Raw genomic sequence first — 138762 nt, 5'->3', positions numbered from 1 at the left:
TTCTGTGACATGGACCCTTTGATGATACATGCACTGGAAATGAGGCAAATGAGGGAAGAAGGATTGGTACCAAAGAGAAACATTTAGAGAAATGAAATAAGTTAGACACTGTGATGTATACCCATAAAGTCACTCTGAGTGTGCCTGCCTACCCTGCCTCCCCTTCCCCCTCGTCCCCCTCTGCTCGCCCGAGACAGCAACAGCATCTCCTCTTCCTCCTCCTCAGACGACTCAGCATAAAGATGAAGACATTTATGATGATCCACTTCACTTCGTCAATAGTAAGTAATCATGCCACACAGTTAATAAGCTTATCTGTTGTGTCTGTGTCTGTATTCGAGAATATAATAACCTCATGGCAAGAATGGTATTAGGCGTTCTTGAGTCATCATCATCAAATACGCATTGCGTAGAACGTCACGTGTAAGACTTGTATGGAAGTGGACAGCCTCTCCTTACATAGGCATAAGGTGAGTAATATTTAATATGAAATTAATGTCTTAGTTTTTTTACTGTTCTATAACTGCTTTCAAAGACTTACATTACTGTATAGTATGCCTGTAATTTGAGAAACTGTGTATCAGCCCATCATCACAGGTAAATGGTTTTAATGTAACATTCCCAATACTATGAATATGACTATAATACTCTGTCATGAAAATTTTATAGTGATTCCTTCATTAGTGCGTAAGCTAGGGTATTGTGAAGCATTTGTATCAATTACACTAAGTGACCATAAAGCAATCATATTGCTGCTTCATTATCAATGCATGAATTGTTATACTTGTAAATATATATGAATTTTTCACAGCGTTTCATTTTTTATATCTAAAGTTAGTAATATGTATAACATTTACAGTGTTGTGTATCATATGAAAGAATATTGATGTAAGTTACTGACAAATGATCCCATCTTGTAAACAGATGACAAGTTTACAGTATCCATAAATACTGTATGGTACTGTAAGTGTATTTTCTCTTAATGATGTTCTTGACATTTTCTTTTCTCTTATTTTATTCTAAGAATGTAGTATAGAATACAAATAACATACAAATCTGTATTAATCAACTGTTTACATTATCATAAGGCTTCTAGTCAACAGTAAGCTATTAAGTTTTTGGAGAGTTGAAAGTTATATGCAGATTTTTGACTGCTTGGGAGGTCAGCACTCCTAACCTCTGTGTTATACAAGAGTCAACTGTACTAGTAATATTTCTTTCTTGAATATTTAGTAGAAGCATTTCATTAGTGAAAATATGGGGTAGGAAGACTTTTTAACTATGGATTCAATTTAACAGATCTAGGACTATTCAGGTTTCATATTTTATATTTTTAGTGTTTTATTTTAGCTACTGGCTTGTCATATATGGCTTTTATTGTGTTGAGGTATATTCTCCGTATACACACTTGGTTGAGAGTTTTTAATCATACATAGATGTTGAATTTTATCACATGCCTTTTCTGCATCTATTGACATAATCATCTGATTTTTAAGCTTCATTTTGTTAATGTGGTGTATCACGTCAATTTGCAGAGGTTAAATCACCCTTGTACCCTTAGGATAAATCCCATTTGATCATGGTGTATGATCCTTTTAATGTACTGTTGAATTCGGTTTGCTAATATTTTTAAGATTTTATTTGTTTATTTGAGAGAGCTCAGGCACAAGCAGAGGGAATGGCAGAGGGAGAGGGAGAAGCAGGCTCCCCACTGAGCAGGGAGCCTGACGCTGGGCTCAATCCCAGGACCCTGCGATCATGACCGTTTAACCAACTGAGCCACCCAGGTGCCCTGGTTTGCTAATATTTTATTGAGATTTTTGCATCTATGATCACCAGGAATATTGGCCTGTGATTTTCTGTGGTGTCTTGTCTGTTTTTGATATCAGTATAATGATGGCCTTGTAAAATAAGTTTGGAAGCCTTCCTCTTCTTTTTTTTGGAAGAGTTCGGAAAGGATAGTGTCTCCAAAGGATAATCCTTTGGAAAGGATTATTAATTCTTCTTTGAATATTTGGTAGAATTCACCAGGGAACCCATCTGGTCCTGGACTTGGTGGTGTTGGGTGGTTTTTGATTATTAATTCAATGTCCTTACTAGTATTCAGTCTGTGTTGATTTCGTGATGTCTATTTCTCCATGATTCAGTCTTGGTAGGTTGTATGTTTCTAGGAATTTATCCATTCTAGGTTGTAAAATTTGTTGGTGAATAGTTGTTCATGGTAGTCTCTTATGATCCTTTGCATTTCTGTGGTATCAGTTGTAACATTTTCTCTTTTATTTTGGATTTATATTTATTTGAGTCTTCTCTTTTTATTTGGTGAGTTTAGCTAAAGAAAGGTTTATCAATTTTGTTTGTCTTTTGAAAGAACCAGCTCTTAGTTTCATTGATTTTGCTCTATTGTCTTTTTAGTCTTTATTTCATTGATTTCCACTCATCTTTATTATTTCCTTCCTTCTACTAACTTTGGGCTTTATTTGTTGTTCTTTTTCTAGTTCCTTAAGGTATAAAGGTAATGTTAGGTTGTTTGAGATTTTTCTTGTTTCTTGATGTAGGCATTTATTGCCATGAAATTCCCTCTTAGTACTGCTTTTGCTGCATCCCATAAGTTCTGGTAGGATTTATTTCCATTTTCATTTGTCTCAGTTATTTTTTGATTTATCTTTTGATTTCTTCTTTGACACATTGTTCATAGCACGTTAATCTCCACATTTGTGAATTTTCTAGTTTTTTTCTTACAGTCGATTTCTAGTTTCATACCATTGTCACTGGAAAAGAAGCTTATGATTTCAATCATCTTAAATTTATTAAGCCTTGTGACCTGACATATCTATTCTGGACAAGTTCCATGTACACTGAGATGAATGTGTATTCTTTTGCTTTTGGGTGGAAAGTTTCTGGTATATATCTGTTAAGTCCATCTGGTCTAATGTGTTGTTGAACACTGATGTGTTCCTTACTGATTTTTTTGTCTGGATGATATATTTATTGGTGTAAGTTGGGTATTAAGGTCCCCTTCTACTATTGTATTGCTGCCTATTTCTCCCTTGAGATCTGTTAATATTTGCTTTATATATCTAGGTGCTCCTATGTTGAGTGCATAAATATTTACGAATGTATATCCTCTTGTTGGATTGACCCCTTTATCAATATGTAATGCCCTTTTTGTCTCTTATTACAGTATTTTTATTGTGTAATATATAATTATTAATATAATATATATTATATCTATGTGTGTATTACATATAGATATATTTAAAGGGTAATATGACCATGTGCAGTTTATCCCATGGGTGCAAGACTAGTTTAATGTTTGAAAATCAGTGCATTAGCAGAAGAAAGTGGAAAAACTATATTGTCAGTAGATCAGAAAAAGCTTTTGATAAAATTCAGCCTTTTTTGATAAAAATTCTCAGTAAACTAGATATGATAAAGGGCATTTATTAAAGACTACAGCTAAAATGATACATAATGATAAAATATTTTGCACTTTCTCCCAAGGGCAGGAATAAATCAGTTATATTCTCATTCTAACCATATACACTCAGTATTGTACTAGAGATCCTAATCAGTTCAATGAGGGAAGAAAAATATTTGAAAGTAAGAAGTAAAATTGTCTTTATTCACAGATGGCATGACTGTGTACACAAAAAATCCAAAAGAAACTATAAACTACAATAAATTAATTTAGAAAGTCATAACAATATATAAAAATCAGTTGTATTTCCAAATATTAACAATAAACAAGTTTAAGATGAATTTTTTTTTTAAAGATTTTATTTATTCATTTGAGACACAGAAAGAGAGAGAGCATGAGCAGTGGGAGAGGTAGAAGCAGGCTTCCCGCTGAGCCAGGAGCCCGATGTGGGGTCGATCCCAGGACCCCAGGATCATGACCTGAGCCAAAGGCAGACGCCCAACCATCTGAGCCACCCAGGCACCCCTAAGATGAAATTTTTAAATGACATTTACAATAGCAGCAAAAGAAAAGTAAAATTCCTCAGAAGAAATATAATGAAAGACATGCCAGATTTTTACATTGAAGACTATTAAGTATGACTAAAATTAGAGACTTACGTAGAAGGAAAAGTATACCATGCTCCTAGGTTAGAAGACTCAGTGTTGTTCAGATGTCAGTTTCTCCCAACATTGTTAGAAGACAACATTTTCTGGTTCTCTCATGTTTCTGCATACACTGTGAGTGAGGCACTGACTGCCTTTGGGACTATCTTCTCAAAGCTGTTTGACAGTAAACAGCCTTATGAGAGACTGCATCCCTCTGGAAGAAAACTGCCCATTATAAAAGATTTGGATACCCTAAGCTCAGTATCCCTCTCCTATTAAACAAAACAAAACAAAACAAAAACAAAAAAACCCCTCTGTATATGGAGGTATCATCTGGCCCTCTTGACATCACTGTAGGAATTGGGACTTGCACTGCTCCCCCCCCCCAAAAGTGAATATTGAGTCTCAAATCCTTTACTAGCATCCATGAAAATGTGACAGGCTTACTTGTTAGTGTGTATATAGGGTAAGATGCTTGTAGAATGCAGCTGAATAATTACACAGAAGGAAAATATGTCACTTTAAAACACTTACTAGAAAACAAAAAGGACAGTAAAAAAGAAGAGTTAAACATTTAACTCAATAAACTAGAAAAATAAGGTAATCTCACAGTACACAAAAGGAAGAGGTTAATACAAGCAGAAGTTAAGAAATAGAATGAACGACAAAATTGAAGCTGAATTTGAGAAAAATTAGTAAAATAGACAAACTTCTGGCAAGACTGATGAAAAAGTACAAATGAACAATATTAAGAATGAAAATGAAAATATAACTACAAATATGGAGATTTAAAAAATCTTAAGTGAATTATTGTTAATAATTTAAAACAAATGAAATAGTATTCTAAAAAAATTACCAAAATTGACTCTGAAAATCTGGATAAATAGTATTAAAATAACAGAATGGTTAATTAATAATTTTGCACCATCCATATGCCCAAAAGGCAGCAAGCACAGAGAGTTTTACAAGTGAGTTTGTACCAAGCTTAAAAAACAATCCTTATTTTATGTAAAATAGCCTAGAGGATAGAAAATGGAGAACACTACTTAGTGGATTTTATAAGGCTAGTATACCTGATACCAAAATCTGACAAGAGTGGTAAAAGAAAAGGAAATTAGAGGCCAATATTACTTATAAACATACTGGAAAAAATCCTAGATAAATTATTGGCAAGTTCAAATGTAGCATGTATAAAAAATGGTGTGTCATTACCAAAAAAAAAAAAAAAGATTAAGGAATAAAAGTCTAGTTTAACATCAGAATATTTAGATATTAATTTACCACATTTAACAGAAGGCAAAAATCCATGTGATCATCTCAAATACACAAAAAAAAATTTAGTAAAATTCAACATAGATTTATATTTAATTGTACAATTGAGTGGCATTCACAGATCTCTGTAACCAGCACCACTTTCTATTTCCAAAATATTTCATCACTCCAAATAGAAACTCTGTACCCATTAAGCAATAACCCTTTTCTCCCTTACCTCCAGCCCTTGGTAGCCTCTAATCAATTTCTTTCTTTTTTTTTTTTTTAAAGATTTTTATTTATCTGACAGAGAGAGACACAGCGAGAGAGGGAACACAAGCAGGGGGAGTTGGAGAGGGAGAAGCAGGCTTCCCACCGAGCAGGGAGGCTGATGCGGGCCTTGATCCCAGGACCCTGGGATCATGACCTCAGCCGAAGGCAGACGCTTAACGACTGAGCCACCCAGGCACACCAACCCTCTATAATCAATTCCTATCTATGAATTTGTAGGTTTTAGATATTTCTTATAAATGGAACCATATAATATCTATGCTTTTGTGTGTAGCTTATTTTACTTCAGCATAATGCTTTCAAGATGCATCCATATTGTAACATGTTTCCAAACTTCATACTTTTGTATAGCTGAATAATCCTTTGCGTAACAGTTTCCACCTTTTGGCTATTGTGAATAATGCTGCTGTGAACACTTATGTACAAGTATCTGAGTCTGTGTTCTCAATCCTTTGGAGACTATAACCTGTGAGTGGAATTTCTGAATCAAATGGTAATTATATATTCACCTTATTGAGATACCACCAAACTGTTTTCCACAGTGGCAGTACCATTTTACATTCCCACCAGCAGTACATGATGGTTCTTTTTTTTTTTTTTTAATCACCCACATGTGCTATTTTCCATTTTCTCAAAGTGTAGCCATCTTCATAGGTGTAAAATGTCCTCTCATTGTTCGATCTGCTCCTCCCTAATGATGTTGAGTATATTTTTGTGTGCATATTGGCCACTTGAATATCTTCTTTGGAGAAATGTCTACTTAGGTCTGTTGCCCATTTTTTAACTGGGTTGTCTTTTTGTGGTTATGAGTTCTTTATGTATTCTGGATATTAAACCATTAACAATTAAGACATGCCATTTGCATATATTTTCTCCCATTCTGTGGGTTGTCTTTTCATTGTCTTGCTAGTGTCCTTTGATGCAAACAGAAGAATAGGTCTGACTTACCTATTTCTTACTTTTTTGGCAGTGCTTTTGGTGTTATATTTAGGAAAACATTGCCAAATTCAGGGTCATAAGATTTGCTCTTACGTTTTCTTCTAGGAATTTTATAGTTTAACTCTTAATTTAGGTTTGATCTATTTTGAGTAAAGTAAGGTTCAAAGTTCATTCTTTTGAATATGGATATTTCAGTTTTCTAGCACCATTTGTTGAAGAGATTGTTTTTTCCCCATTGAATGGTCTTGACACCCCATTCAGAAAACAGTTGACCATAGATGTGAGGGTTTACTACTAAGCTTCCAGTATATTCTATTAGACTATATATCCTTATGCCAGTGGTGCACTGTTTTGATTCTTGTAGCTGTGTAGTAAGTATTAAAATCAAGAACCATAAATCCTCTCTGTTGTTCTTTAAGATTTTTTTTTTTTAATTCAGGGTCCCTTTAAATTCCACATGAATGTTGAGTTAGGTCTTTCCATCTCTAAAAAATAAAACCTGTCTTGAGTTTTGAAAGCGATTACACTGAACTGCATATATTGGTTTGAGTAGTATTATCTTAACAATGTTAAGCCTTGCAATCATCAACATGAGATGTCTTTCAATTTGTTGGTGTCTTCTTTTCCCTCCCAGCTTTTTTGAGACATAATTGATATATTGTGTAAGTTTAAGATGTGTGAGGTGTTGATCTGTTTACATATTCCTAAGTGATTACCTAGTGGTGTCTTTAACTTTTTTCAGCACTGTTTTCTAGTTTTCAGTGTACAAGTCTTATGCTTCCTTGGTTAATTTAATTCCTATGTATTTTATTCTATTTGATGTTATTAAAAGTGGAATTGTTTTAGTAATTTTCTTTTCGGATCACTCCTTGATAGTATATAGAAATGCAACTGATATTTCTTTCTACCAATTTTAGCATGATTTTGTATCCTGCAACTTTGCTGAATTCATCAGTTCTGACTGTGTGTGTGTGTAGAATAGTTTTCTACATATAAGATCATATGAGCAAAGATAATTTTACATCTTCCTTTTCAATCTTAGTACCTTTACTTTCTTTTTCTTACCTATTTGCTCTTGTTAGAACTTCCAGTTCTGAGTTGAATAAAAGTACTTCAAAGCAGGCATTCCTTGTCTTGGGATCCTTTTTTGCTTCCCTGCTCATGCTCTTATATTCAGATAAACCCAAACAGGTCTCCCCTTACTCTTTTCCCTGTATTTTTGTGGCACACTTTCTTACCTATTTCAGACAGTTAGGAAGGCTGTTTCCCTGGAGGATTAACTCTGGACTCCATTTTGCACTTAACTTTGTAATCCCATAGTTTTTTTTTTCCTCCCAGACTTCCAGTTTCCCTTTTTTTAAAAAATTTTTTAAATTTATTTTTTGACAGAGAGAGGGAACACAAGCAGGGGGAGTGGGAGAGGGAGAAGCAGACCTCCCACTGAGTGGGGAGCCCGACTGGGGCTCGATCCCAGTATCCTGGGATCATGACCTGAGCCGAAAGCAGACGCTTAATGACTGAGCCTCTCAGGTGCCCCTAGACTTGCAGTTTCCCATCTTATCATCTTCATTTTCAGTGTCTGGTTAAACAATTTTCTTTCTCTAGGACCTGAGGCTGGGAAATTATTTTACTTTTTTCTCTAAAGGGAAAACTAAGTTTGATCACTTAACAAGTGTGCTATGTGTGGAAGATGCAAGAGGAGTAACCTAGTTCAGATACTAAGATACTAGTTTATATACTAAGTGTGCTGAGTGAAATCAATAGCAAGGTTTTTTTAAAGTCCCTCATCACTTGTTTTATTAATTTTTGTTTTGTTCCTTTTACTTGTGATGTCAGATTCAAAAAAAAAAAAATCCTCGCCAAGACCTATGCCAAGTGGCTTACCACCTATGTTCTCTTCTAAACATTTTATGGCTTCTGGTCTTATGTTCTAATCTTTAATCCATTTTGAGTTAATTTTTGTGTATGGTGTAAGACAGTGGTCCAGTCTGATTCGTTTGCCTATGGCTGTCAAGTTTTCATGACACCATTTATTATATATTCATTTTTCATCCTTTTAATGACTTGGTTTTATTATTTTTTTTTCATATAAGCTCTATACCCAACATGGGGCTTGAACTCTCACAACCCCAAGATCAAGAGTCACATGCTCTACCAATTGAGCCAGCCAGGCACCCCAAATTAAAATTTCAGTCTGATAATAATATAGGTACCCCATAGTGTATCACATTTGAGTACTATTCATATGGATTATCTTTTTTCCATTTTTTGCCTTTTTTTAACATTTGTACTGTTCAACACAACACTGAGTTTTTTTCTTTTATTCCACTATAGTTAACATACAATGTTATATTCATTTCAGGTTTACAATATAGTGACCCAACAATTCCATCCATCACCCAGTGCTCATCGTAGGTGTACTTCTTAATTCCCATCACCTATTTTACCCATCCTGGTAACCATCAGTTCTCTATAGCTAAGAGTCTGTCTTGGTTTGTCTCTTTTTTTCCCTTTGTTCATTTTGTTTCATAAATTCCATATATGAATGAAATCATATGGTATTTGTCTTCTCTCATTGACTTATTTTGCTTAGCATTATACCCTCTAACTCCATCCATGTCATTGCAAATGGCAAGATTTTATTCTTTATTATGGCTGAGTAATATTCCATTGTGTTTGTGTATGTGTATGTATATATATGGCGTATCTTTATCCATTCATCTTATTGATGAACACTTGGACTGCTTCCGTTATTTGATATTGTAAATAACACTGCTATAATCACAGGGGTGCATGTATCTTTTTAAATTAGTGTTCTTGTATTTTTTGGATAAATACCCATTGGTGCAATTACTAGATCATAAGGTAGTCCTATTTTTAACTTTTTGAGGAACCTCCATTCTGTTTTACAGGGTGGCTGCACCAGTTTGCATTTCCAACAGTGCAAGACGGTTTCTTTTTCTCCACATCCTCACCAACACTTGTTTCTTGTGTTTTTGATTTTAAGCATTCTGACAGGTGTGAGTGATATCTCGTAGTTTTGATTTGCATTTCCCTGAATGATGAGCATCTTTTCATGTGTCTGTTGACCATCATCTGGATATCTTCTTTGGAGAAATGTCTGTTCATGTCATCCCATTTTTTAATTGGATTATTTGTTTTGTAGGTGTTGAGTTGTGTAAGCTCTTTAAAGACTTTGGATACTGGGGTGCCTGGATGGCTCAGTCGGTTCAGTGTCTGCCTTCAGCTCAGGTCGTGATCCCAGGGTCCTGGGATTGAGCCCCGCATCGGGCTCCCTGCTTGGCGGGGAGCATGCTTCTCCCTTTCCTTCTGCCTGCTGCTCCCCCTGCTTGTGCTAAGTGAATAAATAAAATCTTTAAAAATAAATACATAAATACATACATACATACATACATACATACATACTTTGGATGCTAATCCTTTATCTGATATGTCATTTGCAAATATCTTCTCCCATTCAGTAGGTTGCCTTTTAGTTTTGTTGATTGTTTCCTTCATAAAGCAGAAGCTTTATGTACAGAAGCTTTTTATTTTTATGTAATCCCAATAGTTTATTTTTTGCTTTTATTTCCCTTGCCTCAGGAGATATATCTAAAAAAATGTTGCTATGTCCAGTGTCAGAGAAATTACTGTCTGTACCCTCTTCTAGGATTTTCATGGTTTCACATTACTTCTTTAAACCCATTTTGAGTTTATTTTTGTGTGTGGTGAAAGAAAGTGGTCCAGTTTCATTGTTTTGCATGTAGCTGTCCAGTTTCCCCAACACCATTTGTTGGAGAGACTGTCTTTTTCCCGCTGGATATTCTTTCCTGCTTTGTCAAAGATTAATTGACCATATAATTGTGGGTTTATTTCTGGGTTTTCTATTCAGTTCCATTGATCTATGTGTGTGTTTTTGTGTCGGTACCATACTGTTTTGATTACTACAGCTTTGTAATATAACTTGAGGTCTGGAATTGGGATACCTCCAGTTTTGCTTTTCTTTTTCTTTTTTCTTTTTTAAAGATTTTAATTTATTTGACACAGAGAGAGAGATAGCGAGAGCAGGAAAACAAGCAGGGGGGAGTGGGAGAGGGAGAAGCAGGCTTCCCGCGGAGCAGGGAGCCCGATGTGGGGCTCGATCCCAGCACCCTGGGACCATGACCTGAGCCGAAGGCAGATGCTTAACAACTGAGCCACCCAGGCACCCCTGCTTTTCTTTTTCAAAATTGCTTTGGCTATTTGGGGTCTTTTGTTGTTCCATATAAATTTTAGGATTTTTTTCCTAGTTCTTCTAGATCTGTGAAAAATGCTGTTGGTATTTTGATAGGGATTGCATTAAATCTGTAGATTGCTTCTGGTAGTATAGATATTTTAACAATATTTGTTCTTCCAATCCATGAGCATGGAATGTCTTTCCATTTCTTTGTGTTATTTAGTTTCTTTCATCAATGTTTTATAGTTTTCAGAGTACAGGTCTTTTACTTCTTTGGTTAGGTTTACTCCTAGGTATCTTATTATTTTTGGTGCAGTTGTAAATGGGCTTGTTTTCTTAATTTCTCTTTTGGCTACTTCACTGTTAGTGTATAGAAATGCAACATATTTCTGTATGTTGATTGTATCCTGTGACCTTACTGAATTCATTTATCAGTTCTATTTTTTTGTGTGGAATTTTTAGGGTTTTCAATACATTGTATGTCATCTGCAAATAGTGAAAGTTTTGCTTCTTCCTTACCAACTTGGATGCCTTTTATTTCTTTTTGTTGTCTAATTGCTGTGGCTAGGACTGCTAGCACTATGTTGAGTAAAAGTGGTGAGAGTGGACATCCTTGTCTTGTTCCAGACTTTAGGGTGAAAGCTCTGTTTTCCCCCATTTGAGTATGATGTTTGATGGGGCTTTGCATATATGGCCTTTATTATGTTGAGGTATGTTCCCTCTAAACCTACTTTAGTTGAGGATTTTTATCATGAATGGATGTTGTACTTTGACAAATGCATTTTCCTGCATTTATTGAGACGTTCATATGGTTTTTTTATCCTCTTAATGCTGTGATGTATCACAATGATTTGCAAATATTGAACCACCTTTGCATCCTGGGAATAAATCCCACTTGATCGTGGTGAAATTTGTTTTAATGTATTGTTGTATTTGGTTTGCTCATATTGAGAATTTTTGCATCCATGTTCATCAGGGATATTGGCCTGTCGTTCTCCTTTTTTGTGGTGTCTTTATCTGTTTTTGGTATTGGGGTGATACTTGCCTGTGAATGAATTTGGAAGTTTTCCTTCTTCTATTTTCTGGAATAGTTTGAGTAGAATAGTTATTAATTCTTCTTTAAATGTTTGGTAGAATTCACCTGTGAAGCTGCTGGTCCTGGCCTTTTGTTTGTTGGGAGTTTTTTTGATTACTGATTCAATTTCATTGCTGGTAATCGGGTCTGTTTAAATTTTCTTTCTTCCTGTTTCAGTTTTGGGAAGTTACAGGTTTGTAGGAATTTGTCCATTTCTTCAAAGTTGTCTAATTTGTTGGCATATAGTTCTTCATATTGTTTGTATTTCTATAGTGGTGGTTATTTCTCCTCTTTCATTGGTGTTTTTGCTCATTTGAGTCCTCTCTTTTTCTCTCTCTCAATGAGTCTGGCTAGAGGTTTATCATTTTGTTGATTTTTTTCAAAGAACCAGCTCCTGGTTTTATTGATCTATTCTATTGTTTTTTTGTTTTGTCTTGTTTTTTGGTATTTTTGTTGTTGTTTGTTTTTGTATCATTTATGTCTGCTCTAATCTTTGTTATTCCCTTATTTCTCCTGGTTTTGGGTGGTGTTTGGTCTTTTTCTAGGTCCTTTAGGTGTCAGGTTAGGTTATTTGAGCTTTTTCCTGCTTCTTCAGGTAGGCCTATATTGCTATAAACTTCCCTCTTAGAACCGCTTTTGCTGTATCCCAAAGATTTTGGACCATTGTTTCTTCATTTTTGTTTCCATGTACTTTTTGATTTCTTCTTTGATTTCTTGATTGACCCATTCATTGTTTAGTAGCATGTTATTTAACCTTCATGTATTTGTGGTCTTTCCAGATTCTTTTTTGTGGTAGATTTCTAATTTCATAGCATTGTGATCAGAAAAGATGCATGGTATGACTTTGATCTTTTTCAATTTGTTGAGTCTTGTTTCGTAGCCTAATAGGTGATCTGTTCTGGAGAATGTTCTGTGTGCACTTGAAAAGAACGTGTGTGTATTCTGCTTTTTTAAGGGTGGAATGTTCAGAATATATGTGTTAGATCCATCTGGTCCATGTGTCATTCAAAGCCAGTTTCCTTTTTGTTTATGGATGATCTATCCATTGATGTAAGTGGGGTGTTTAAGTCCCCTACTATTATTGTATTACTATTGATTAGTTCCTTTGTTATTAACTGTTTTATGTATTTGGGTGCTCCCATGTTGGGTGCATATATTTATTTACAATTGTTACATCTTGATGGATTGTCCCCTTTATTATTATATAGTGTCCTTCTTTGTCTATTACAGGCTTTGTTCTGACATGTGTTTTGTCTGATAGAACACACTCTGAAATCAGTATAAAAGATCTCACTCCCGTTGTGCAAGCTATCACCTCTACATTGCCTCTTGTTGGGCTGTTGTCTCTTTCACTGGGCTGGGACCCCCAGCTGTCATTCACTCTCCCAGCTTGCCCAGGGCTGAGATGGCTGACTTTTAAAGTTCCAGGCTCCAAGTCACACTGGTTATACCAACTAATGGAATTCAGCCCCTCTGGTTTTCAAGGCCAGTCATTATGGGGATTCCTTTTCCCTGTGTGGGCTCCCTGGTGCTTTCTCCTGTGACTGCAGCTCTCTCCCTGCTGTGGGCAGCTCCCAACCACCATTTTCTGCCCTTCCTAACCTTTCTGATGGGGCTTCTTCTCTAGCTTTAGCTATGGAGTTTATTCTGCCAGTCTTCAAATCACACTCTGGTTTATTGACTTGGATGTGAGTGATAATATAGTTGTAATTGTGGGACAGTGTGGGCTTAGCGTCCTCCTACTCCAACATCTTCCCTGGTGGCACCCCCTCCATTTTTTTTTTTTTTAAAGATTTTATTTATTTATTTGACAGAGACAGAGATAGCGAGAGCAGGAACACAAGCAGGGGGAGTGGGAGAGAGAGAAACAGGCTTCCTGCTGGGCAGGGGGCCTGATGTGGGACTCGATCCCAGGACCCTGGGATCATGACCTGAGCTGAAGGCAGATGCTTAATGACTGGGCCACCCAGGCGCCCCAACCCCCTCCATTTTTTACTTTCAATCTTTTGTCTTTCTATCTAAAATGAGTCAGCATATAGATGTTTTTTATCTGTTCTCCCAAACTCTGCCTTTTAGTTGGAGAGTTTCATCCCTTTATATTTAATTACTCATAAAGGACTTACTTCTCCTGTTTAGCTGTTTTCTGTGTATGTAATTCAATTCCTTTTTTTCATACTTATCTGAAACGTTGTACTGTGCCATTTTTATTCCCTTGTTCTGTATTAGGTATAGTCTTAGTAGTTACTTTTGTGATTACAATTAACATCTTATAACAATCTAGTTTGAATAATGCCAGTTACATTTCAATAGTATCCAAAAACTCCACTTCTATATCTCTGTCCCTCTGTATTGTTATTGTCACAGCTTACATCTCTATCCATTGTGTGCTCATTAACATGGATTTATAATTATTTTATATGTATTTGCCTTTAACTCATACGAAAAAAGAAAAGTTATAAACCAAAAGTATAAAGCTGGCTTTTATTTTTCAATGAAGTTGCCTTTACTGGTGTTCTTTATTCATATGGCTTTAAGTTATTGTCTACTGTCTTTTCATTGCAGCCTGAAGGACTCCTGTTATCAGGGAATACCTTAATTTCTCCTTCATTCTGGAAGGATAATTTTGCTGGATATAGAATTCTTCATTTACACTTTTTTTTCTTTCAGAACCTTAAACAGGTCATCTCATTGCCTCTGACTTCCATGGTTTCTGATGAGAAATTAATCTGAGGCTCCCCTAGCACATGAGGAGTTGGTTCTCTTCTGCTGCTTTCATTATTCATTGTCTCTACTGTTAAACAACTTGACTATGTGTCTCAGTGTGGATCCCTTAATTTTATTGTTTGTAATTTGTTGAGATTCTTGGATGTGTAGATTGATATATTTCAGATATGGAAGGTTTTAACCATTCTTCCTTTAAATATTGTTTCTTTCTCTCTTCTCCTAGAACTCCCATAAAGTGTATGTTGGTGAGCTTGATGGTCTCACAGGTCCTTTAGGCTATTCGCTTTTCTTTCTCCTCCTCAAACTGGATTTCAACTGTTCTGTCTTCAAGTTCACCAGTTCTTTCTTCTGCCTACTCAAATCTGTTGAATCCCTCTAGTGTATTTTTGCACTTTAATTATTGTACTCTTCAGGTCCAGAATTTCTATGTGGTTTCCTTTTTATTTTTGAAGATTTTATTTATTTGACAGACACATCGAGAGAGGGAACACAAGCAGGGGGAGTGGGAGAGGGAGAAGCAGGCTTCCTGAGGAGCAGGGAGCCCGATGCGGGGCTAGGCAGACGCTTAACGACTAAGCCACCCAGGTGCCCCTGTGGTTTCCTTTTTAATAACTTCTAATTAATATTCTTTTGTTCATTGTCTTACTGGTTTTCTTTACCTCTGGAGTATTTTTAAGGCAGTTGGTTTAAAGTTTTTGTCTAGGAAGTGCCGTGTCTGGGCTTCCTTGAGGATGGTTTCTAATTAATTTTTTCTTTTGAAGGGGCCATACTTTCCAATTTCCTTGTATGCTTTGTGATTTTTGCTGAAAACTGGACGTCTGAATATTCTGGAATAATTCTGGAAATCAGACTCTCCCCCTTTCCCAGGGTTTGTACTTCTTAATTTAAGGCTTTGCTGTGTTCCGTCAGTATTTTGACAGAGATCTCTTTGAATGCCAGGACCTGAAAAACAAACCAACAAAGACACCTGTCCCAGTCTTCATGGACTGGCCCTGTGCTGGGACACACTTAACACTTAGCCAGACTATTGACAATTCTGTCTCAGCCTTCAGTTCCTGTTTGCACCAAGCCTGCAGATCAGCCAGTGGTGAAAGTTTGGGGTCTTCTCAGATCTTTTCTGATATTTCCTGTGCTGGACATGCATGTGGCTTTCTACATGCTTTTGAATGTCCTAATATCCCAAAGAAATCCTCTCTCTGGCTTTTCCTCCCAGGTTTTAAGCAAGCTATTGTATGTCTCAACTGTAATATGTTGCCCCAGGTGGTTTCACTTTTTAAAAATTGTTTCCTTAACATGTTTTCAAGCAATGCTTGCTGCTTTTCCACCTGAGTAAGTTACAAGATAGGCAAACCAGAGATGAGCACCTTGTGTTAGCCCTTCAGGATGGCCCATAGGTAAGGGAATTCAGATAATTTGTGACTAAGTCTACTCTGTTTCACTGGAACTAGGGACCAGAATCATACACTGAGAAAGTGAGCTCCTATCTATCTTATCTTCAAGACAGCTGCCAAGTTGGGAGAGGGATTTGGCAAGGGCAAGTAAAATGCCATAAGGCTTTCTTACTGTTTTTTTTTTTTTTTTAAGATTTTATTCATTCATTTGAGAAAGTCAGAGATAGTGACAGAGAGCATGAGTGGGGAGGAGAGGGAGAAGCAGGCTCCCCGCCAAGCAAGGAGCCCCATGCGGGGCTCGATCTCAGGACCCTGGGATCACGACCTGAGCCGAAGGCAGATGCTTAACCAACTGAGCCACCCAGGTGCCCCTTTCTTACTGTTTTTAAGTTTCTTTTTTCTAATACAGTGTTCACTTGGTTGAGGTAAACCCTTGCTTTCTAGTTCTGACAAAGTTGGTTGGTTCTGATAGTTTCTGGTACTTTTTTAAAATGTTTCTCTGGAGGTATGGGTGTACGGAGCTGTCTACTCCACCATTTTGCTGATGTCACTCTATATTTTTTAAAACTATAATTAATTACATGTAGAAGAGAAATTCATTAGCTTAAAAGTATTTCCGTACTGTGGTTTAGATTTGCATTTCTGAAAAGGTTTCAGTGGCTAAGGAAATGCTGTTTGGTATCTCAAAAGAAAACTGTTTTGGTCGAATAAATTTGGGAAAAGCATATGAAAGGCTCTGAAAAGTTGTAAAGAAACCTGCTTTATGTTTATTTGAACCCAAAATTTCCCATTTATTTCATTTAAGAGCCTTTCCTATTGACAATTAGCATCTGATAAATATCTGTGTCACTACAGTAGGACAAGAAAAGTGGTCCTAGTTCTTCAGCTGGGAGTTGGGTGGCAGGAAGAGGTCCAGAGGCAGGCATGGTTAGTACTATTTAGGAATAAATATAAGTCATAACCCCTTCTCTCCAGAAGTTCTGAGACAGACACGGAAATATATGAGGCCTAAGGTCATGTGAGCTGTACAAGTGGTAAGTGCTCAGGAAGGCATGACAGACAACATGGGGAGAGTGGGGAGGGATGGGGAAAGGGAGGTCACAACCTGTCCAGAGGGAAATGGTGAGTGATCATCACAAGCTGGATGGTTATTTTTAGAGTAAGCTATATTTCTGAACAAAAAAAAAAACATGGATTGGTGGTGTGGGATGTTATTTTAGGTACTCTTGACACTGATTATTTTTTTTAGGGCACCAAGTAGATTCAGTCTGCAGTTGGGGTGGAAAGAGTGGTAGCTGGTGCTGCTAGTTCTGGACCTAAGTTGAGAGGCTGAGGATAGAGGAGAACTTTTACTGCAGGTATTTACACCATTATTTCCCTTCCTAGATTGTGGACCTTCCAGGGCCAGGACAGTATCTAACTCTCCTTGTTTCCAATGATGCCCAAAAGAATACTGAGGGAAAATGGACTACAGGACATGATAATAAGCCAACAATGCTCTTTCCTTAATCTGAAAGCAGGAATGGAGAAAACAGGACCTCGTCAAACAATGAAAACAAACCAACCCTACATTTAGATCATTTTATTTGAATGGCTGGAAGAGTGGTTGTAAATATTCTGTCCATCCATCCACCTGAATAAATTTTGATTATCCACATTAGACAAAAATGCTCAGGGATTATGAGCATCCCTTAATTCCATTATCATTCTGTGAATAAACTAGCCAGATAAATGCAATCATGAAACTATATCCTGTCAATATGTCAGTTTGTCTCAAGTTGATTTATAGATTCAAAGCAATCCCAATCAAAATCACAGCAAGTTTGTGGATATTGACAGATGAATTTTAAAATTTATATGGATAGGCAAAAGACCCAAAATAGCCAACACAATACTGAAGAACAAAGTTGAAGGACTGATGCTCTCTGACTTCAAGACTTACTATAAAGGTACAGCAATTAAGACAGTGTGGTATTGGTGAAAAAAGAGGCAAACACATCAATGGAACAGAACTGACAGCTTGAAACAGGCTCACATAAATACAGTCAACTGATCTTTGAAAAAGGAGTAAGGACAATACAATGCAACAGTCTTTTCAGCAAATCGTGCTGGAACATGCAAAAAATAATAATCCAGACACAGACCTTAAGCACTTTACAAGAATTAAATCAAAATGGATCAAAACCTAAATGTAAAACACAAAATTCCTAGGAGATAACACAGGAGAAAATCTAGGTGACCATGGGTATGACCATGACTTAAGCTCTAACACCAAAGGCATGATCATGAAAGAAATCACTGGGAAGCTGGACTTCATTTAAATTGAAAACTGCTCTGTGAAAGATAATGTGAAGGAGAAGATAAGCCACAACTGGGAGAAAAATCTTCATGAAAGACACATCTGAGAAAGAACTATTACCAAAGTATGCAAAGAGCTCTTCAAACTCAACAATAAGAAAATGAACCATCCAATTAAAAATGGGCAAAAGACCTAAACAAACACCTCACCAAAACAGATATACAGATGACAAAAAAAGCACATGAAAAAACGTTCAGCATCATAAATCACTAGGGAATTGCAAATTAAAACAACGGTGAGATACTACTACATACCTGTTAGAATGGTCAAAATCCAAAACACTGATAACATCAACTACTCGCGAGGATGTGGAGGATTAGGAACTCTCAGTCATGGCTGGTGGGAAAGCAAAATGGCACAGCTACTTTGGAAGACAGTTTGGCAGTTTCTTACAAAAGCAGACATGGTCTTACCAGTGATCCAGCAACTGTGCTCCTTGGTATTTACCCAAATGAGTTGAACAACAGCAACAGCAGAGAAAAGCAATCCAAGGATGAGAGAATCCTAATCTCACAGCTGTCTGCTCTGGGTCCAACTTGCACTGGGAAGGAGGGCAAGGAAAACTACATACACACACCTGTTTTAGGACATAATACAGCCATCCAGACAACAGGACAACGAGTCCTAATTCTCGAGGATCCTTTTGCTTAAACAGATGACAGAAAGCAGAAGTGTGGCTCCCACACCACATCTGTGAGGCTGGGGAACAGCGTCCTCGGAGCAGAAGCCTCTTGTGCTGAGCTTCCACGTCCCGTACGACTGGCTGTAGCACCTCCTCTCCTTCCAAGGTCAACATATAACTTGAAACTGCAAAACACCTTGAAAATTCACTGCACATGACAAGCTACAATGAGACCAAGTGTTAAAGCAGAAATTTATTAAAATCCATTTTATATAATAGTGTTTTAGGGACAAAAAACGGTAGAGTCCTCAACATTCAGGCAGTCAACTCTATCCTCAGAAGTGCTTCGGGAGAAGACAGATTCCTTTGCCCTTTCCTCCAAAAGATACTTCTGTTTATATTCCTGAAAATGATGCATTGTGAGAAGACAGATTCCTTTGCCCTCCCCTCCAAAAGATACTTCTATTTATACCCCTGAAAATGATGCATTTATAACCCCACCTCTCAAGGACAATCCTGTTGAGATCCCAAAACCTCTGCAAAGAGTGAAAAGACAGGAGCAGAGAACCTTCTCAGAATGCAGTGCCTCATTTAGAGGTGTAGTGCAAGAGGTACAGAAAATGGTGCTGCTTCAGAGGGGTGTACCCGCTCCTGGCAGGTGGGCTGGGAAAGAGCCCGAGGGCCCAGCGGGGCGGACCCTAGCTGCGGAGTGTGGCCAGACGGGACTGCATGGCCTCCAGGGCCTCTTCCTCCTCCTCATCTTCTGATGCCGCCATCGCTCCTGGAGGTTCAGGCTCTGGAAGGGCGTCGGTCACTTTACTAGGTGCTTTGCCCAAGGCCCCTGAAAAGAAACAGCAAATAAATTAACCAAGTATCATTTTAAAGAAGTGGTCCCTCATCCTCTCTGCCTTTCGTGCCTGGAAGAGTCCAACAAGAAACAGAAAAGGGGCAATAAAACGAGCTGTTTGCATGAGCTATATGCAAACACCAGCTTGTGATGAGACCAAGGTTACAATAACTGAGGATTCTGGTTTTTAGAATTTTGGTTCTGACACTCTTAGTCTAAATTCCTAAACACTACTGAATACTTAATTTTCAAGATGTTAAGTGTTAAGATGAAGATGTTAAATGTCTCTCAGTAAAACGAAATTGTTTCTAAACCTTCACAAAATGTTTTCCTGAAGCAACTAGTCTTTCTCCCAATAGTTTTAAAACAAAGAAACAATTTTAAAACAAATAGATAAAAATTAAATGTCACCACTTTTTTTATTAAGCCTAAGACCCAATATCCAGAAGTAAAAATAAAGTTTAAAACCTCATTAACTTTCAGAGATAACTACTATTTTTTGTTATTCCCTTTCCAGACTTTTTCTATAGGCCTAGTTTTTACACAAGAGTATGGATTGCAGTAACAAGGCTTTTCCCACACATTATATTGTGGACATCTCTCCATGTCAACGAATGTACTTCCACATTACCACACCTATAAAGTATTCCATTAAAACAGATATAACACAATACAACCACTACTCTATTATTAGGCATTTAGCTTGTTTCAAACTTTTCAGTATGATAAATAATACTACAGACATCCTTGAATTAAATCTTTCATCACATCCTTAATTACAGAATAAACTCCTGGAAATCAATCTGTTAGGTCCAGGGCTTTTGACAGCTATCGCCAAACTGCTTTCAAGAAAGTCTATCCCAATGTTAAGCTCCCAACGGCAGTGTTGTGAGAGCAGTGCTTCTCCTTACCATTTTGAAAACTCTAGGAATTTTTAAAAAGATGTTATGGATATTGTGTTTATTTTTCAAGAACTAACTTTATAATCTAAAAAATGTGGAAGTAAGAGAGTCCAAAAGAAAAAGCTACTAGATAACTTAGTGACTGCAAGAAGAATGACCACAAAAGGAGGGGAGAAAGAGGAAGAATCTCAGGGCCATACCTGCTGTGATTTCAAACAGAATTTTGTCAATTTCCATTTCTGCTGCTTCTTCCATTTCTTCCTGATCATCCATGCTTTCAAAAGTGTCCTCTAACATTTCTTCTATGATGCCAGCCTAAAGGCAGAACAGATCACATCAAATCTGTTCCCCAGAGACTCCTCTGTGGGTCTAGTTCCACCCGAGCCCTAGTGTCTCCAAGTCCAGACCACCCTTCTGAGGGCTAATACCTAGACAGATGGCCACTAGAAACACTGATGCTGTCTCTCCTCTCTGAAGAAAGGCAAAGGCCACAGGGAAATTGTTCTCCATATTCAGTACCAGGGCTGGTGGGGGCCCTCTCTCAGCAGAGCCTCACATAGTAACCCAGACTGTAATGACAGCACTTGAGGAACAACCTACTGAAAATGAGTGTGCTCTGGGCTCTCTTAGGAAGCATGTACCCTGGGGCGCCTGGGTGGCTCAGTCAGATAGGCGTCTGCCTTCGGCTCAGGTCATGATCCAGGGTCCTGAGACTGAGCCCCCGTCGGGCTCTCTGCTTAGCAGGGAGCCTGCTCCTCCCTCTCCCGCTGCCCCTTCTGCTTGTGCTCTCTCTCTCTCTGACAAATAAATAAATTAAATCTTAAAAAAAAAAAAATGGAGTGGAGTCTTCATGGACACTATGATTAACAAGTACTAAGAGCAGTTGGGGTTCTATGGACCCCTGAAAAGGCCTGAAGAGTACTTAGCGTGTCCAGGTTACACCTGCCGGTACAGGGCCAGTCCAAGGGGTTCTGGGAAGGATCAAACAATTCACCAAAGACTGATCCTCCATTCCTGAGAGAACTGATAAGGTTTCTGGACCCAACAAGGTAACGCCCAGACTTTACTGGAAGCCCCGTGCCTGGCAGCCTGAAGCTAGCCACTCAGCCTCCTGTGTCCTCAGTGTGGGGCACAAGAAAACCATTCTCGAACACTGCCCAACACAAGCCGGACCCACAGTCTTCCCAAGTAAAACCCTACTGACTGTTTTTTGTTTGGTTTTGAAGCAAAAGGTCCTAACAGCACCCTCCAGTGACAGAAAGAGGCCCCTGGTATCCCTGGGTAGAAGAGATGGGAAGGGACTGAGAGGCAGAAGGAAAGTATGGGTTCAGGCTTCTGAGAAGCTGCCAGAAGAGAAAAATCCTAATTGCTTTGCCATTTGCAAGAACTGAGCCCCTTGACCCAGGGGTTCAAGGAGCAGAGGGGCACTTGTGGCAGCTCTGGCCCTGGCTTCCCCGCACTTAGCAGGGCACTTAGCAGGGCATGGCGCTCAATGACCATGCTGATGGCATCAGATGTAAAGCAAGCCCTCTCTCCTGCCTGCCTTTCCTGTCCAAATGACATGAATCAGACTAATAACCATATTCTACCCACTCTCAGATCCTTTCCTCCCAACCTAAATTTACAAATAAATTCAATTCACACAGGTGGAGACTTCTGACCTGAACGAATGGATGTCATCTTACTGTTGGAGGCTACCGTAGAGGAGGTTCAGGACATGCTCTGTAACTGGCTAAAAGAGCCTACTGGAATCCTGACTGTAACAGTCTTCCACATCCTGGAGGTAGAAGTCATTCACTCATTTATTCACTTATTCAGTCAGCAACCATTCATCAAATGCCTGCTCTGTGCCACACACAGGCCAGGGTCTGGGAACAAATGGAATGACTAACATCATGTCCCTGCCCTCAAGGAGCTGGGCCCCTACCAGAGGCTTCAGTTTGTACTTGGCGATGTATCCTGGAATGAGTTCAGTAAATATTTATTATGTATTACATGCAAGCCTTCCTCCCAATCTATAGTACTCTCAGCATTCAGAAACCATTGTGGAAAAGACCCCAGATTCTAAAAGGGTCTTCCCCTCAGATTCTGGTGGCTACATAAGTTAGAATGAGCAGGCCTAAAGTCATTCTAAGAATTACCTTTTTATCCAGTTCTACATGGACAGTCATCACAACTTGGGAAAAAAGATCCACACACCACTTTTAAAGGACACACGCTCCTGACCCCATTTCCTCCCTACTACTGCCCAAGCACTTCTCGTTCCAAAGACCTGGGTTCTGGGCATTATGTTGTCGTTCCATCAACTTTCTCCCGTTCCTCTCTCCCACACCCGAGAGCCCTGCGCAGAATTCAAGTTCACAAATGCAATTCCCCAGGAGGAAGAAAGGCAATTTCTATACGTAAGCTAATATAGAGGAATCTGAGGTGTACAAAGTTGGCTCTCAGGTCACAAGTCCAAAGTGAGAAACACAGCTGTCTGAGGAACTCACTGTCGCCACCTCTAACACAGCTCAGGCAATAAGGTCAGACGTGTGTGCTGCAACCCCAGGTCTGTCACTTACTGCCAAGGTCACTTAGGTAGATTACCTGGCAACTTGAAGACTCGATTTCCTCCCGTGTAAAATGGGGTAAAACCCAGCTCCCCCACAGGGTCACCGGGAGGACTCTCTAGGACAGCACGGGCTGCAGGGGCTCAGTAACAGTGTCCTCCTGAGCCTTATCCCTGCCTGAAGGCCACCAGCAGAAGATCTTTCTAGGCCCTGATCCTGGGACACTGGCGATCTGACCCAGCCTCCGCTCTCGTCAGCTCAGACGGTCTCAACCAGTGTTAAGAGCTGCTCCTCTGTCTTCAAAATCATTCTGTCTGGCAACAGTGGTCCGTTCATTCCTGCCCACCCCTGGCCCTAGCCGCCTACCATCTGCTGGGAGTGACCTCCAGGAATGGGATGCAGGGGTGGCCCCAGGTCACCTTCATCATTTCTTTGGATAGTTCCCTCATGGTGGCCTGGATTTCTGGGATCTTCACAAGACTCTGCATGGCCTTCATCACTTCCGTGCTCTTCTGCAGGGAACCAGCCACTCGCAAAACCGCTGAGAGGGAAAAGTAACAGGACTCTTTAACAGAATGTGACGCAGAATTGGTATAAAGAGTAACAGTCATAAGGTATTCTTATAAAAGAGATCAGTAATAGGTGGACTCCCAAAGCTATTTATGAACTGGCAGACTACATTACTGTGCTAGTTGACCAAGAGACTGACTTTTCCAAATTGTATGTGACTTTGGCTACAATAGGTACACATTCTCTGAGCATGCACACAAACCGGCTGATCTAGAAAGCTGCCTGAAGGCATGCATCTGATCTTGAAGGAAGAAGTCAGCTAGGAATGACTGTGACACCCAAGACAAGTCACACATGGGAGGAACAGCTCTAGACCTTGCCAGGCCACAGTGGAAAATTCAATACCTTAGGATACCCAACATGGTGCTCCCCATAGACCAGCTTATGGATGGCGACTGCTCTGTGAGAGACCTGTCACTGGTCCTCAGGAAAATGAGAGAAATCAGGATAAGATACACAGTGAGTCTATGTGTTGCAGTATGGTGGTTACTGTTCCTTGTTAAGGAAACATTTTTGGTAGTCTGATCATATCCATACTACATATTCTATCTAAGAAATCACGATAATAGCAACTGATCATCCCTCTGCCCTGCCCCCCGGCCACACACACATCTTTAACATGTCAAAACAAAGATTTAGCACCCCTCCAAATCTGTTCTGGAATTTCATGAGACTTAAAGTTCTGAGCTGTTCAACAACAGCTTTCACATCTAAAGGAAGATGAGAGGCAAGGAAACAAGAGTGACCAGGAAATGACTGTCTAACATACACACAATTTTATGATTTTTCCAAAGGAGTCAGGAAGTTTGCTAGTTGCAGAGAATACTTCATTTCCCTTAACATTAGAATGGAAAACTAAAATATTGATCTATTTATTAAGATTACTGGGGCGCCTGGGTGGCTCAGTCGTTGAGCGTCTGCCTTCGGCTCAGGTCATGATCCCGGGGTCCTGGGATCGAGCCCCGCATCGGGCTCCCTGCTCTGTGGGAAACCTGCTTCTCCCTCTCCCACTCCCCCTGCTTGTGTTCCCTCTCTCACTGTCTCTCTATCAAAAAATAAAATCTTTAAAAAAAAAAAAGATTGGGCACCTGGTGGCTCAGTTGTTTAAGCAACTGCCTTCGGCTCAGGTCATGATCCTGGAGTCCCGGGATCGAGTCCGCATCGGGCTCCCTGCTCAGCAGGGAGTCTGCTTCTCCCTCTGACCCTCCCCCCTCTCATGTGCGCTCTCTCTCTCATTCTCTCTCTCAAATAAATAAATAAAATCTTTAAAAAAAAAAAGATTAAGATTATTATAATTATAGCAGAAATACCAAGAATCTGTATGGTTGAAATAATTATATATGCCATTATAATGGTACAAAAAAGTTCTAAAATATTAAAGTTACTATTGATTATTGTAAAAAAGTAAGTGATGGGAAGAAGGGCAAAAGTAAAGCTAATTCCATACAGTTCTTTTTGAACTATAATGTTTGATGTCTACACAGGCCCATGTTTTATCCTAATTTGGATCCTGCGTCTATACCAGAGTGTGTGCCTGAATGTGACATGTGTTCAATAAACTTTTTTGAGCTGAGTTAGTAAAAACAAAAAGATGGGAGACAGAAAAAAATGGTGTGACAGGTGTTAAAATACTAAAACATTTGTACTTTGAAAGAGGTATAAATTTCTAATTGTTGAACAAGAAAGGGAAGAGTCAATATAGTGGGGAAAAGAAGAAGCAAAAATAAACTTAGAAATAAAACTAATTCCAAAAAATTTAATTTATAACCAATCAAGATTGGGGTAAGTGGATTTTTAAAAGACCAAAAATATATGTATGTGCTACAATGGAAACTCAAAGAAGATACGTATACAGAGAAAAATAAAAGACTAGACTAAGATGTACTTTCTATGTTCCACAAGGAAAGAAGCAGGTGAGGCAGATAAAAATTATTTTATAATAAAAATAGTCACCCCTACAAGAGAATGAGAAGACAAGCCATAAGCTGGAAGAAAATATTTGCAAAAGACATATCTGAGAAAGGACTGTTATCCAAAGTATGCAAAGAACTCTTAAAACTCAACAATAAGAAAATGAACAACCCAATTAAAAATGGGCAAAAGACCTAAACAGATACCTCACCAAAAAGATATACAGATGGCAAAAAACAAAAACAAAAAAAGAGCAAACCAAAACACAACCACCAACCCACATGAAAAGATAATCAACATGTCATCAGGGAACTGCAAATTAAAGAAATACCACTACACATGTATTAAAATTGTCAATATCCAAAAACACTGACAACACTCAATGCTGGCGAGGATGTGGAACTATAAAGGAGCTCTACTTCTTTGCTGGTGGGAATGCAAAATGGTAGTACAGCCACTCTGGAAGACAATTTGGCAATTTCTTACAAAACTAGACATATTCTTACTATATGATCCAACAATTGTACTCCTTGGTATTTACCCAAATGAGCTAAAACACATATCTACACAAAAACCTGCAGATTAGAAGCTTTCTTTGTAACTGCCAAAACTTAGAAGCAACCAAGATGTTGCTTGAAAGTGAACAATAATGGATAAAGTGTGGTACATACAGACAATGGAATATTCAGCACTAAAAAGAAATGAACTCGCAAGCCATTAAAAAATGAAGGAAACTTACATGCATATTACTAAATGAAAGAAGCCAATCTGAAAAGCTTACACACGGGGCGCCTGGGTGGCTCAGTTGTTAAGCGTCTGCCTTTGGCTCAGGTCATGATCCCAGGGTCCTGGGATCGAGCCCCGCATCGGGCTCCCTGCTCGGCGGGAAGCCTGCTTCTCCCTCTCCCACTCCCCCTGCTTGTGTTCCCTCTCTCGCTGTGTCTCTCTCTGTCAAATAAATAAAATCAATCTTAAAAAATAAATAAAAGGCTTACACACTGTATGATTCCAACCATATGACATTCTGGAAAAGGCAAAACTAGGGAGACAGTAAAAAGATCAGTGGTTGCCAGGGGTTGGAGGAGGAAGGGGTGAAGAGGCAGAACACAGAGGATTTTTAGCTATGTATATTTCACAATAACAAAAGAATCTCTGGGGCACCTGGGTGGCTCAGTTAAGCAGGGGAGCATGAAGCCTGCTTAAGATTCTCTCTCTCCCCCTCTCCCCGCTGCCCCCCACCCCACTCACATGCATGCTTACGCGCGCATGCTCTCTAAAGAAGAAAAACAACAAAAGGTTAAAACAATACAGAAAACATTAATAAGCTAGCATTATAAAAACTAGCTGACATCTAAAATTAGAAAGATCAAAGTCACACAGAAGGGATCATGAAGTAAGCAGCATTTCCTGGTTGTAGCTCTTTCTGCTAGCCTCTCCCCAACCCACTGCGAGGCCTTCCACTGCTCTTCCAGTGTTCCAGGCTCCTCCCACTGTGGGGTCTCTGCACATGCTCCTCCCTCAATGTGCAGTGCAGGCCCCCGCTAATAGCTCTCTGGAGTGGGGACTTGATGGATAGATTTCTTTCTTTCTTTTTTAATGGTATGCTACATGAATTTGTATGTCATCCTTATGCAAGGATCATCGAATCTTCTTCTCATTAAGGTTATCATTCTGGTAATATGTGCTTGCCCAAGAGAGGACAAGATTTCTTTTTTTATTTTAAATGGACTCATAATTTTACTCCCGGTGCCTAGCATTGTGCCTGACACAGCTGACACTCAAATATTTGTTGAAGAAAGCAATAAATGAACTCAGAAGACACAAGGAAAACTATAATATTCAAATATGACTTTTAAAAAATGTTAAACATATTCATGTCTTAATAGCAAACAACACTGAGGTGGTTAAAAAAAGACTCAAGTGCTTCTTTTATATATATATATATTTTTTTTTCTTTTTAAGATTTTATTTATTTGACAGAGAGAGACACAGCGAGAGAAGGAACACAAGCAGAGCGAGTGGGAGAGGGAGAAGCAGGCTTCCCGCAGAGTGGGGACCCCGATGTGGGGCTCGATCCCAGGACCTTGGGATCATGACCTGAGCCAAAGGCAGACGCTTAACAAATGAGCCACCCAGGCACCCCAAAAGACTAAAGTGTTTCTACATACAATGACATAGTTAAGTCAGAAATGTGTTTCCTTTTTTGTACTGACCATAAAAATTCCAGAACTTTTTTTATAGAAATAAAATCAATTTCATATAGCAAAGGAAGAGGAGGGACTTCAACAAAGTAGTTCTCCCCAAGTTTTCAATTACAGACATAGAATGGCTACATATTAGTGACAATAACAGACCAAATGATCTCAGAAAAGAAACTAAAACCCAGAAATAAACACAAAAACGAAAAAAAGCATTTAAAACCCAGAAATAAACATAAAAAACACTGAAGTATTTAAAGGATTAATCTTTTAGCATTTCACTGTGGAAATTTCTAACATACACAAAAGTGGAGAAGTGTCATTTCACCAAAGAGGAGATATGGCTGGCAAGTAAGCACATGAAAAAAATATTCCTACTCATCTACCACTAGGGAAATGCAAATTAAAACCACGATCAGCTCCACACACCCATCAGAACTGCCAAAATAAAAAATAGTGACCAAATGTTGTGGAGGATGCAGAAAAACTGGATCACTCATACACTGGCATGTGGGAATTTAAAATGTACCACCACTCTGGACAACAGTTCCTTATATACAAACATAAAACCCAGTAATTGTTCTATTGGGCTTCTAGCTCGGAGGAAAGATTTATGTTCTTGCAAAAACCTGTATACTTTTAGAGCAGCTTTACTCAAAATATCTGATAACTGGAAACAACCCAGAAGTCCTTCAACAGGTGAATGGTTAAACTGTGGTACAGCCATACCACGGAATACTACTCAGCAATAAAAAAGGAATGAACTACTGATACAGGCAAACCCTGAGTTAATTTCCAGAGAATTACACTAAGTGGAAAAAAAAAATCAATCCCAAGAGGTTACATACTGTCTGATTCCATTTATATAACATTCCTGAAATGATAAAATTATGAAATGGAGAACAGATTAGTGGTTGCCAGAGATGGGCTGGGAGGGAGATGCCAGAGATTAGGTGGGTAGGTGTGGTTATAAAAGGACAACATGAGGGATCCTATCCTTGTAGAAATGGAAACTGAAAACATTCTGCAGCTTGACTATATCAATGCCAATATCCTGGTTGGGATATTGTACTATAATTGGGGAAAATTGGCAAAGGGTACACAGATCTCTGTATATTACTTCTCATAACTGCGTGTGTGTGAATCTACAATTATCTCAAAATAAAAACCTTAATTAAAAACTCTCATGGGGCACCTGGGTGGCTCAGTCATTAAGCGTCTACCTTCGGCTCAGGTCATGATCCCAGGGTCCTGGGATTGAGCCCTGCATTGGGCTCCCTGCTCAGTGGGGAGCCTGCTTCTCCCTCTCCCTCTGCCATTCCCCCTGCTTGTGCTCTCTGGCTCTCTCTCTGTCCAATAAATAAAATCTTAAAAAAAAAACAAAAAACCCTTGGAAAACAATATAGGTAGGGGGCGCCCGGGTGGCTCAGTCGGTTAAGCATCTGCCTTCAGCTCAGGTCATGATTCCAAGGTCCTGGGATCAAGCCCCTCGTTGGGCTCCCTGCTCAGTGGGGAGTCTACTTCTCCCTCTCCCTCTGCCCCTGTTCATGTTCTCTCCCTCTCTCACACGCTCTCTCTCTCAAATAAATAAAACATTAAAGAATATATAAAAATAAAGCAATAATATATTCCCATGCCTGCCTACTAAAAAAGATATACACAAAAAATACAAGTTCTGCTATGAATACTACTATAATAACCAAAGATGGAAACAAAAGTAGCTAAATACAGGCTTCACTTCATAATCAGCAATGCAAAAACTAATGTAGATATTCTGAAAAGAATTTGACACCAATAATAAAAGCAACAAAAGCACAAAACTCTACGTATCATAGGTTCTTGTGGAAATTACAGTTAAATTTAAAAAACAGAAAAGGAAATTAAAATAAATATAAAAAAATGGCATCAACACCAAAATTCTGCAGCTCCTTGATATCGAGGGCCCAGGGAAGCAAGACACTCACAAACTGGACTGACTGTGATTATTAAAAGCCAATTCAAACATGGCAATCACAAACAGAACGAATACAATTTGGAGAAAATATGGAATCTTACAATATTTCACAATAACGACAAGTGAAAGCTCAGAGAAGTGACAAAAACATTCAAGCCTCAAAAATAAAAGTATCTTTGAAGAGAGTAAGATACTTCTTCCTTATAATAGGGTTCAGAAAAAGAGTTAAAAGATAAATGATTTATAAGAAACATCCGATACATAATAAGAAATAAAGAACAGAAAGATAAAAATTAAAAGGAAAAGGAGATAGTACACATTCTATAACATGGGAAACTCAACCAAAGGCCATGAAAGAGAATTACAGTCATTAAAAATGATTGGCACCATGCACCTTTGGGAAACTTTTAAAATTTAAAATCAAGTTTATTTATAATTTATATGCTACCACTTGAAAAAATAATTTGAAACGGTTTATTACAAAGACATTGCATTAGCAGGTATGATAAAATAAATAGAGAAGCAGGACTCCTGGGTGGCTCAGTCGGTTAAGCGTCTGCCTTCGGCTCAGGTCATGGTCCCAGGGTCCTGGGGTGGAGCCCCGCATCCATCGGGCTCCCTGCTCAGCGGGAAGCTGCTTCTCCCTCTCCTCCCTGCTTGTGCTCTCTCTCACTATCCCTGTTGCTATCTCTGTCTCTCTCTCTCAAATAAATAAATCTTAAAAAAAAATAAGTAAATAGAAAAGCTAAAAAGGGTGAGTTGACTCCACAAATGTAGGCCTTAAGTTTCTCAACAGTGGCACTGCTGAATGGTTTGGGCTGGACAATTCTGCTGTAGGTGGCTGTTTGATGCATTCTAAGTGTTTAGCAGCATCCCTGGCTTCCACCCACCACATGCCAGTAGCATTTCCCCCATCCTCCAGTTGTGACAACCAAAAATGTCTCCAAACACTGCCAAATGTCCCCTGAAGGGCAAAACTGCCCTCTGTTGGGGATCAGTAACCTAGGCTGGCAGAGCTACTACAACTGAGAATAAATTTAGCTTTAGCATCTCAACAGCTGGGGCACAAAGGCTAACCGTGTTCTGAGCCTTGGTAAGGAGGCTGGTAGAAGCATACTGTCTCGCTGGGAAAGATCATTTTTTTCCAGCACTGGGTTCTAACAGAAATTTCATACCCCAAGCTTTACTGACTATACCAGTAATTGTATAGAAGTTATAGAAATAGTCTTCATATAGCTGTCTCTTTTCCATCAAAAAAACAAGCAAAGGAACACTGCAAATATAGCTCAGGAAAGGCATTTCTGTGGGAAGCAAAGCTAAGAGGGATGAAAATGTGGCTTTCTGATGATCCAGCCTGCTACAGACAGGACCTTGAAAATTCTAGAACTACTATGTCATGTCATTCACTTAATGTCAATTATATATTCTTGTACACTCACAGCTCCGTAAAAGAAGTATTCATATCAACAATAACTAAAATTAAAAAGGAAACAAACAGAAGCAATCAATTTGTTAGGGAGGTATGCTTTTACCCTTTTAAAAATTTCTATTACTGTATTTTGTTTGTGCAAAGGAAAAATATTTCATCTGAAAAAGACAATTTGCTCTACAGATTTTGAATTTGTGCAAGTTTTGAAGGAAAACATTTAAAACCACTGAATAAACACATGGACAATACATGACACAGATACATATTTTAGAAGATTATTATTGTTCAGCAAATCTTACAGAAATTGAATTTTTATCTTGTATATGCTAGATCACATTTTAAACGCCAAATAAAGGGAAAAATCTGTTCCTATGTGTTTATTTATGGGCTTGGACTTGGAGACCTGGGTAAGAAATATGTATGTATGCATATCTATTACTGTATTGCCCATTGTATGTAATACGTGTAATTATATGTTTATGTAAGAACAGTATGTCATTATATATACATGTCATTTATATATAAAATGACACACTATTAGAGTAAACAAAGCAAACTGCCCGCCACTCCAGATGGCGCTGTAACAGTAGTTATTGGTGGAGAGGGCTGAGGCCAAAACAAGGGAATTGGTGAACACTTACTTTTTATTTTATATATTTGTGCAGTATTTTTTTTTTACAGTAAGCCTGCGTAACTTTTAAAAATTTTTGATTCAACATCAGTTTAAATTTCACAAACGTTATGTTTCACTTCAAAGATCTATACTTTGCAAACTCACTTTCAAGTGCTCCTATCAAAGCAAGGAAAACAAACAAAGAGGCCACAGAAGGAGATCGGAACAGGTCCCTAAGTAGAGAGGCTGCCCTAGCCTGACCCTCTCTTTTCATTGCCTTTCTTGCTCCTCTGGCCACTCTGCCTCAACTACCCATGGGCTCAGAGCTCCCTTTCAGTCCCTGCCTCCAGGACTCCACGATGGTTCAGCATCCAGGCCTGGCCCACCTTTATTTTTACTGTGACAAAATATGCATAACATAAAATTTACTGTTTTAACCATTTTTAAGTATCATATTCACACTGTTGTGCAGTTGTCACCACCGTCTCTAGAACTTTTTTCATCTTCCCAAACTGAAATTCTATCTCCATTAAACGCTCAATGTCCCATCTCCCCTCCTTCCAACCCCGGGCAACCACCACTGTACTGTCTCTACGCATCTGACTGTTCTAGGTACCCCACCCAAGTGACATCATATAGTTGTTACCTGTCCTTTTGTGACAGGCCTATTACACTTAGCATAACGCCTTCAGGGTTCATCCACATTGTAACAACGTGTCAGCATTTCCTTCCTTTTTAAGTTAAGGCTGAATAATATTCCATTGCGTGTACACACATTTTGTTTATCCATTCATCCTTCAATGGACACTGGGGTTAACCTTTACCTTTTGCCTACTGTCAGTAATGTGACAATGAACGTGGATGTACAAATATCTGTCTGAGTCCCTGCTTTCGATTCTTTTAGGCATACACCCAGAGACGGAATTTCTGGATCGCACGGCAATTCTATTTCCTGCCCCACCTTTGAACCTCTCTCTTGATTTACTCCAATTAAAGCATACTCATCATCTGTCTTACTCTGCAAGAAGCTGCTGTCAGAAAGCGATCACTTGGAAAGCATCTAACCATGACAATGTATTAATAGCTGGCAAGGTTTAACATATTACCCTTCCCAAGGACATCTGCATTTTAACTGAAGAAACATCTTAAGGAAAATGACTTCATCAAATGGTGGCTTTTCCAAGCAGCAGCAGGCTGGGGGCGGAAGGGGGGGCGGACATCGAGGGCAAGACCCTAATCTCTCAGGAACTCTCAGTACAGTATTCCTAATTTCCTCTTTTCTATTCCAAAATGTAGACTTCTCCCTCCTGCCCTGTCCTTGATGCCACCTTCAGTTACCTTCGCCGCTGTATTTATTAATTTGCCAACAGGAACATCCTACTATAGACCCTCTCAACAACCCTCCCTGGGGGTTCCTCCTACCAGGCATTGTGCTTAGGTGCTAGGGAAGCAGGGCGATCCTGCTGGAGTCAATCTGGTCAGCCCCAAACAGAATCTCCGTTCTCTCTTCAAAGCCGCCTCCTTCGCCTGGGTTTCCAGTGTCTTTTAATGGCCCTGCATTCTTCAGGCTCAAGGGCTTAGAGCATTTCCAGCTTATTTATACCTTCACTACGTCCATTTAGTCTGCATCCAGACTGGGTCTTCCTAGCGTCCTCTCCTCCACTGCATCCCGTCGGACTGAGCTACTCAGGCCCTGCCTGCCGTGGGGGCTCAGGTCCCCCTGCCCACCATCCCGCTGTGCCAGGCCCTCGCGCACTGCAGTCTGGGCTCGCAGGCAGCCGCGGTGCTCCACTGCCTACAAGATGAATGACAGCTCCTCAGTTTAACTTACCAAACTGACTCCAAATTACCCTTGGAGCTTTACCTCCCACTGCCCCCCTTAATGTGCTCTTGTCAAACGGAATCAAGTGCTGTCTGCTGAACACAGCCTGAAAGATTTCACCTGTGCCTTTGTACATCCTAACCAATCAACTGAGAGGACTCCGATTCTCCCCAAAATACTTTTCCTCTGAACTCCCCTTGCATATTATCTCGCCATCACTACCGCCTGTCTCAACCGGAACTTGTCTCTGAAAACCCTTGCTCTCCTAACAGCTGTAAAAACCGTCTTCTTCACCTTCCTGCTCAGCCTCTCTGGCCATCCCTCCCCCTTGCTCTCAGGCACCCCAACCGCCCAGAACTTCCTTCAGTGCTTTAAGTGCACAGTTCTTTTTGGCCCCAGGGCTTTCCGGCAGTCTGGCTGGCCCCGCCCCCATCCGCCACCACCCACGTCCTCCAGCAGGTACCATCAGTCCCTGAAAGGAGCCATCGCTGACTGCAGTTCCCTTGATCACATGAACAGTCCCCTGGTGCTTACTGCAAATTTGCAGGACATCCACTCTTAAATTAAATTCATTATTTATTAGGTATTTTTATTTTTATTAAATTTATCTGATTATTTGCTTTCCACCCCATACTCTAGAGGGCAATGACTGTGCCTGTAATGTTGATTATTTCATCCCCTGTGCCCAGCAATATATCCGGCACATAACAGGGGCTAAAAAAAAATGCATTTATTAAATGCATTATCATTTCGCTCTTTGTAGCTTCTATCTGCCTGAGAAGACTGGGGAAGGTCCTGACGCAGCCTACACTTAATCCAGCCTCCCCACCCTCTTCTCCCTCTCCCTTTCTTCCTTAAAAAAAGAGGAGACAGAGGGAAGAAAGGGGTGGAGAGAAGGAGCTCTGAGAAACAGTTCAAGGAACACTAGAACATTTCAGAAAGAAGACTGTCGATAGGAGGAAAAAACTGTGTTCACGAAATAAGAACAGGATGATTTAAAAAAAAAAAAAAAGATCAGAGAGGGGCGCCTGGGTGGCTCAGTGGTTAAGAGTCTGCCTTCGGCTCAGGTCATGATCCCAGGGTCCTGGGATTGAGCCCCGCATGGGGCTCCCTACTCTGCGGGAAGCCTGCTTCTCCCTCTTCTCCCACTCCCCCTGCTTGTGTTCCCTCTCTCACTGTGTCTCTGTCAAATAAATAAATAAAATCTTAAAAAAAAAAAAAAAAGATCAGAGAACCCTTTTCTGTAAATAAAATTAAGACAGCCAAAATAAAGCATTCAAGAAAAGAAACAGAAAATAAAGTAGAGGAAATTTCTCAGAAAGGAAAACGCAGTGACAAAATCAATGACAGTGATATTCTGAACCCACATATAAAGCACTCACCACGTGCCAGGCGGTGAACAAGCCTCACACCTCCCCTATGAGGAAGGTGCTATTATGATTTTCAAAATGGAAAACAAGAAAGGTAAGAAAATTCAAGGATCAGTCTGGGAAATCTGACAACTAAAATCTTTTGCTTCCAGAAAGAAACAGAAAACAAAATGACAAAGAAGTGATCACATGAACACATCCAAGAACTAAGAGAGCAGGGAATAGAAGGGACAGAACCCCTGTCTTTTAGGAATCCATGTGGAATTATTCACAGATGAAAGCGTGTGAGGTCTTGGGCTCCCAGGGGAAGATGCAGGCAGGAAGTGCGCGTACAGCTGAGGTCCGACCCGCCAAGATTTCGGTGCAGGTGCGGCAACTGTGCCATGCCCACTAAGAAGGGGAGATGCCACCCATACACGAGGTGACAGAAGTTGGGCTTGCACATGAAAATGTGGAAAGCAACATTTGGAGGAACAAGGTGAGGTGAGGTCACCTGGGGGACAGAGAACATGGAAAACAGCAGGGGATCTAGAACAGAGCTTCGGAGCACTTTGACATTTAAAGACCGAACAGCAGGTATTTTACTTTTCCGTTGTGATAAAACCACAAACAATATATATTTGAAACCAATGATAAGGTATATTATTATGGGTGGATAAAGGATAACAAGCTTCTGACTTCTCTACAGTACATACGAGAGCTTTTGTTACCTTTACTACTGAAAGAACATGCTACAGAAGAAGAGATTTTTCAGGCATATTGCTTGTGAGCTGTAACTGAAAAGGTTTTTAGGAATCAGTATACAGAAAGAAAAGGTGAACAGAAGACCCTGATCAAGTACACTAGTTCCCTGAGAAATGTTATCTGCTATTAACAAGGTAACATTTCTCAAAAATTACAAAGTCTGACAAAGATTGGTGAAGAGGTATGGAAAAAAGAACTCTCATCTGCTGCTGGTGGGAATGTAAATTAGTAAAGCCTCTTTGGATAGCAATTTTGCAATTCTACCAAAATTTAAACACAGTTATTTTTAACCCAACAATTCCACTTCTGAGTATATAACTGTCCTAAAGAAACCTTAATGCACAGGCGAAAGTGAAAAGACGTTCACAGCTGCACTGTAATAGCAAAAAATCAAAAACAGCCTAAATGTGCATTAATGGGAGAAGGAAAAAAATGTGACACATCAGTCGGATGGAACACCATAAAGTAGTTTAAAAATATATCATTATCGGTATACTTCAAAAACACAATGATAAATGGAAAAAAACAATGCAGAATTGTATATATAGTATAAAAACATTTCTACACATTTTAAGATTCATGACAGCGGTTACCCATGGGGAGGTTGAGAGAGAAGGGACTGGAACTGAGAAGGCATATTAAAGGAGCTTCAACTTTAGTAATACGGCTTCTTCTATAATATAAAACTGAAGCAAATATAATAAGATGTCAAATTTTATTGATTCTGGGTGACAGGTACCTAAGCATCTACTATATTATCCGGTGTACTTTTATCTTTGCAACTGGGGAAACGAAAGAGGCTGTGCATACAGTGCTTTATTCATGGGAGAAGTGGGGGAGCAGAGTAAGCTAGATGTTTTCTAATGTTGATTCAGTAAAGGAAATACTGAAAAATTTTAAAGTAAGTTCACCGTGGTCAACTGAACATGTATCTTACCCTTACAGCATGTTGCAGAAAGAATAAGAAGTAAATATAAAACCTTCCTTGCTGGCTATGAAAGGCAAGAGTATACTTAAGCTTTCAAACTGACAGGTTAAGATTAGATTATTTCTTCCCGGTACTCTATGGTACTCTGGCTTCTTCAAAGGCATGTATCTAGATTACATAGCCAGTATTTAAATTTAAAGAGTGTGTATGTGTGTGTGTGTGTGTGTAATTACTTAGAGCTTAAGTAACAGATTGTAAAAGTTAAGATGATGTGGTATGGTTGGGTTTTTTGGTTTTTTTTTTGGTCCTTCCCAATCCATTATTAGTGTCTTCAGTATCTGGAGAAAGAAACTGATGATATATTCATTACTAGGCATTTTTAACAACTACATCTAAATGTTAACATTGAACACAAAGGAATACCTTCAGAGCCAAACACAACCAAATAATGGATTAGGTACTCATTTGGCACCAGCCTCTAAACTGAAATAGTCAAGCCTCCTCGCTTTTGAGTGTGATATATCATCAGTGTCGTATCTGACAGAGAGCTGAAAACATTCCTTAGTGAAAAATTTCACTGTAATTCCTGAGTCAGTACTCAAGCCTAAATATCTGACAGTCACTTGCTGCCATTCTCAAGGAATGATACTTCTGAGTTAGGACTTCTTAATTTAAAACCAGAAACCAACTGGTTGTAAAATTTAACCTATGACTCAAGCTGCCACTGACCTGAAGACTGATTCATGTAAAAGATCACAGGAGTATTATACTGGACAATAAAAGAAAACTTAATTATGTTTATTTTAAATATTATAAAAATTTTTAGAAATTAAACTGATAATTCACATGTGTGCTGAATACCCATTACATAGTCTACAGATTCCTAAGATGTAAGGAAGCATTAGGTAGGCAGCCAGAGATAAGGCAGAAAAGGAGGTGGTGTGAAAGCCAAAGACAAACGTGGACTATTTTAAAATTCTGCCTAGGGTGGTCTGTACCCAGGTGGGGTGAACACTCTTCCTCCTCCTCTAACGCACTTCTTAACTCCCATGATTCAACGCTCAGGTCACTTTACAACGCTGTTCACACAAGGGAAAATATTCTAAGTAAAGGAGATTAATATGCATATTTTGCCATTATTATAACAACTCTGGCAAAAGAAAATGAATCCTAATATGATAGTGATAATTATATTTTGCATTTGTGTAACACCCCAACCAAGACAATATAAAGAACAAAAACCAGAGCTGAGACTGTTTCTCCTACTCGAGGAAACCAGCCAGTACTGATAACAAGAGCAAGAGCATCAGCATTAATGAGGAAGCTATAAGGTAACTGCTCTCTTACCTAGCTGGTTCTTCATCCCCATGAGCACAGAGTTCATGTGAGCTTTGGAAGCATAGAGCTTGCTCACAGCCTTCCTTGACCTGATCATCTCCTTGGCTAGAACCACACAGACGTCCTTCTGACCCTTCTTGGCAGCATCTTTCACTGACCGTTTCACTTTTTCTTCTTCTCTTTGGATATCTAAATTTAGATCATAACACAAAACACCAAAAATTAAAGGTAAACCAGGAAATGTATTGGCACTCAAATCTGTTCTTATGGTGACCTAACTGTGTCTATTAAAAGGAAAACAGGGGCAGCTGGCTGGCTCAGTCAGTGGAGCGTGCAACTTTGGATCTCAGGTTTGTGAGTTCGAGCCCCATGTTAGGTGTAGAGAGTTCTTAAAAATAAAATTTTTTAAAAAATTAAAAATACAAGGAAAACAGAGAGGAACATATAAACAAAATTAAAATAATTAATGTAATAGGTTTTCATTTTTTTCAGAAACAACATTAAAGTAACTTAAAAGTAAATCCTACTATAGCAAAATTTCAAAACTGCTTTGGTAAGGGCATCTGTTGGTACTGGTACTAAGGAACTTTAAAAATACTGTAAATGAATATATTCCAGAGCTTGCTCTAATAATCAACAGTGTTCCCACGATTATGGGAGTATAATCTCTACATTCGTTAATGATTTATAAAATCCTGCAACTTAAGGAAAACCCAAACATATTAAAAGTATCAAAACATCATCAACTAGAGGTAAGATAGGTCTATATTATGTGTTTGATGAACAGTAGAGAGATTTTTATTGTGGTAAACACACATAACATAAATTTTCCATCTTAACCATTTTTAAGTGCACAGCTCAGTGGTATTAAGTACATTCATATTATTGTGAACCATCACCACCATCGCTCTTCAGAACTCTTTATAACCTTCCAAACTGAAACTCAGGCAATGTGCCCAGGGTGGCGGGGATCTGTCTCTTGCTCCAACAGTGTGCGGACAGAATAGGCTCCAACCACCTTTCTAGTTGCAATCTTTGGAATCGTCTCTCAGCCATCCTCCACCTAGGGGACCAGCCAACATCATTATTTCGATCTTAGCTCTTTACTGCCATCAACCGTGAGTGCCTAGACTGGTCAGAATTATTCCACTGAGGGTCTGTGATTCATAAGAATTATTCCGCCGTCAACCTCCTGGTCAACATTCACCTGCAGGCCTCCCATACCTACCTCTCTCCTCAGCTTCTATTTCAACCACTATGATGTGGCTCAGCAGGGAGGGGGCCACTTCCTCCACAAGTGGGCACCAAGCATCTCTTGAAGATGCAGAACCAGTGCCCTCTTCAGGAGGTGCAGAAGCCACCCCAAGATGAGTGGGGCAAAGTCCTGGATACCACAGAAAACACCATGCCCCTGGAGAAAAACCCGAACCACGCCCTTTGGCATCTGCAAGCCCCAGCTTCTGCCCATGAAGACCTCCACTTCTGGGAGAACCACTTCCTAGATAAGGAGGTGACACTCGTCAAGAAGATGGCGACCACCTGACTCACCTCCGCAGGCTGGCCAGCCACCAGGCTGGGTGAGGATCTCTCATGTAAGACTAAGAGCCTGCAGAGCCTAGCAGCCTTTGAGGGGCCCTTCTTGCCCCCTCTGGTGTCTGGGGTTCTGCCTGAGCCTCTCCCTACAGGCACCTGGAGCCCTTGCCCAAGCCCTGGACCATCTGGAAACATTTTTCGTGGCAAAAACAAGACACCTGAAACTCACACCCATTAAACAATAACACGCCATTCCCTCCTCTCACCAGCCCCTGGTAACCATCATTCTATTTTCTGCCTTTATGAATGACTACTCTAGGTACCTTATATAAATAGAATCACAGACTATTTGTCTTTTTGTGACTAGCTTATTTCACTTAGCAGAACATCCTTAAGGTTCATCCATATTGTTGCATGTATCAGAATTTCTTTTCTTTCTAAAACTGAATAATACTCCATTGCGTGTATATACCAAATATCAAATTTTGTTTATCCATTCATCCATCAACAGACATTTGGGTTGCTTTGAACTCTCTGAGCTATTGTGAATAATGATGCTATGAACATAAGTGTACAAATATCTCTTGGAAGCCCTTTCAAATCTTTTGTGTACATACCTATATTACCATAGACTGGGTGCCTTAAACAACATAAATTTATTTCTGACTGTTCTAGAGGCTGGAAGGTCTAAGATCAAGGTGCCAACAACCAATCTGGTTCCTGCTGAGAGCCTGTTTCCTGGTATGCAGATGGATACCTTCTTGCTGTATCCTCACACGGCCAAGAGATACTAACATTCAGTACATAGCATTCTGCCTCCACCCAAATTTATGTCCTTCTAAATGCAAAATGTATTCATTCCATCCCAACCACCTCAAAAGTGTTAACTCGTTCCAGCATCAACTTGAACTTCTAAAGTCCGAAGTCTCATCTAAATATCATCTAAACCTTACACCTGAAACTAATGTAACATTGTGTCAACTATACTAGAAAAATAATCAATCAATAAACATCTAAATCAGGTATGGGCGAGACTCAAGGTATGATTGATCCTGAGGCAAAATTCCTCTCCAGCTATGAACACATGACTGGCGTAAGATAGACATTTTCATTCCAAAAGGGAGAAAAAGGAAAGAAGGAAGAGGTGACAGTCCCAAGCAATTCCAAAACCTAGCAAGGCAAACGCCACAAGATCTTAAGATTTAAGAATAATCCTCTTTGACTCAATGCTCTGACTTCCAGACCCACTGAGGTGGCAATATCACCCCCATGTTTTGGTGGGGCACCACCATGCTGTGGCTTTCTGTGGAGGCCCCACCCAACCTGAGGGTCTACCAGGCAGGGGGTCACACCCCCAGGGCCTGCCAGCAGTCCTTCTCTATGGCTTTGACTGGAGGCAGTCTGGATTACTAGAACCAAGACGGCAGCCCTGATGATCTCTGAATCAGCTTTTGGAACATTCTTTCCTTTCCTTGAAAATAGTGCAGGTTTAAAGGCTAATGGTTTGTTTATCGTCCTGTCCTGTAGAATCTAAGTCTGACAGCCTTCCTTCATTCCGACCTGTATCCATTTCCTTCAGTTCAAATTGGCAGTGATCTTGCTGGCGTCACTGAAGAAGTCCACGGTTAACACATGTTCTAATCTCCTTACCAAACAGTTGGTTATCCATACCCTTGTTGTCTTCTTCCAAACATGCTTTCTCATTTTCTGCAATATGTGCAGATTGAGGCTATGCCAAATCTTTAAGTTCTGGTTCCTTTTTGCTTAACAATTCCTTCTTTGAAATAATAAATGAATTCAGTAACATTGCAGGATATAGTACGCAGAAATTGGCTGCATTTCTATACATTAATAACAAAATAACAGAAAGAGAAAGTAAGAAAACAATTCCATTTACACTTGCACCAGAAAAAATAAATACCTAGGAATAAACTTAACCAAGGAGGTGAAAGACCTGTATTCTGAAAACTATAAAACACTGATGAAATCAATGAAGATGACACAAACAAATGAAAAGATATCCCATGCTCATGGATTGGAAGAATTAATATTGTTAAAATGTCTATACTACTCAAAGCAACCTACAGATTCATTGCAATCCTTATCAAAGTACCAAAAGCATTTTTCACAGAACTAGAACAAATAGTACTAAAACTTCTATGCAACCACAAAAGACCCTGAATAGCCAAAGCAACTTTGAGAAAGAACAAAGCTGGGAGTATTACAATCCCAGATTTCAAGATCTATTACAAAGCTATAGTAATCAAAAGACTATGGTACTGGCCACACACAAAAAAGACATACAGATCAACAGAACAGAATACAGAGCCCAGAAATAAACCCATACTTATATAGTCAATCTATGACAAAGGAGGCAAGAATATACAATGCAGAAAAGACAGGATTTTCAGTAAATGGTGCTGGAAAGTTGGACAGCTACTTGCAAAATATGAGACTACACCACTTATACCATACACAAAAATAAACTAAAAATGGATTAAAGACCTAAATGTTAAGACCTGAAACCATAAAACTCCTAGAAGAAAACACAGGCAGTAATGTCTTGGACATTGGCCTTAGCAAGATTTTTCTAGATAGGACTCCTCAGGCAAGGGAAACAAAAGCAAAAATAAATTAAGACTACACCAAAATGAAAGCTTCTGCAAAGTGAAGGAAACCATCAATAAAACAAAAAGGCAACCTACTGAATGGGAGAAGATATCTGCAAATAATATATCCAAATAGGGGTTAATATCCAAAATATATAAAGAACTTATATAACTCAATGCCAAAAAACTCCAAGCAAACACAAACAAAAAACCACCCCAAACAATGATTTAAAAATGGGCAAAGGATCTGAATAGATATTTCTCCAAATACATACAGATGGCCAACAGATCCATGAAAAGATGCTCAACATTACTAATCATCAGGGAAATGTAAATTAAAACCACAATGGGGTATCACCTTACACCTGTCAGAATGACTAGAATAAAAAAGACAAGAAATGACAATTGTTGGCAAAGATGTGGAGAAAAGGAAACTCTCATGTACTCTTGGTGGGAATGTAAATTGGTGAAAATGGAGAAAAATAGTATGGTCCCTCAAAAACTTAAAAATAGAAATACTATATGATTCAGTAATTCCACTACTATTTACCCAAAGAATACAGAAAGACTAATTCGAGGAGACATATGCACCCCTATGTTTATTGCAGCATTCTTTACCATAGCCAAGATTTGGAAGCAGCCCAAGTATCCATTGATACATGAATGGATAAAGATGGGGTATAGACACACAATGGAATATTACTCAGCCATAAAAAGGAATGAAATCTTGTCATTTGTGACAACGTGGATGAACCTAAAGGTTATTATGTTAAGTGAATTAAGTCAGAGAAAGACAAATACTGTATTATTTCACTTATATCTGGAATCTAAAAAGTAAAACAAATGAACAAACAAAAAGAAACAGACCCATAGAGAACAAACTTATGGTCTACGGCCATACCACCCTGAACGCGCCCGATCTCGTCTGATCTCGGAAGCTAAGCAGGGTTGGGCCTGGTTAGTACTTGGATGGGAGAACAAACTTATGGTTGTCAGAGGGGTGGGGGGAAGGTTGGAGGGTGGGCAAAAATGGGTGAAGGGGAGTGGTAGATACAGGCTTCCAGTTATGGAATGAATAAATCACTGGGATAAAAGGTACAGTGTAGGGTATTTTAATAGTGTTGTATGGTAACAGATGGTAGTTACACTCAAGGTGAGCATAGCATAATGCATAGAGAAGCTGAATCACTAAGTTGTAAACCTGAAACTAATGTAACATCATGTGTCAACTATACCTCAATAAAAGAAAGAAAAACAATACTTCAGTTCCTTTCTTTCTCCTTGCATTTTACTATAAACAGGAAGAACCAAGCCTCCCCTCCAATACTTTGCTTAGAAATCACTTGAGCTAAATATACAATTTCATTGCTTGCAAGTTCTAACTTCCACAAAACACTAGACCCCAAACACAGTTCAGCCAAATTCTTTGCCATTTTATAAACAAATGCCTTTTCTCCATTTCCAGTAACATATTCCCCATTTCCAGCTGAATGGCCTTTAACATCCGTATCTTTACCAATATTATGTACACAGTTATTTAAGTGTTCTCTAACAAGATGGAGGCTTTCTCTCCAGCTTTTTTTTTTTTCCTAAGCCCTCCCCGGAATTACCGTTGAAGTTCCATTCCTGGCAAAGTAGGCTTTTCTTAGCTTGCAACTCAACACTCTCCTAGCCTCTACCCGTTCTGGACCCAGTTCCAAAGCTGCTTCCACATTTTTACATGTTTGGTACAGCAGCACCCCACTTCGTGGTATGAATATCTTATTGGTCAGGCTGCTATAACAAATACCATAGATTTGGTAAATTAAACAACAGAACTCATTTCAAACCATTCTGGGGACTGGGAAGTCCGAGATGAATGTGCTGGCTAATTCAATTCCTGATGAGAGCCCTCTTTCTAGTTTGCAGATAGACACCTTCTTGCTGTATCCTCACATCATGGACAGAGATTATCTTTCTTGTGTCTCTTCTGAAAAGGGCACTAATCCCAACCATAAGGGCTCCACCTTCATGATCTAATTATTCCCAAACCCCCACCACCTCCATATTATCACACTGGGGATTAGGACTTCAACATATGAATTTTGGGAGCAAAACAAACATTCAGTCCATAGTAATACTCAAAAGTGTAATTGTGGAATCACATGGCAATTCTATTTTTAACTTTTTGAGGAACAGCCATACTGTTTTCCACAGCTGCTGTCCTCATTTTACATTCCCACCAACAGTGATCACTGGTTCCAGTTTCTCTATATCCTTGCCAACACTTATTTTGTTTTGTTTTGATTAATAGCAGCCATCCTAATGGGTGTGAGGTGTTCTCTCATTGTGGTTTTGATGTGCATTTCCCTAATGATTAGTAATTCTGAACATCTTTTCATGTGCTTACTGACCACTTATATATCTTCTTTGGAGAAATATTCTAAAAGGCTTGAAAGTCTATTTGAGCCCTTTGTCCATTTTTGAATAGGACGGTTTTTTCAGTTGAGTCCTAAGAATTTTATATATATATTCTGGATATTAATCCCTTATCAGATATATGATTTACAAATATTTTCTTCCATTTGGTGGGTTATCTTTTTATTCTATTTATTCTTTTTACTATGTTTTGCGATTCGTGAAGCTTTTTAATTTTCATGAAGTCCAATTTGTTCTATTTTTGTAACAACAAACAAAACCTGTGGCTTTGAGGTCATATCCAAGAAATCACTTCCAAATCCAATGTCATGATGCTTTTGCCCTATGTTTTCTTCTAGGAGTTTTACAGTTTTAGCTTTTACATTTAGGTCTTTGATCCGTTTTGACTTAATTTTTATATATAGTGTTAGGTAAGAGTCCAACCTCATTCTTTTGCTTGTGGATATCCAGTTCTCTCAGCACCATCTGTTGAAAAGACTCTTTTCCCCATCTTGGCACCCTTGTCAAAAATCATTTGGCCATATATGTAAGGGTTTATTTCTAGGCTCTCTACTCTATTTCATTGGTCTTTATGACTGTCTTCATGCAGGTAGTACACTGGTTTTATTTCTATAGCTTTATAGTAAGTTTTGAAATAAGAGAGTGTGAATCCTTTTTTTTTTTTTTTTCAAAACTGTTTTAGCTCTTCCTTGAGATTCTATACGAATTTTTAAATGGATTTTTCTATTTCTAAAAAAAAGTCATTGGGATTTTGATAGGGATTGCATTGAATATGCAGATCAGATTGGGTGCTATTGATATCTTAACAATATTAATTATTCCAATCCATAGACACAGAATGTATTTCCATTTATTTATACCTTTAATTTCTTTCAGTAATGTTTTTATAGTTTTCACTGTACAAGTCTTTCACCTCCTTGGCTAAGTAAATTCCTAAGGATTTCATTCTTTTTGTTGCTACTGTAAATAGGATTATCTTCATATTTCCTTTTCAGATTGTTCACTGTTAGTGTACAGAAATGCAACTGACTTTTGTGTGTTTTGTATCCTGCTAATTTGCTGAATTCATTTATTAGTTCTAACAGTTTTGTTAGAACTAATAGATTTGTTTGGAATCTTTAGGGTTTATACACATAAGATCATATTATCTACAAAGAGGTAATTTTACTTCTTCCTTTCCAATTTGGATGCCTTTTATTTTTTACTTAGTTGCTTTGGTTAGATCTTCCAGTACTCTGTTGGGGAGAAGTAGCCAAAGGCTACATTCCTGCATTGTTCCTGACCATAGAGAAAAACCTTTCTATCTTTCACCATTGAGTGTAATGTTTGCTGTGGATTTTTCACATACGGCTTTTATTACATTGAGGCAACTTCCTTCTATTCCTAGTTTGTTGAATGTTACCATAAAAGGGTGTCAAATTCTGTCTGCATCAATTGAGATGATCATGTTTCTTTTCCTTTATTTTGTTGATATACTATATTACATTGGTTGATTTACATATATTGAACTATCCTTGCATTCCAGGAATCCCACTTTGTCATGGAGTATAATCCTTTTGAATTGTCTGCATTTTTTTTAATTTATGCATCAGTATTCATAAGGGATATTGGTCTATGGTTCTCTATTCCATTTTTTTTTTTTTTAAGATTTTATTTATTTGACAGAGAGAGACACAGTGAGAGAGGGGACACAAGCAGGGGGAGTGGGAGAGGGAGAAGCAGGCTTCCCACAGAGCAGGGAGTCCGACGTGGGGCTTGATCCCAGGACTCTGGGATCATGACCTGAGCCAAAGGCAGACACTTAATGATTGAGCCACCCAGGCATCCTGGTTCTTTATTCCTGTAGTGTATCAAGGTAATGATGGCTTTATAAAACAACTAAGGAAGTGTTTTTTCCTCTATTTTTTGGAAAAGTTTGAGAAGAACTGGGGTTAGTTCTTTAAATATTTGGTAGAAATCACCAGTGAATACATAAGGTCAAGGACTTTTCTTTGTCAGGAAATATTCTATTACTGATCCAATCAAGTCTGTTCAGATTTGCTCTTTATTTCAGTCTTGGTAGGTTTTGTGATTCTAGGAATTTGCCCATTTCAAAATGTGTTATCCAATTCATTGGTACACAACTGTTCATAGTACCCTTATATATATTTTTTAATTTCGGTAGAATCATAGTAACGCTCCCACTTTCACTTCCGATTTTAGGGACTTGAGTCCTCTCTCTCTCTGTCCTCCCACTTTTAGTCAATCCAGCCAAAGACTGGTTAATTTTCAAAGAAAATTAATTTTCAAAGAACTCACTTTTGGTTTCTTGTTCTCTACTGTTTTTCTATTCTCTATTTTATTTACCTCTGCTCTAATCCTTATTATTTCATTCTGCTAGTTTAGGTAAGTTTCTTGTTCTTCTAAATCTGTGAGATATGAAGTTAGAGGTGGTTGATTTGAGATCTTTCTTCTTTTTTAATGTTAGCATTTTTATAGCTATAACTTCCCTCTGAGCACTGCTTTTGCTACATACCACAAGTTTTTGTTTTTGTTTTTTTAAGATTTTATTTATTTATTTGAGAGAGAGAGAATGAGAGAGAGGGCACATGAGAGGGGGGAGGGTCAGAGGGAGAAGCAGACTCCCTGCCAAGCAGGGAGCCCGATGCAGGACTTGATCCAGGGACTCCAGGATCATGACCTGAGCCGAAGGCAGTCACTTAACCAACTGAGCCACCCAGGCGCCCCATACCACAAGTTTTGATATATTGTGTTGTGGTTTTCACTCATCTCTAAATACTTTGTAGTTTCCCTTGTGAATTTTTTTGACAAATCTGTTGTTTTAAGAATGTGTTATTTTCCCAATATTTGTGAATTTTCCAGTGCTCCTTCTACTGATTTCTAGTCAACCCTTGTAGTCAGAGAAGATACTTTATATATTTTTTAAATTGATCGAGACTTGCTTTTTGAGTCAACATATGGTCCATTCTGAAGAATGTCCCATGATCACTTGAGAAAAATGTGTATTCTGTTGTTGGGTATTCTATAGTGGTCTATTAGATCTAGTTGATTTATTGTGTTGTTCAAGTACTCTTATTTCCTTATTTATCTTCTGCCTGGTTGTTATATTCACATTTTTAAAAAGACTTATTTATTTAGAGACTGTGCACATGAGCAGGGGGGAGGGGTAGAGGGAGAGGGAGAAAGAGAATCTCAAGCAGACTCCACACTGAGTGTGGAGACCCACTCGGGGCTTGATCTCACAACCCTGAATCATGACCTGAGCCAAAATCGAGGCTTAACCAACTGAGCCACTCAGGTGCCCCTGGCTTTATACTCACCTTTGAGAGTAGGTTATTAAAATCTCCAACTATGGGGCGCCTGGGTGGCTCAGATGGTTAAGCGTCTGCCTTCGGCTCAGGTCGTGATCTCAGGGTCCTGGGATCGAGTCCCGCATCGGGCTTCCTGCTCCTTGGGAGCCTGCTTCTCCCTCTGCCTCTCTCTCTCTGTCTCTCTGTCTCTCATGAATAAATAAATAAAATCTTAAAAAAAAAAAAATAAAAAATAAAAAAAAAATAAAATCTCCAACTATTATTGTAGAATTATTTCCCCCTTTAATTTTGTCAGTTTTTGCTTGACATATTTTGACAATCTTTTTAGGTGCATAGATGTGTATAATTAATTATTATATCCTCTTATTCTACTGAAACCATTAGTAATATAGCATGTCTTTTTGACTTGTAATCTTTTTGATTTAAAGTTTGTTTTATATTAGTATAGCAACTTCCACTCTCTTTTGGTTACCATTTCCACGGGACATCTTTTTCTGTCCTTTCACCCTCAACCAATTTCTACTTTTGGATCTAAAGTGAGTGACTTATAGATAGCATAGAGTAGGATCATTTTTAAAAATCAATTTTTCCAAGCTCTTTCAACTGAAGAGTTTAATCCATTTACATTTAATTACTGACAAAGAGGTGCCTACTTCTGCCATTTTGCCAATTTTTCTGTAAGCCTTACAGCTTTTTTGTCTTTTATTTCCTTCATTAATATCTTCTTTTCTGTTTACTTTTCTTCATAGTGAAACTTTTCAAATCCTATTTCATTGGCTTTTTTGTATAATCTATAGCTATTTTCTTTGTGGTTACCATAGGGATTACAGTTAATACACTAAAGTTATAACACTAATTTGAATTTATATGAGCTTAACTTGAATAGCATATAAAAACTTTATTTCTATATAGCTCTGTCCCTACCCCCATTCAGTTACTGATGTCACAAAAATACATCTTTCTGTAGTGTGAGTTCAAAAACATAGCCTAATGTATTTCTTCAAATGCCCAAGTCTCCTAAATCATGTAGAAAACAAAAAAAGGAGTTACAAACTGAAGTTACAAAAATACTAGCTTTTATAATTGCCCATGTATTTACCTTTAACAGAGATATTTATTTTTTCATATGGCTTCAAGTTACTATCATACTTTAATTTCAACCAGGACACCCTACAGGGGTGACACCCTGACTTCCTGCCAGGCTGGTCTAGTGGTAACAAACTCCCTCAGCTTTTGTTTATCTAGGAATGCCTTGATTTCTCCCTTGTTTTGCTGAATATAAGATTCTTGGTTGATAGTTCTTCTTTCAGCATTTGAATATATCAACCCACTGCCTTCTGGCCCTCAACACTTCTGGTGAGGAACCTGCTGAAAATCTTACTGAGGTTCCTTATATATGGTAAGTCCTTACTCACTGCTTTAAACATTATCTATCTAAAGTTTGACATTATAATGGGGCATTATAATGTGCATTGGCATGGGTCTCTTTAAGTGTACACTATTTGGAGTATGTGGAACTTCTTGGATGATTATATTCATGTCTTTCATAAAATTTGAGTTGTTTACAAAGTATCTGTTGAGTAAAATTGATCTCAAATGATCAAAATGATCTAAAAGTCACTAGTCTTTTAAATCATCTCCCTGCCCCTTTCTCTATTTTCCTTCTGGGACTCCCACAAAGTGTACGCTGGTCCACTTCACAATGTCCTACAGATCCATTAGGCTCAATTTACTTCAATTTTTTCCCCTTCTCTTCAGACTTGATAATTCCAACTATACTATTTTCAAGTTCACGGACTCTTCTGCCCGCTCAAATCTGCTTCCAAGTAACTCTAATGAATTTTTCGTCTCATTTATTGTACTCTTCAGCAGCAGAATTTCTTTTTGGTTTCTTTTCGTATTTTCTCTTTTTATTGATATTTCCACTTTATTCATGTTTAATTTTCTTGCCTTTGTCCACATTTTACTTTGGCTCTTTGTGCATCTTTAAAACAGTTGTTTACAAAGTATCTGTTGAGTAAAATAGTCATCTGGTCTTTCTCAGGGACATTTTCTGTTCATTTGTTTTCCTTTGGATGGGCCATATTTTCCTGTTTGTACATCTTGTGATTTTGTTGTTGTTGAAAATGAGACCTTTGAATCTTACAACTCTGAAGTCAGATTCTCCCACTTCACCAGGGTTTGCTATTTTTTTGTTTTTATTGCTGCAGGGTATCTCTGTGTTGAGGATCAATCTACATTGTAAACTTAAAGTCTTCTCAGGTCTTTGCAGAGCAGTAGCTTGCCCTGGGTGTGCACAGCGACCTTTTCTATTCCACCATATATGTGGTTGCTTTTGAATGTCTTTTGATATTAGGAATGTAAGATGGTACAGTGTGCTATGGAAAGCACTATGGTGTTTCCTCAAAAATTAAATATAGAATTACCATTTGACCCAGCAATTCCACTAGAGTATATGGTACAAAAAAAAAAAAAAAAAGATGACAGCAGGGATTCAAACAGATACTTGTACACTCATGTTAATAACAGAATTATTCACAATAACCCAAATGTAGAACAACCCAAATGTCCGTATAAAGATGAATAAACAATGAAGCATGCATACAATGAAGTACTGTTCAATCTTAAAAAGGAAGTTAACTCTGATTCATGCTATATAACATGGATGAATGTTGAAAACATTATGGTAAGTAAAATAAGCCAGGCACAACGGGACAAATATTCTTTTTTTTTTTTTTTTTTTTTTTTTTTTTTTTTGTGGACAAATATTCTTGATTCCACTTATATGAGGTACTCAGAATAGTGAAATTATACACAGAGACAGAAAATAGAATAGTGGTTACCAGGGGACTTGGGTGTTGGTTGCAGGGGTGGGGTGGTGGGGGCAGACAGAGAGTCATTATTTAATGGGTACAGAGTTTCAGTATGGGATGAAGGAAAAGTTTGGAGATGGACAGTGGTAATGGTTGCACAGCAATGTGAATGTACTTAATGTCACTGTATACTTAAAACTGGTTAGTTTTAGGTTATGTATACTTTACTATAATAAGAAATAAATCAATGTGGGGCACCTGGTTGGCTTAGTCAGTTAAGTGTCTGCCTTCAGCTCAGGTCATGATCCCAGGGTCCTGGGATCGAGCCCCACGTCGGGCTCCCTGCTTAGTGGTGAGCCTGCTTCTCCCTCTCCCCACTGCTTGTGCTCTCTCTCACTCACTCTCTTTCTCAAATAAATAATCAATCTTAAAAAAAAAAGAAGCAATCAATGAAACAGCAACTAGAGAAGTATGAGCCATTCATAAGTAAGTGTGTGTGTGTAAATAGAAGTACAGACAGACCTATCTGAAGGGATGATTACCAAAATATTTATGGTATTATCTTTGAGTGGTAGAATTTCAGGGTGATTTTAACTTTCTTATTTATACTTTCCTGCATCGATATGTATTTTATTACCTTTATACTCATGAGGGAGGGATGTAGAAATGAAGCTATTTTTATCTGAAGAGAGGGGCAATATAAATGATCAAAATTCATACTAATATTGCCCATCATGAGTGCTCTAAATGTGTTTCACATCTAACTGAAAGCTAAAAATGTGGAATATCTTGAGTCCTTCATGAGAAGATGAGAACTACCTGTAGTTATACTTTGGTTTATTGAAGTTACTATTTTCTCTTTAAACTTTTTATTTAAGTATAGCATACACACAGAAAAGTATACTGTAGAGCTAAATGAATTTTCACAAAGTAAACACACTCATGTAACCAGGAACCAGATCAAGAAACAAAGTATCACAAAGTATCTCTTTATGTCCACCTTAATTCACCATGCCCCAAAGGGTAACCAATATCCAGACTTAAAGATCATAGGTTAATTTTGCAGGTTCTAGTTTTTACACTGGTATTTCTTTAAAAAAATCTATTCACCTTGACTGCTAATATAAAACCAAATGAAAGACAATAAAAGTTTCTATGATAAATCTTCAAATGGAAGTAATATTTAAAGCAATCACATTACTGCAAAGTCAGACTTTGTCTAAAGCAACCCCCTCCCCCCCCTTTTTTTTTGGTATCACCATCAGTGTAGTAAATCCTACTTTATGCCAGGTACTGGCATAAACACTTTACATACATTTGCAAATTTAAATGTCATAACAATTCTATGAGATTCAAAGAATTTTAGTAGGGATGGATGGCTAATTGACAGCAAACACGGGGTTTAAATTTGGTAGTGTTGACTCCAAAACCCATGATCTTTTTCTGATACCATGTTAGAGTTAGTTAACTAATGAACTGCTACAAATGAAAAATAATAGGAAATATCATGAAAGAGATAGGGCTTAAAGATAATTTCATAAATAAGAATGTACAAAATGAGCAAATAATAAAGTAAAATAAAATCAGCAAAGCACAAAACAGGAATAAACAAGGCTTGTGAGACACTACCTGCATTTACAAGGTTTCTAAAGATGACACTGCAATTGTTTGTTCTACTATACATTTTATTTCTAACTGTTCCAAGCTTCACATTATTTTTACTTAAAACAGTAAATAATGTTTAAAGGAAACTTTAAAAAGAAAAAAAATAATATATTTACTTACATACCTAATATTTCCAGCATGCTTCATGCCTCTGGGTAGATCCCAGTTTGTATTGGTTATAATTTTCTTTCAGCTTACAACTTCCTTTACCATTTCTTGTACTGCAGATTTCCTGGCAGCAAATTCTCTTGGCTTTTGTTTAAAAATCTTTATTTCAGGGCGCCTGGGTGGCTCAGTCGTTAAGCATCTGCCTTCGGCTCAGGTCATGATCCCAGGGTCCTGGGATCGAGTCCCACATTGGGCTCCCTGCTCGGCAGGAAGCCTGCTTCTCCCTCTCCCACTCCCCCTGCTTGTGTTCCTGCTCTCGCTATCTCTCTGTCAAATAAATAAATAAAAATCTTAAAAAAAAAAAAAATCTTTATTTCACCTTCACCTTTGAATGCTATTTTCATTGGATATAGAATTCTAGGATAATGTTGAGTTCTTTTCTTTCATCATTTTAAAGATGTTTTGGTTTACACTGCTTCTGAAAGAAATTTTTCATCATCCTTACCGTTTTCTGTATTTAATGTGTCTTTTTTTCTCAGACTGTTTTCTCTCTTCTTAACTTTCAGTAATTTGAATATGATATGCCTTGGTATGCTTTTGTTTGTGTTATCCTCTTTGAAGCTCACTGAGTTCTTGGGTCCGTGGGTTTACAGTTTTCATCAGCTACTATTTCATGTGGTCTTTTCCAGACTCCTCTCCTTCCGAGAGACTCAAATGAATGAGATGACTTGATATTGTTCTGCAGGTCACTGATGCTGTATTCATATCCATTTTTTTCCCCTCTGTATTACAGTTTAGATAGTTTGTACTACTCAATTTCACTGACCTTATTTTTTATACTGTCTTATCTGCTTGTTAAACTCATTCAGTGAAGTGTTCATTTTATTTCATTTTATTTGGTTTATTTCATTTTATTTCTAAATTCTTTAAGTTTCATGTTATTCTTTTCTACATCTTCTATTTATCTCATTATGTTCACGTTTTCCTTTAACTTCTTCAACACATTGATAATAGCTGTTTAAATCCTGTCTGCTTATTCAATTATCTGTTTTTTTCTGGGTCTAATTTATATTGCCTAATTCTTCTCCTGATTTTGGGTCAGACTTTCTTGCTTCTTTCTAGTCACTTTTCACTGGATGTTGGACACTCTGAATGTTCCATTTTTGAGTGTCTGAATTTTTGGGTCTTCCTTTTTTTTTTTACTTGCAGTGTATTTTATTTTTTTATTAAGTTCAATTTAGCCAACATATAGTACATCATTTGTTTTTGATGTAGTGTTCAATGATTCATCAGTTGCATATAACACCCAGTGCTCATCAGATCACATGCCCTCCTTAATACCCATCACCCAGTTACCCCATCCCCCCACCACCCTCCCTTCTGCAACCCTCAGTTTGTTTCCCAGAGTCTCTCATGGTTTGTCTCCCTCCCTGATTTCTTCCCATTCAGGTTTCCCTCCTTTCCCTCCCTCCTATTGTTCTCTGCCCTATTCCTTATATTCCACATATTAGTGAAACCATATGATAACTGTCTTTCCATGCTTGACTTATTTCACTTAGCATAATAACCTCCAGCTCCATCCATGTCAATGCAAATGGTAGGTATCCATCCTTTCTGATGGCTGAGTAATATTCCATTGTATATATGAACCACATCTTCTTTATCCATTCATCTGTTGAAGAACATCTTGGCTCCTTCCACAGTTTGGTTATTGTGGACACTGCTGTTATGAACATTGGGACGCACATGCCCCTTCTTTTCACTATGTATCTTTGGGATAAATACCCAGTAGTGCAATTGCTGGGTCATAGGGTAGCTCTATTTTCAACTTTTTGAGGAACCTCCATACTGTTTTCCAGAGTGGCTGTACCAGCTTGCATTCCCAACAACAGTGTAAGAGGGCTCCCTTTTCTCCACATCCTTGCCAACATTTGTTGTTCCCTGTCTTATTAATTTTGGCCATTATAACTGGTTTAAGGTGGTATCTCATTGTGGTTTTGATTTGCACTTCCCTGATGGCAAGTGATGTGGAGCATTTTTTCATGTGTCTGTTAGCTATTTGTATATCTTCTTTGAAGAAGTGTCTGTTCATGTCTTCTCCCCATTTCTTGACTGGAGTATTTGTTTTTTGGGTGTTGAGTTTGAGAAGTTCTTTATAGATCTTAGATATTAGTCCTTTATCTGTTATGTCATTTGCAACTACCTTCTCCCATTCCGTAGACTGTCTTTTAGTTTTGTTGACTGTTTCCTTTGCTGTGCAGATTTTTACTTTGATGAAGTCCCAAGAGTTCATTTTTGGTTTCCCTTGCCTTTAGAGACATGTCTTGCAAGAAGTTCCTGTGGCCAAGGTCGAAGAGGTTACCGCCTGTGTTTTCCTCTAGGATTTTGATGGATTCCTATCTCACATTTAGGTCTTTATCCATTTTGAGTCTATCTTTGTGTATGGTGTAAGAGAATGGTCCAGTTTCATTCTTCTGCATGTGGCTGTCCAATTTTCCCAGCACCATTTATTGAAGAAACTGTCTTTTTTCCATTGGATATTCTTTCCTGCTTTGTCGAAGATTAGTTGACCATAGAGTTGAGGGTCCATTTCTGGGCTGCTCTGTTCCATTGATCTATGTGTCTGTTTTGTGCCAGTACCATGCTGTCTTGATGATCACAGCTTTGTAATATAGCTTGAAGTCAGGCATTGTGATGCCTCCAGCTTTGGTTTTCTTTTTCAACATTCCCCTGGTGATTCAGGGTCTTTTCTTGGGTCTTCCTTTTTTAAAGAGGGTCAGCTTTATTCTGACAGGCAGTTAAGCTGTGTGCAGATCAGTGTTCAAGAACTATTTTTAAGCTTTGTTGGTGAGGGTTTAGGCAGCCTAGGCCTACCTTAGCCTTAATAGTAAAGGCATGATCTTTCTGGGTTCTCTAATGTCCAAAATGTTCAACAATGTCTCTTTCCTGTGTCTGATCAGAACTCTACCATCTCTCAATTCTTTGTTAGCTCTAAGAATTGTTCAGTTTATAGTGTCCTGGTATTTGTTCTGTCCCCAGTAATCATTCTTTGCCTAACCTCTTGAAATCTCATTCTAAGTTTGCACAGCTTAGTATTCAGCTAAGAGTCAATGGTACACTACGTAGACATTTAGAGCTCTTTCTCTGGGTACTGCCCTTCTCTCTGTTGTTATGCCCCACAAATTCCAGTGACTATAGCCTTCCTGAACCCTGATCTCTGTCTCCTCAACACCATGCTCTGCTTGGAACCTCCTTCCATGTGCTATGATCCAGAAAGTTTCTCCAGGCTGAAAATCAGGACCATATTAAGACTCTGTTTCCCTCTTCCTGGTGATCAAAATCCTTCACTGTCAGTTGTCCAAGGTTTGAAAGCCAATGTTTCACAGATTTTGTCCAGTTTTTTATTTATGATGGGAGTGCAAGTACAAGTTCAAAAACATTATTCCATCATGGCTGGGAATAGAATTGCCCTCTCCAATTCCTTTCTTAAGGTAGTGATGCTGAAAAATCCTTATGGTATTAATTTTTCTCTAATCATTAAAGTGTTAAAAATCATAAAAGTTTTAAACATTACTATCTCTGTGCAAGTCATCTTAATTTTAAATTGTACTTCCTAATAATCAACTCTATTTAGAAATGTATTTTCTTCAATTTATAGCCATGCTAAGATAAACAGAGTCGTGAAAATGGAATTGCATTCCTTATGTACACTTAGTTTAATCTGAATTTCATAAAACATTTCTTCTAAGTAGGAAGAGGTTTCTTTAGTTCTTTTTTTTTACAATGGCTTACAACACAACTGATTCTTTTACAATTCTGATGGTCAGAAGTCTAAAATCAAGGTGTTGCAAGGGCTGTTTTTAGAGTCTTCAGGAAGGAATCAATTTGTTGCCTTCTCTAGCTTCTAGAGGACAACTGCATTCCTTGGCTCATGGCCTCTTCCTCCATCTTCAAAGGACATTTCCCTAACATCTGGTTCCATGGTCACATCTCCTTTTCTCTCACTTTTTCTCAACATATTATTTCCTTCTTGTAAAGACCCTTGTGATTACATTGGGCCCACCCAGACAACCTAGCATAGTCTCTCCACCTGAAGATCCCTAATTTAATCACATCTGCAAAGTCCCTTTTGCCACATAAGGTAACATATTCACAGATTCTTGAGATTAGAATGGGGACATCTTTGGAAGGCCACTATTCTGCCTATCACAGTATGTGAGCACCTGCTTTGTTTCCAACACTAACCTGATCTCTAGGAAACCAGAGATAAAAAAACATGGCCCCTCCCCCTTGCAGAGCTGAATTGCAAGCCAGAGGAAAGATTTAGTTCTTATAAAATGTAAAGGTTTTTCTTAAAATGATTAAAAAGCAAAATAATTAGGACAACTATAAATAATTAATGTAAGAACAAACTATGTCTTACAATGGGTAGATGCAGTTTATTTTTATGAACTAATATAAAATTATCAAGAGGGTAAGGAATAGGAGACATAAAATTATAATTTACCTCTTATTTGCCTGTCAACAACTCTCATTTCCTTTCTTATCTTCAATGACCATTCATTGACCTGGGAAAAATTTTAGAAAATAATTATAAGAAAAGCCAACACTCCTAATGCACCAAATGTTAAAGTATTTTGTATTAATTCTACATTTATTCCAGATAAAAAATAAATAAATCCATTTTCAAACAAAAGCTTTAAGGCCAAATTCTTTTTTTTTTTTTTCTTCATCTTTTTATTCACAGTACAGCAGTCCCAATCTATTTTAAGATTCTTATCTGAAGGCAGGCCGTAAGAAGTACTTTATACAAGACCTCAGAGAGAGTTCAGGACCCTGCAGGTACGTAAACATTTTTCCAGAGGTGCATGGGCATAGTAGAAAATTATGGTTAAAAGCCAAAAATCAGGGCGCTTGGGTGGCTCAGTCATTAAGCGTCTGCCTCCGGCTCAGGTCATGATCCCAGGGTCCTGAGATCGAGCCCTGCATCGGGCTCCCTGTTCTGTGGGAAGCCTGCTTCTCCCCCTCCCACTCCCTCTGCTTGTGTTCCCTCTCTCCCTGTGTCTCTGTCAAATAAACAAATAAAATCTTTAAAAAAGTAAATAAATAAAAGTTGAAAATCTTGGGGCGCCTGGGTGGCTCAGATGGTTAAGCGTCTGCCTTCGGCTTGGTCATGATCTCAGGGTTCTAGAATGAAGCCCTGCGTCAGGCTCCCTGCTCAGCGGAAAGCCTGCTTCTCCTTCTCCCTCTACTGCTCCCCCTGCTTGTACTCTCTCACTCTCTCTGTCGAATAAATAAAATCTTTAAAAAAAAAAAAAAAAAGTTGAAAATCTTTTGAAACCTATTTCAAAACCTATTCTGCCTGTGTCAAGAGTTCACCTTTTCCTTCCCCTTTTTACACAATAATGCTTTTTCATTTTACAAGGGACAGAAATTCTTCTGACCTATGTCTATTACCATGATATATTTCCCTCAGAGGCAAAAACCCCTAAAGCACTAAACATAGGGCCAAATGGAAATACCAGTGTAGGTGTTGAGAAAGCACTGAACTACTCTAATGACTATCAAATTCGTATGCAACTAAAGTGTTTTCTAATTCTTCAGTTTCAAAAGAAATTGAAGGAAAATCTGAGTTGTCAGCTGATAATCATTAAAACTAAATTTACATTAACTATATGCTCTTTGCCATATGACACAGAATTACAAAGAACTGAGTGACAATGACATAATAAAACTTCCATTACCTTCTATTTATTTATGTTAATGTTTCTCAGCACTGGAGTCTAATAAAACATAAAACAGGGCTTTCTTCCAGTTGTAGCACCTTGTGATGAGGATCTCTTGTGTGTGCCCATAGCCATGCAGTCCACAGACTCTGCAGTTGGTGCAGGTCTTTGGAGGCAGGAAGATGGTCACAGCTGTGGCACACTGCAAATGGGGCAACAGCCTCATGAGGTGAATGGGTGATCCCTGGAGATGATCCAACTATGCATGCTGCAATACAAGCTACTGAAACCTGTTCTGCTTCTGGGCAAGGAGTGATTAGCTGGCACGGAACCCTCAGTCTGTATGAAGGGTGGTGATCATAAGGCACAGATTCACACATTCAGTCTACCTCCAAGCCATGGTGGCCTGTTACCAGAAATAGGTGGTTAGGCTTCCAAGAAGATTAAAGACATCTTCATCTGGTATGACTAGACGATGCTGGTAGCTGACTCCCATCACTGCAAATCCCAAAAGTTTGCCTGTGATCACTACCAGAAATCCAACCAATAAGCCCATCCTGAGGATCAGGATTCACCTTTATAAGAAACAATGATGGCGGGATTTAAAATTAAAAATAATAAAACAGGAATAGAATTGATGCTGAACCTTGTAGAATTCATCCATGGGCACATGAACTAAATAGCATTAAAAAATCTATACAATTGGGACACCTGGGTAGCTCAGTAGGTTAAGCATCTGCCTTTGGCTCAGGTCACGATCCCAGGGTCCTAGGATCGAGTCCCACATCGGGCTCCATGCTCAGTGAGGAGTCTGCTTCTTCCTCTGCTTGACACTCACCCCACTTGTGCATGTGCACGCACTCTCTCTCTCTGACAGATAAATAAAATCTTAAAAAAAACCTATATAATTAAGAGAAAGTATACTTCCAATAAATTTCACTTCTTAATGATTTCATTAAAATCCTTATTTAACAAAACCTATAAAAAACTTATTTTGCAACAGCTGTAATAACTCCAACCAGAAGAAATATTAAGGTACTTAAAATCGTATGGATATATAATTTTAAAAATTTTAACATTAGATTTATATATTTTTAATGTAAAATTCACATAACATAAAAATAGCCATTTTGAAATATACAATTCAATGGCATTTAATGCCTTTACAATGCTGTGCAATCGTCAACTCTCTTTAGTCTCAAAATCTTACTAACATGTCAGAAGAACACACTATACTCTTTAAATAATCTCTCCTGATTTCCCCTCCCCATTCCTTGGCAACCACTAATTTATCTCTTTTGATCTGCTTATTTTTACTATTTCATATAAAAGGGATCATACAATATGTGGTCTTTTGTGTTTATTTAGTATAGTGTTTTGGGGGTTCATCCATGTTGTAGCATATATCAATATGTCAGTCCTTTTCGTGGCTGAATAATATTTGTTGTATGTATACAACACAACTTGTTCATTCATACATCCTTTGATGGACTTCTGGGTTGTTTCCATCTTTCAATTACTGTGAATAGTGCTGCTATAAACATTTGTATACAAGAATTTATTTGAATTCCTATTTTTAATTCTTTGGAATATGTATCTAGTGGGAGTAGAACTGCTGGGTCATATGACGATTCTGTTTATCTTTTCAAGGAACTCCAGAACTATTTTACAAAGAAGTCTCACCATTTTACATTCCCTCCAGGAATGTTCAAGGGTTCTTATTTCTCCACATCTTTGCCAATACTTGTTATCCTCCAATTTTTTAATAATTGTTAATCTGTTGGACCAACTGAAGCAGTATTTCATTAGGGTTTTGATTTGCATTTCCTTAAAGACCAATAAAGTTAAATATCTTTTCATGTGCTTTTTGGCCACTGGAAAATAATTTTTGGAGAAATGTCTATTCATGTCTATTTTTAATTGTCTTTTTGTTGCTGGCTGTATGAGTTCTTTATACATTCTGATAGCAGAACCTTATTAGATATATCATTTACAAATAAATCCTCTGATTCTATAAGTTATCTTTTCACTTTCTTGATCACGTTCTTGATGCACAAAAGCTTTAATTTTGATAATTTTCCATTTGCCTATTTTTTCTTTTGGTGCTTGTGCTTCTGGTGTCATAGTTAAGAATCCATTGCCAGATAGGAGGTCATGAAGATTTACCCCTATGTTTTTATCCGAGAGTTTTATGGTTTAATAAGAGTTTTAATTTCTATACATGGAATGATGTAGGGGTCCAGCTTCACTCCTCTACATGTGAATACCCAATTGTCCCAGCACTATTTGTTGAAAAGACTATCCTTCCACTATTAAATGATCTTAGCACCCTTGCAGAAAATCAACTGGCCATACATATATGGGTTTACTTCTGAACACAATTCTATTCCACTGGTCTATATATCCTTACGCCAATACCACACTGTTAACATTACCATAGCTTCACAGTAACTTTTGAAATCAGGAACTGTGAGTCCTCCAAATTTGTTTTTCTTTTTCAGGATTGTTTTGGCTATTCAGGGCCAGTTGTATTCCATATGAATTTGAAGGTCAACTACTTCTTTTGGAATTTTGATAGGCATTGTACCGAATCTGCAGACTGCTTTGGGTGGTACTGCCATCATTAACAGCATTAAGTTTCACAATCCACGAATTTGAAATTTCTTCCAGCAGTATTTTGTAATTTTCAGTGTACAAGTGATTTGCTTCCTTGGTTAAATTCTTTCCTCGTATTTTGTTCTTTTAGATACTTTTGTAAATGATTTTCTTAATTTCCCTTTTAGATTTTTCATTGCAGGTATAAAAAACACAACTAATTATTTTATGCTTGTCTTAAAACCTGTCAATTTGCTGAATTCACTTAGAAGTATTTTGTACATGAGGATTCTTTGTGGAGTTTTCTATATATGGAATCATGCCATCTGCAAAGAGATAGTTTTACTTTTTCCTTTTCAATGTGGGTATCTTTTATTTCTTTTTCTTGCCCAAGAGCTCTGGCTAGAACTTCTAGTACAATGTTGAATAGCAGTGGCAAAAGCAGGTATCTTTGTCTTGTTCCTGATCTTAGAAAAAAAGCCTTAGTCTTTCACAATTTATTATAAAACTAGCTGTAGTTTTTCATAAATGCCCTTTATCATGTTAAGAAAGTTCCCTTCTATCCCTAGTTTGCTGAGTGTTCTAATCACAAAAGGTATGTACATATTTTGTTCCAAGTATAATAGGATGATTATTAAATTATTTAAAGCATAAAAGTGCTACATTAGGAGAAAGCCATATGGTGAAAATAGAATGGAAGTAAATGGCATTTCTCCTTTCAAGAAGAAAGAGAATAATTAAAAATGTCGGACTATAAATAAGAATGTGTGCATGTATGTTTTAAATGAATACTGATGGGGATCAAATTGCTGTGATACTTTTAAAAGAGTGATGTAACCATTTTACAATATTTACATTATGTCAAAAATTACATCCTGTGCAACTGTACTTAAAATTATGATAAAAAATATTAAATGTTGATTTATAACTGTTCAAAAGGGTACACGAGTAGTCAAAATTATTTCAGGAGATATATGAAAAAATTTGAAGACACTGTTATAATCTAATCAGAACTTTCAGAACCAGCAGGAAAGGAAATTCAAGACTCATACAATTCAAATATTTACTGAGCATCTGCTCAATGTGCTAGTGATGCAGCAGGAAACAAAGACTCCACCTTATGAACTTACATTCTAATGAAACAAAGTAAGTAAATAAACAAGTTACTCTGTCACAAAATGAGTGCTAGGGAGAAAATGAAGCAAGGAAAATAGGATGAGGGCAGGTGGGGGGGGAGGTTTGCTATTTCATACAGGGTTGTGGAAGAAAGCTCAACTGCTAAGGTGACTTTTGAGCAGACTTCAAAAAGTCTGCAAGGTGGGGCACCTGGGTGGCTCAGTCGTTAAGCGTCTGCTTTCGGCTCAGGTCATGATCCCAGGGTCCTGGGATCAAGCCCCACATCGGGCTTCCTGCTTGGCAGGAAGCCTGCTTCTCCCTCTCCCACTCCTCCTGCTTGTGTTCCCTCTCTCATTGTGTCTCTGTCAAATAAATAAATAAAATCTTCAAAAAACAAAATAGACAAAAAGTCTGCAAGGGAACCATGTGACTATCCACTACGGTGGGTGGTGGCAGGGAAGAGGGGACTGTAACATTTTAATCAGAGTGAAAACAAACACCACTAAGGGACCTAAACAAAAGAGTGTCCTTCCCTATATACAGACCAAAGGGGTGCACAAATGGGGTACAAAAATGAATTTGGTTAAATAATTTCTGTTTGAACTAGCAACATTGATGGGTAAAGCTATTTGATTCAGGTTTACAGAAAAAATACTGGGACACCTGGGTGACTCAGTCAGTTAAGCATCTGACTCTTGATTTCAGCTCAGGTCATGATCTCAGGGTTGTAAGACTGAGCCCTGTGTCCAGCTCCACACTGAGCATGGAACCTGTTTAATATTCTCTCTCACCCTCTCCCGCTCCCCCTCCCCCAATGTGCACTCTCTCTAAAAGAAAGCAAAAAAAGAAAAAATATTTATCATCTTTTATATCATACCAGTGAGTCTTATAAGGCAACAAGTTACTCCTAATCCTGTTTATAATAAAGCTAAAAATAAATTTTAGATTTTTATTCTCATGAGTCAAAATACTGATTAGCTCCTATTATTTTTAATGCTTTCAACTGCTAATCCCTGAGGATAGCCAATCAGCTGGAAGCAATGCACCCATGAGGAGTACAAACCTGTAGCAGTCACTAGAATTCCAAGAACCACATGTAAGATAAGTTTCACAATTCAAATTCAAACCTTAAAGCGAGGCAGAATGAAACAGTGCAGTGATTTTTAAACTTGTTTTTAGTGACAGAATCTTTCAAATAAATCTAACATGGAACTCCACAAATACAAGGAGTATTATGCCAACACACACGTAGAATCAGATTGAAAATTTTTACTATTATAAAGTAAATAAATGATAATAGCTAATCTGTCTTGATGAAAGATAAAATTTTAAATGAGTTGTTACAGTGTTATACCCACCTTAGCATCCAATTTATTTCCATATTTTGTTTACATGTCCAGTATTGAGAAAATTGTAGTTCAAAAAGATAAGAAGCTATCTATTTATTATTACAGCTATTTAACAGTTTGTCTTTCAACTTAAGGTTATCCATTGCTTAAATAAATCCAGAAGCTCGAAATAAAAGTCATTAAAAACTGGTTGTTTCAGGGCGCCTACGTGGCATAGTTGGTTAAACATCTGACTCTTGGTTTCTGCTCAGGTCGTGATCTTAGGGTCGTGAGATCAAGCCCCACAATGGATTCTAAGCTCAGCGCAAAGTCCGCCTGCATTTCTCTCTCCTTTTCGCTCTGCCCTTCCCCCCAACATGTGTGCACACTCTTTCTCTCTAAAATAAATACATCTTTTTTTAAAAAACCTGGTTGTTTCAGAGCTTCTCATCACAGTGCTTAACTGCTCATATTCCCTTTTTTTTAAATTTTTAAAAGATTTTATTTATTTATTTGACACAGAGAGAGCACAGCAGGGGGAGCAGCAGGCAGAGGGAGAGGGAGAAGCAGGTGGCTCCCCACTGAGCAGAGAGTCCGACAACATGAGGCTCAATCCCAGGACCCTGGGATCATGACCCGAGCCAAAAGCAGACACTTAACCAACTGAGCCGCCCAGGCGCCCCAACTGCTCATATTTCTTAAGAGGTGAGTACGCAATCTAATACCTTAGATGGCAATGGTGAAATGATTTTTGTAAAAATGCATTGTTGCACTGTTCGTAGTAGCAAAAGACTACAAAATAACCTGACATATATCAATAGAACACTAAACAAATTAGAGAATTTCCATAAACTGACATTATACTCTAACTAAAAAGAAAAAAGCAATGCAATGAGGACTACCCATGGAATTAATTCCCAAAATATAAATGAAAATGGCAATGTAAAGGACATTTACAGTATGACATATATGTTAGAGAAAGAAGGATAGAGAGGAGAAAGAGAAGGAAGGAACAGAGAGGAAAGGAAAAGAAAGGTGGAAAAAGGGAAAGACAGAGATATTTATATGTTCATATGTTCTAGAATATCAATGGGAGAACCCATAAGAAATTAGGCTGCTTTCAAGGATGGAAATTGAATAATTCGTGAACAAGAATGAAAGATTTAGTTTTTAGTATACATAAAGATACACTTTGTTGCCTTTTGAATTTTATAATATATGAAAATATAATCTATTTCAAGAAATATTTTTTAAAAATAAGACATAAGATAAAAAAGAATAAGGAAAAATATCGGGTTCTGGATTGGAAGAATACTGTTAAAATGACCATACTACCCAAAGTAATCTACAAATTCAATGCAATCCCTATCAAAATACCAACATCCATTTTTCACAGAACAAGAACTAATACTAAAATTTGTATGCAACCACAAAAGACCCTGAATAGCCAAAGCAAACTCAAAAAAGAAGAAAGCTCAAGGTATCATAATCCCGTATTTAAAAATATACCACAGGGCGCCTGGGTGGCTCAGTTGGTTAAGCGACTGCCTTCGGCTCAGGTCATGATCCTGGAGTCCTGGGATCGAGTCCCATATCGGACTCCTTGCTTAGCAGGGGGTCTGCTTCTCCCTCTGATCCTCCCCCCTCTCATGTGCTCTCTCTCTCAAATAAATAAATAAAATCTTTAAAAAATAAAAAATAAAAAAATACCACAAAGCTATAGTAACAAAACAATATGGCACTGGTAGAAAAATAGACACATAGATCAGTGGAACAGAAGTGAGAGGTCAAAAATAAACCCAAGCATATATGGTCAGTTAATCTTGACAAAGGAGGTAAGAATATACAATGCAGAAAAGACAATCTCTTCAATAAATGTTGCTGGGAAAACTGGACAGCTACATGCCAAAGAATGAAACTGGACTACTTCTTTACACCATACACAAAAATAAACCCAAAATGGATTAAAGACCTAAATGTGAGACCTGAAACCATGGAACTCCTAAAAGAAAATTTTAGGCAGTAGTCTCTTGGACACCAACTACAGCGACATTTTTCTCAGGCAAGGGAAACGAAAGCAAAAATAAATAATTAGGATGATATTGAACTAGAAACCTTTTGCACAATGAAGAAAACCATCAGTAAGTTGGAAAGGCAACCAACTGAGTGGGAGAAAATATTTGCAAATGATATATCCAATAAGGGTTACTACTCAAAATATATAAGGAACTCCTATAACTCAACACCAGATACACAAATAATGTGATTAACAAATGGGCAGGAGACTTAAATAGAATTTTTCCAAAGAAGACATACAGATGGCCAAAAAACCCATGACAAGATGCTCAATATGACTAATCATTAGGGAAACGCAAATCGAAACCACGATGAGATATTATCTCACACTAGTCAGAATGGATTACATCAAAAAGACAAGAAACAAGTATTGGAGAGGATGTGGAGAAAAGGAAGTCCCAAGCATTCTGGTGGGAATGTAAACTGGTGCAACTGCTATGGAAAACAGTATGGAGGTTCCTCAAAAAATTAAAAATAGATCTACCATACAACCCAGTAATTCTACTTCGGGGTATTTACACAAAGGAAATGAAAACCCTAATTCAGAAAGATATATACACCCCATGTTTATTGCAGCATTCTTTACAATAGCGAAGATACAGAAGCAACCTAAGTGTCCATCTATAAATAAATGAATAAAGATTACACACACACACACACACACACAGAATATTGCTCAGCTGTAAAGAGGAATGAAATCTTGTCATTCGTGACAACATGGATAGACCTAGAGAGTATTCTGCTAAATGAAATAAGCTGAAGAAAAACAAGTATCACATGATTTCACTTATATATGGGATCAAAAAAACAGAATAACAAAAGAGAGAGAAACAGACTCATAAATATAGAGTACTGGTAGTTGCCAAAGGGAAGAAGAGTGGGTGGATGGGCAAAATGGGTGAAGGGGATTAAGAGGTACAAACTTCCAATTATAAAATAAATAAGTCATGGGAATGAAAAGTTCAACAGAGAATTCAGTCAATAATATTGTAAAACATTTATCATGGATATTCATAATGTTGTATATGATCACTGGATCTCTATGTTGTATACCTAAAACTAATTTAATATTGTATATCAACTATATTTCAATTAAAATTTTAAAATGTAAGACTTACGGATTTTTTTAAAAACCCAGTTTATAAATGCTTTAAATCATTTTTGTTTGGAAGAAATACTTTAAAATTCTCTCTCATAATATTAGGAAGACTCACTGAATCTCTTTTTTAAAAAATTGTTTTAGGGGCGTCTGGGTGGCTCAGCTGGTTAAGCGACTGCCTTCGGCTCAGGTCATGATCCTGGAGTCCCGGGATCGAGTCCCACATCAGGCTCCCTGCTCAGCAGGGAGTCTGCTTCTCCCTCTGACCCTCCTCCCTCTCATGTTCTCTCTATCTCATTCTCTCTCTCAAATAAATAAATAAAATCTTTAAAAAAAATTGTTTTAGATACCACACTCCCTTCTGTTTATACAATCACCCAAAACTTCAAAATAGTTAAACCCAAATTTTGTTTCAGTTTCATAACTGACATTTAATCAGCTTCTTCTAAAATAAAAAGTTGAAAAAAGTAAAATGCATGACAAATGATAACTGAAGATTAAAGTCAATCTGTCTTCATTACAGGGAAAAATAACAGTTGATGGATTACCTACACTTATTTCCAAACCAGAGCAAAATAAAGTCACAAGTTTTTTGACTTAGTGAAAAATAGATTTTCATCTCTAAAAAAGACCTCAGTGTTGGGGCACCTGGGTGTCTCAGTCGTTAAGCGTCTGCCTTCGGCTCAGGTCATGATCCCAGGGTGCTGGGATCGAGCCCCACATCAGGCTCCCTGCTCAGCTGGAAGCCTGCTTCTCTCCCTCTCCCTCTGCCTCTGCTTGTGTTCCCTCTCTCGCTGTCTCTCTCTGTGTCAAATAAATAAATAAAATATATATAAAAAAAAAAGACCTCAATGTCATAAGGACCAATATAGAGGGTAGCAATAGGAAAACAATACCAAGAAAGAAAATTGCGCAAATGACTGCAAAATGGAGAAAGATATAATATACACTTGTTGAAAAAATAAAAAACTTAAAGACACTTAAGAAACAGGTCTAGGGTGCTTTTGGGTGACTCAGTCAGTTAAGTGTCCAACTCTTGATTTTGGATAAGCTCATGATCTCAGGGTCATGAGATTGAGCCCCACATCAGGCTCTACACTGAGCATGGGTGCCTGGGTGGCTCAGTCGGTTAACTGTCTGCCTTCGACTCAGGTCATAATCTCAGGGTCCTGAGATTGAGCCCCATGTCAGGCTCCCTGCTCAGCGGGGAGTCTACTTCTCCCTCTCCCTCTGCCCCTCCCCCCTCATTCTGTCTCAAACAAATAAAATCTAAAAAAAAAAAAAAAAGCAAGCTGTACTCCTACCTCCAATATATAAAAATTAAGATGAGTCAAAGACCTAGCTATGGGAGCTAAATCTATAAAACTCTCAAAGTATCAAATTTAGCAATGGATAATTAGAAATGTCCCAAAAGCATGAACAAGAACAGAAAAAATACACAAACTGAACCTCATTAAAATGAAAAAACAACTGGGGCACCTGGGTGGCTCAGCTGGTTAAGCCTCCACTCTTGGTTTAGGCTCAGGTCATGATCTCAGGGTCCTGGAATCGAGCTGTGATAGGCTCTGCGCTCAGTGGGAAGTTTGCTTCTCTGCCTCTCTCTCTCCCTCTACCCCTCCCCATGCTCATGCTCTTTCTCTCAAATAAATAAATCTATTAAAAACAACTGTGTAAAGAATATTATCAAGAAAGTAAAAAGATAACCTATAAAATGGGAGAAAATATTTGCAAATCATGTATCTGATAAAAGCTTACTATAAGTATGTAATGAAGTCCGACAATTCAACAACAAAGTCAGCCCAATTAAAAATTGTACAAAGGACATAAATAGACATTTCTCCAAAAAAGATATACAAATGGCCAACAAGCACATGAAAAGATATTCTACTTCACTGGTCACTAAAAAAATGCAAATCAAAACCATGAGATACCGCTTCACCCCCAGCAGATGGCTATCAAAAAAAAACCAAAAACCAAAAAACCACCCAAAAACAAAAACAAAAAACATTGTTGGCAAGGATGTAGAGACAAACAGACACATAGATCAATGGAACAGAACAGAGGCCTAGAATTTGACCCACACAAATATACTCAACTATATACATGAAAGTAAATACTTTTTTAAAATTAACTGAAGCAAACTCATTTTTAAGCGGTCTAAATTCAAATCTTCCAGATAATGTTGATTAAGCTCAATTTTCATTTTATTAACATCTTAATATGATAAATTATACCTTCTATTTATACTTGAAGTATTTCGACGACTAGAAGCACTGAGGCATGAATTGGAGCAATTTAATAACTATGTTGAAGGTGGCAACTACGGACGCCTGGGTGGTGCAGTCAGTTAAGTGTATGCCTTCAGCTCAGGTCATGATCCCAGGGTCCTGGGATCCAGTCCCACACTGGGCTCCTTGCTCAGCGGGGAGCCTGCTTCTCCCTCTGCCTGCTGCTTCCCCTGCTTGTGCTCTCTGACAAAGAAGATCTTAAAAAAAAAAAAAAAAAGAAGGTGGCAACTAGCTGATAGAACAATTTCATATGACCAGCAGGAAATATTTCTTTCACCAAATGTCAGCAGTAGTCAGAAAAAATAGTTAAAGAACATGTTTTCTGAATGTGTTCTTCAAGTCTCAGCTTAAATGATACTTTGAGGAGGCCTTCCTTGACCTCTAGGATGGGTTAAACCCCTTGCAATATAATTACACACAATGCTCTACCTCCCCTCTTTTATAAACCATATTATACTTATAAGTTACTTATAGACTTTCCACTCCAGAGGTCAAAGATCTTTTCTTATTCACTTAGCCTTTGCACAATGTCTGGCACAAAGCAGATGCTCAATAACATGTTGAATTCAACTGCATGGAATATGCGTTGTGAAGGGGCATAAAATTTGAGCCATTAGTAACAATGAAAAATCTAAAGAAACTTTCTATATTTGTTTTTAAATGTCAAAGAGAAAGTTTCATAAAATGTTGTCAAAAAGAAAAAAAAATTAACTTCAAATATCAAAAGAGATTTTGCAAAAGAAAAACATACCTAGGAGAAATGGGAACAACCAAAATTATCCAGCCATGTCCCAGGTTCTCAACCTGACTGTACATAGAATTCACCTCTGTACATAGAAGTCTCCCCCTGCTTGTGCTTGCTCTCTCACGCATGCTCTCTCTCTGACAAATAATCTTTTAAAAAGACAAAAATCGAGGGGCGCCTGGGTGGCTCAGATGGTTAAGCGTCTGCCTTTGGCTCAGGTCATGATCCCAGCGTCCTGGGATCGAGCCCCGCATCGGGCTTCCTGCTCAGCGAGGAGCCTGCTTCTCCCTCTCCCTCTGCCTCTCTCCCTGCTCATGCTCGCTCTCTCTCTCTATCTCAAATGAATTAAAAAAAAAAAATCTTAAAAAAAAAAAAAAAGAGGGGCGCCTGGGTGGCTCAGTTGGTTAAGCGACTGCCTTTGGCTCAGGTCATGATCCTGGAGTCCCGGGATCGAGTCCCGCATCGGGCTCCCTGCTCAGCGGGGAGTCTGCTTCTCCCTCTGACCCTCCTCTCTCTCATGCTCTCTGTCTCTCATTCTCTCTCTCTCAAATAAATAAATAAAATCTTAAAAAAAAAAAAAAAGTTAAAAAAAAGACAAAAAATCGAGAGCATAAAGGAAAAGACTGATATTTTTAACTACACTGAAATTAAGAATTTCTATTCATCATAAGACACCATTTAAAGAAAGGGGAAAGGCCACAAATTTGGAGATCTTGAGATCTAAAGATATAAATGGTAACAAATAAAAAGCACTTATAAAGAGTTGGTATCCAGAATACATAAAGACATATTCAGAACAGAGATTTCCTAGGAGTCAATTTTTTTTCCCCGAATTCTGAATACTGTATATGAAAAATCCAGAGGATAATTTGTCTCTGGATAATGTTATCTCCTTCCAGAGAAGACTCACATTTGCTTTTGGCAAACACCTAGCCTAAGGGCACTGTCGATTGGTTTTTAATTAAGCTTAATAAATGCAATCAGGGATCTGAAACTGGACTTCAATATTTGTGAAAGCCAGTTTACTCCCAGATCACTGCCACTGCTGAAGCGTATCCTTTCAGAGTCGAACCAAGAGCCTTGGAAATTTACTTGAATCCCTTACCATTGGTATGCCCTGAACTCTAATCTCTGAACTATCTAACCATAGGGTCTGTGAAGAACTCCACTCAAATTCTCAGTTTCTTAACCACTGCATTAGGAATTAGAGGATCTCTTTAGTGGGAAAGTGGTCCCAAATGACTGGGCTCATGTAACTGAACTTCCCTTTTCTCTGGGATTTTGATTTTGCAGTTCTTTACTGCCTAGATAGTTTTAAGTGATTACATATAGTTATGCTTTTTATCTAGCTCTTCTAGTTATTTTTGGCAGAAGGGCTGGTTCAAAGCAACCTAGTCTCTAATCACCTCATGATTTTTTTAAAGAATGATTTCTGAGTTCTGTCCAATTAAAAGGCCTAGAAGGAAGAACACTTGAGCAGGGTATCTCCAGCACCAATTAAAATAAATATACTAAAAATCCCACTAAACAGTCAAGAACCAATTCACAGGAAGGAGATGTGTGGAAAACATGACAGTAAAGGGCCAAATCATTTCTGATCACCCCAGCCTGGGGGTGATCACTCCAACCTCTGAGCTCCTGTAACTTTATATAGTACCCAATCCAGACTTGTTCTTGAAATGCTTATTTTACTTGCTAGATGATACATTCCTTGGCTGTTTATTTCATCACTATGATATCCCACTGGCAGGCATACATATACATATATATGTGTTTTTTTTTTTTTTTTTTTTTTGACAGAGAGAGATACAGCAAGAGAGGGAACACAAGCAGGGGGAATGGGAGAGGGAGAAGCAGGCTTCCCACCGAGCAGAGCAGGGAGCCCGACGTGGGGCTCGATCCCAGGACGCTGGGATCATGACCTGAGCTGAAGGCAGACGCTTAATGACTGAGCCACCCAGGCGCCCCAGGCATATATATTTTTTAAAGATGTATTTATTTATGAGAGAGAGAGTAGAGGGAGAGAGAAACCCAAGCACAGAAACCCAAGGAGACCGCACTGAGAGCAGAGTCCCGCATGAGGCTTGATTTCATGATCCACGAGATCATGACCTGAGCCGAAACCAAGAGCTGGATGGCAAACGGACTGTGCCAACCAGGCACCCCCTGGCAGGCATATTTTAAAAACCAATCTCATGCATAACCCTAAAATTTTCTGGTGTTGATTCACTTTCCTAGGTAGGTTACCCTACTGGAAGAGTATTCTGACATCATGTTCTTAGCAATTATATTTATCATTTAAAACTACTCTAAGTGTTACGCAAGTAACACATATACAAGAGATCAGTTTAAATAGTAATAAGACTGTTTTCCCAGAACCTTATCTCATTTTATGAATGGCAAAGCTAAGGTCAAACACTGAAGGAAAATAATCTTTTCCTAACATCAAAAATACACTTCTACAGTAACAAGCATCTTTGAATACATACACACCACAAAATGTGCATCTATATAATGCTCTACAGCTTACAAAGTAATGTCACACAGTCTTACCTCATTTAAGCTCCACAATTTTTATTCTACCAGGGAGTAAAACTAAGTAAGTTGCCTACAGAAACTAATATTTATAGAGGATGTAGTGTTCTAGGACCTATGGTTAACAAATATAACCAACATTAACACACATTATGTGTCAGCAACTTCATAATGTAGAACATTGGTTTTTAAAAACATGCCTGCAAAAGCTGAACAGGTGAGATCATTTATTAAATGAAGGATTTCAGGGTGGGTTTTTTATCATTATGGGTAAATTTGTACTGGGTGTTGTAAAGCAATGCTTCTCAAACTTTAATGTTCACACAAATCACTGAAGATCTTGTTAGAATTCAAATTATGATTAAAAAGGTCTTGGGTAGGGCCTCAGATTCCGAAGTAGCTACCAGGTGATGCCGACGAGGCTGGTCTGCACTTGGGTGGCCAGGTTGTAGAATATATAAAGAATTAACCCTAACTAGCATTACTAAAAAACTTAACAGTCTTTCATCTTCCATGACTCTGAAGTGAAACTACTATCATTCCTACCTGACAAGACTAAGGCACAGAGAAATGAACTTTCTTAGATCACCATGTTTGGTCAATGGGGAACCAGGATTCAAACTTAGGAAGACGGACTCTGCAGGGCACTCAAACGCTACACATTATCCCATTATCTCTGTTTACAGGTAGATCCAGATGATTCGAAGCCAGGTCCTGAGTTCTCCTCAGTACCATTCCCACGAGTCGGGTCCCTTCTGTAACTGACGTGTCTGCAGTCCACATAATGTTGTAGGACAGGGAAAGAGGAAACAGACCCTCCCACTTACTACAGCGGGTTAGGTGGAAGGAGCGGCGGTGGCGGGGCTTCCAGGGCACCACTCTCGGGGTAGGGGCAGGTCCGCCAATTGTCCCGAGGCGGGCGTTAGGGGCGGGGCGTCGGCCAGGGAAAGGTTCCAGGCGGGACGCACCAACGCGCGCAGGGAAGAGGCTTTCCAGAGGCCCAGAGCGCCTTGCTACCTCGGCGCCCAGTGCCGGGGCTGAGAAACTTTATCTGGCCCTCGGCCCCCTTACGGAGTTCTGACGTAGCAGGGCTCTCTTTAGCCACAGCCACCTCCTTAGAGATTCTTCCTCTGGCCCCTCGGTCGAGTGGAAGACCCCGGAAATGGGGGCCGACGGCACCTGGCCGGCCGGGAGGGACAGTGACCAGTCGCTTACGAACTCCACTACGCCCCACGTAAATCCCCCGACTCTTTTGCCATCACCGTAGCCCTTACCAGCTCTTTGGGCGGCTTCTCCTGGGTTTTCCCAAACAGCCCCATGGCGAATGAACTCGTCTTGCCCCTTCCGGCTTTCCGTTCCCTGCGCCCAGGCAGGTCACGGGCAGCCGCCTGGGCGGGGCAGGCGATAGGAAAGGAGCCCAGACTCCCAGAGAAGGGAGCGGCCGCAGTGAAGGTGGTGCGCATGCGTCCGGCGCATGCGCAAAATTGGGCGGGGCGGAGTTTCGTCAGAAAGATTGTTGCAATTGCGCACCTTCTGGGAGGGCATTTGTAGATCCTTTGGACGAATTAGGCTTGTTTCAGTTAGGCGTGGAAGTGATTCCTTTGGAAGTTAGGAATTTACTAACTGCACGTGGTGATTACAGCTGCTCCTGATACTTCCACTAAACCTGTATGTTTTTGCACGGAAATCTTTATCTCCACCTAGACGAAGTCCATTTACAACCACTTTCCGAATAGCGTGTATCGCCTAGGCACGTCGCATGCAGCAAAGCCAGAAATGACCCCTTCTTCCTCCCTCTAGGCCCACTCCTCCCTTGTCTTGTCGCCACCATCACCTAATCATTCTAACCTGGGCATCATCTTCTCTCCCCCTCTTACCAAGTCCCAACAATGGTAACTTTTCAATGTGTTTGAACTCCAGCCCTCTTCTTTCGCCCAAGTGTCACGGTGTTCATCGTCATTTCCAACGTGGATGATTCCTACCTGGCATTTGTATGTGTGTCGTCCTATACGCCACATGGACCATGACCTTAATCAAATTCTCAACGGCATCTGTGATTAAAAAGGACTAGACGCATTTTAGCCTGGCAATCTGATTAAACCTACGCAGTGAGCTGATGGTCGCTGTCATTACCAAACGTCTTGGTGAAGAGACCACTCATTTAGTGCCACAACCCCATACTCCATCTCTTGTGGGAATGTAAAATGGTGCAACCACTTTGAAAATGTTTTGGTAATTTCTCAAAATGCTAAACATACACCTAACTGATGCCATTCCACTGCTAGCTAATGGAGATTAAAGCATATGTCTTTACAAACACTTGTAAATGGATGTTCATAGCACCCTTATTTGTAATAGCCAAAAACTGGAACTAGTCCAAAGGCCCATCAAAAGATGAATGGATAAATCAATTGTATAGATCCTTGCAACAGAATACTACTCAGCAATAAAAATTAACAAACTATTGATACATGCAACAACATGGATGAATCTTAAAATAATTATGCTGAAAGAAGCCAGAAAAAAAAGGAGTATGTACTGTATGATTACATATATATAGCATTCTAAAAAATGCAAACTAGTCTATAGTGACAGAAAGTAGCTCAGTGGTTGCTAGGGGACGGGTTAGTTTAGGAAGAGGCAGGAAGGAGAGACTACAGAGACACATGAGTAAGCTTTTGGGGGTGATGGATATTCTCTTGATTGTGGTGATGGTTTCACAGATGTATACAATGTCAAAACAAATGGATGCTTTAAATATGTGCACTATATGTCAATCATACGTCAATAAAGTTCTTTTAAAAATAGCAGTACAGGTTCATTGTAAAAATTAAAATCCCATTCTTAGTTCCTCAGGGGAAAAGATCTCAAAGGACCTTGTAATTAAATTATTATAATTATAAGAGCACCTGGGTGGCTCAGTGGGTTAAGTGTCTGCCTTCGGCTCAGGTCATGATCCCTGGGTCCTGGGATCAAGCCTGGAGTTGGGCTCCCCACTCAGTGGGGAGTCTGCTTCTCTCTATGCCCTTCCCCTGCTCATGTCCTCTCGCTCACTCTCTCTCAAATAAATAAATAAAATCTTTCAAAAATTATTATAATTATACATAGTGTGAATCGTTTGAGATCTTTTCCTTTGGAGAATATGCTTTTATATATTTTTACTTAGTTGGGATCATATTATACATATTGTTTTGCAATCTCCTTTTTAAAAAAATTTTACATAGATTTTCATTGATGTTAATATTTATAGCTAAGGGATTCTGTGGCAGGAATGCGCTAAATTTTTTTAGCCATTTCCCTATTGTGTGAGGTCAAATGGTTTCCAATTTTTCCTATTAAATAATAAATATAGACAGTTTTAATTTTAAAAATACTACCAATGTTCTTCATACAGATTGCACTAGTTTTGAACAACCAACAGTGTATGAGAGCATCCTATTCCCTAAGTCCTTGCTAGCAATGAATGTTATCAAAACTTTGCAATTTTACCAATCAGAGGGTATAAAATATTGTTCTTAATTTCCATTTCTAGGATTACTAGTCTAGATGAGCATCTTTTTGTATATTTATTGGCTATTTGAATTTCTTCTGTGAATTATTTCTTTTATCCTTTACCCATTTTCCACTGAATTGTTTTCCTTCTTTCCTTTCTTCCTTTCTTTAATGTGAAGGAACTTTGAAAACGAGAAATCTGTGGAAATGTTTTTAAGGTTTTCTTCACCATATCCCTCCTCTTCTTTTTCTTTCTTTTTGGATGAACTATAAGGCAGCACTTTTTCATATAGGAAGACACTGAACTTAAAATTAGTCAACAATATTTCTCAAATGCCTACTATGGGTCAGGCATTCTATAGGGTCTAGGAAAACTATAGTAAACAAAAAAGAACCTCATACAATCTGGTGAGGACAGGTATTAAACAATGGTGATCCATAAAGTTAAGTGAATTACTACAAATGTGCAAAATTCTGACCATAAGAAGAACATGGTGATTAGTGAATCCTCCCTGAAGGTGATATATAAGTGAGCCTTGAAGGGTGAGCCAGCAGAGATATGAGGAGTATCCCATACAAAAGAAACAGCATGTGCCTAAGACCCTTCCCAGTTTCTGGGTGTGGGTTTTGGGCCACAGGCACTTCAATTCCTAAAGCTGCACTTGTTTTAAAGCTGGTTATCAAGGGCAGAGAGGCCAAAGAGAGTGTGAAGGAAGGTTGGATTGGGCATCCACTGGCATCTAACTGAAATACAGAGCCCATAGCTACTGACAGAGCCCTATAAACACATCAGTGCAGTTTTCCTCGGTGACTAAAAGGGCACTGTGCATCCTCCACACATTCTCCAGTCTTCACCCCCAGAGCAACATATCCTCTGTTTATGTCCTGATACTGGTTTGGCACTAGACAAAACTGTGGCTGCAGCTATAGTTTGTCCTTCATCCATGGACCTCAGGAAGCATGCACCAGATCCTCCCACTTGCTAAGACTCACATCTGAGGGGGTGGGAAGAACTAAGTGAGCAGGCATTCTAGCTCTTTGCTCCTGCCAAACACAGCAAGTGTTTAACAGGATCACACTCCCTTGCCATATGTTCACAAAGACGTTTATTCACACACAATTTCAAAGGTTTTATGTGTGTTCTCCTGATCCCTGAAAAATATTATAAATAGATGCATGTCCTTCACTTGAAAGGTATTACAATGCCCAATGCTTTGAATATTTCCCTGAATTTGAAGTGAAAAATAGAAAGGACTCTTTTTCCTCCATTCCCCAGTTTGTCCTTGCTCATTTCTGTGATATTTCCCATCTTAGGGAGCATTGTAGCTCACAACTGCTCCCCATTCACCAGGTAGACTGTGAAATGAAATGCTTTAGGAAAGAAAAAATCACAACCCAATTCCTAGCAGGAATTTTGGCCTAATAAAACCAAGATACACTTTGTTTTATACAAAAGATGAACTCTGAAAATGTTAGATATAAACTGACCTTTGGAAAATTGAATTCCCTCCCATGCCTTATATAATAATTTGGGGATGGATTTATCTGCATTCCTGACTAACCTTCAGACCTCAGGGGCTTCTAGCCACCGCTTATGACTTGAGAGAAGGCAGAGAAAGACCTTGAGTCATCTGCCCATTTCCAGCATTCCTCCACCAACCTTACCATTACCCTGTACTAGTTTCTGAGGGCTGCTGTAACTAAGTACAACAAAACAGGTGGTTTAAAACAACAGAAATTTATTCTCCCACTGTCCTGGAGACTAGAATTCCAAAATCAAGGTGTCAGCAGAGCCACGCTTCCTCTGAGACTGTGGGTAGAATCCTTCTGTTCCTTTCCCTAGGTTCTCCTGATGGCTGTCAATCATTGGCATTTCTAGGCTGGCAGCTGCATTACTCCAATATCTGCTTCTGTCATTACGTGGTGTTTGTACCAGTCAGCTTGTGCTGCCATAACAAGATACCAAAAGTTGGCTTAAACAACAGAAATTTATTTTCTCACAGTTCTGGAGGCTGGAAGTCCGAGATAAGTGCCAGCAAGGTCAGGCTCTAGAGAGAGCTTTCTTCCTGGTTTGGATTTCTTGCTGCATCCTCACGTGGTAGAGAGAGCAAGCTGTGGTGTCTTTTTCTCTTATAAGGGTACTAAGCCCATCATGAGGTCCCTACCCTCATAACCTCATCTAAACCTAATTATCTCCCACAGGTTCCCTCTCCAAATACCAACACATTGGGGGTTAGGGCTTCCACATATGCATTTTGGAGGTGACACAATTCAGTCAATAACAATGTTCCCTCTGTGTCTTTCTTCCTCTTCTTATAAGCACACCAGTCACATTAAGGGCCCACCCTAATCCACCATGACCTTGTCCTAACTAATTATATCTACAATGATCCTATTTCCAAATAAGATCACATTCTGAGGTAACGGGGGTTAGGACTTCAACATATCTTTTGAAAGGGTACAATTTAAACTACAATTCTCATTTATACATGAGTCCTCCACTTTAGAGAAGAGAGAAGGTGATAGAGGATGGAGGGAGACTGGTTAGCTGAATCGTTTCAAAATAAACAGACTTCTATCCTCCATGAGCGGCCCCAAAGTAGGGACAGTTTCCACTTGGAAGGGGTAAGTAGATATCCGAGGCCTGACTCTAGCTTGAAGGATGACCTTTCCCTGGGAAATCACAGTAATCACTACAGCCCTCACATATTGCCCTCTAAAGCACCATTTCCACCATTAAAACTCTGATGGGAGATTCACATCACTTTTCTTATTTCTGCACAGCATAGCAGAGACAAAGCCTGGACTTTGATGAATCCAGCTGGAACATGTAAGCAATACTTTACTAAAGTTGCCAAAAATAGTATCAGAATATCAGAATTGGAAGAGTAGCATGTGACTCAACATTCAACATGATGTTAGGCTGAATATTCTGAAAAAGTCACTACAAACACATAGAGAGTCTTGATAAAATATAACCAGAACTATTTTTTGTGCATGGTTGATCTCAAAAAATGTAAGAGAATTAGTAATATCTGCCAATAACAGAAACTTAGAACTTTGTTGGTTTTTTTTTTTATTATATATAGCTTATAGATGGTAAAGTGCACAGGTCTTAAGTGTATGAGCTGATGAATTTTTACATATGTATATATCTGTAAAACCACTTGTAGATCAACATTTAAAACATTTCCAAAATCAAGGCACCTGGGTAGCTCAGTCGTTAAGCGACTGCCTGCGGTTCAGGTCATTATCCCAGGGTCCTGGGATCCAGCCCCGCATCGGGCTCCCTGCTCCGAGGGAAACCTGCTTCTCCCTCTCCCACTCCCCCTGCTGGTGTTCGCTCTCTCGCTGTGTCTCTCTGTGTCAAATAAATAAAATCTTAAAAAAAAAAAATATTTCCAAAATCTTAGAAGGCTCTATGATGCCTATTTCCAGTTGATACCCACCAAACATAATCATTATTCTGACTTGTATCTCCATCTCTTCTTGAACGTCACACAAGTGAGATCACATAGTATGCTTGGTTTTAAGGATTGGGCAGAAGAACAGGAGGCAAGGCTTTTAAAGGCTGGGAAAATGGTGAAGCAAAATTGAGACCCCCTGACTATAAGATCCTTGAAGACTTCACCCTCAGTGAAAGGACAGACTAGGGAGAGAAATCTATCTGTTAACAAAGAGGGCTAAGAAGAAAATGTTTGTTTCAGGCCACATATCTGGTGAAAAAATAAAATTAGAAGGCTTCCTTAAGAAACCATAATTATAAGGTTGCCTTCCTGTGGGTTTAAATTTATACTACTTCCTTTGTGTTGCAAATCCTAGGCCTAGATATTCAATTAAACTGTTCCTAATTTAAACTGTTGAGAACTTCATGGGGACCTGAGCGGGGTGGGGGAACCAAACTGTTAACTTGTAATTGTATACCCTGCTAAATTATCATTCCAAAAGGAGGGCAAAATAAAGACATCTTCAGGAGTAAAAATGACTAACAACAGACAAAAAAAAAAAAAATCCACAAACTGATAGATTAACACTAAACAAAAGTCTAAAGAATGTGTTTTACAAATAATAGTGACAATCTTAAAAGGAAGGCCTTAGATACACAAAGAAATGATAACAAATAATTTAGTGAATACTGTGGTCAATCTGAAAAGAATTAATTGAATAAATGATAATAATATTGAATTTGGGGAGATTAAAAGGGTAAAACTAAGACATTCCACAACAGTAATATGAAAAAATGGGTGGGAAGTCATTGGAATTAAAATGATCACAGGGGAATCACACATCTTCCTTTATTTCCCCACAACAGTGAGATACTGAAAACAAGATATACTTTAATATTCTTTGGGAAGGAGTAAAGATATTGAATAATTTTAAATATTAAGTAAATTTGTTAGAATTTTAAGGATAATCACTAAAAAGCAGTACTTCCAGAATAGTAGAGGAAAAAATGGAATTAAGAATATTAATCTAGGGGTGCCTGGGTGGCTCAGTCAGTTAAGCGGCCTTCGGCTCAGGTCACTGGGATCAAGACCCATGGCAGGCTCCCTGCTCAGCAGGGAGTATGCTTCTCCTCTCCCTCTGCCTTTCCCCCCACTCGTGCTCTCTCTCTCTCTCTCTCAAATAAATTAAAAAATCTTTAAAAAAGAATATTAATCTAAATAAGGTAGAGGGGTGCCTGGGTGGCTCAGTCGGTTAAGTGTCTGACTTCAGCTCACGTCATGATCTCGGGGTCCTGGTATTGAGCTCTGCATCAGGCTCCCTTCTCCCTCTCCCTCTGCCCTTCCCCCCACTCGTGCTTTCTCAGTCTCTCTCTCAGATAAATAATTAAAATTATTTTAAATAAATAAGGTAAAAAAAGAGACAGAAAAGTCAGGAAAAGTAGGAGACGCAAAAGACAATGATAGAAATAAAGATATATCAGTATTCATAATGAAATGCGCTAAACTCACCATTGAAAAGAGATTCCAGACTAGGTTTTTTTACATTTAGTTTTAAGCTACTTAAAAGGGACACAACTACAACATAAAATACAAAAAAAAAAAAAAAATTGGAAGAAAGACTTGCACAAACATATTTACCAGGCAATTATTAACCAAAACAAAACTGTTATAGCTATATTATTATCAGACAAAATAGATTTTATGGCAAAATAGCTTTTTATGTATAAAGAAGTTTATTTATAATGTGCAAATTTCAATCTACCAGGAAGCTAATCATATAGTCTAAAAAAAAAAAAAAAGAAGCAGCAGCAAGAACTGACAATTTCTTTTTTTTTTTTTTTAAGATTTTATTCATTTATTTGACAGAGAGAGAGCACAAGTGGTGGGGAGGGGTATAGGGAGAAGCAGACTCTCCACTGAGCAAGGAGCCCAACACAGGGCTCAATCCCAGGACCCTGGGATCATGACCCAAGCCAAAGGCAGACACCCAACCGACTGAGCCACACAGTCACCCCAAGAACTGAAAATTTCAAAGAGAAATACATAAACCCACTATCATAGGGGGAAATCTGAACTTTTCTTTCACTAATTGATAGATCAAGAAGACAAACATTTGATGAAGACAGAGAAGACATGAAAACAAGACATGAAGACAAGACATGAAAACATTTAATCTAATTGTCATATTTTGTGCACAACAGACAGAATAAGTTATTACATATCAAAGGTTTACCAAAATTGACTATGTACTAAAATATAAGGCAAGTGAAGAAACCGTTTTGATACACATCCCACTAAATGAGACCACATTTCAACTGGGTTAAAAATCAATGACAGAAAAGAAAACTTAAATTATTTTTGAAATGTGAAAACATATTTCCAAGTAATTCATAAGTCAAATAATAAATCTTAACGGAAATTGGGGAGCCTGAACTCCCACCACACCTGGTAGTCACAAGGCAACCCGCCCCTCTCCCCACTGGAGTGGTGTTAGAGGAGACCTAATGGAGACTCAGGACTTTCATCACCACCCAGTGATACTGAGACCACCCCCCATAGTGTCAGTGGAGAACTGAAACTCTCATCCCTACCTAGCATTAAAGAGGAACTCCTCTCAGGGTTCCTGGTTGGCTCAGATGGAAGAGTATGCAACTCTTGGTCTCAGGCTCATGAGTTCAAGCCCCATGTGGGGTGTAGAGATTCCTTAAATAAATAAAAACTTAAAAAAAAAAAAAAGAACTTAAAAAAAGAGGAACTCCTCGCATGAGGAGTCTCACTGAATGAAGGTTAAGTAAGGAACTTGGACTCCTACGTTCACTTGTAAGTAATGAGGTGGTACCTCCACTTTTCCTACCAAAGAAGTGTCAGAAAAAAAAAAAAACCAGCAGAAACAGGTTTAAATAAGATGCAGAATCTCAGAACATAATATGAAATGTTCAGGTTTCAAATGAAAATCACTCATCTTACCAAGAACCAGGAAGTTCTCAAACTAAATGAAAAAATATAATCAATATATGCTTTACTACGTTGAACAGGGTCTCCCAAAAATCCATGTCCACTGGAACCTTTGAATGTCACCTTATTTGAAAATAGGGTCTTTGCCCATAAATTAAATTGAGTAGAGATCATATGGGATTAAGGTTGGTCCTAAATCCAATAAAACTGGTGTCCTTTAAGAAGAGGGAAATTTGGACACAGACACATAATAGAGAAAACCATGTGGAGACAGAGGCAGAGATTGGAGTGTGTATCTGCAAGTCAAGAAACACCGAAGACTAAACTATCAAAAGCTAGAAGAGGCAAGGAAGGATTATTTCCTAGAGCCATCAGAGAAAGTATGGCTCTGCCAAAAACCTTGATTTCAGCCTTGATTTCACCTTAATTTCTAGCCTCAAGAACTGTGAGAGAATAAATGTCTGTTGTCTTAAGCCACCTAGTTTGTGGTCATTTGTTGTGGCAGCCCCAGTAAACTTAATATAGATGCTAAGAATGAGATAACAAAAATGTTAAAATTATCTAATAAAGATTTTTAATATCCATGATTTTTAATCTTTTTTTTTTTTTAAGATTTTATTTATTTGACAGAGAGACACAGTGAGAGAGGGAACACAAGCAGGGGAAGTAGGAAAGGGAGAAGCAGGCTTCCCTGTGGAGCAGGGAGCCCGATGCGGGGCTTGATCCCAGGATGCTGGGATCTTGACCTGAGTCGAAGGCAGACGCTTAACGACTGAGCCACCCAGGCGCCCCTAAATTCCATGATTTTTAAAATGCTTCAATAAACGATTTGTAACATGATTGAAACAAATAAAAAAAATCTCAGGAAAAAGGAACATACAAAGAAGAACCAAAGGGAAATTTTAGAATTAAAAAACACAATAACCAAAATAAAAAGCTCACTGAATAGGCTCAACAATACAATGAAGAAGACAGAAGAAAGAATCAGTGAGATGGAAAATAGAACAATAAGACAGTACCCAATCTGAATGACAGAAAATAGACTGAAAAAGAATGAACAGAACCTCAGAAGACCTGTGGAACTTTAACAAAAGATGTAGCATTTGTGTCATCAGATTCATGGAAGAAGATAAATATAGCAGGACAGAAAAAGTACTTAAAGAAATAATGGCCAGAGGCGCCTGGGTGGCTGTTGGTTAAGTGTCTGCCTTTGGCTCAGGTCATGATCCCAGGGTCATAGGATCAAGTCCCACATCGGGCACCATGCTTAGCGGGAAGCCTGTTTCTCCCTCCCCTTCCCGCTCATGCTCTCTCACTATCTTTGTCTCTCTCAAATAAATAAATAAAATATTTTAAAAAAAGAAAGAATGGCCAAAGAAAAGCAAAGAAATAATGATTGAAAACTTCTCTAAATTGGCAAGGGACATAAACCTGCACATTCAAGAGACTGAGCAAACCCCAAAAAAGATACAGCCAAAGAAATACACCCCAAGATGCATGGTTAATTCAACTTTTGAAAACCAAAAACATCTCAAAAGCAGCCAGAGAAAAATGACATCTTATCTATTGGGGAAAAACAACTCAAATGGCAATGGATCTCTTATCAGAACCATGGGAGACAGAAGGAAATAGCACAATATTTTTCAAGTACTAGAAGAAAAGAACTGTCAACCCAGAATCTTATATGCCAAGATAATATTCTTCAGAATGAAGGGGAAATAAAGACATTTTCAGTTGAAGGAAAACTAAGAGAATGTGTCTCCAGAAAACTACCTTAAGAGAATAGTTTCTTTTTTAAGATCTTACTTATTTATTTGAGAGAGAGAGAGAGAGATTGAAAGTGAGCACACGAGTGAGGAGTGGGGGGTAGAGAGGGAGGGAGAAGCAGGCTGGACGCGGGGCTGGACGCGGGGCTGGACGCAGGGCTCCATCTCAGGACCCTGAGATCATGACGCTTAACTGACTGAGCCACCCAGGTGCCTCAAGAAAAGAGATTTTCTAAACAGGAAGTTCTCTAAACAGAAAGGAAACAATAAAAGAAGGAATCTAGGAATACTAGGGAGCAAAAAAAGAACAGACTAGGCAAAAGTATGGATTAAATGCAATGGGCTTTTACTCTCCTTTTGAGTTTTCTAAACTGTGTCCAACGGTTGAAGCAAAAATTATAATATTGCCTAATAAGATTCTAAATATAGATAGAGGAAATACTTAAGATAATTATATTATAAATGGGGGGAGGAAGCGACCTAAAGAGAAGTAAGGTTTCTATACTTCACTTGAACTGGTGAAATGATAACACTGGTAGACTGTGATAAGTTATGTACATATAATGTAATACTTAGAGCAACCACGTGTACATATAATGTAATACTTAGAGCGACCACGTGTACACGTACTGTAATACTTAGAGCAACCACTAAAAAACTATACAAAGAAGTACACTAAAAAATACCATAGAGATATTGGCCATCAGGGAAATGAAAATCAAAACCACAATGAGATGACTTCACACACACTCTGATGGCTATAATAAAAAAAAGACAGACAGTAAATGTTCCTGAGGATACAAAGAACTGGAACTCTCATATCATACACTGACAGTGGGGATGTAAAATGATGCAGTAACTTTGGAAGGCAGTTGGGCAGTTCCTCAAGAAGTTAAATATGATACCATATGATTCAGCAATTCCACTCTAGAAACATACAAATCAAAATGAAAATATATGTCCACACAAGAACTTGTACACAGATATTCATAGCGGCATTATTCATAATAGTAAAAAAGTAGAATGAACCTAAATGTCCATCAACTGATAAATAGATACATAAAATATATTATCCATGTAATCAAATCTTATTTGGTCATGAAAAGGAATGAAATACTGATTCATGCTACAATGTGGATGAAAAATTGAAAACACTATGCCAAGGGAAAGAAACCAAATCCAAGGACACATAATTTTGTATAGAATCGGCAAATCCATAGTGAGAGAACATAGATTAGTGGTTTCCAGGAGATGGGAAAAATGCAGAATGGAATGTGATTGCTAATATGTATGGGCTTTCTTTTTGGGGTAATGAAAATGTTCTGAAATTATATAATGGTGATGGTTGCACAATTTGTGAATGTACTAAAAGTCATTGAATTGTACATATGGAGATGAAAAGTACAGCATAGGAAATATAGCAAATAATATTGTAATAAGTTGTATAGTGACAAATGGTAACTACACTTATTGTGGTGAGCAGTAAGTACCGTAAAAATTTTTAAGTGAATGAATCATATGTGAATTATATTTCAATAAAGCAGTTTTAAAAAACACTATAGATATGTAAAAATGGAATTCTAAAAAATGTTCAAGTAATCCATAGGAAGAAAGGAAAAGAAAACAGAGAGAACAAACAGAAAATAAAATATAAACATTCTATGTTCTCAGGCTCAGATGGATGGTTAAACTGGAAAATTCTATCAAATGTTTAAAGAATAATTAATACAGAGATTGATGCATAAACACAGAGAGCAAACTGATAGTTGCCAAGGGTGAAGGGGAATGGGAGGTTCAGGCTTCCAGTTGTAGAATGAATAATTCATGGGGATGAAAGGTGCAGCATAGGGAATATAGTCAGTGGTACTGTAATAGTGATGTAAGGTGAGAGGTGGTAGCTACACTTGTGTTGAGCATAAGATAATCAATAGAGTTGTGGAATCACTATGTTGTATGCCTGAAACTAATGTAACATTGTGTGTCAACTATACTTCAATTAAAAAAAGGAAACAAGAAAGAAGAAAGAAGAAAGAAAGAAAGAAAGAAAGAAAGAAAGAAAGAAAGAAAGAAAGAAAGAAAGAAAGGGAAAGAAAGAACAATTAACACCAACTATACAAAATCTCTCCTAGAAAATAGAAGAGGGGCAAACTCTCCTAGAAAATAGCAAATCTCTCCTAGAAAATAAAAGAGGAGCAAATGCCCCAATTCACTTTATGCAGATAATATTACCCTGATACCAAAACCAGACCAAAAAAAAAAAAAAAGTATAAAATAAGAAAACTACGGACCAATATCCCTCATGAATATAGACACAAAAACTCTTAACAAAATATAGCAAAGAAAATTCAGTAATATGTGGGGCGCCTCGGTGGCTCAGTCATTAAACGTCTGCCTTCCGCTCAGGTCATGGTCCCGGGGTCCTGGGGTCAAGCCCCACATGGGGCTCTCTGCTCAAAGCGGAAAGCCTGCTTCTCCCTCTCCCACTGCCCCCTGCTTGTGTTCCCTCTCTTGCTGTATCTCTCTCTGTCAAATAAATAAAATCTTAAAAAAAAAAAAAGAATTCAGTAATATGTAAGAGGAATTAAACACAATGACCATGACCAAGGGGTTTATTCCAAGGATGTGGGACTGGCTCATTATTTGAAAATTAATCAGTATAATCCAATGTAACAGGCTAAAGAAGAAAAATCACATGACCATATCACTCAATGCAGAAAAAAATTTTGACAAAGTTCAATATCCATTTGTGATAAATAAATAAATAAACTCTCAAAAAATAGTAACAAGGGAAGTTCCTCAACTTGATAAAAATCATCTACAAAAAACCCTGCAGCTAACATTAAATTTATTTTTTAAAAGATTTCATTTATTTATTTGAGAGAGAGAGCATGAGCAGGGGTAGGGGCAGAGGAAGAGGGACAAGCAGACTCCCGGCTGAGCATGGAGCTTGACATGGGGTTCGATCTGAGGACCCTGAGATCATGACCTGAGCTGAAGTGTTTATATATACCACATCTTCTTTATCCATTCATCTGTCAATGGACATCTTGGCTCTTTCCGTAGTTTGGCTATTGTGGACATTGCTGCTATAATCATAGGGGTGCACGTACCCCTTCAGATCCCTACATTTGTATCTTTGGGGTAAATACCCAGTAGTACAATTGCAGGGTCCTACGGTAGCTCTATTTTCAACTTTTTGAGGAACCTCCATACTGTTTCCCAGAGTGGCTGCACCAGCTTGCATTCCCACCAGCATTGTAGGAGGGTTCCCCTTTCTCCGCATCCCTGCCAACATCTGTCGTTTCCTGACTTGTTAATTTTAGCCTTTCTGACTGGTGTGAGGTGGTATCTCATTGAGGTTTTGATTTGGATTTCCCTGATGCCGAGTGATGTTGAGCACTTTTTCATGTGTCTGTTGGCCATTTGGATGTCTTCTTTGGAAAAATGTCTGTTCATGTCTTCTGCCCATTTCTTGGTTGAATCATTTGTTCTTTGGGTGTTGAGTTTGGTAAGTTGTTTATAGATTTTGGATACTAGCCCTTTATCTGATATGTCATTTACAAATATCTTCTTCCATTCTGTTGGTTGTCTTTTGGTTTTGTTGACTTTTTTTGCTGTGCAAAACCTTTTTATCTTGATGAAGTCCCAATAGTTCATTTTTGCCCTTTCTTCCCTTGCCTTTGGTGATGTTTCTAGGAAGAAGTTGTTGCAGCTGAGGTCGAAGAGTTTATACAAAGCTGTAATCATCAAGACAGTATGGTACTGGCACAAAAACAGACATATAGATCAATGGAACAGAATAGAGAGCCCAGAAATGGACCCTCAACTCTATGGTCAACTCATCTTCGACAAAGTAGGAAAGAATGTCCAATGGAAAAAAGACAGTCTCTTCAACAAATGGTGTTGGGAAAATTGGACAGCCACATCAGAAGAATGAAACTGGACCATTTCCTTACACCACACACAAAAATAGACTCAAAATGGTTGAAAGACCTAAATGTGAGACAGGAGTCCATCAAAATCCTAAAGGAGAACACAGGCAGCAACCTCTGTGATATCCACTTTCACCACTCTTACTCAACTTAGTGCTGAAAGTTTTACCCACTGCAATAAGATAAGAAAAGGAAATAAGAGACAAACAAATCAGAAAGGAAGAAATTAAATTGTTATTTACAGATGACATAATTGTCTATGTAGAAATTTTGAGAAATCTACCAAAAACCTCCTAGAACTGAAAGTGATTTCAGTAAGGTCACAGAATAAAAGACAAATGTACAAAAAATATTTTACATGATATTTCTATATATATAGCAATGAACATGTGGACACCAAAATTAAAAATACAATGCCCTTTACAACCACTCAAAAAATGAAATACTTAGGTATAAATCTAACAAAACATGTATAGGACTTGCATGCTGAAAATTACATAACACTGACAGAATCATGAAAGAATCAAAGATCTAAATAAAATGGAGACGCATACAATGTTCACAGATTGGAAACCCAACATAGTGAAGATTATCAGTGTTCTGCATATACACATACAGGTTTAACACAATTCTTGCTTAAAAAAAGCTATCTACAAAAACACATTCTTTCTATATACAATCAACAACTAAAAAATAAAAGTTGTTGGCCATAGCAACTTCTTACTAGATATGTCTCCCGGAACAAGGAAAACAAAAACAAAAATAAACTGTTGAGATTATATCAAAATAAAAAGCTTATGCACAGGGGCACCTGGGTGGCTCAGATGGTTAAGCATCTGTCTTCAGCTCAGGTCATGATCTCCAAGTCCTGGGATTGAGCTCCATGTTGTGCCCCCAGCTCAGCGGGGAGTCTGCTTCTCCCTCTCCCTCTGCCTTGCCCCCTGCTTGTGGTCTGTCTCTGTCTCTCTCTCTCAAATGAATAAATAAAATCTAAAAAAAAAAAAAAAAAAAGCTTCTGCACAGCAAAGGAAAGACTCAACAAAACTAAAAGGCAACCTACAGAATGGGAGAAGATATTTTCAAATGATATATCTGATAAAGGGTTAGTATTCAAAATATATAAAGTCATAAAACTCAACACCTAAAAAGTAAATAATCCATTTTAAAAATGGGCAGAAGACATGAATAAACATTTTTCCAAAGAAGACATACAGATGGTTAACAGACACATGAAAAGATGCTCAACATCACTCATCAGGAAAATACAAATCAAAACTACAATGAGATATCACCTCACACCTGTCAGAATGTCTAAAGTCAACAACACAAGAAGCAGCAGATGTTGGTGAGGATGTGGAGAAAGGAGAACCTTCCTGCACTGTTGGTGGGAATGCAAACTGGTGCAGCCATTCTGGAAAACAATGTGGAGTCTCCTTGAAAAGTTAAAAATAGAACTACCCTACAATCCAGTAATTGCACTACTAGGTATTTACCCAAAGAATACAGAAATACCAATTCAAAGGGATACATGCACCCCAATGTTTATAGCAGCATTATCTACAATAGCCAAATTATGGAAAGAGCCTAAATGTCCATTGACTGATGAATGGATAAAGAAGATGTGGTATATAAATACAACGGAATATTACTTAACCATAAAAAAGAATGAAATCTTGCCATTCACAATGACGTGGATGGAGCAAGAGAGTATTATGCTAAATGAAGTGAGTCAGAAAAATACAAATACCATATGACTTCATTCACATGTGGAATTTAAGAAAAACAAATGAGCATAGGGAAAAAAAAGAGAGAGAGGCAAACCAACTCTTAACTATGGAGAGCACACTGATGGTTACCGGAAGGGAGGTCAGTGGGGGGTTGGGTTAAATAGGTGGTGGGGATTAAGGAGTGCACTTGTGATGAGCACCAGGTGTTGTATGTAAGTGTTGAATCACTAAATTATACACCTGAAGCTAATATACTGTATGTTAACTAACTGGAATTTAAATAAAAACTTAAAAATAAAATAAATAAACTTAAAATAAAATAAATAAAATGACACTATTATTGATAATGTCATAAAAGTCAATCAATTAGGAATAAATTGAATGAAAATATACAAAACTCCTTTATAGACAACTACAAAACACTGCTTATAGAAATTAAAGAATATCTAAATAAATGGAGAGATATACCATATTCATGAAATGGAACTCAGTACTGTAAAGACATCAATTTACCACCAAAGTGACCTATAGATTTAATGCAATCCCAACACCTAGAAGGGTTTTCTGAGGTGAATTTTGATAAGCTAATTTGAAAATTTTATTTGGAAATGCAAAATACTAACATTGGAAGATTTATGCTACCTGATATCAACAGTATTATAAAATTCTAATAACTAATGTTGTGTGGTGTTGGTGTGAAATTATTATAGAGACTAATGGAACAGAATAGAGAACCCAGTAGCAGAACCTGGTTTATAACAAATACCACCACAATTCAGTGGAGAAAATGATATTCTTTCCATTAAATTCCATAAGGTCAATTTAGATACCCATAAGAAAAAAAAAAAAGAACTTTGATCCCTACCTCATACTAAATTCATTTGAGATGGAGCATAGACTAAAATATGATAGGTAGGGGAGCCTGGGTGGCTCAGCCGGTTAAGCGGCTGCCTTCGGCTCGGGTCATGATCCTGGAGTCCCAGGATCGAGTCCCGCATCGGGCTCCCTGCTCAGTGGGGAGTCTGCTTCTCCCTCTGACCCTCCCCTCTCTCATGCTCTCTGTCTCATTCTCTCTCTCAAATAAATAAATAAATAAATCTTTAAAATATGATAGGTAAAAAAGCAAAGCTGCTAGAACAAAACATAGGAAAATATCTTTACGACTTTGGGGTAGGCAAAGATGACTTAAACAGAACACAAATTTTAAACAGCTATAAAACAATCATTAAATTGGATTTCTTTAACATTAAGAACTTTTATTCATCAAAAAATGAGGGTGAAAAGGGAAACCAAAAACTGCTTTATATTTTCAAAATAAAAACACTCATATCTAGTATATATAAAGGACTTTTTCATATTAATAACAATAGGCCCACCCCAATTTTTTAATGAGCAAAATACCTGAATAGACACTTCACAAGAGAGAACCTTCAAATTGCTATTGAGAATATGAAAAGATGATCCACTTCATGATTCATCGGAGAGATAAAAATTAAAGCCATTAAGTAAATACTACTACATCCCCACAAGAATGGTTAATATTAAAAGCACTGACAATATCAAGTGCTGGAAAAAAATATGGGGACTCATATACTGCTGGTTAGAGTATACGTTGTTACAACTAGTTTGGAAAATTCTTCAGCAGTAGCTACTAAAGCTAACTATATGTGTTAACTTTATGATATAACAATTCCATCCTTTATTATATACTCAACATAAGTGTTTGTCCATTAAAAGACATGTATAATATTCAAAGCAGCTTTATTCATAATGGCAAAAACTGGAAACAAACGTCCATCAGCAATCAAATGAATATATACATTATGATATATTCATATAATAATATACTAATTAATACAGCACTACAAAAAATGAACTGTAAATACATACAACATCATAGTTGAATCTCAGTGGAACTTCTCACTGTGCTTTGTTTGGACTTGAATTCTGTGTACTGCAGTCAAGAAATTGCCCTAGGCAGAGAGCTGAGTAATCATGGGGTTTTTCCCTGTCAGTTTCCCTCCTCTCAGCAATCTCAGCCTTATATTGCCTGTTGTCCACTTCCTGAAAATAATTGCTCATGTATTTTTGTGTGGACTTATAGTTATGGCAAGAAGACCAGTCCAGTACCAGTTACTCCATCATGGTCAGAAGTAGAAATCCAGAGTTATTTTAAGAAGTAGTAGGAACTGCATTTAGGAAAACTGGTTGAGACAGGTACACTGACTAGGTAACTGCAGGAGCTTTTATTCATAATGGACCTATAGACATAGGATATTTAGGTGAAAGGATAATCAGCAAATTTTGGATATGATGTGATTGACATGTTGTCATAGTTAAAGGTTAATCTGCTATCATAGAGAGGCCTCAAAATGCAATGACTTAAATTAAATGGAAGTTTGTTTTGTGGAGGAGTCTAGTAATCTCCATAGCCAGGTAGCTCTGTTTGAGGTCATTCAGAGACCCAGGTTGGTAAGGCATTTCTGTGCACTTATTTCACCCAACTTCTAAGTTATCACCATTATCTGGCAGGTTGGAAGTAGAGAAGAGAAAGTGATAACACATATACCCAATGTTTTAAGTCAAGATCCCAAAGTGGCACGTATCACTTTTGCTTATACTGTACTGTCAAGATTTAGTCAATTGGTCACACCTAACTACAATATGGGCTGAGAAATATTGTTGATAGCTGGGACTTTATTCAGCTAAAATTCTAGTGTAACAGAAGAATGGGAGAATAGATAACAGGGTAGGGGGAGAACAATAGTCAGCAAGTCTACCATGGATGCTTATGGGTCATCCAAGTGAAATGCCCAGCAGATAGCTCTATAAAGGGACCTGGTGTTGAATAGAGTGTTCTGAACTGGAGATGTGGATTCAGAAGCCATCAGCATATAAGTAGGAGTCAAGGACACGAGTATTGATGAAATCACCCAAATGAATTGAGAACTGGAACAGAACTCTAGAGGAACAATAACTCTGAAAAAGCAATGGAGGAAGATCCCAGGAAGGAAATTATTTTTTAAAAAGGATCAAAGAAGTAGGAGGAAAACCAGGTAGAGTAGTACCAAAGAACTACCTCAGTAGTTCCCAAACTGAGGGAAAGGAATTTCAAGGAGGGAGTGGTCAATAAAGTCACCATATGCAGAAAGCACAGGTACTATAAGCACAAAACGCATTCATTAATTATTAATTCAACTGGGGGTGTGTGGGTGGCTCAGACAGTTAAGTCCCGGACTCGTGATTTCTGCTCAGGTCATGATTTCGGAGTTGTGGGATCGAGCCCCTCGTGGGGCTCCATGCTCAGTGTGGAATTGGCTTGTCCCTCTCCCTTTGCTCCACCCTCCCACCGCCACCGTGCTTGCTCGTGCTCTCTCAAATAAATAAAATCTTTAAAAAAAATTCAACTGGAATTAATCCAAATATATGTGAATAATAAACAAATGAATGTTGAATAAAGAAATAAAGGCCTAAAAGGTTAATAATGAAACAAAAGGAGAGATTAGGGCAATGCAAGAGAGTGATTTTATTGGGGATAATAGCTGAAATTGATTGGCCAGGAGTTGAGACTTGTTAAAATTGGCTACATGGGAATTCATTGTATGAATTCATTGTATGAATCTCTCCACTTTTGCATGTGATTTAAAAAAAAATTTTTTTAGTAGGCTCCATGCCCCTCATGAAGCCCAACACGGGGCTTGAACTCACAAACCCAAGATCAAGACCTGAGCTGAGACCAAGAGTTGGATGTCTAACCGAGCCACCCAGGCACCCCTGGGATTAAAATTTTCTGAGGAAAAAAATGGTTTATGGGCACCTAAGTAGCTCAGTTGGTTAAGCATCTGCCTTTGGCTCAGGTCATGATCTCAGGGTCCTGGGATCGAGCCCTGCAACCCTGCTTAGCAGGGAGCCTGCTTCTCCCTCTCCCTCTGCCCCTCCTCCCTGCTCATGCACTTGCTCTCTCTCAAATAAATAAATAAAGTCTTAAAAAAAAAAAAACACACAACAGTTTAAAAAAATCCCTCTCTTCTTCCCAAAAGGAAAGACACAGACTGAGAGAAAATATCTGCAATACATATATTTGACAAAGGACTTATATCCAGAATATATGAGGAACTCCTATAATTCAACAAAAAAGACAAATAGCAACCCAATAGAAAAATGGGCAAAAGATTTCACAAAAGAGGTAATTCAAATGGCCAGTAAACATAGGACAAGGGTCTCAGCCTCATTAGTTGTTGGAGAAAGGCAAATTAAAATCACAAAGAAATATCTCTATATACCCACCAGAATTTCAGAAATGAAAAAAATTATAACATCAAATTTTAGCAAGAATGTAGAACAACTGGGACTCTCATATACTGCTGGGGAGGATACAAATTGATACAACTACTTTAGGAAACTGCCAGTGTCTACCAAAACTGAACATAGGCATACTAATTCAGAAATTCTACCCTCAACAAAAATGTGAACCGAAGTCACATACAAGAATGCTCATAGTGGTACTATTTGCAATGGTCAGAAACTGGAAATAAGCTAAATGTCTATTTTAGTATATGTGCTGCTGAAGCAAGCACAAACTAGATGTCTATTTTGATAGAATGGATAAACTGTGGTATGTTCAGATGATAGAACACTATGCAGTAATGAAAATGAACGAAGTACTGCTGTACATAAGAGATGACACTCACAAATACAATTTTAAATGAAAGAAGCTATACACAAAATACAACATACTACAGGATTCCTTTCACATATCATTCAAGAACAAGCAAAACTACCCCAGGATTTAAGAAGTTGTCATAGAGATTAAATTTGGGAAGGATGGTGAAAGTCGTGACAAGGAGGAAACCAGGGGAGGTTTCTAGGATGTGACAGTTACTCTGTTTCTTGATATGGGTGATGGGTTATGTGAGCGTTGAGTTTATGAGAAATTAATAACCTGCACATTAAATATTTATATACTTTTATGGAGATGTATTGCCTTTCAGTAAAAACTTTAACTAAATGGAGAAAAGAATGTATTTTCCCTGAATGACTGGAAGTGGTTAAAGAAGGAATAGATGGAGAAGGTACTGTCCATTTGTTCCATCCTTCTCTTGTCCTCCTTCTCCCTTTTTTAGTTAATCAATAAAGTTATGAGGCATCAAAAGCCTTTTTTGATTTCTACCTATGGTTCACCATTTGGGAATATTATTTCAGAAACACTAGTCCGCACTCAAACTATGTACTAATTCTCAGATAAACAAGCATCTTATAGCTAACACCACATTCTCCTGGACCAAGAACTCCAAGCTGTTTGAGTAAACTCTAGGTCTGATTACCAGATTCTAAATAAAATGCATGTATTTTCCCAGAATGGGTTAATTACATATATTCCTCCTTAGCATTAAAGGAATATAACTGAATTAATTCCTGTAGTCTTTTTTAGCTGTCAGAAAATTCTGAAATGACGGGTCCTTTCTCCAATTCCTATATAACCCAGTCTGGTGCATATTATGCCGTAAGCGATCTTTTACCTCTCAACCATTCCCCAGTCATGAAAATACAGTAGTCTGTGTAGATCTGCCCTGATTCAGTAACAGCAGAGAATATGTCAGTGGAAGTAGAAGAAAGCTGATCTCATGTCTCCCCTGTTCCCTGTTTTGGAGATAATTCAGGGTAACTGGATGAGTTGGTCACTGAACTCATGAGGCTGGGCTTTAATACCTTACAGTTCACAGGTTTCTCTCTAAATAAAAATCGTGGTTAAATATGTGCCATTTTGATGAATAGATGTAGATATCATATTATATTTCAGAGTGAGGTTATATTAGAACTAGCTTTTTTTTAACAGATGAACTCCTGATTTTATTCTCCTTCCCATGGTGACGTGGAATGTATCCAAATCTGGGCATTCAGCACCTGTTATGGCTATATTGCCAGGTAACTGCATGATTTTGTGAATCCTGGCAGGTGGACTGTTTGTAGGTTTTTGCAAATGTAGCATGCCTTTTGTTAGATGATGAGTGTGCCAATTTATTCATGACAGGGACATCCACAACCTAAATTAAGGCAGAAGATTGGACAAAACACATTTGCTTCTGACACTCAGATTCTATTATTTTAAACAGGAAAACAAACAAACAAACAGGAAAACTGTTAAGAACGACACACTTCTTTCTTTTTTCCTTCTCATCAGACAAGATAAAGTGCTTTTAAAGCAAAGCAATATACATCAAGTTTGGTCACAGTCCACCATGTTGATACTAACAAATAATTTGAACAATACTGCTTTAAAAGCCCAAAATATTGCTGTGTTTGGCAAGAGGGCTCTCTTACCCAAGCCTCTGGCAACAAAGCTGGGAGTCAGCTTGAGGCATTTTGTTCCAGAAACCTACTGTTTTAGCCACTTGACTCAGGAATTAAGTAAAACTAAATGGGGAGCATTTAAACAATAAAGACAAAAGCAGCCCTGAAAATACCAGAATTCTAACTTCTGTTTTGCTGGCCTGAAACCCAACTACTTTGTTTTTGTGAAAGGACTTCATAAAACCCCAAATAAGTTACCCATGTGGAAATATATCACCAGACCCTGCTTTATCAACAAATATATGATGGTCTCAAAGTACATTCCCAAATGAGAAGAGCTCATAGAATTTTACCAACAGTAGTGAGGGTGACTAAATATACATTGTACATGAACATCATCTTTCTATTCTACAACTGGCAGCATGTTATGGATAATTGGTGAGACTGCCAGGAGTTAACCTTTTATAAGGGAGGCAAGGAACAAGATTTCTGTCTTTCCAAACCCATCTCCCTAAATGGGTTTTCCAGGAAACAGAAACTTTTTACTTTGTTGAAACATTTTAAGGTTTCAGAACATTTTAAAATTTAATAGTTTTAAAACAATTTTGAATATGAAAAAATGAATTTTTCTGACTTCTTGTGCAAGTGGCAGTGGTAAAATGTTTTTCTGGAGGAACACAAAATCGGTTGGTAAGATAGTGATATTCTCTCAGGAGACACTGTACTTACTGGCCACAAACTACTGTTTTGTGTTTGGGTCTTTTTTTTTTTTTTTCTTAATACCTTTTACCTCTGTCAAACTACTGTAACTATCACTTCTTTGCCTGCCCTGCCTCTAATAGGGTCTACCTCTTACTTCAAACTCTCTGTGTAGTTTCTATTCTATAGATTGGGAAGCTAAATCACCAAGCTCATTCAAGTTCTTTGTAAAGTAAGAATAAATTCTGAGTAAGCATCTGTGTGATTCTTCATTCACTCAGTAGATGCTTATAAGAAAACACTAAGTGTCCATCAACAGATATATGGATAAAAATATGGTATATATTCCACTGTATTTGGACCACCACATTGTATATACCACATATATGCAATGGAATATTATTCAGCCACAAGAAACAAGGAAATCTTGCCATCATTGACAACATGGATGGGTCTGGAGGGCATTATGCTAAGTAAGTTAGACAAAGACAAAAACTATACGATATCACTTATATGTGGGATCTACAAAAAAAAAAAAAAAAGAACAAAAAAGCCAAACTCATAGAAACAGAAAGCAGAATGGTGGTTACCAGGGACTGGAGGGTGGGGGAAATGGGGAAATGTTTGTCAAAGTGTATAAACTTCCAGTGAGAAGATGAGTAAGTTTTGGGTATCTAATGCACAGCATTGTGATTATAGTTAAAATATTGTATTTATTTACTTGAAAGTTGCTAAGAGAGTGGATCTTAAATGTTATTACAAATCATGTGATGTGATGGAGGTATTAGCTAATGCTACCATGGTCATCAAACTGCAATATATATCTATCAAGTCAACACATTGTATACCTTAAACTTACACAATATTATATGTCAATTTTATCTCAATAAAGTTGGAAAAAATGAATTAAAAAAGAAACAAACAAAAAAAGAAAACCCTCAGGTAGTACCTGACCTTTGACATCTGTTTGGGTGCCTCTCTACTTTTAAGCTTATTTTTGTTCTTATTAGGTAAATATGTTATAAATTCAGTTAGGTATTGTCAATTCTAAGAGTGTGTTTTAAAACAGACTATAAATGAGAATATTGAAGCACCATTTGTTCAGCATATAATATAAAGAACCTATCATTCCATCATTACATAAACTAAGAGAACTTGACAGTAACAAGTACACCATTTAGCATCAGCATAAAGGATAATGTAATTTTGACAAAAGACTATTCCTATTGTCTTTTCCACAAATGCACTTATTTCTAAGTGAAAATATGGTAAAGAGAGACTTGAACAAGATAGAATCTTATCCAGAGGTTTTAAAGAACCCACCACAGCTTTGACTTGCTGACGTCATCTTTTAAGAAAATATTTGGGTACGTTTAGGTGGAGCAAACACACTGTTACCCCCCCCACTCCTCCTTAAGCCTGTTTCACTGGGCCCTGAAGACGTTCAGATTTGGAAGCTGTGTCCTAGTCATATCTTTAACTACCTTGGTTGTCCTGAATTTCAATCACCTATTAAGTGGGGATTCCTTCTTGTCCACCTGTTGCACAGGGATGATTTATTATATACGAATCGATAAAAACTTTGGGTGAGAAGATGGCACAAAAAATTAAGCAAAGAGATTGCCTAAATTGAACATTAATCAGTATACTTAAATTTTGGCAACAAGAACAAGAATAGAATGATTAAAAGATGATTCAAAATGTCATTTTAACAATTAAATTTCCATTCTTTCTTCTCTAAATTTTAATCAAATCCAATAGCAAAAAGGACCCAACACTTCTGCTACCTTTTGTCCCTTGGATAGTTTTTTTTTTTTTTTTTTTTTTTAAGATTTTATTTACTTATTTGACAGAGAGAGACACAGCGAGAGAGGGAACAGAAGCAGCGGGAGTAGGAGAGGGAGAAGCAGGCTTCCTGCTGAGCAGGGAGCCCGATGCGGGGCTTGATCTCAGGACTCTGGGATCATGACCTGAGCCGAAGGCAGATGCCTAATGACTGAGCCACCCAGGCGCCCCTGTCCCTTGAATAGTTTTAAGTAATAATAAAATGGTCAAGGGGAAAAACGTGGGAGCAAAGAGAAAGACTACATGAATAATCTTCCAGGCTCCCAAATAATCTGGAGATGAAAAGAGGTATGGGACTACACACACAAAAATAATAATAAAATAATAATAATAATAATATTTTTGTCTTGGAGCAGGCCATAAATACTGAGGTCTTTGTCAGTACTAATGGGTACTAAAAATATAATTTATCTTTTCTACCTACACTAGATGGGTGGTAAAAAGTTTGGTAAAGGGCAAAATTAAAATAGATTTTTAAAATTCAAGCCAATAATTACTGAATGTTGACTCTGGGTCTAATATGTTAAGGATATAACAGTAGATTATAGCATTACTCCTGCCCTCAGGGATCTCTTATCCTTAAAGAAAGACTTACACAAAAACATGAGAGAAGACTGTAGAAAAACTTTTGAACAGAACACAATCATGTATCCTACTATTACAGTTAACCAGCGTTCAGTAACTACAAAGCCCACATACTTGGAAAATTTAGTTCATTAAATTCAATAGGTTGCTCTACGAATTCGAACTTTCTTTTTAAACACAGTTCAAGTTTAGAGTCTGTCAACCTTGAATATTTCCTTCAATTCTCCACCTCCAGGAAAATCTGACAAAAGCATTATTTGCTATGCTTAACAATTAAGGGATGAGTCAAGCTTCCCTGGAGACCTGACCCTCTCTGGCAATTATTTCCTCCCCAATTTCATTATATTATTATTATTTTTTTAAAGATTTTATTTATTTATTTATTAGAGAGCGAGTGAGAGAGAAACAGCATGAGAGGGGGGAGGGTCAGAGGGAGAAGCAGGCTCCCTGCTGAGCAGGGAGCCCGATGTGGGACTCGATTCCGGGACTCCAGGATCATGACCTGAGCCGAAGGCGGTTGCTCAACCGACTGAGCCACCCAGGTGCCCCTCATTGTATTATTTTTACTATGTGTCTAACATTCACAATGTGTATCTATTTTATGCCCTGCACTGTGGATATTTAGATTAGTGCACAGGTGCTCCCTTAAAGTAGTTCACCCAAAAGACGCACATGCATGGTTTCAAGACAATGCAGTTAAGTATGACAGACGTGTGCAAGGTATCAGTGGGATGTAAGAAGGGCATGTACCAAGAAAGGGCAAGATACCACTAAGATTAGAAGAAGGGCACGTATCAATCTGCTCCATTGTTGGTGATACTAAGTTTGATCACTTGAGTAAGATGACAGCTGCCTGAGCTTTCAGTGTAGATATCTTTGTCTCTTTATAAGCCTGGTGGGGAAGGAAAAGATGGGCAGGAGGGTGTAGAATTTCTGGATGAGGTGGGATCTAGCCAGACAAACCAGAGAAGGGATGAGAACACTAGGTAGAGGTGAGAGCAAAGCACCAAACTGAGAAAAACCAGAGCATGGGCCTGGAGAGATAAGCAGTCCAGAGTGTGATGATGTCTCTAAGAAGTCAACCAGGAAGATTATGAAGGGCCTTGAAAGCTGGTTGTAAGGAGATTGTGGTTTATGTTCTAGGGTAGTAGTCTCCAATGTGTGACGTGTGTGCCCCAGGATGGAGAAATTTTAATTGTCTTTTAAAATGTCTATACTTTTGTGTACATTTCATAATGGGACAATATTATGGGTCTATGACCCATTGACTGAAATCAGGACCCTAAGAGGACTGGGGGTAGGGGAGAAAATGAAAAGCTGTTTTACTAAGTACTGAAATGCACCCAGGAGAAGCTGTTCAGCAGATGGCTGAATATAAAACTGGAGACGTGGGAAGGGGACTTTGGCCATGTAGACTGGGGACATCCACTGAAAACATGAAAGAGCAGTGAACCAACGGTAGAACTCTAGGACATGATTACCTTTTTTCAAAAGAAAATTAAAAGCACAAGGAGCAGTGTTTGCATTTTTATTTAAAAATTTAAAAGAGCTCCCAAATATTAATAGCTGGTCCTTAATATTTTCATTAATGTATGAAAATGAGGCTCCGTCTACCATGAAACAAACAAACAAAAAAAGTTTCTGCTAGTAACCCAGCAGTAATTCAGAGTAAGAAAATTATATTTTCTTACCATTTTGGGGGGCAGTCAAGAAAAGATTTTAAAAGTGCACCATGAAACTCAGACCTGATCACAGTGCTGGGCCAGAGAAAATATAAAGTGAGCTTGGGACACCTTGTGTCAAAAAGCAAGCACTTCAAGATCGAAAGGGATAGGGGCGCCTGGGTGGCTCAGTCATTAAGCGTCTGCCTTCGGCTCAGGTCATGGTCCCAGGGTCCTGGGATCGAGCCCCGCATCGGGCTCCCTGCTCCGCGGGAAGCCTGCTTCTCCCTCTCCCACTCCCGCTGCTTGTGTTCCCTCTCTCGCTGTATCTCTGTCAAATAAATAAAATCTTTAAAAAAAAAAAAAAAAAAGACTGAAAGGGATGTATCAATAGCACAGAAGAGCCTAGAGGGGCTCCCACTTACCAAATTTGGGATTCAGAAATCAAAAAGAATAATGAATTTTAACACACTGAATATAAAAAGACAGTAAGTCCAATAATATTCAAAGTATGTGAGAAAGAAAAATGGAAAAATAGCTGTTCTTCACACACACACACACACACACACACACACAAATGCCAGCTAAAAAATGTAGAATGAAGGATGCAATTAGAGAATCCCCACGTTATGGGGCGCCTGGGTGGCTCAGTCGATTGAGCATCTGACTCTTGATTTCAGCTCAGGTCATGATCTCAGGGTCGTGGTTCTGAGCCCTGAGTCAGGCTCTACGCTCAGCAGGGAGTCTGCTTGAGATTCTCTCTCTCTCTCTCTCCCTCTGCCCCTACTGACCCCACCCCATCCCTGCCCCCACGCTCAGTCCCTAAATCAACCATTCTTAAAAAAAAGAAGAAGAAAATCGCCATGGTACAACTCCTATTTAATAACTGATTTAGACTAATAATCATCAGTGGATGTTAAAACCATTGGGTTCCTAACATAACACTGAATGTTAACTATACTGGAATAAAAATTTAAAAAAAAATTGGATATTCACAAGCCTCACAGGTTCCCTCTTAAGTGAAAAAGTATCTTACAATGGAAACATATTACTTTAACCAAATTTAGCTTCACCAATGATGGGACAAACTGATACAAAATGTCTTCTGATGTCATACAAACGGGAGGTAGATACCACCCAGGCAGTATTAATTTAAATCTAATCATGAGGAAACAGACAAATCCAGAATGTAGAACATTCTATAAGCCAACTAGCCTGTACTCTTCAAAAATTTATCAGGAAAGACTTAAAAAAAAAAAAAAAAAAAAGGCAGGGAACTGCTTTTAGAGAGAAGGATGAAAGGAAGAAGCCCAAACCCAATGCACGAACCTTGCCTGAGGTTCACAATAAAAATAAAATGAAAACATATAGAGGATATTTTGGAAGCAAGTGGGAAGTAGGGATTGGATATTAAATATTACTGAGTCAATGTTAATAAATTTCTTGGGTGTGATAATGGTATGGTGGTTATGTAAAAAGAAGTTCTTGTTCTTAGGAGATACATGGTGATATATTCAGTGGTAAAGAAGAATCAGGGTGACTAAAATTTATTTTCAAAGGGATCAGCAACAAACAAAAAACAAACCAGAGAAAAGAAAAAAGATAAATATACACATAGAGAAGATAAAGCAAAGGTAACAAAATATTAACACTTGGTGAATTAGAGAAATGGATGTTCACTGTACTGCTTCCAATTTTTCTGTAGTTTTTTAATTTTTCAAAATCAAAGTTAGGAAAAACATAAGTAATCAACATGTGGCTAACATGGTATAGTTGATTTTACTTAGATTAATATACTACTCATAAACGACTTAATACTTAAAAAAAAGAGCCCACCATGAAATTCCTTCCCATCAACGCTAACCAAGCTAAGAGGCTGACTAATGTCACCTCTGGCCAGTATAAGCAGCATACTTATACTTACAGTCAAGGATTCCATTTGACTTACCTGTGAAATTAACAAACCAGCAAAACACCTATAGCATTCAGTCACCTCATCAAAAACAATTTAACATTGGAAAAACTGTAATCTTCTGGTTTTAAAATAATTTATTTCATAGGTCTGTTTTAATTTCATGTCTCAGAGCATACATTATTTAACCAAGAGGTGCTGGACAGAGATTGTAAAAAGGGAGGAAACATTTACGATAAGAAACTGCCTCAATTCCATTAGAATTTGATCCTACCTCGTAAAGTCTTGCTAGGATAAATTTCTATCATACTTCTTTTGTGCTTACAAAGAACATTAACTTCTGAATTTCCAATGTTGTAAATAAAAATTTTTACAATTAAGTATGCATTCAATTGACACACAAGGCAACCAAGTAATTATCAACATTAGCATAATGTGTATTTCCTGTCACTGCACTAACATTAAACTAAACTTCAAACCACAAAAACATTGTGACTAACATTAAAAAGGCAAGCTGTAAGATACTCAAAGCTTATAAAGGACAAATTGCACATGGTTAAGATGGGACATCATTTGACAAGGGCTGGTGTTGTGCATATGGCTGCTTTTTTTTATAAGAAGGCCACCGGCAAACAGGGCAACAGTGTCGGCCCCCAGCCAACCACATCACAATGCAATTCTGATGGAACACGTGACCACAAGGCAACCCCATTAGCAAACATCCATTTTCAAAATTCTCTAGGCAAACAACACATTCAGTACAGTGCAGCATATCAGCAGGCCAAGCTAACCAATCAGGTTCCATATCTTCATTAGCATTATATGATCCATATGACCTCCCCTTCCTTTCACATGGGCTGGTCTGACAATATTTATTGGCACATGAACAAGCCTCAGCATCACAGTGACTTGCTCTTCCTGGAGAATTGTGAACTATGCTTTGTTTATCTTCAAATACTTCCTTTTCACTGCTAAAAGTGTCTGTGCTCTCACTGTCTGAGTCATTTTCAATATCTTGAGAACCCTCCGACATTTCCTCTTCAGACTGGACTCCAAGACATTTAAATCGCCACATTGGCAAATTTTTTATATAATCAGTTGGTATCAGAGGGTGAAGCCAAAGGTCAGGGAAAGCTAACCGCTCCAAGAATAAGTCAGGGTCTTCGTCCCAATCAGATTCTACAGGAAAGTTCTGAAAAGAAGCAATCGGGTGGAAGAGGTAGCTGGTGTACCAGTCCCACAGACTTGATAACCATTCCAAGTTATTGGCATTGACTTCATCATTGTTGTTGCTGCGCCGTCTCTTCTTCTCAAAGTAATCGATTAGTAAACCATGTCCAAGGTACGTACTGAGAAACAGGGCCGGGTGTGAGGAATAGAACATCCAGTCTGCCCTTACCCATGAAGCCAGTGTGGTTGTATTGGAATATCGCAACAATTTTAAGCTATATTCATAAAAGCTATCTAAGTAAGGGAGCTGTAAAAAGCCCAACACAGGTAGCCAGGAAATAATTAATAGAGAATTATATGTCCCTAAAGTGCTTATGAGAACCACAAATCGCTTTATGGTTGCTCCTTGTGTGATAAATAAGTCCATCCAAGCCATAAGATTAACTAGAACCAAGCTCAAAACAAACAGATCATTTACTTCAGGTTGCAATGAGCGCAAAAATGAATCCATGGCCTGAAGGGATAAAAATTCACCTGTGTGGTTTCCGTATCTGTAAATTCCTTCAGGAGTTCTAAGAATGTATGATGGCATGTTATATACACCAATATCTGTCATGTAACTCTTGTTGTCCCAATTTTCCACATTAACAAAAATAAACTCAACTCTTCCGGTAAACTTTATACTTAGTGCAGAGAAGAAAGCTGGGGGTTGGTCAAGGTTTGCAAATAGGTATATTTTTACCCAATACTGATCACTTTTATTCCATTCTTCTTTCAAATGTTCAGCATTATAAATGGTTTTGATCCGAGAAGCTGCATGAGCAGTTATCCACTTAAAAATGTGTTCTACTTCAATTTTGCGTCCACTATATTCTTTAAGCATGACTTTCCCTTTAGAAGTGCTTGTTTGTGGGACAGACATAATGAGTGTGGATCGTACCCAGCCTCTTCTCCTGCAGTATCTGTAAGAGAGTAAACTGTAAGTAAAAGGTAGGCTCATGGATGAGCTAGCTTGCTCATCTTCACTATTGCACAATTTGTTTCCCCCTAACAAATTTCTTTGGCACTGAAAGATACTCTCTCCTCAAAACCAAATAACCTCCAAATAATCAAAAGTAATACCAATACCTGGCAGTCGTACAAGAACAAAAGCAAGCTCTCTTTTTGTAGTTTTGTTTCATATCTCTGTCTTTTTTTTTTTTTTTAAAGAAAAGGCTTTAGTCAAGGAAATCAGCAAATACTTCAGCATCTATTATGTACCTACTACTTCATTATGTGCTTATAAGATCCAAAAGAAAGAAAATAATTCCTGCTCACAAGGAATTTAAAATCCTATTAAGGAAACAAAACAGAAGTATAAAACCATATATATTAATTACTAAATAACAAAAAAGAAGTTCAAAAAAAAGGAGTATCACTGAGAGTTTGAGCTGGTGAAGATTTCCTGAAAGGTTTGGGAACTGAATGAGGTCTTGAAGGTGGTTAGATTCAAATGGGCAAAGAAGAGAGAATAGATTATCCTACATGCTGAGTCCCTGACTTGAATGCAAGTTCCTTGAGCGTAGGTGCCATGCTGTACCCATTTATTAACCCAAGCACCTACCCAATACCTGATGCACGCAGGCACGGTTACAAAGTAATCCATACAAAAGCTCACCTAAGAAAGAGCAAGTCCCATACTTTTTTGTATTCTTTCATCTCCTTAATGAAGATCATGAAGAAGAGTATTTAATACAGATGAAACAAAGTAAGTTTTCAGATTAAGAAGAGATTCAGTTAGAGGGTAGGTAAGTATAGAAGAATTTAACTAAAATTCAATCATTTGTTCAGACTTTTTAAAAAAAGATTTTATTTATTCACTTGAGAGAGAGCGCGAGAGCGAGAGAGAGCATGAGCAGCGTGAGAGGCAGAGGGAGAAGCAGGCTCTCCACTGAGCAGGCAGCCTGATGCGGGGCTCGATCCCAGGACCCGGGATCATGAGCTGAAGGCAGACGCTTAACAGACTGAGCCACCCAGGCGCCCCCATTTATTTAGATTTAACCAGTGTGGTCATGACTCCAATCCTTTTGGAAATGGACAAGTTCTTGCTATATTATTTGTGACATCACTCTCCCCCTAAAAAACTAGATGAGAAATGAAATACTGAAAAATAAAAAGTTGTTGTATGACAGTGGAGAGATTGTAAGTGCAACATTTCCTTTTTTAAAAAAGTATTTTTTTTCCAAAAACCTACCATGTGGAGTTTTATGATATGTAAATTTACCTCAATAAAGATGGGAAAAAGAAAATCTACCATGCAGGTACATTTTGTTCGTTACAGATTTGTAAATGGATGGTAACAAACGTTCAATTTCTTATTTTGCTATTCAAAATATAAAAATCATAAAATCATAAGTGTTATGCTTTACTTAGTAAACATGGATCGTGTGTGTGTATAAATATATATTTTAAGTTTTATTTATTTCAAGTAATCTCTACACCCAATGTGGGGCTCAAATTCACAACCCTGAGATCAAGAGTCGCATGTTTCTCTGACTGAGCCAGCCAGGTGTCCCAGCATGGATTATATTTTATTTAAAATAAGCACATTACACATTTATGTGATCAGACTGAAAGTCTCAACATAGGTCATATGGTTTTATAATGATAATACAATTAGTTGTATCTCAGGAATTTTGTGATATAACTTCAGATAAATCAAGATAGCATGTTATGTCATAAAGACAAAGTTAGTAACAACTCTGAGAAACTATCTGGGTGACTCGGAATCACAGACCATGATTCAGCTTCTTGCTGAGTTGATTTGCTTCCTTAACAGCGTAGATTCCACTAATATCAATATTGCTTTAAGTGAAATGGTTTGAGAATTATGAATTCCTACAAAGACAGTATCTTTAAACCCTTAACACTGTATTTGTATAATGCAAAGTAATAACTCATTGACATGAATTCTATTTTTACCCTCCACCCCCAAAGCAACAAGTCAAATAGATAATTGCCTTATTTACATCTTAAATTTCTTTAAGTAGCTTTAATTTTTAAACTTAATATGATACTTGTGATGACACATTTCTACTCTTGATCATTCTTTTATCTTTCTATAACTACCTCAGAGAATACTGGCTTCTGAGTTGTGCCATAAATTAAATGCCAATCTTTCTAACAGAAAACCTTATTGTGTAAAACAGGCAAATAAGGTCTTAGTGCATACTTTTCTTCATGTAAGAAAACAAATGTATCATGTGCTTTCTTTTCAGTTTACAGTTAGGTGATAGCTTTAAGGTTTAACCTTCCACACTGATAATACCATGAAAATAACCTAAACCTTTTGAGATCTCAGAGAATTTGAAGACTAAAAATGATAGAAAACATGTTTAGTGAGTTTGTTACTCCAGTTTCTTGTGTGACATTCAGTACTTAAAAAGAAACCTTAGTACTTCTGTTTACGTAATGTGGTTTCTTCAGAGGTTATTGGCCTCATTGGCCTTCAGGCCTGCTCTCCAATCTCCCCTTTACTTTCCCTTCTCTGTTTATGCCACAGGCCTTCTACCCTTTTACTCTCACCATAAGCCCTCCTGACCCACTTGCCACTCAGCTCCTGCAATTACAATGTTTTCCATCTGCTCTTTACTATCCCCCACCTCTCTAATTCCTTAAAGACACACCCCATCATGTTTTCTACTTTCTCAAAGAAAAGAAAAGAGAATAGACATACCAGAGGGCTTTTTAGCCCTGTAAGCTATATTGTTTGGTTGGGGAATGAGAGAAATTGGGCCAGGCAAGCTGAGTATGCGGGGAAAGAAATTAAAACTGTTGCCCAACAGAGTCAGGTGCGGCCCAGAGGTGGTGGTCCTGAATATTCTTAGGGGAGCTAACCAAGTCAGGAAAGTACTGTTGTACAATGCAACCAGCACACCGGAGGAGGCTGCCCAGAGGCCACCCCAGAGAAGGAACTCCGGTAAAGAAAGCAATATAAACAGTGGAGTAGAGAGTTTGGTGTTTCTAAAAATGTGAAATCAAGATGATGACTCAATTATTCAACATACGATTAAAACACTTGCTGAAAAACACTATTCCCTGCCCAGTTACACCCTGCATTGACATTCCTTTTTTTTTTTTTTTTTTTTTTTTTAAGTAGGCTCCATACCCAACATGGAGCCCAATGCAGGGCTTGAACTCACAACCCTGAGATCAAGACCTGAAATGAGATCAACAGTTGGACACTTAACCAACTGAGCCACCCAGGAGCCCCTGCATTGACACTCTGAACACACTTTTCTATATCTATTTTGTTCTTCTATATCTCCAAAATCCTCAAAAGAAGAAAAAAAAAATCCTGACTAAGCACAGCTGTTATGGCAAGAATAGTTCTTACTTTAGTTGTAAGACCTTCCCAATAAAAGGAAACATGAATATGATGATATTGAAACTGATATGAGTAACTATGCATCAAAATCTTCACCTTTGTGATGAAAATGAAGGTGAAGTAAAAGTGTTTTTTTAAAAAGATTTTATTTATTTACTTGAGAGAGAGAGAGAGACCATACATGCGTAAGCAGAGGGAGGAGGAGTAGGAGAGGGAGAGGCAGAGAATCCCAAGCAGGCTCTGCGTTTAGCACAGAGCCTAACACAGGGCTCGATCTCATGACCCATGAGATCATGACCTGAGCAGAAATCACAAGTCAGATGCTTAACGGACTGAGCCACCCAGGCGCCCCTAAAAGTGTTTTAGTAACAAAAAATAATAGATGCAATCAACAAAAAAAATCAAAATTGGCTAAAAAATGACCTGTTCCATCATAAATAAGAGGTGAGATTATTTGAAGATGAAGGATTTAGAGGAAAATAAATGGAAGTTGCTTATATGTATCTCTTTACCATTCTTCAGCTAGTATAGACTCAGAGTTTTTCCAAAGAAAAGCTAGAAAAATTTGCATTAAAATCTGCTAGACTCAATTATGATACTTCTGATGCATCTTGCTTTATAAGATTACATCAAAAAAAGTCAAACACTACTATTTCCTTTAGTTTTTCATGTTAATAGATTATCATTTTCTGTTTTGCTTAGTTTATTTTTGAATTCTTAATGTTATGTAACAATTTATATTAGACTGTAATATGTGTTTAACCTTTATATTTTGTAAATTTATTTTTACTTGATATTTTCTAATATATTTATAAGTTACAGTATTGAAATATATTAATTAGTTCACAGATTTTTTACAAAATCAATTCTGAATATTTTTCAAAAAAATAGTGATACTGACTTTCGGCATTACCTGAAAAAAAAAATCAAAATATTGGCATTATCATTTGTTCTGGTATTGCAATCACTAGTAAGGGAGAGAAAGATCTTTCACTCCGAGTCTATTTGGGAATGATGGGATCACACCAAATGCAATTGTCTTTGATAAACAAAGGACAAAAATAACAACGATTTCCTTTTCATTAGAACATTAACACTAAGGCTGTTTTGGACATTTCAACAAAAGGCATTAGAATATGATCAAGATTCTGTGGTGAAGAGAATGTGAATTTTGTGGGTAGATGAGGAGACTGTGAGTTAGTAGATACAAGAACTTTCCTTCTTATCTCCAACTCTTAGGGGATTCTATACCTTAGGGTGTGGATCACCCTAAGGTGTGGATCACACCCTGTAATACCAGCAAAACAATCTTGAGGTAAAATAAAGCAAACATGGGCTTAAAGAAGAAAGGAAAATCTGATGTTTAACAGTTTAGGAGGGTTTTCTACCACTAATGGGCTTCCCATTGGGGCCACATGTAAGGGACATAGATAAGTCAGGTGTATTTCTTACCTTAGAAACTACCTAATGTTGTGAGGTTTTCTTTTTTTTTTTTTAAACCTTTTTTTTTTTTTTTTTAGATTTTATTTATCTGACAGAGAGATACAGCGAGAGAGGGAACACAAGCGGCGGGAGTGGGAAAGGGAGAAGCAGGCTTCCTGCGGAGCAGGGAGCCCGATGCGGGGCTTGATCCCAGGACCCTGGGATCATGACCTGAGCCAAAGGCAGACGCTTAACGACTGAGCCACCCAGGCGCCCGTTGTGAGGTTTTCTACATATACATCATATGCCCCCTCCTCAGCATTAAACAGAACATGCTGTACATGCTAATCTTTTATGAACTATTTACTGAAAGAGTAATTAAATGAATGAATATATGTAAGTTAAAACTTGATGGCACTAGAAGTTGAAATAAAAAGCATTTCAAAGAAATAACTTAATAATGAAACAAGAAATAACACAACAGATGAAATACTGGAGATGATAACAAAAGAAAAGAGAAATGCCTGCAAGGATTCTTGTCTGAGAAAATGGGAAAACAAAACAAAACACAACAGTAAAGAACAGAAAAAGGAAAGGTAGAAAGGGTATCTGTCTGATTAAAGAAAAAAAGAATGAAATCTGAATTTGGACATTGGGTTTACAGAAAAGGACACATCTAGGGGTGAGGCAGATGGAAATGAGTGTCCTCATGCAAACTAGAGGTCAGAATTATGACAAAAGATTTCAATCAGTACAAAGCTATAAATGTGCTACAGTCTTTTGGGGAAGAAAATTGAAACCAAAAGTACTAAAGACATACTCAAGAGTCACCCCCATTAGAAAGAATATAGAAGAATGGAATAGAGAGAGAAAGTCTTCTCAGAAGGAAAGTAAGTACCTGCCAGTTTATCTATCAAAAACTATTAATCAAGCACCTGTGTAACTAACAGTGTGCTAAACATAATTAGCTTTCAGTTCAAATAGGCTTCTAATATCACTGTCTTCATTAGTTAAAACAATTCTGGTCAGAACTCAAATTCTAAGAATTGCCTAATCAACTCACCTGGGGTCACTGGAACAATTAAAAGTGCCTGTTCGTATTCCAAATCTTGACACCTTTTTCACCATTTTCTCCCAGTGGATTTTACCAACCAAGGGACTTCTGTCATTTGCTATGACCTATTTGCCCAGAAAAAAACAAACAGAAACTTTAATTACCTAAAATGAAGTCAAACCAACCAGTTATTATCTATAATACATCTTTATCTTTGGAAAAAGATTCTGTTCCCAGTTATATTACCACTGCAATTCTCGTAGAAGGAACAACTGCCCAACTGAAAAGGCTTAAAACACTGAATACAGTGCATTAAACTTCCACACTCTGCGGCAGTTACATCGAGGGGAATCAAAACCATATTAAAAAGCTAGCCACATTCTCCACCCTGTAGGCCTATTCTCTAGAAATAAGTTACACAGGAAGAAAATGGCCTTTGGAGGCAATTTCTATGCTCCAAAAATTTTAAACAATAATGTAAATAAAGCTTCCTAGAAATTATTACATGTGGGTTCAATGAGTTCAAATTTCACTTTTTAAAAATATAATTATGGAGCCAAGAGTCAAACATATGTTTTCTTTTAAACTATGCTTTAACTAAATGAATACTCTTACTTCAAAGGCTTTTTCTTAACAATCATGAAAAGGATCTAACACATAAAAAAAAAGTTACCATAATGAATTCTACACTCTTGAACTTCTACTTCAAACTTGCAAATAGCTTTCAAACACAATCAAGATTGGGAGAAGTAAAAGATTTTTTAAAAAATAAAAGGAAAAAGGAAAACTGTAAGTTAACCTTCAAAATGTGTCATGGCTTCTTAGCCTTTCTAATCGTTAACACCTTTTCCTTTTATTCCCTAATCGTTCTGCTCTGAATGAAGGCAGGACTTCAACAGACATACCAGTAAAAAACAAAATTATATGTTAAGAACAAAAACACAAAAACAACTAAATGGGAACTTAAAGGAAAGCCAAAATGTCTAAAGTCTTCACGAAACCATCTGTTTGATTTATTTTAAACCTAGGGTATATAGGCCAAGTTTATTTTCACAAAGGCTATGTAACTGATGTTATCTAGTCAAAATTACAACACTATACTCTGGGGTCCTTTCTGGGAAGAAGGGCCATTTTCATGTTCACAAAGCCTCCAGGAAATGAAATCCCAGGTGTGCGTGTGAAGTGAGTGCCAATATGTACCCCTGGGAGAAACAAGAGTGGTATAGCTACCTCATTGTGGCCCCTCTGCTGGGAAGCCTAATAAATTTCAAGGACAGCAGAAAGAGAGCATGTGGTGGTGACAAATGACTTGAAATTCACTTTATGTCCACTAACCCCTGCCATATACCATTGCTACCATCATCCCATCTACAGAGACATACATGCTACATGTAACATTTTGTAAGAACTCTGATGCTTCATAAATACATCAACGCATACACAATTGAAAGCATTAAACAAATGGTTTTGATGTGCTTTTTAAAAAATTTTTTATTTTATTATGTTATGTTAATCACCATACATTACGTCATTAGCTTTTGATGTAGTGTTCCATGATTCATTGTGTGCTTTTTAGTGAAAATAAAGGCCTTATTGAGGGAGACACGAATCATTTATTCAAATGCTCAGATGGTGGAGGTAACCGGGAAGAGGGCAATCTGAGGACATGAAAGCTCTTTCTGAGGAGGTTCACGCCAGTTACGGTACCCACTAAGTCCCTAGCTCTCATTTTTCCATGGTCCAAAAGGGTTGGATATATTTTATCTGAATAATCAGGAAGAAAAAGCAGGGCAAGCATTTCTTTTCTTTTTCCCCCTACTACTCAAGAGTCAATATGGTAATTCTTGTTTCCATCAAGTAATCAAAGAAATCTTGACTTATTTTTCAGATTAGAGAAGGTTTGAGAAGTCTCTGTGCAATCATACCACCATACTCCCTACTTTTTAAAAGAATTCTTAAAGAACTTCTTTTCACTCCCATTTCCTGATCAAGGCTGCAAATAACCCAAACATTTCAGATCAGTGTTTATAATGACATTGCATCAAGGGGTTAATTAAGAGGTTGTTTTAATCAATGTAAGGTATGGCCCTAAGTCTAGGGGCATCTTTCAGTGAATATCCTGACCACTTTACAGGTATCTTTCAGACTTCCAAGAGCTCCAATGCTAGGAAAGGAAGTAGGAATGAGAGGGGGTCATTGGCAGGCACTGCTGGTTACAGCACAGAAAATAGAAGTCTGTGATCAGAGGTAGGACATCCGAGCAGGTACATGACAGTGTTTAACCCCAGGGCCTTATTTATTCAGCAAGCTGTACCCACACCTGCTTTTGAAGAGTTTAATGATCCCTAACACAGAGAGCCTCACAAAAATGAAAACTCCCCTAGGCATTCATTGCATGAAAGCATTTTATTTGACTCTGAAGTTAGATTTATGCAATTAGAAATTGCTCTGTTCAATGCCCTATATAGTTCTATTATTCAACTTAAGGTTTAGCATAAATTAAATTTTGTAGAGGCTGAATTAAACCACTACTAAAAATGTAGTATTTTCACAAAATAACGCATCTGGCTGAGTCACATGGCACAATCAAATACTCTAAGCCTATTACTACTGTGTCACACCAGTAAGAGTTCCCAACTTACAGCTCATATCCAAAAGTATGCACGATGATTCCGAGAGGCACTCACATTGCTGGTCTTACTAAAAGCAGAGATATATTCCTCGGCAGTTCAGGAAAGATATTGTGTTCTCTGTGGGGAATATTTTCAGAGACTAGAAAAAAACTAGATGAAAGTACAGCCCAAGTTCCAAGTCTGGAACAGAGTTGGCAGCATAAGCTGGAAGTAAAGGAATCTTTCCCCCCTCCTTCCCTGGTATCTGCCTCTCTAACTGGCATCCCTACACTTGCTCACCATTGCATTTCCTGCAGCTAGTATAGTGCCTAAATCATTTGGGTACTCATTAAATATTTATCTTTAACTGAACTATTTCAGCTTTTTACAGCTTAGTAACTTCATTCTTCTACTTCTGACTATACAAGTTCTCTAAAGCCACCAAGTTTTTGGTATCTGTTATAAGTCCCTTCCTTAGCAACCTATCATCTGGAATACTTTCCGGACAAACATTAGCATAAATAGTACCTTGCTATGCAACTGCATATTAATGTTCTTTTTTTTTTTAAAACAGATTTTTTTTTTTTTAAGTTTTATTCATTTATTTGACAGAGAGAGACACAGCGAGAGAGGGAACACAAGCAGGGGGAGCGGGAGAGGGAGAAGCAGGCTTCCCGCGGAGCAGGGAGCCCGATGTGGGGCTCAATCCCAGGACCCTGGGATCATGACCTGAGCCGAAGGCAGACGCTAAACGACTGAGCCAGCCAGGCGCCCCGCATATTAATGTTCTTGACCCCGGTCAGACATAAGGACTTTCAATTCAACGAATTTAAAAATATACTTTTTCCAGAAAAAAACTACCACAATTTTCCTAGGTCCCACTTCACTATCTAATAGAGTTCTTTAGGATCTCTCAAGATGCTAGCACCATCACGGGCCATCTAACTCAGCTGAAAGATAATCATATACTAAGATTTTTACTGGTCTACACATTTTAGTAAACTATACTATAAGCTGTCTTAAGGCACAGGCTATAGGTTATTCATCTTTGTGCCCTCAGTGCTAATCCTAAGGTTCAGTTGGCACACATTAGATTTCAATAAATATTTGTTAGATGGTTAGATGAATGGATGGAACCAGTGGTTTGCTGGGTAGAGGTTTAACAACTAGCTCTCCAAAAGAAAAAGGGACTTATTTCTATTACTTGCTGATTTCCTTGGTATAAATACTACCATATGGTGATTTCAAGTTACCAACGTGTTATCTTATTTATTTATTTATTTATTTATTTATTTATTTATTTATTTGACAGAGAGAGAGAGAGAGAGGGCACAAGGAGAGCGGCAGGCAGAGGGAGAGGGAGAAGCAGACTCCCCACTGAGTAGGGAGCCCGACATGGGGCTCGATCCCAGGACCCTGGGATCATGATCTGAGCTGAAGGCAGACACTTAACCGACTGAGCCAACCAGGCGCCCCATCCAACATGTTATCTCTAAACATGGAGCTGGGAAGAGATGTTAACAATCACCCTTCATGAAGCAGTATGAGCTGGCTCCAGCACATCACGCATGGAACTGTGTCGAATAGTGTGTGATGCTAAGTGCCCATATTTTCTGATGTCAACCTTGTGTAGTCCAGTTAAACTTACAAAGAAAAACTAGGCCTCAGATTGTCTATTCCCTTCCACATGTATTATAGGTGTTACATTGGTATAAGAAAAAAAACCATATACTTTTGCCTAATTTTTAGAGGTGGGTTTTATTACTAATCAGAACATCTGCCATATAAATCTAGGCTAAATTAAATAACAAAACTCCATAGAACAGGAGTGCTGGGCTATGGTATTTTCTGCAGCTCTCAGTATTTCATTATTTTTTTCCCCAAGATTTTATTTATTTATTTGTCAGAGAAAGAGAGAGAGGGAGATAGAGCACAAGCAGGGGGAGTGGAGGGAGAAGCAGGCTTCCCGCTGAGCAAGGAGCCCAATGCGGGACTCAATCCTAGGACACTGGGATCCTGACCTGAGCCAAAAGCAGACATTTAACCGGCTGAGCCACCAGGCATCCCCCAATATTTCATTATTAATGGGGAGTTTCTACTTTAAAAATCACAGACCAACTTAAATAAGTATATGCAAATTGTATAAAATCATTAAAAGTGAGGACAAGTGATTGACAGAAACAAAATTCAATGGCATTTAATTATTTCCTTGGTATCCCCACTAGCTTTCTTTATGAATAAACAGAAATAAAAGTTTTTCACCATACAAAATAAATGATAAAATGGCTTGCCATGTATTTCACCTTCAGAGTAGTGTCAAGAAAGGAATAAATAGGTTAGAATCTCCCAGGACAGAACTATTGTCTAGAACAAAGCTAAACAAGTTTTAAGATAGCTATTAACTCTTTTTACCCAAACAGGAAATATAGTAACATAATACTTCAGTAAATATTGACCCAAAGCTTTACTTTAAATCACATGATGCTTTTCACTGCTACCTCAATTCCAGTGACGGTAAATTCCTTATGATGTGGATAAAGACAGTAGGGAACAAATACCACAATCCTTCATTGAACAAGGTCAAAAAGGAGAAATACAAATGTTAAGACAAGGATGAACCCGTAAAACCCAAAGAGTGTGCTAACTTTTCCATTTCAGAAGCCTAGCCATTGTTCCATCTGCCTCTCTAAGAGTTTTCTGGAGAGAAAAAAAATAATAACCGTCTTCAATTTGTGATGCTCAGAAGACTGAGTGGTGGTAAAACCAAAGAATCCAGAACACCAAAAGATAAATAACTGACGAGAGATATGAGCTGAGGTTAGGAACAAAGCAGGAAAACTTAGAATGTTAGAAAGAACTATTAGGAAAAAAAGAGGACTCAGTTGTTCCATGGGTTACATAGTATATTGATGATAAAGATGTCCCATATGTGTTGCTGCCTGGAAAACTAAAATTAGTTCTTTTCACCTCATATTACAGAGAATATAGGATAGACATGGAAAAACTTGACACGAAAAGGAGCATCCTAATACTCTGGTTCAATGTAAGGATAATTTATGAGCATTAATACATCTTAAAACAATTAAGAGAAAGATAAGAAGGCCATTAACATGTATCATGCAGAAAATAAAAGTATGAATTGCACAGAAGATAGAAATTATAAGAAATATAGGATGAATTAAATAAACTGTACAAATTCAATTTTTCTCATGTAGTATCACCATTCCACATTGGTGTCACCAAAAAAGATAATCAATCTAGATTACCAATCCATTCCAGAAAAATAATGAGCTGATCATGTGATGGAATAGCTAAGTCATATACCCATTTATTAAAGTCACATTTTCTCTAAATAAGTAAATCCAGACATCCTTTCAGTGACATGATTTATGAAGCCTAAAGTGCTAATTTTCAACTATATGCCATCTAACTACATTTTTTTCTCAATAAATACAAAAGAAAACCATAATTCATAGGAGTAAGGAATGATATTAGAAAAATGGGAGGAAAAGAAAGAATTCTGATGTGCTTAAATATTTCTTACACAGCATACCTAAAATAAAGGCAATCTGAAGAGGATTGAACTGGCCGGGATCTATGCATATTCAAAAATTAAAAAAAAAAAATGACAGAGCAAACTGAAATTAGTCAGCTTCTTTTAAAATAAATAGAAAAGAATGATAATTCAAGTTACTAAGAACAGAATTTTAAAAGTTATCCTTCAAAAGAGATTAGATAAATATGACCTAAGCTGAAAGAATGACAAGCAACCGAGAGAATACTTAATCTTGTTTCTAACAGACATTTTCAATTTAAAAACAAAAAACCAACAGCCCTCTTTTAAGTGCTTACACCACTGTCTGTGCTGTTTAGCTTAGCTGGTGACTTCAGAATGCCTGAAGACAGGGTTTCAATCTCAATCTTCTCAGTTGTCCTGCCAGAGACTGTTCTTCTAACGCAAGCCAGCCATCTGACAGATGTAAGCGACTGGCTCCAAGAGACACAAGCCAGACACTGGCGATCAGTACAAATCCTGAAGGTCACTGGAAAAATTAAATGTATGTCCTACTACCGCGAACACATGGAAAACCACATACATTCCATTTTTCTTAGGAGTCATTTTCAACTACTAATACCTTGTGAGGCTTATTTAATATTTTCAGAGGAAAATAATTTAGTGATTAGAATTTATAATGCTAACATTCACTATCCTTCATTATTTGTTCTTCATTTCATTCAAGTGTCCCCTTATCAGAATTTTTTGCCACTCTCTGTCTCATTTTTCTTCTTAGCATTTTTTACTAACTTGATGCTATATTAAATATTTACTTATTTATTGCATACGTCTCTCAACTGGAATGTGAGCTGCCTGAGGAGCAAGGACTTAGCCTGGTGTATGTTCCTAGTCTATCTCCAGGGCCTGGCATACAACTAACTGCTAAATAAACTATTTGAATTTTGTCACCTATTAACAGAGTTTAATGCATGTTTATCTTTATTATTTTTTTAGATTTTATTATTTGAGAGAGAGAGTGAGAGAGCAGAGGAAGGGGCAGAGGAGGAGAGGGAGAGAGAATCTGAAGCAGGCTCCACGTTCGCATGAGGGGCTTGATCCCACAACTGTGAGATTATAACCTGAACCAAAACCCAGAGTCAGAGGCTTAACCGACTGAGCCACCCAGGTGAACCCCAGTAGGGGCGCCTGGGTGGCTCAGTCGATTAAGCATCTGCCTTGGGCTCAGGTCATGATCTCAGGGTCCTGGGAACGAGCCCCACATCAGGCTCCCTGCTCAGCCGGGAGTCTGCTTCTCCCATTCTATCTGCCCTGCCTCCCCTGCTTGTGCATGTTCTGTCTCTCAAATAAATAAATAAAATCTTTTTTTAAAAAGTCTTAAAAAAAAAAAAAAAGAACAGTATATCATTTATAAGCCTAGAATATATGTTAATTATTGAACCAGAATGTGTTAATTATCTATAGGTAGAATCCTATATACCAAAAGAATATACTTAGACTTTTGAAATGGCTTTTCCAAGTTTGGAAGGTGTTCAGCATCTATTTATTATTCATCTCTATGGGATCATTCAATGTATGGACAAACATTTAAACAGAGAACACAGGTAAATGGGACAGGCTATTCAACTCAACCTCAGTAAATAAAACTAAAAATGATCAAAGCCAACAAGTCTTTCTTGATCAGACCATCAGATATAAATATCTGGGAAAGGAAATGGAATAACTATTTACTTATAAATTAAAGCTTTGGAGATGCTAGTTTATTTTCTAATACCAATTAATTCACAGAGAAATAAAGTAGAATTTGATGGATAACGTATAGACTATACCCATAACCTCCCAGGTTCTCCCTTTGCTGAATTTAAAAATTACAGACTTAGATTATTTGGCAGGTAAAAGGTCAAACACAATAGGAAGACTGCATGTAAAGGGAAGTCATGAGTAGTTAATGTAATCACCCGAAGAATTCCCAAACCTCAACTCTTTAATCTTTAGCTCCATGGACCACAGTATTATTCCATCCTCTTTAGAGGTATATGTTTTATTTGAGGCCAGGTACAACAGAAAATCTGTCTATCCATAATTATATTGCAAATCTATGACAGGACCAGATCTGCATCTAAGTTCTCTGAACTCCTAGCTTTTTCTACCATATTTTGACATCATTGTCCTCAGAAAGAAATACGAAGAAGCAATTTGGATTTTTATACCCTGAATCAAACAGCTAACCCCAGTGTGAAATGACAAGAGTACTGGACAAGAAATCGGGGTCCTGGGATTTGATCCTGATTCAATAATCATAATGTTAGCCAAAATCATGCTGTTAATTTACTTGATATTTTACTTTAAGTGATCTTATATTTTTAACAATTTAAATAACTTCAGCCTTGCCCTAAATCATATTTATGACATCTTCAATATAATATTGAATTTTCTAATTTGCATTAAAATCCTTAAATGATAATGTGTGCCCACTCATTTACCATCAGTGGTACATAAAGCACACTTTGCGAAGCATAAAAGACTATTTTTTAGGCCTTTCATAGCTCTACAACTCTAATATGCTAATTAATTTCCACAGTTTTGATATCACAAGAGTTTAGGGTTTAAAATTATCATTTCACCAATTTCATAAGCAGAGTAATGAGCACTCCCCACCACTCCCCACAATATCTCATCCTCTATAGTCACAAAGTTGGCTATTTCCCTAATAGCAGGATTTTCTTACTTCTATTTCAGGGTTCTTCCTTTAGATACAAAAATCATTTGGATCACTGAATTAAAAACTGGTTAACCAAAACTAAAACAGGGCAAATCACTCAACAAAAGGAATATATCCATGTTTCTTAACTTTAATGAAGATCCAGCAACTACAATGGATTTGTCGACTCTCTTTCCCCAAAGCTTCCTTTCCCCCTCTCTTCACTTCTCATTTTTCTTGGTCTGCAAAACCTCTTTCAGAGGACACTGGAGCCTCCCTATGAGGACTGAGTTATGTTTAAGAAACATGACACAAGTACACAGAAGTGTCACTAGCTGGTGAATACTAGTCTGGTAAAAATAATTTCACTTCTGTCACTGTTTCTGATACCTGAACCAGCCAGATGCCATCTTTTGTGTCTTCTACAAGCTCATAGAAGTGCATTTCACCACTGAAATTGGTACTAGAAATGGATTCAGATGCTTCTTCTTCCTTGAGTGCAGAATAGAGCTCACCTTCCATCAAGTCACCTGAAGAAAGGAAAAAAATAACACTAGTAAGATTTCAAAAATTATACATTCTCAGGGTTCCTGGGTGGCTCAGATCTGGGTTAAGCATCTGTCTTGGGCTCAGGTCATGAGCTCCAGGTCAGTAGGGAGTCTGCTTCTCTCTCTCCCTCTGCCTCTCCCCCTGCTTGTGCTCTCTCTCTCTCTCTCTCAAATGAATAAAATCTTAAAAAAAAAAAAAATTCTACATTCCTAACTTCAATGATTAATTCCATTTTACACTGTTAAAAATCATGTCACAGTACTTCTATTTCAGTCTATAGAAAAGAAAAGTAGAACCTGAATATACCTACCCATTTAAGATTCACTCAGTAAAAATGTCATAAAAACCTACTACGTGTCAGGCAAAAATGAACAGACAAAAATCCATCTTCTCATGGAGCTTATATTCTAGTGGGGTCATCACATAATTTGTTAGGAAATTACTTAATTTCCTGGTCAGTCCAAAAAGCCATCACAGTATTATTTAGTTTTGTGTATAACATGCCGGGCTTCAAATAATTTTTAAACAGCATGATTTATATACTTCTGACTTACAAGATTTAGAAATGGGTTTACAGAATTTGCCATTTCCACTTGCTTAAAATAGCAATAAGGTTTATAAGACTTGAAGGTTAGATACAAAAGATTACCTATAAGAAAAAAACCCTCCACATTCATACTCAAATTTACTTTGTAAATTGAGAGTTTGTATCATCAAATAAAAAGTAAACACTAATGTCGAATTATTTTAATTTTTGCCTTAAATGTGAAAACAAGCATGACAAGCAGCAAAATCGTTCACAACGAATATTTAAATGATAAAGTTAAATTGCTATACCAAGACTTCTTTGCTATAAAATGTGTGATCTGAGTCATACTTTTGTGGGCTGTGTGTATTCTTTAAATGATACGTGCATTCCTTGTACACCCGAAGCGACAAGTATTTTTAGGCCCAAAGGAAGCAACACTAAATAAAAGTCAAAAGAAAAAAGTGTTGTTAAATTTTTTTTTACCATGAGAAATGATTTAGCTTTGGCAGTTAAGATACTTCTAAACCTAGAAAATTCATTTATTAGAGATCTTTACTCCATTTCTCATCCCCCACCCCTGTGGTAGAAGTAAGTCACCATAAACCAGTCAGTAAACAAGAGGCAAGAAAAAAAATGGATTTTATGTCTTCTCTTAAAAAAAGCATCGCATCTACAGAGGGTTCCCTCCTCTACCCCCGTAGTGAGATACAAATTTGATAACCCTCAAGGTTGGCAAATATGTAGTGCTAAAGTCCTCTGGAGTTAGTATTCTCGTCTATCCCACAACAATGGCTATAGGGTACTAAATAAGGAAAAAAAAAACTGTCTTGTAAAAGACACAGCAGATATATTTGAAACAAAAAAGATAACCATCAGTTTCAACTGCTTCCTACAGCAACCCAGAATGTCTTTCTCAAGTTACAGTACATTCCCCTTCTAGGACATTTACCTAAACAAAGATATATTTTGTCCAGGGGTGAAAAAATTAACCATATTTCTTATTCAATCCTACCCCCAAACCAACAGTCACTGACAATGCACTGCTTAAGATGTTAAATAAATATTCTCTTAGTACTATTTCCATTCTATTTCTCAAACCACTTAAGCTGATGCAGCTGTATCTGTGACTTCTAAAAGGAAAAAGAAAAGCTTACATCCAAGACGTAAGGATTTTTTTAAATGCTGAAAGAAATATAAACTCTTCCAAAACAAGATACGCATTCACAAAACATATTCACTTTATTTTCACCAAACTTGAAGTATGAAAAGCTAATGCTGTACAGTTTACACTTTCTCTATATTTAAACTCATGATTTAAAATTTAAATCTTAGCCCTAAATTCCTCTTTAATATTAAGAATTCCAATATTTCCCCCTCCTGTTATTACGCTATGATTACTATCGTGACAAATACTGCTATCTACAGACAACTTTTTGGGGTTTTCCTTTTCTTATATCCCTGTGAATTTCAACCGACAAAAAGTGCTTTCCAGTTTGTCTGTAACCAGCTGACATTCCCTATTTTTTAAAAAATTGTTTCTTAGTAAACAATGCTAAGAAGCTGCACTTACATGTTATTTAAAAAACAAACACACCTTAAAAAGATACAGCAACACCCGTGCAAATAATTCCAGCCCCCTTCTCAAAACTGGGATTCATTTTTTTTTTCCCCCAAGAAAACCTGGACAGCTCTCGGAGTAGTCTGCTTAACCCTTCCAGGTAATGCCTCATTCTAGAGGAACCACCAAGTACGAGGAAGTACAAGTCGCCCCCTCCACCGGGTGGAGGGGACCCCAGGGGCGCCCGATACTCGCCTGACTTTTCCACCAGCTCCCGGACATCCTTTTTCTCGGGCAGCCCCGAATATCCCAGCCCCCGGCACTCCAGAATGGTCTTCAGCTTCTTGAAGCTCAGCGCCACCGGATCCACCAGCTGGGTGGCAAAGATGCCAGTTTCATACCACACAATGGCCTCAAAAAACCTGGCCAGGACGAACAGGACCAGAAAATAGAGGAGCAGGAAGAAGAGCTTCAGCCACATCTTCCCCTGCGTCTTCTCTCTTCTCAGAGAGCTCGGAAGACGAAAAAGGGGCGCAGCGCGGGGGAGTGTGTGCTCACGCCCGCCGGGGCGCGGGCACTGTCCCAGCGTGGTCCGGCCTCGCCGCCCTCACTGTCGCGCCATCGCCGGCCGGGGGGCTGGGGGGTTGGCTATTTGTGCGAGGGTGAGGAAAAGACGAGGAGGGGCCCGGGCGCAGAGCCTCGCGCGGGGCCTTCCAGTCAGGAGACGAGAAAAATAAAAGGGCAAAAACTAAAAAAACCCATCAAGCACCGAAAGGAGCGGGGCGGGGGAGGGCCGGCGGGGAGGAACAAAACGAGGGACGTTACCCGGGCGGGGGGCACTGACCGAGGCGGCGGGCCGGCCTTCCAGCACCGTAATCTCAAGAGGGAGGGAGGAGGCCCCCCCAAATCATTCAGATCCACAAAGGAAGCTGGGTCCTGGCGGGAGGTCGGGGCCGGAGGGGCGGCGAGCCGGGGAGGCGGTTGGGGCCGGCCGGCGGCGGCCGGCGGCCGCTCAGGAGGGCGCGGCGCTCGGCCAGGCCCCGGGCCCAGCGCGGGGAGGAGCGGCCGCCGCAGCGCCGCGCCCGGCGCCCAGGCCCCAGGCCCCGCGGGCCGCCCACGCTCCGCGAGAGGCGCGGCGGGCACGGCGACAGCGGCTCCAGGTTCTCTCAGGCCGGCGGGCGGCGCCTTTCAGGCGGGCGGGCACCGCGGCCCGGCCCGGGAGGGGGCGTCGCGGTCTCTGCAGGGAGAAATAGGGCGCGCGGGCCGACGGTCCTGAAGAAGAAAAGCAAAAATAGGCCCGAGACGGCTCCCTGGGCGGCCCCGGGGCGGCTTCCTAGCCACGGAGCGCCCGCCCCGCTCAGATGGGCGGCGCGGGTCTCGGCCGCCGTCCCCAACGCCCCAGCCACCTCGCGAGGCCGCGACAGTCGCCTCGGGAGCAGAGGACCAGCTGGGGCCCCTGCCCGGGCCGAGACATAACAACTGACGTCGGCGGCGGGGCGGGGCCTCGGGCGGGGCCGGGGCGGGGCCAAGATGGAGCGCTCGACCCGGCCGCTTAGGGGAGAAATGGGTGCGGAGGGGGAAGGAGGCGGCTAAGCCAGGGGGCTGGAAAGCAGTGCGGCGCCCCAACCTTGGCTGGGCTTCGGAACAGCTCCCAAAGTTGCTTCTCCGGTGTCTTCTCCGCTGTCTTTCCTTTTGCCCTGAAGATGTTTAGTACATGATTTTGGCTAAGGGTTGGACTTTGGACTGTCACTTTCTGTGTATTTTTCGTACAAATAGGGCAGTTAATGATCCTCTTAAAATCGGTAAAACTAGGGGCGCCTGGGTAGCTCAGTCGTTAAACGTCTGCCTTCGGCTCGGGTCATGATCCCAGAGTCCTGGGATTGAGCCCCGCATCAGGCTCCCTGCTCAGCGGGAGGCCTGCTTCTGCCTCTCCCACTCACCCTGCTTGTGTTCCCTCTCTCGCTGTCTCTCTATCAAATAAATAAATAAAATCTTTAAAAAAAAAACCGGTAAAACTAGATGAGTACGTTTATGCTAGGTTCTGGTGAATTGGAAAAATTTGGGCACTCGTTTGAGCGGGTAGAAAACAATGATTTTCCGTTTCTCGGTGAGAATGTAGTTTGTGCACAACGTGTATTGGAGGAGGTTTGGCCGAACCAGGAGTTAGAACTAGGCCCACTTGTCCCGCCTGTTATAATTTTTCCTCCCCCTCTTCAGTGTTAGGGGTGTTAAAAGCCAGGTATTGAGGCGGTGAGTTTCCAGGACAAGGGTTGCTAAGTATTGATATGTCCCTGTACAAAGTTTATATGTCTTTTCTTTTGTTACCCTCCCTGAGTGTGGCCAGTGCCAACAACAGGAAGATACATAAAGTGAGTGATGTGGGTGACTATGCACTATCCAGTTTTGCATTTAACCTCAGTGGAGCATACTCTTTCTGCCGAACTCTGCCAGTCGTGAGGGAGAAAAGGGTTGCATAATTAAACTGAGGAGGCTGGCTTCTACCAGCTCCCTTGATGAGGAAGGAAAAGACCCAGGAATTATAAGAGAAACGTTAGTCATTGTGCAAAGCTGTCAAATGTCCTGAACTGGGGGTGGGGGGGTGGGGGTGGGGGTTAGGAAGAATGGAGATGTGATCCTCCATCATGGAGCAAATGAGAAATGGAAAGCAAAGAATGGACCATGAGAATGTAACTTCAGAATGGCATCCCTTTAAAATAAAGCACACAAAGGCATTTCAGTGACCAGCTAGTGGAGGAGGACTTAGGAGGGGATGGGCCCAGGGAGCAGGGAGGAAGAATCAAAGGAGGAGGTGTAGGAATATACAACCAGCTCTAGGCCTCTGATCCTGTGTCTTAACCAGCCTCAATGTGGCCTTGTTTCCATGGCTGGCAGATCAGTGTGGGAGATTGTATTAAACAGTTCATTCTAACAAGGCTGTTTCTGAAATTTCGGAATCCTTAGGCATGTCAAGGTGACCCTGTTACTGGGCAATGTTGCTGTCCAAACCTTGACATATAAGGTGAACCCTCATCTCAAAGCAATGTGCTCACTAGTAAAGAGAGACTGACCCCTAATCAAATAATATAAAAGAGGGACAGGTGGGGAAAGTTGGGCTGTTAGCTGAGGATGGAACCATCCAGGCTAGAGTTTCAAACTGGAAAAGTACCAGAGTGTGGGAGGGGCTCCAAAGAAGGAATTAAAGAACTCTTTTGGCATTTCTTTTTGTTTCAACTGTGTCCGATCTCAACCCGCTTGCCTTGTTCCCTCCTGGTTAAACTCTTAGAAAAGGTAACAGCACTGATCAAAAAATGCACAGGGTTGGTGGGATACATTGGTACAGGCATTTACATCCTTTATCAATAGGATGTACAACTTTTCAGGAGGGCAATTTACAATAGGAGTTAGAAGGCACCCTGAATACATGCTCTTTGGCCCAGTAATCTCACTTCAGGGAAGTTATCCTGAGGAAATAATTGGACAAGTGCACAGAGATGTATGTGCAGAGTTTTGTTGTTGCTGTAGAAGAATAATAATAGAACAAAAAAATAGAAAGAAATAATGGGAAAAAATTATTAATTGTTAATAATAGAAAAAAAGAGGAAGAACAAGCAACCCAAATATCTAGTGACAGAAGATTAGTCAAATACAGTAATCTAAATGGTGAGCTACTAGGCAGCTACTAAAAGAACCATATAGACAAATGGCTGTAGACATGAACCTATGCCCAAAATAGAGTGTTTGGTTACTAAGAAGTTTGCATCATATGATCCTATTTTTTTGTGTTAGTATTAGACAAAGGTAGAGATACATACACTGAAATGTAAGCTGTGTTCATTTTTAGGTGATGGGATTTAGATAATTGAAATTTTTTAATTTTGTGTTTTATCTCTATTTCATTATTTTTTTCTGAAATAATCACGCATTGTTTTTATAACTTTAAGATATGTTTTGAAAAATAAAACAACCACTAGGACTGTTTCCTTGGTCTGGAGATTTGCAGCAGGGATTCATCCTCTGAGACTCCAAGGGAGGGTGGGCTGTCCTCCCATGAGGGTGATTTCAGTTTCCACGATGCCTAACTGGGCAGACTAATTATAATTTCTGTTCAAAGACCAGTCTGACAAAAGGATGTTTGAATTATTCACTGGTTTTCATAATCTGTTTCTCTAACAGCCAGACTATTAACCTGAGTTCTTGATTTTGCATCTCAGGTTCTGTTTGTGGAATGACTTAAATCCTTATCATTTGATATTGTGGCAAGAGCATGGGAACCATCATTAGTGGGCCTGGTCCAGTGTCTCCTAGTATCTACTAGCTGTATCACCTTGTTAGAAAGTCACAAGATCTGTTTAAACCTCATTTTTATCATCTGTAAAATAGGATGGTATATTTATCCCGTAAAGCAGTTGTAAGGATTAAATGAGGCAGTGGAGGTAAAAAGTGCTTTGAAACAGACATATTGCTTGTATGTTTGTAGGTAGGTATTTTGCATTCATTCCTTTATTCAAGCAGTATTTATGAGCAAGTCACTGAGCTTTGTTACTGAGACATGTGCATGGATGAAGTCAAACAGGACCTTGTTGCCAGGTTATTTGAAGTCTAGTAGGGGAAACTTTCCAAAATTGAATATTTTTTAAAAATTAAAAAAAAGGGGCACCTGGGTGGCTCAGCTGGTTAAGCATCTGCCTTCAGCTCAAGTCATGATCCCTGGGTCCTGGGATCGAGCCTGGCGTTGGGCTCCCTGCTCCGCGGAGAGTCTGCTTCTCCCTCTCCCACTGCTGTTCTCTCTGCTTGTGCGTGCACTCTCTCTGTCAAATAAATAAATAAATAAAACCTAAAAAAAAAAAAATTTAAATTTAAAAAAAATGTAGGCCTCTTGTAGACCTAATAGCAGAAATACAAGAAAAAGACAGATACAAATTCTCTAAAGCAATATAAAGTGCAGACTCTATTGAGAGGTACAAATGAAAATATAGAAAAAAAATAGAAGCTAGTTCCTGGCTTTAAAGGTTTCAATTCAATATATATCATAATTTGTTTTCTTTTATAACTTTCATTTATTTTTTAAAATTTTGTATTTGAGGGACACCTGGGTGGCTCAGTCGGTTAAGCATCTGCCTTTGGCTCAGGTCATGATCCCAGAGTCCCAGGATCAAGCCCCGTATCAGGCTCCTGGCTCAGCCGGGAGTCTGCTTCTCCCTTTGCCCCTCACCCCACTTGTGCTCTCTCTCTCTCTCAAATAAATAAATAAAATCTTAAAAAAATAATTTAAAAAATTTTTGTATTTGAGTATAGTTGACACATAACGTTACATTAGGTTCAGGTATTCAACATAGTAATTCAGCTTCTCTGTACGTTATGCTGTGCTCACCACAAGTGTAGCTACCGTCTGTCACCATACAACACTATTATAATGTCATTAACTATATCCCCCGTGCTATGCCTTTTACTTTTGTGACTTCATTCCATAACTGGAAGCCTGCTTGTATTTAATTTAAAATGAAGAATTAATTTTAGAGAAAAGAAAATCAAAGTCTTCGGTTGAGCTGGATGAAATATGGTTATTTTATTTAGGATCCAAAGAGTTCTCTCTTTTAATTTTATTTTTATCAAAGTATTACCTATCCATAGTTTAAAAAGTCAAATAACAACAACAAAAAAGTCAAATAACACTTCAAGGCTTCATCCACATTGGAATAATTTTGAAAGTGAAAGGGACAATGGTAATAACATTATGCCAGACTAACAAGAATAAACTGGGACTCTTCCAACAAACCCTGTTTATGAAAAACACATCCTCTGCTTATCCTTACCCACTCCAAAGCTACCATGTCTCAGAGACACTACCTTCAATTTTTTGAAGCATTTTTCTCATGTTTTCTTTGTAAATCCCAAATTAGAGGTTTCTACTACTTTTCTTGATCTTTTCATTTGACACATTATCTATTGATTTCTTACTACAGAAAATGAGGAATGATTTCTTTTATGCCCTCCACTCACACACCATTTCCCTCCCTCATTCCCAAAGTGATTATATTCTCTATTCATTTTTATATTAATGGGACCACATAAATCTTGTTGATGGCTGAACCACATCATTTATATTTCCTTTCTCGTGCAATTGTTCATTTTCCCTGGAGTTAATAATTAACTCGGATTTTGGTTTGTTCTATCTTTGAAGGCCCTGTCCATTTATTCACCCCCAAATTCTCTGTCTGAACTATAAAACTACTCAAATGGTTAATGTATCAATTCCATATTTTATTGGAAATAAATCCTCTGTCTGGGTCCTCCTGCTCCGGGCTAGACTGGCTCCTCTCCAGACTATGATGCAGCTTCATCCCAGGACTTCCCTTTCACAACCCTTCTATGTTGGATTCTGTTTTCTTGATCCCATGGTTGCATGTTTGTTTTTTCACTTCCTTGTTTGCTTGGAACACATCTCATCCTGCAGTGACATATTAAAAAAGTGGACATTGAGATAAACTTTGGAGACCTTATACATCTAAAAATCCCTTTACTCTGGGCGCCTGGGTGGCTCAGTTGGTTAAAAATCCCTTTACTCTATCCTCATTCTTTTCTTTTTTCAAACTTAGAGAAGACTTGCAAGAATATTACCAAAACCTCCTTTATACCCTTCACCAATTCACCAGTTAATGTTTTTGCCATGTTTGCTCTCTATATTGTATATACATTTTTTTTCTTGAGCCATTTAAGAGTTAGTTGCAGTTACCCTTCATGTTTAAATGATAGTTTGGCCAAGTATAGAATTCTAAATTGGAAATCCCTTCCCCTCAGAATTTTGAAGGCATTGATCCATTACCTTCTGGCTTCTGTTGTGACTTGTTTTTTTTTCTGTCTGTAAGCTCTCAGCTTTTCTTTTCATCTTTGGTATTCTGAACTTTTATGATAATGTGCCTAAGTGCAAGTCTCCTTTCCTTCATTGTGTTGAGTGCCCAGTGGGGCCTTTTAATATGGCAACTTGTTACCTTCAGTTCTGAGAGATTCTTTGATAATTTCCTTTGTCCGTTTCTCACTTTTCTGGGACTCCTGTTAATGAGATGTTGAAACTCCTACATTGATCCTATAATTTTCTTCTCTTCTTTCTCCAGTTTTCCTCTTTTTGCCTTTTGTTCTACTTTCTGGGAGTTTTTTTCAACTTCATTTTTCACCCCTTCTACTGAATTATTAATTTTGTCTATCCTGTTTTTAATTTTCAAAAGTTCTTTCTTGTGACAGGGATGTACCTTTTCTGTAACACTATGTTCTTTTTTTTTTTTTAATGCATGCAATACATTCACATATCTCTCTGAAGATATTAATTAATAGTAATTTTCCCAAGTTTTCTTTTGCTTTTTGCATTGCCTCTTAGACCTGGGTTCATTTTCAATCTGTTTATTTTGGACTTAGTCTTTTGCCCTAGAGGCTGTCTTTAATTACTTGGTGATCCCTGGCTCTCTCCTTGTTCATAGGTTCATAAATGTGAGGTACTGAAAAGTTCTCTGAGAGTGGGTGGGGCTCACTCAAGGGTAAATGGTAAACATACAGCCATTTCACTAGGAGGATCTGTAAGTTTTTCTCCTCAACTGTTCACTTTCTTCAGAGAGGAATCCTGCCTGGAAAATTCAGGTATGATTATCAACATCCTGGGCCTGAGTGGGAGAAGGAGGCTGGGAATATCAAGTCTCAGCCATTAGGGTTCCTCATCTCCCTCACATGACCATGCCAGGAATCTCTAAGTCCAGAACCGGTATGTTCATTTCAGAAGACAAACCTCCCACCGTCCTCCGGGGGCAGAGAGGGGCAAGTGCTTGGCTGTACAGGGTCAAACTGTACCTCATGAAATTTTTCACAAATCCTCCAGTTTTCAGCCCCACCCACCACCTTTGGCTTCCAAAGTGTCATGCTTCCAATTTCTGAACCTTTCCTGGATTCTGTGGCACCAACTGTTTAGTGTAGTAGAGGTAGTGATGCAGGTCTCCTACACCATGGCCTCTGACCAGCAGTCTAGACAGAGAACAGCTTCTAGCCTTTCTTGCAGTTAGATTGGGTAAGTGACTGAACTGAGAGCAGGGGAGGCAAGTAGGGATGTATACCTCTTTCAAGACTGGCCCTCATAAGCAGCCTTCAGCCCTCTCCGGATTAGGTAGCCAGGGGGAGAGGTGACCAAGAGAACGGCCCTGAGACCTTTGTACTATAGTAGGCTCTGGGGCCCCTCGGATTTGTTCTTATTTTCAGTTTCTATTTTTTATCTATACATCTCTAAATATGAGACACGATCCATTCCCCTGAGCCAGAGGAGCAAGAGAGGGGCTTGCAAGAATCTCAGAATTGTAGACAAGGAGCGTAGGAAAAGGGATGCCAACATTTACCAATTTACCTTCTGGTGAGGACAAGGAGAGTGGCCTATGAAAAGGAAATAACCCCATTTTCTTTGCTTTGATCTCTAACCCCATTATGAAGAACACATTTTGGTTAAAAAAAAAAGGGGCGGGAGAGTGGTAAAAATGGCCAGCAATGGTTTTAAAAAAAGACTAGAAATCTAAGTCCTCTGTAGGCAGGTTAGGTGTTTATCATCTTCTGTCTGATTGATACACCCCGCTACGCACAGATTCAAGGCAGGTAAGGGAATCATTTTAAGTCTGTCTCCAGCATATAAACATATTTGATATTTCCCATTTCAGCACATAAATGTAAATTTCATTCATAACTACTAATAAAATGATGCTATGGGTAGCCCTTGACTTAGATCAGCTCACCTTTCAGATATGTCTTCTGGGAGATCTTTGCCCTGTTATGAGATGATGCCAAGCAGTGCATACGTACCACCCGCTGAAGCTACTGTCCCCTGGCGTTCCCCCTCTCTGTCCATAGCAAACAATTGTCAAACAACCAAACAAAGATAACTGAAATGATCTATTTCTTTATTGCCAGTCCAATTGATTCACATTTTGAAAGCTTACTATTGGACAGTGTACAATTATATACTTTCTAGCCGATTTGTTTATGGCATTTATGTTCATTAAAAGAGAAGCGTTAAGATTAAGGTTTTAGGCATGTAGCTACTACATTGTTTCCATGAGAAAAGCAGTTTCCCAAATGCCTCCCCCAGGAACATCCCCTGCTGTGATTGTGAGAACTGTACAGCCTGCCCTTTCTGTGTAGAGAGGACCCTCCTGACTATCACCACAGCACTGGTACCAAGTTGTGTTTTCCAGTGCATTAAGGCCATTATTTGCTGGAATGAAAGATGTCCCAAAGCAATATTCAGAGACCTATTTGGCACTCAAGCTGGAATCTTCAAAAAAAAAGAAACGTCTTTTCGCCAGAGAGATACCTGCAGGAAATAGCTTTCAATAAAGCTGAGATGAATGCACCCTGGGGCAGGCTGCTCCACACTGCCATCCATATGGTAAACAGCCCTTCTCCGCTGGCGGGCTGGCCAGCCAGCCAGAGTCTCCAGAGCCCCCATCTTCAAACCCAGGAACAGCAAGCAGTGCAACTCTAAAACACTCTGCAAGACAAAGGTAAATAAGGGAGGAGTAAGCAAATAGAAAGTCACCTTGCCTCCTGGAGTAAACTGTTCCTCCTCTGATGACCTGAAGCTACAATGACACAAGGTCTGACCATAGCACAGCAGGGATGGCTACGTAAGTAACACCCCCACTCCTACCCCCGCCCAGTACAAAATGAAAATGCATGCCCCTTGTTCAAAATGCAGGAAAAAGGCAACCTTAAGAGGCACTGTACGGGAGCACCTGGATGGCTCAGTCGGTTAAGTGGCTGGCTTTTGATTTCCAGGTCATGATCTCAGGGTCCTGGGATCAAGCCCCCCCTCTGGCTCTGCGCTTAGCAAGAAGTCTGCTTGAGGATTCTCTCTCCCTCTCCCTCTGCCCCTCCCTGACCCAGGGGGGTGGGGTGGGGAGGGCGCACCCTCGCTCTCGCTCTTGCTCTCTCTCTCTCAAATAAATAAATCTTCAAAACAAGGGTACTATATAAAGTTTTTCCTTTCTTTTCTGGTGGCTTTCTTGACCTGTCATGGTGTTTTTGATTTGCCATTTAATGTAACTCTTCCTTGGTCAGGGGTTACTCACAGGGTAAGTGCAGGTCTTCACAGGCACTCAGACTCCCTCTCTCCAGCTGTAGACCCCGCAGCTGACGGTGGGCCCCGAAAGGATTGCAACCTCAGCACTGGGACTTGCTCAGTACCTGGACTGGAGGTGGGCAAAAGGCCTGTCCCCCGCGAGTCACCCTCCAAACAATTACGGTGCTGCCAGCCCTGGGTAAGGATGGTTGCTGCCATGCCCTGCCTCAGAACACCCCAGGTGAGCATGCTGGACCCCAATCCTTGCCAGGCCTGAGTCCAGGGCCCCACTGGGTGCAGAGGGCCACAGCAGAACATGGACACCCCCACACCCCCTTCCATACTGTGAAAAAACAGTTCTGTTGCTGCCCCCTTCACAAGGGAAGGGTCGACCTGGGGAGGGGGTGGGGGGTGGGGGGGGACAGGGCCCCAGGCACCAGGTGACAGAAAGCAGACTGCCAAGGAGATGGGGAGCTGGCTGCCAGGAGGTGGGGAGCTGACAGCAGGCAGACCGCGTGTGAGCTGAAGGCTCCAAGGTCTTGGCACATGCTCTGATGTTCATCAGATTTCACTTACAAAACACAAATTCAAAGGAAAAATTACTTAGAATTTCAAGACGACAACTGCAGAACATTAAACTCCAAGTGTTCAGGGTCCTTCCGCACTTGGGTTCCTGTGCAACTGCTCTGTTCACACACCCATGAGGCCGATTGTGTGGGGCAGACTTACTGAATTCAATGAAGGTCCAGAAAATTCTACATTTTTTATCACATTTGTGGCATTTCTCATAGGCTGCCTGTACATAATTTTATTTCTGTACATAAACTGCTTCCCTTCCTGGATGCCATCTGCAAGGCTTAGCTTACCAGCTCTTCTCTGGCACATTACAGCCCTTCTCGAAGACTTATCTGTTAAATAGAAATAATAACAGTAATCTCATAAAATCGTTGTGAGTACTTACTTAGTGAAGCCAAGCTTATAAGGCACGAAACGCAGGGAGTGGCACATGTTTTATACAAATGGACATACACACATATATGTATTTACTCACATACACTGATACCCATACATTTCTTCTGTAACAGTATCAGAATACCTAAAAGGTACTTAATAAGTCTATTTTTTTGGATAAAAGAACACAGTATAACATGATCTTAAATGTCAGTCTGGCTAATGGATGCTTTTGGTGAAATGCAATGCAAATATAACTTCATTATTAGCACCACGCTCTAACCAGCTGAGCTAACTGTTGGCCTGACTACCTTTATTATTTAAAAGAGAAACCAGAAAGCACTTTTCAAAAGTTCAAACCAGTTATGGTAAAATGCTTTAGAAAGTAAGCTCAATTGAGTTAAGGACATAGAGAAAATGAAGAAAGTTCTGAAAATCTTGATAAATAGAATTTCAGAATGAAAAAAGGGCTTGTACGAAAAGATGAAAGAAATTGGAATTGGTTAGCATGGAGAACAGAAGGATAAGAGAGAACTTTAAAAAAAGCAATATCGCTTTCAATTAAAAGTGTTTGTTTCGTTACTAAAGTGGTATGTGGTTATTAAAGAAAACTTAGAAGATGTATATTAGCGAAAAGAAGAAAATTGAAAATATGCCCAAACCCACCACTCTCACACAATGAACAAGTTTGTACTAATTGATTATCCTACTGTGAATATAGGTGGGATACCCTTGATAATACTGGACATTTTCATTTTAAAAAATATTTTCCAATTGTACACCTGAAGTGGCATCTAATTTCTATTTTGACTTAATTACTTCTTTTGAATAATATATTACTTCTTTCCTTACCTCTTATGTTTATTGTTCATATACATATTTTTTTCTTTTGTGAATTGCCTGTACCCTTAGACCATTTTTAATTAGGATGTTTGTTTTTCTTTTAAAAAATTAGAAATATTTAGGGCGCCTGGGTGGCTCAGTCGGTTAGCGACTGCCTTCGGCTCAGGTCATGATCCTGGAGTCCCGGGATCGAGTCCCGCATCGGGCTCCCTGCTCAGCAAGGATTCTGCTTCTCCCTCTGACCCTCCTCCCTCTCATGCTCTCTCTCTCTATCTCATTAAAAAAAAAAAAAAAAAAAAAAAGAAATATTTAAAAGTACATATAAAAAGTACAGAAGATAGGGGCACCTGGGTGGCTCAGTCGTTGGGCGCCTGCCTTCGGCTCAGGTCATGATCCCAGGGTCCTGGAATCAAGCCCTGCACCAGGCTCCCTGCTCGGCGGGAGGCCTGCTTCTCGCTCTCCACTCCCCCTGCTTGTATTCCCTCTCTCGCTGTGTCTCCCTCTGTCAAATAAATAAATAAAATCTTAAAAAAAAAAAGTACAGAAGATAATATAGCAGACACAGCATTTCAATGTGTTTTTCAGAAAGAAGGCCCGCTGAGGTGAGATAGGAGCTGTATTAACACAGTCTGCCATGTTGTTAGAAAAATAAACAAAATGTTTGTCTTTTATGCATACTGATGTGCAAGAGTTTTTAGTATATTAAGAATGTTAGCCTTTTTCTATGCCATAGAGCTTTTGCTTTAATATGTCAGACCAGTACATCAAAGTGACTGATAAGAACAGAACAAAAGGAAATTAGATTAAATAAAAAAAAATTTTTTTTAGTTGGACATGAGAAACAATTTCTTAACTGTGAAGAGAATAAATGCAAGAAAAGGAACTTGTCATAAAGGAATCTCTAACCCTCCATTTCTCTTGTAGGCCTTAGGTTACACTTAATTGACTGGGAAACAGAAGCTAGACCAAATGGTGGTTCACATTTTCTCCTAGTTCTATTTATTTTCTTAGATTCTAAGAAGCACTAATTTCAGAATTAGTAGCAAAAGGTCTGGGTTACTTGGCCAGTTTGATTTAAATTATAAACAACCAGCTGAATCTTTGCAGGACTTTTGAGTTAAGGGCTACTAAGTCTACTATTGTCTGTGGTTCTGCAAATGGGAATGTGAATTCTATTACGTAACAACTGGGGCTAGTGTTCTATTTATAAAAAACCAGTGCTCGCTTAGGCAGCACATATAATATTTATAAAAAACAGCATGCTTACTGCTGAGTATGGTGCCTTTTTTTCCTTTCCTGATTGCACTGGCTAGACCCACTAGTACAGTGTTGAATTAAAGTAATAATAGCAGCCATTCTTTCTAGCTCCTTTAGATGACCTTTATGAAGTTGAGGAAATTCCCTTTTAATTTTAGTTTACTGAGAGTATTTATCAGGAATGAATGTTAGATTTTGTTAAGTCCTTTTTTGACCTTTATTTAGATAAGCAACATGATTTTTATTTTTAATTTGTAAGCTGAAGTATATTGATTGATTTTTCAAATGTTAAACCACCTTGCATTCCAGGGATAAACTTCATTTGGTCACCTGATATTTTATCTCTTTAATATAGCGTTAAAAATATATATATAGGGTTGAATTCAATTTGCTATACATTTTGTATGGAATTTTTGCTCATAAGGGATTTTGGTTTACAGTGTTCTTTTCTTGTAATGTCTTTGTCTTGTTTCATTTTAAATGTACTACTTTATCCTGGCTTCCTAGAATGAGTTGGGAACTATTCTCTTCTCTTTGCTATTTTTGGAAGAGTTTGAATTGGCATTATTTCTTCCTTAAATGTTTGATAGAATTTACTCATGAAGTCATCTCAACCTAGAGTTTCTTTGGAGGAGGTTTTGAACTATCCCATTTTCCTAAATAGATATAAGGAATATAGATATAGATATTTATCTCTTCTTGAGTGAGCTTTGATAACTTTTGTAATTCAAGGAAACTGTTTTTTTATCTAAGATGTCATATTTATTGACATAAAGTTGTTTATAATAATCCTTATTGGGGCGCCTGGGTGGCTCAGTTGGTTAGCGACTGCCTTCGGCTCAGGTCATGATCCTGGAGTCCCAGGATCGAGTCCCGCATCGGGCTCCCTGCTCGGCAGGGAGTCTGCTTCTCCCTCTGACCCTCCCCTCTCTCATGTGCTCTCTCTCTCTCAAATAAATAAATAAAATCTTTTAAAAAAAATAATCCTTGTTGTCCTTTTATATGTGTAGAATCTGAAGTGATGTCACCTATCTTGTTCTTGTTGTCATTTGTGTATTCTTTCTTTTTTCTCTTATAAGTCTCACAGTGTTTTATCTTTATTGATTTTCTCAAAGAAGCAGCTTTTGATTCTATTGATTGCTCTATTGTTTTCTATTTTATTGATTTATATTTTGATATTTACTATTTTCTTTCTTTTTTTTTGCTTACTTTTAGTTTAATTTGCCGTTTGTGTGTGTGTCTTAAGGTTATTGATTTGAAATCTTTCTTCTATTTTTTTTAAGATTTTATTTTTTATTTTTTTGAGAGAGAGAGTGAGAGAGAGAGAGCACAAAAGGGGGTAGGGTCAGAGGGAGGAGCAGACTCCCTGCTGAGCAGGGAGCCCAATGTGGGACTCGATCCCGGGACTCCGGGATCATGACCTGAGCCAAAGGCAGTCGCTTAACCAACTGAGCCACCCAGGCGCCCATGAAACCTTTCTTCTATTCCAAAAAGGTGTTTGATGCTATGAATTTCCCTCTCAAAACTATCTTAGTAGCACCCTACAAATTCTCACTTGTTATGTTTTTATTTTTATCAGTTCAAAATATGTTTTAATTACCCCTTTAATTCTTTCTTTCACCCATGTGTTATTTAGAAGTGTGCTAGTTAGTTTCCAAATGTTTGGAGGTTTCGCTAAGAAAAATTTCTGTTATTAGTATCTAATAATTAATATTAATTATAATAATTTATAATAATTCCGTTATAGTCAAAGAACATACTATGTAGGACTTGTGAGTTTTAATAGGAAAATTATAACTTAATATCAACCAAAGAGAAATTCTTATTTCTCAGGAAGCCCTCTCAGCCAACAAAAGTGCTGTAATCATCTAGTTCCCAGTTTAATTCAAGTTGACAAACATTTGTTGAGTATTGATTATATATGCTAAAGATCTGGGTAGTGCAGGCTACAGAAATAAAGCAAGCAGAGCTCTTGATCTCAAGGAACTTACAAGTTAGACATGAACTACTGATAGTAGGAAAGACATGGTAAAATCCCAAAGCTGATTAAACAAAGAACAGAGGGGACTCAAAGAAGAAAAGAATCAGAAAAGGCTTCATATAGGAGGTGGTATTTAAGAAGGGTCTTGACAAAAATGTCTAAGTTTGACAGGTAGAGATGGTAGAGACAGACCTCCATGCAGAGGAAATGGCATAATCTCAAGACAGGAAGACATAGCGCATGCTCAAGAAACTTCACTTTGACTAGAGGTTAGGGGAGTGGTGGGAGATTAGGCTGGAAGGATAGTTTGAGAATAGTTTATTAGGATCCCGACGTCTTTATACTTAGCTGAATAGGTATTTAGGTGCCACTGAGACTTTTTTTTTTTTTTTTAGCAGAAAAACCCTTTCCTTCACCACATTTGCTCCATCAAATCCTGTTGAGGCTACATCTACCATAGAGGTCTGGAAAATGTTGAGTGGGTGGAATACATCACTGACTCCTTTACTTAAAACACTTCACTGGCTCCCCACTGCACTTACAATAAAATCAAAACTTCTTTTCAGCCCTGCATGGTCTGCCTTCTGACTACCTAATCTCCTACTATTTTTTTGTTTTAACTTGATTTAGTCCATTCTACCTCCATTGGCTTCCTCAAACACAAGTAGGATGTCCCCCACTCAGAACCATTGCATTTTCTCTTTCTTCTGCCTTAAACACTCTTTCCCAGTTCTTTGTATGGTGTTGTAGGCAGCCTCTGAGATGGCCCTGACCATTCCTGCCTCCTGGTATTCATACCTTTGTGTAATCCCCTCCCCTAGAGAATGGGTTGGATTTAGTGACTTGCTTTTGGCAAGTAGAATGCAGTAGAAGGGATGGGTTACAGAGAGAAGGTGGTTCCCATTTGGGATGCACTCTTTCTCATTCTGTCACTGGCTTGCTCTGAAGGAAGCCAGATGCCTGTTGTGAGCTGCCCTACAGACAGGCCCATGTGGCTAGCAACTGATATTTCAGACCAAGAGCCATCAAGGACCTAAGGCCTGCCAACAGCCATGTGGGTGAAGTGGTAAGCTGATCCTTCCCCAGTAGAGCCTTGAGTTGACTGCCTGCCCACTTAATATCTGGATTTCAGTCTTGTGAGAGGCCGAGTCAGAGACACCCAGCCAAGCCACATCTTGATCATCAACCCAAAGAAATCATGAGGTAATAAACATTTATTGTTTAAAGCTGCTAAGTTTTGAGGTAGTTTGTTATGCAGCAATAGGTAACTAACACAAATAGCTGGATCAGTCTCATCCTTCATGACTCAGCTCAAGTGTTACCTTGTTAGAGAGGCCTTTCCTAACCATCCTGGCTTAAGTAACTTTCTTCCCGCTCTGCCTCTTCCCCAAGTCACTTTCTAATATAGTGCCCTATTTTCTTTCTACCATAGCGCTTATTATAATCTCTAATTTATTCATTTACTAACACATTATCTAACATCCCACAACTAGAATGTAAACTCTTAAAGGGTTTTATTAATTAATTAATAAAATTAATTTATTTATTTATTAATACCTCTTAAAGAGCTATTGCCTGATTTGTTCTCTGCTCTATCTCCAACAGCGAGAATGATACCTGGTTCAAATACCTGTTGAACAAATGTAAGGGGTTAATAGCTCTGTATTATTTACTCCAGAAATTTTCTGGTGCTTAACAGAGCCAAATCCTATGAACTGAGCATAATCTGTGCTTTGACAAGAACTTTGACAGCCAACAAGGTCCGAGGCTGTTTTCAGGTTTTA

The 138762-nt window shown here is 38.5% G+C and overlaps 1 protein-coding gene and 1 pseudogene across 4 annotated transcripts; one reads left to right on the top strand and one right to left on the bottom strand.

Annotated features, from left to right (window-relative positions):
- Positions 1 to 19166: 19166 nt before the first annotated feature.
- On the bottom strand, positions 19167 to 123325 carry LOC123851086 (E3 ubiquitin-protein ligase RNF103). 4 transcript variants are annotated; one of them, XM_045884595.3, is made up of 7 exons: positions 122118 to 122892; positions 119617 to 119756; positions 57076 to 57136; positions 38121 to 38300; positions 23654 to 23775; positions 20883 to 20997; positions 19167 to 19774 (listed from the first exon to the last, which is right to left on the bottom strand). In XM_045884595.3, the coding sequence occupies exons 1-7, from the start codon at positions 122341 to 122343 to the stop codon at positions 19632 to 19634; spliced, it is 987 nt and encodes a 328-aa protein (XP_045740551.1). In that variant the 5' UTR covers positions 122344 to 122892; the 3' UTR covers positions 19167 to 19631. The 4 variants fall into 4 exon arrangements, with proteins under 4 accessions (XP_045740551.1, XP_045740548.1, XP_045740550.1 ...); XM_045884592.3 differs by lacking the exons at positions 119617 to 119756; positions 122118 to 122892 and adding an exon at positions 73351 to 73520; XM_045884594.3 differs by lacking the exons at positions 57076 to 57136; positions 119617 to 119756; positions 122118 to 122892 and adding an exon at positions 73351 to 73506.
- LOC123850674 (small ribosomal subunit protein uS9-like) lies at positions 58126 to 58779 on the top strand (annotated as a pseudogene).
- Positions 123326 to 138762: the final 15437 nt, after the last annotated feature.

This window comes from Mirounga angustirostris, unplaced genomic scaffold (genome assembly GCF_029215605.1).
Source record: "Mirounga angustirostris isolate CCGP_5_RB_7025 unplaced genomic scaffold, mMirAng1.0.hap1 SCAF_10, whole genome shotgun sequence".
Classification (NCBI taxonomy): domain Eukaryota; kingdom Metazoa; phylum Chordata; class Mammalia; order Carnivora; family Phocidae; genus Mirounga; species Mirounga angustirostris.
Note: the sequence above shows the minus strand (reverse complement) of the source record. Positions and strands in the feature narration are given on the sequence as shown.

Bases quoted from the DNA above. Each gene is read 5' to 3' on its own strand.
- LOC123851086 (XM_045884591.3), bottom strand. From the start codon at position 122,343: ATGTGGCTGAAGCTCTTCTTCCTGCTCCTCTATTTTCTGGTCCTGTTC. The intron at 110,525-119,616 runs GTATCAGAAACA...CTGGGCAAATAG, and splicing joins ATGGCATCTGGCTGGTTCAG to GTCATAGCAAATGACAGAAG. The intron at 104,520-110,408 runs GTGAGTTGATTA...ACTCTCTTACAG, and splicing joins AATTGTTCCAGTGACCCCAG to ATACTGCAGGAGAAGAGGCT.